The sequence below is a fragment of the Callionymus lyra genome, chromosome 5, assembly GCF_982586985.1.
Source record: "Callionymus lyra chromosome 5, fCalLyr1.hap1.1, whole genome shotgun sequence".
NCBI lineage: Eukaryota > Metazoa > Chordata > Actinopteri > Syngnathiformes > Callionymidae > Callionymus > Callionymus lyra.
In genome coordinates, this window is record NC_141822.1 from 5,960,450 (window position 1) to 6,103,445 (window position 142,996).

Consider the following 142,996-nt stretch of genomic DNA (forward strand, 5'->3'; position numbering starts at 1 on the left):
AATCAAACAACTTTTATTGTAAACACAACAGTGGATATTATGTGGTAACAACATAAAATTACATAATAACAAACAAATTAATTATTACAAATAACACAAAATTAGTGCAACAGTCCATACTTTCCATTTTGCACATTTTCTGCACTATATACATAATTACGTTTTTATTTATGTTTAACATTGTTTTTTGTTTTTTTTACTGTTGGTGGAACAATTCACTAGCAATTGAAATAATAATAATTCTGGTTCTACGTCATTGGTGCTCCGCCCTCTAACGGCTTCGCTACTGGTTTACCCCGAGGCACCGCCTCGTCTCTGAGAAAGCTTAATGAACTCGCCACCCAGCAGGGGGCAGTCCACTTCTTATGAAGGCGGGAAGCACCCGCCGCACTTCCCCCTTTACAACTCAGCTAGAAAGCTCCTGACAGTGGAATGGAATGATGGCGAATGAATATTGAAGTGAACCATGTGTGCACGAAGACTCCCTGAAGAGGAGACACACATGTCTGCTTTGTTTGCCTAGAGGCCCAAATCACACGTGATGATTATGTGGCCTTCCGAGCGCTTCCCACGGCTTTTGACAGTGACGGGAAGCGTTCGAGGCTTGTCGACCCACGCCGCCTCAGATCATGATTATGATCAAGACAGGTTAATGCCATGTTGTCTAAGAAAAACAAACAACATGGCCGTCCTGTGCGGTGCACTCGACAAGCTCACGTTCCAACGTGTTGGGCCCTGATGAGTCGAGCTGAGTCGTCCCTCGATCATGAACAGACGTCGACGAGGAGGACGACTGGCTCGCTGCATGGAGTCGACCATGAGGTGTGCGAGAGCGATCAGGTAAGTATCTCTTGCAGGCCACATTGCCCTCCTGCAGCACTCGACGGGTTCACCTGAGAGAGAGGTTAGTAGTGCGCATGTGTTTCCGCCTGTGAGTGGGACGTATTCACAGGCGTCATTAGAAACTTTCGCCACTAATGCTAAGCTAACATGCTCCTCCGTTCATAGACGGCGAGAGTTTCCTCTCAGAACACAGTTCGGAGGAGGTTTTAAACCCCTTCGTCCGGGTCATGCCGAGACTGTAATAACGGAGTCTGTCCACACGAATGAAGGACAGACTCCTGTCTGTGTGTTTGTTTCCAGATAAGCAAATGTCCACGAGACCGGCTTGATCAGCTGTGTTTACTCCACTTCCGTGTTGACATGCGCTGACGGGGTTTGACCGCCGCTGAGCGTTGTCAAAAAAATCCCGGCGCCATGGATGACGTCACATTTGGTGGAGATACGCCATGGATGACGTCACGTTTGGCGGAGAAAATGCCATGGATGGCCTCACGTTTGGCGGAGAAACACCATGGAACGGACGCGCCATGGAGAGGAATGGCCCGGCAGGAGGCGGCGCAGCTCCGCCATCACCTGCATGGGCGTGATGACGAGGCGCGACGGGGATACGGCGCTTGGAGCGGAGATCCTGTTCGTCTGCCTCATCATCTGGTGCTGGGGGGGGGGCATCACCAGAGACCAGCCACCCCAGCAGCACCAACAACATCGGCAACAGCGGCGGCGGGCAACGAGTGAGCGTCGCCAAAGATCCGCAGCGTGAGCCGGGGAGCCAGCAGCCGCAGCGGAGTCGTCGGCCGAGGGCTCCTCCCCCCTATTCATTCAAGGGCATGTGTCGGGAATAAAACAAGAGAACGTATGACGTTTCTGTGGTTCGTTCTGAGAGATGTTAGTAGTGCGCATGTGTTTCCGCCTGTGAGTGTGACGTATTCACAGGCGTCGTTAGAAACTTTCGCCGCTAATGCTAAGCTAACATGTTCCGCCGTTCATAGACGGCGTGAGTTTCCTCTCAGAACACAGTTCGAAGGAGGTTTTAAACCCCTTCGTCTGGGTCATGCCGAGACTGTAATAACGGAGTCTGTCCACACGAATGAGGGGCAGACTCCAACCACATGTGTTTTGTTTACAGAAGCGCAGAGGTCCGCGAGATCTGCTGAGTCAGCTGTGTTTACTTCCGCGTCGACCAGCGCTCGTGCCCGACAGAGCTTGACAGCTGAGGTGAGTGGAACTAGTCCGGACATGTCTATGTTGACCGGAGGTTGTTCCTTCCCCCACAGCGCTGTCAACAAGCACTGGCACCGTGGAGGACATCACGTTTGGCGGCGGAAAAGAGGAAACGCCATGGAACTGACACAACATGGTGCTTTTACGCGCGAGTTTCTCGCCGTCCTGAGACCAGGCGAGGGCGAGGAACTTCCGCCCCTTCTTGTCGATCAACTGGAGAGGTGCGTGCGGCGGATCTCACGAGTGATGAGCAGGTCAGGATAGCCAGCGGAGCTTGAGAATGTACGGGACCTGGTGAGTGATGCGGTGCCGACGCGCGCGACCTATTCTGAACTCACATCAGCTCCGGTTTAATTCTCCAGCACATTCCTCCACATCGCGGGTTTTGTCAGCTGCGGTGACACTAAGAAGTGCTCAGGGAGTTGGGAAGACTTCCGGGGGGGAAAGGGAACACGCACAACGCGCATCTGAGGTTTCTCACGCGCACTTGCGCGCTTCTCCCACAGAGCCGGATTTTATGTATGAGAGTGGGGGTTCTAGTGAATCCAACTCGAGTACATGCTCTGTTGATTCAAGAGATAGAGACGTGGCTTGTGTGATGCCCTTTCGTCTACGGCCCGCTCTTGGACGTTCGCGGGGGCGGGCCGGAGGACAACCCAAAGTTCGCCAGGGCTGCGGTTCTGACAGAACGTTATTCGGCTTGGAGTCGCCTGGTTTTACTTCATTCCACTTGGCTGGGGGGAGTAATCAGGCGGGGCTATGCGCTACAATTTGCCCGTCAACCCCCGCGTTTTTCAGGGATTCTCTGGACTCGTGTGGCGGAGCAGGAGAAATTATCCTGTTTGAGAAACGAGGTGTCTACTCTGCTGCAGAAGGAGGTCGTAGAACTGGTTCCTGCAGCCGAGATGATGACAGGGTTTTACTCCCGGTATTTCCTCGTGCCGAAGAAGACCGGGGGTTGGAGGCCCATTCTGGACCTCAGCTATTTGAACAAGTTCATAGCTACCCTATTGCCACCCTGGGGGTTCACGGTGAACCTCAGCAAGAGCGCTCTGACTCCAGTTCAACAGTTATTTTACCTGGGGGTACTGTTGAACTCGGAGGAGGGATACGCGCGCCTCCCGGACGTGCGTATCCAGCCCATTCTCCGACTGACAACACAGTTGCTGGAAGCTCGGTGTCACGTGACAACAGCAGGCACTGTTATGTCCCTCCTGGGGCTCATGGCAGCAGCTCACACGGTAGTTCGGCTGGGCTTGCTGCATATGAGGGAGCTTCAGAGATGGTTTGGTCGTCTCAAGCTAGACCTCAAGCGGGAACGAGGTAGGAAAAAAGTGCGCCTTCCCGCTCGGGTTTTGCAGGACATCCAGTTTTGGAACTCTCTAGCCAACCTCAGATGGAGAGTTCCATTGGGTTGCGTCCTTCATTACACTCAGGTGTTCACAGACGCTTCTCTGACAGGTTGGGGAGGCACCTCGGGTCAGGCCTATGCCAGTGGGGTCTGGAGCAGACGGGTGCTCAGACACATAAACTGGCTAGAGCTGAAGGCGATTTACAATGTCCTGCTTCACCTCTCTCCCCAACTGTCACGGTCCAACGTCCTAGTGCTATCTGACAGCTCCACCGCCGTGGCGTACGTAAATCACCAAGGTGGAGTCAGATCCCCAGCCCTTCTGAGTGTGGCAAAGAAGATTTGGCTGTGGGCAGACCGTCACCTGCTTTCGCTCAGAGCTCAGCATGTACCGGGCAAGCTGAACGCAGTAGCGGACAGACTGTCGAGGGGGGCCGTCCAGGACGAATGGGGTCTGTCCGAGGCAGTGGCGAGCAAGATCTGGTCTCGGTTCGGTCACCCGGTTGCAGACCTCTTCGCCAGCAAGGAGAACTTCAAATGTCCTCTCTGGTTCTCCCTCAGGGCATCGGATTGCCCCCCACTAGGCGTGGACGCGTTAGTCCATTCGAGGTGGCCGGTCAGTCTACTGTTCGCCTTCCCTCCTCCGCGGCTCCTTCTCCCCTTGGTTCGGAGGGCGAGGCGGTGGGCCATCCCTTGGGCTCCCGCTGCCCTGTGTCAGGCAGAGGGGACTCTGTCAGCGCCCCCGGTGCTGGGCCGGCCTCTCAAGGTGTGGCTCCTGCACGGGACGAGCTGAGCGGGACTTTGGACCCGGGCGTTCTCCACACATTTTCCATTTATTTTTGGCATTTTTTAAATGATAGTTATTTTACCCTTCATTATGGTGAGTATAAAATCAAATAATTCTTGTGAACATTCAAATTATCAGAACGTTTTTCATTTAACTGTCACTAGATGGCAGCAGTCATTACGTCGTCCGTAGCTAAAGAAACAATGAGGTCCCGGTGACTGAGGACGAGAGGATACAGTGACTCCAGCAGCTTTTAAAGATGATGTTTGGACATATTTTGGTTTGAAAACAAATGAAAGCAGTTACGCCTTCGTCAAGAGTCATGTGGTCTGTAAATACTACAACACCAGAGTCAAGTACTGGACAATACTACACATATATCCTTGTATCTTGTTGTGTATTCTTGTTTTATTGTCACTCACAGGTGAGACTTATATGAGAGACCCCGGTGGTGATCCGCCTTCTCGCTGGTGTTTGGGGTCGGGCTTGGCTCTGGTGGTTATCTCGCCTGCCGGGTCCTGGTCTCCCGCAGGTTCCTGCCGCGGCTTGGGCCCCCGTGTCTGGATCCTGCTGTGCTAGGTATGTGCCCTCTGGCCTGGCTATTTCAACCCCCCCCCCCCTCTCCCCTCTATATATCTTCACCCGTCACCGGAGTCTGTATACCTGTGTATTGTATACATTTGTCCCAAACCCACACCTTTTTATTTATCTCCCGGAGCCCCAGGGATCCACCTCCAGAGCTGCTGCTGCTCAGATCCCGAGTTCTCTCCAGCACCCCCATGGACACTCCTACACTCTCCTCTTTTCTCTCACTATATCCTCCCTCACTCCTCTCCTTATCCATCTGTCTACCCCCCCATCCTTCCTCCCAGCCGGTCAAAGCGGCAGGCCGTCAACAATGAGTCTGGTTCCGCTCGAGGTTTCTGCCTTCTAAAAGGAAGTTTTTCCTCGCCATAGCTCACTGTACAGCTCACTGTACAGTGTTTTGTTTCTTGCTCTTTGTTGAATTGCTGGGATCTATTTTTCCTTAATCAACTGTAGTCTTATTTCAACTGTATAGTGTCCTGAGATAACTTTGTTATGATAAATAAAATTGAATTGAATTGAATTGAATTGGACCATGTGTTCGCCCATGTTGGGGTCGGGAGCGACGCAGGGCCGGGCCGGGGTCCGCGAGAGAACCGGGGCGGGCCGAGGACTCTCCTCGCCGTCACCGTCCTTGATGAAAGACTGTCGTTGCTGGTTGTGCGGGTGCGAGCCGACCTGCTGGAAGGTCAGGACCGGCGTCACGCAGGCGTCCGTCCCTTCGAAGATCCGGCACCACTCGTCCTGGGTCTTGGAGGCGAAGCGTTCCGTGAAGATCCGTCTCAGTTCTGGCCAATCCGTGGAGCTCATCTGAGGAGGCAGAGGGTGCGAGTCCAATTCCAAGCCTGCGAGGAGGAACGAAGTTCGGGTGCAAGTTTAACTATAATATTAGCTCATGATTGACATGTTTGTTAATTATTTTTGTTCCTTTTCATCTCTTTGTAATTCTTTTGAATTCATGAATAATCCATCGTCAATAATGTCCTCACGAGGTTCACAAGATTACAAGATGAACCTGAGCTGCCGTGAATAATTGAGCTGAAATCAAACGGCTCAGTGAACCAATCAGGAGGCAGCGTTTCTGGCCTCGGGTGGAGAGATTTACATTTCAAAACTTTTACAGCACAGCTGGATCGATGTATGGTCCCGGGCGGGGCCACAGGCGGGGCCACATGAGGGGCCACATGAGGGACCACATGAGGGACCACATGAGGGGCCACATGAGGGGCCACATGAGGGGCCACATGTGGTCCTTTGACAGTATTTATGAGGCCGTCATGAGATCACAGTTAGACTATAAAACTTGTGTAGAGATGTTTCTGATCTTCTTTTAATAATTTAATTTAATTCAGTTCAATGTAAATATTAAATAGTTTGATTAAAACCATTTATACAGAATTTTAAAAAAGAATAAAAAATGGATGTTTAAAATAAATGTAGTCAGTAAGTACGTACGTATGTAAGTAAGTACATAAGTACGTACGTAGGTATCTTTGTTGATTTTGTTTGACTGAAGTAAAACATTGTCATTTAATTGTTTAAATCTCTGTTAAACTTTTCATCTGCATTTTCCCAGCATTTAATGTTACCTTCAGGGAATTTAAACGCCAAAATATTTGCTTTTTTGTGTACAAATATTTGTAAAAAACAATGTTTTCTTCATTGTAATATTAAAGCAGAATTCTTCAGGCACATAAGTTGGTCTTTTACGTTTGAGAAACATGTTTAAAATCCGTAAACACTGACCCACGAGGAGCTTGGCGTAGAACTGCGGCTCGATGGCGCCCACGGCCACGTGCTTTCCATCCGAAGTTTGGTAGGTATCGTAGAAAGGAGCGCCGCCGTCCAACATGTTCTCTCCCCGGGGACTCGCCCACATGCCGATGCTCCGGGACATTTAGTCTTTTTAAACTGAAGATTATTTCTAAATAATCACCATATATTTGTATGTTTTTGACTTGTTTACATTTTATCTAAAGATATAATCAAAATTAAAACACCTAAAGTGACATCACTGCCTGTTGATCTTGACTTGCCAGTGACATGTTTTGTCATACGTCGTTTCTTTTGGATTAGATTATATTAGATGGACTTTATTAATCCCTGCAGCACCTGTGATCCGGATTTATTACATTTTTGTTTTTAAACTGTCTGATTATATGTAATAAAATATTTTAAATAATTTATTAAAAATGCTATTATCAAAGTTTTGACATTAGATTTAATTAATAATATAAAGCATCAAATAACCACATGTATTTGCCCTCTCCCACACACCTCAGATCGGATCATGTAATTCAATCGTACTTTTAATATGAATCAAGCTTAAGTTTGTGTTGTTCACAACATTTCAGTAGGATCTGGATACCCTTGACAAAAACACATGATCCCAATAGAGTGGGGATTAAATGGAAGGAAATAATATATTTAAAAAAAGAGTTATTTTTTGTTCATAATTTGCTCTTGATTTGTTGCAGTGATGAAGTAGATACAAGTACAAACTATCATGATGTTCAGTATAAAATAAATATATTAAAAGATGGTGTTAGTATGAAATTAAACCCTTGAGTTAAATAACAATTAAATAATATTCAATATTTCTGTCTTATATGGTCATCAGATATAAAAATAATTCCTTATCCTCAACACTTCTTATTTAACTTTTGAGACATTTAGTCTTGTCTTTTAAACTGAAGATTATTTCTAAATAATCACCATATATTTGTATGTTTTTGACTTGTTTACATTTTATCTAAAGATATAATCAAAATTAAAACACCTAAAGTGACATCACTGCCTGTTCATCTTGACTTTCCAGTGACATGTTTTGTCATACGTCGTTTCTTTTGGATTAGATTATATTAGATGGACTTTATTAATCCCTGCAGCACCTGTGATCCGGATTAATTACATTTTTGTTTTTAAACTGTCTGATTATATGTAATAAAATATTTTTAATAATTCATTAAAATTGCTCTTATCAAAGTTTTGACATTAGATTTAATAATATAAAGCATCAAATAACCACATGTATTGCCCTCTCACACACACACACACACACACACATACACGCGCACGCACACACACACACACACACACACACACACACACACACACACACACACACACACACACACACGCACACACACGCACACACACACACAGAGGAAGTCAGATGATGGAGTCACACTCTCATTCCTCACATATCTGAAACAAGCAGCTCTTCATGAAAGAGGCTCGACGATGATGATGATGATGATCAAGATCAAGGTGATCACGAAGAAGAGGACGAAGAAGATGAAAAGGACAAGGCGAAGAGGATGAAGAGGCAGAGGACGAGGAAGAAGAGGAAAAGGAAGAAGAAGAGTAAAAAGAAGAAGAGGACGAGGAAGAAGAGGACGAGGAAGATGACGAGGAAGAAGAGAACAAAGAAGAAGAGGAAGAAGAAGAAGAGGATGAAGAAGAAGAGGATGAAGAAGAAGAGGACAAAGAAGAGGAGTCTGCCACAATCTGGTCCAACCTGCTGATCCACATATTATCAAACTTCATTGAACCAACTGATGATTCAGGACAAAGACACACCCTGATTCTAACACACACACACACACACACACACACACACACACACACACACACACACACACACGCACAAAAATAATTCCTTATTCCAGTCAACACTTTTTATTTAACTATTGAGACATTTAGTCTTTTCTTTTAAACTGATGATTTTTTTTAAATAATCACCATATATTTGTATGTTTTTGACTTGTTTACATTTTATCTAAAGATATAATCAAAATTAAAACACTTAAAGTGACATCACTGCCTGTTCATCTTGACTTGCCAGTGACATGTTTTGTCATACGTCGTTTCTTTTGGATTAGATTATATTAGATGGACTTTATTAATCCCTGCAGCACCTGTGATCCGGATTTATTACATTTTTGTTTTTAAACTGTCTGATTATATTTTATAAAATATTTTAAATAATTCATTAAAAATGCTCTTATCAAAGTTTTGACATTAGATTTAATTAATAATATAAAGCATCAAATAACCACATGTATTTGCCCTCTCACACACACACACACACACACACACGTTATGGCAGTCCATCGATAACGATGATGACGTTGCTCCAAATTGAATGAATGGACATTTATTGGGGTGTGTTGCGGCGGTGGATAGCCATGTGGCTGTGCAGGCCGATGCGGGATCCGCAAGTTTTGCCACAGGAGGGACGTGGCCCTGGGGGTGTGGGCCCTGTAGCAGGCTGATGCCTCAGTGCACGTCGCCGTATCCTCCTCTCTGTGGCTTGCTCCTGAAGGTGAGCAGTTCCCTGGTGGCAGGAGGAACTCCAAGTATGGCGATCAGCAGCCAGGGACTCTAGTGCTGTAGGTGAAATGTTGCACTGCTTCAGGAGGGTTTTGAGATGATCCTTGAAGCGCTTTTTTGGACCACCAGCAGATCTCTGGCCATCCAGAAGTTGGCCGTAGAGGATTTGCCTGGGCAGGCGGTGGGCAGGCATACGGATCACATGCCCAACCCAGCGCAGGTGTTTCTTCGCAAGGAGCACGGCGATGGTAGGTGTGTGGGTCCGTTCAAGGATATCAGCATATGGCACCCTGTCTTCCCAGGACACACCCAGGATCCTTTGAAGGCAGCGGATGTGGAAGGCCTCTAGTGTTTTTATGTGCCTCTGGTAGGGTGTCCAGGTTTCCGACCCGTACAGCAGTGTAGAGAGGCAGACCGCCTTGTACACAGCTGCTTTGGTGGAGATGGTGAGGTTCCTGTTGTGGAATACCCTGGAGCTAAGCCTGCCAAAGGCAGCGGAGGCCAGACCGACTCGGACCTCGATGTCATCATCAATGTTGCAGGAGGGGGACAGAATGCTGCCTAGGTAGGTGAAGTGTGGGACGATGGCAAGGGGATGACCATCCAGGGTGAAGGTACGCACATGTGTTTGGTGGGTGAACTCCTGTACAACTATCTGTGTTTTCCTGATGTTGATTTGGAGACCAATGGCGCTGTAGATGGATGCGACCACGTTTAACGCACGCTGTAGGGATTCTGGTGAGTGGGAAAGGAGAGCACAGTCATCTGCATACTGTAGCTCTAAGATGTGTTGGTTGGTGGTTTTGGTGAAGGCTTGAAGGCGCCGAATATTGAAGAGGTTGCCATCCAGTCTGTACTGTATCTGTACCCCATCTGATGGGTCCAGGAGTTTGTGAGAGAGGATGGTGACGGTGGAGAGGAAAATGTTGAAGATGGTAGGGGCTAGGACACACCCTTGCTTGACCCCCACATCCACACTGAAGAAGGGAGACTGCTGGCCACCAACACTCACACAGGCTTGCATTCCATCATGGAACTGCCGCAAGATGTTCCTGAACTTTGGTGGAACCCCCAGCTTCCCCAGCACATCCCACAGCAGTTCCCGGTTTACTGTGTCAAAGGCCTTGGACAGATCAATGAAAGCTAGGTACAGGTCCTTGCAGTGTTCTCTGCATTTTTCCTGTACCTGTCTAGCAACAAAGATCATGTCAGTGGTGCTGCGCTGTTGCCTAAAACCGCACTGGGATTCGGGCAGGATGTTATCAGTAGCATGTGATGCTAGTCGAAGGAGCATCACCCGTGCTAGCACCTTTCCGGCAACCAATAGGAGGGAAATGCCCCTGCTATTACCGCAGTCTGCTTTGCCACCTTTGCGCTTAAAGATTGTGATGATGTTGGTATCCTTCCAATCTTGCGGGATGACTTCAGATGACCAGATGGTACTGATCAGTTGGTGTAGTCTGCGGGTGAGGAGGTATCCGCCATGCTTCAGTATTTCTGAAGGGCCTTGTGTTTTGCCTGAAGTAGGTTGTGGATACCTGGTGCGCTATTATCAAACCAGTCTTGGTGTCGCCGTCTGGTGTACCCTACAGACTCTACTGCCGCCTGGTAGATAGCAGTGCGCAGAGTGCTCCAGGTAGAGTTGATGTCAGGAACGGCTGGTGTTTCAGGGAGATTGGACAGCTGTAAAGCAATCTGTTCCCTGAAGAAGAGGAAGAAGAAGAAGAGGACAAAGAAGAAGAGGACGAAGAAGAGGACGAAAAAGAGGACGAAGAAGAAGATGACGAAGAAGAAGAGAACGATGAAGAGGAAGAGGACGAAGTAGAAGAACAGGATGAATAAGAAGAAGAGGAAGAAAGTGAGGACCAGGAAAAGGAGGAAGAAGAGAAGGATGAGAAGGAGCACGAAGAGGAGGAGGAAGATAAAGAGGAAGAGGAAGAGAGCAAGGACGAGGACGAAGAGGACGAAGATGAGGAGGACAAAGAAGAGGAGGACAAAGAGGACGAAGAAGAAAAGGAAGAGAATGAGGATGAAGACCAGGATAAGGACTAGGAAGAGAAAGAGGACGAGGAGGAAGAGGATGAAGAGGAAGAGGACGAAGAGGAAGAGGAAGAGGAAGAGGACGAAGAGGAAGAGGACGAAGAGGACGAAGAGGACGAAGAGGATAAGGATGAAGACGAGGACGAAGAGGATAAGGATGAAGACGAGGACGAAGAAGACGAAGATGAAGAAGAGGACGAAGAAGAAAAGGAAGAGAATGAGGCTGAAGACCAGGAAGAGGACTAGGAAGAGAAAGAGGACGAGGAGGATGAGGACAGAGACGAATGAGGGAATGAGATAAGAGGCGACATGAGACGAGTCAAGAAAATATTGGTAATTCATGACCAGAGTCTGTGAGTCAACAGTTGAGAAGCACCTCTGGTGTCGGCCAGGTTTCTCTAGATCATCCAGAGGTTCCTCAGCCGGAAGGAAAAGTCCAGCGGAGAATCTTAGCTGCTGGTTTCATCTCCTCTGCTGAGATCATACGGACCTCTTGTTCAACAGCGTGTGGTCCAGAGAAAGATCCTCAGGTGGGCTTTCAAACCTATCTAGAACCTCACAGGGGGCGCTCTCTGCCACTCTGGATCGTAGACATCTGTAAAAGAACATGTGACTGATCCTGGTCACAGGAACCTTTTTATTAATGTTTCCCTCCGTTAGATTTATGGACGACAACCGTGTTCTTCACACCAAAGGTAATTCTGTGAGTTATTTCCATTTCATACACATCCAAACAAAACAACTTCGGTTGAACTAGTTCCAAATATCAAAAGTTCACCATCTAAAAATGAACTAGTTCTTTTTTCTTTTTTTTTTCTCTATGTTGCTATGAGCTCTTATTTTTGGAAATGACTGCCACAGAAGTTTATAAAATCTGAAAAGAAATGCAAAATTGTAAACATTCTCATCAAGACATCAAGGTGTGTCTTTGTCCTGAATCAACAGGTGGTTTCCAGGAAGTTTGATAATATGTGGATCAACAGGTTGGAGCAGATCGTGGCAGAGACATGTGACTGAGACTATAAAAGAGTTCACCTGTGAAGGGAGTGTTTCAGTCGCAGAGACATGGAGACTAGAGTTGATCTGAGATCTTGTTGCATCTGTCTGGATCTACTGAAGGATCCAGTCTCTCTTCCATGTGGACACAACTACTGTAAGACCTGTGTTGAAGGTCACTGGCAGGACAAGAACATCTACGAGTGTCCTCTGTGCAGACGCAGCTTCAGCGAGAGACCTGTCCTCCAGAAGAACACTGTGTTAGCAGAGTTAGTGGAGGAGCTGAAGAAGACTGGAGCAGCTGAGGACCTCTGCTCTGCTGGACCTGAAGATGTGACCTGTGACGCCTGCACTGGGAGGAAGATGAAAGCCCTCAAGTCCTGTCTGGTGTGTCTGGTCTCCTACTGTCAGGAACATCTTCAGCCTCATCGAGAAGCTCCGGCCTTCAGGAGACACAAGCTGGTCCAGCCGTCCAAGCATCTCCAGGAGATGATCTGCTCTGAACACGAGGAGGAGAAGACGATGTTCTGTCACTCTGATCAGCAGCTCATCTGTTCTCTCTGTGCTGTGGACCAACACAAAGATCATGTCATCGTCTCGGCCACAGCAGAGAGGAGGGAGCGAGAGAAAGACCTGGATCAGAGTCAAGGAAGGATCCAGCAGAAGACCCAGAAGAGAGAGAAGGAAGTGAAGCTGCTCCAGCAGGAGAAGAAGAACATCAGAGTCTCTGCTGATGAAGCAGTGAAGGACAGTCAGGAGACCCTTGTCCAGATGATCCAGATGATCCAGAGAAGAATGTCTGACGTGGAGCAGCAGATCAGATCTCTGCAGGAGACTGAAGACGCTCGAGTCCGAGGACGTCAGGAGCAGCTGGAGCAGGAGATCTTTGAGCTGAAGAAGGAAGAGGCTGAGCTGCAGCAGCTGTCACTCACCGACAGTGACATCATCTTCCTGCAGAACTGGACCTCACTCTCAGAGGTCAGTGAAGACACGACCTCACTCTCAGAGGTCAGTGAAGACACAACCTCCTCCACGACCCTTGAGCAAACTCACCGTCGCTTTGAGGAAATAACAGCAGCCGTGTCAGCCTGCAGAGACCAAGTCCTGGACCTTCTGAGAGACATGTGGACCGACATCTCCATGATGTTCCTTCTAGAGACCAGAGAGCAGTTCCTCACACACTCACAGGACATCACTCTGGATCCAAACACTGCAGACTCATGTTTGATGTTGTCTGAAGGAAACAAGAAAGTGACAAACATGTGGACACCTCAGCCTCGTCCTGATCATCCAGACAGATTCAATGATTATTTTCAGGTCTTGAGTCAAGAGTCTCTGACTGGACGTTGTTACTGGGAGGTGAAGAGAACAGGAGATGTTGCAGTAGCAGTTTCATACAAGAACATCAGCAGATCAGGAGAAGAAAGTGTATTTGGATGTAATGACAAATCTTGGAGTTTATATAGTAACGACTCTGGTTGTTTATTTACACACAACAAGATCGAAACTAAAGTCTCCAGTGTCGGACCCTCCACAGTGGGGGTGTACCTGGATCACTCTGCAGGTCTTCTGTCCTTCTACAGCGTCTCTGAGACCATGACTCTCCTCCACAGAGTCCAGACCAGCTTCACTCAACCTCTTCATGCTGGAGTCTGGGTTGTGTCCTCGTGTGAGTTTGTGAAGCTGAAGTAGACGACAGTGAGATTGTGAGTCTCCAGGAGTGACATCATCACATGAAGCTTCAATGTTTGGATTTTCTCCAAAGAAGTAAAGATGAAAATGAGTTCAACACAAACTCTATATCTTGTATCAGAGAAACCAGATCCTTCTGATTCAGTGTTATGTTGAGTTATGCTGTATTTTAAAAATGTACATATAGAAACATTGATTTTTATTCACTCAAATCTCGTCTTAAAACACATTTTTATTCTCTTTTAACACAGCATGAGACTCTGAGCTGTTTTTAGTGCTTTTGACTTGTTTTATTGGATATTGTTTTATTTCTGTGTGTTTTAACTGCTTTCTTAGCACTTTCATGTCATTGTTCAACACTTTGTATCGACTGTTGTTGTTTTTAAAGTGTTTTATTAATAAACTTGATTGATCGATTGATTGATTGATTTTTTTTCTTATTGAGATGTTAATCTAAATCAATGAATTATATTTTTGAATAATTTATTTTAAATAAATAAATATATAGATTATATATATATATTACACATTGAGTTCAATATTCTAATTCCAATAACTCGAAAACACATTTTCTAAATGCAATATTCTTTGGTTTATTCAATATAACATCAACATCTTTATATTTACTTTCTTACACCTCTCTTTCTAAGATCACAATCAAAACAACTTTTATTGTTGTAAACACAACAGTGGATTTTATGTGGTGACAACATAAAATTACATGTTAATAATGAATACATTAATTAATACAAATAACACAAAATTAGTGCAACAGTCCTTACTTTCCAATTTGAACATTTTCTATTAATGTTTAACGTTGTTTTTTTTTAACTGTTGGTGGAACAATTCACTAGCAATTAAAATAATCATAATTCTGGTTCTGATATATAAACATGTTTTTATATAGAATATAAGTCTTAATTAAGAAGATAAATATATTAGATTATTTTGTCCATCATATATACTGTGTATATACAAAATGTAACTTTCAATGTACAACATATTTAATTCAAATATTAAAAAAAAGATTTACAGCTTTAAAATAGACGATATTTCAAGAATAAAATTCAAAGTGTCAACATTTGAAATATGAAACCATTCAATATTCTGACACTGATTGACTTCCGTACTCAAGTTTGAACTAATGTTCCTTATTCTCTCTGTGAATGATCAACACACTGTGGTGTGTTCAGAGGATGATGTTGTGAACTGTGACTCTGCCTCGTCCACCTCTACACTCTTCCAACAGTAGAGGGAGCCAGAAACAAACATGTCATAACTACTGTACTGGTGCTTTAACAATATGTTCTGTTACTATGAATCAGAAACAGAAAACTACAAATAACATATATAAAAAAAATAAATAATTGGAATGAAATAAAAACAGATTCATTAAAAAAATAAATGAGACATTGCCATAAAATGTCATATGAATAAATAATGAATGAGTGATAATAGTTCCATTAAAATATGTATTATACATGTTGTTCTGTTTAGCATAGTGATAATAGTGTGAGTGTCTCTTTAAGAGAACCGAGCTCTCCAGTGAGTCATGTGACCTCAACCAGGAAGTAAAACCGTTAGTACCACAAATTCTCATGGTGTGAAATGAGTAATAATTTGCTGCGATCTGCAAGCATCCTTGGTTTGTTGAAGCATCGTTGGTATGTAATGTTTTTTATGTTATTGTGTAACATCATTTTGTCATAATTTAGAAGTTTAGGAACTTGATTGTTAAGTTTATGTGTTTATTGCAAACAGCCATAGGTTCTACATAGGAATGCAAATTCGCCATTTAGCCTAAACACTTGTGTTAAATCAGTCAGTTCATGATTAATGATTTGTTTATTTACGTGTTGAGAACACATCAATTGATTTGTCCTTTTTTGTATGTTTTAGTTTCACACTTCTTTGACAGTATTAAACCTGTGGAACAAGAGAAGGTCTCCAGAGTCGTGTTGTCAGGGAGGAGTGGGCGAACTGTCGATTTGCATACCCTTGCAAGGAGGGCAGTACACATGTAGAATATTACAAATGTTTTTTTTTGTTTTTTTCAATAATTCAAAAATGTATTTTGAAATTCAATTTTATTTTTACAACATTTTAAATTGAATATAAAATGTTGGTGTAATAGGATATTAAAAGATTACTGAGGTACTTGATCAACTTCGATTTTACCACTATTATAATATTGTTCACCATTATACCTACATTTTGTATTGAATTTAAAAAACTTACAAGTAAAAAAAAAAAATGAGTTTATGAAATTATTGTATTCATTTTTGGAATAAAAAGATCAAACTTTATGTGTAAAATTTGAAATGCATTAGATTTAAATATATATATATATATATATATATATTTCTTAAAAAAATGATACCTCCCAAATACACTTTTTTTTAAATTGATTATTGAATAAAAACAAATTTTCGAACTCAATCTACAAATGATTAAATTAAGTTCTTTAAAGTTGTATCACTTGATAAGTAAAATTCAACATTCGACTTTCCCGCCAGTGAATGTAGAAGCGTTTGTAAAGATGTTGATTCTTCTCACCTCGGACTGGTCTCATCTTTAGACGACGTTTTCCACCAGACTCCGCCAGCACCAGTCGCACATCGTTTTCCCTCCTACGCTGCAAACCGCTTCAGTAAACTTGAGCTTCAACCGTGAAACTATACTGTAATAAAAACTATGATGATTTTTCATTCAAACACAATGTGTTCTTTTAACATCAATTCACCGGAACTTTAATCAAATATTTTATTTGAAGTAGAAAAACATGAAAACGAGGTGAAATAATCTTGTTCATACAGTATCAGAATATTGATTTCATCAGTTTATTTCCACTGATAATATCACAATGTGGACACAATATGTAATATGTCAACATTTAATCAAATACGTCTTTAATATTGTAAGGAAATGACAACTTTACTGTAATCAATCATCTAGATTTAACACACATTTCAAATAATCACTTGATTAACTGATAATCTTTCATATTTAATTCATATTAAAAAATCATTGTCTTGCATCCAATCACTGCATCTACTCAGGTTCACAGGCCCAGGTCAGATAAAGACTTTCACACACTGAGAAAGATTAAACAATCCCAGATGAGAACTCACACTGAAAGACACAACAGGCCAGCAAGTCGCTGGGAACAGATTCTCTCTCGAAGACAACAACCTTTGGTGAATTTCCACGACGATCACGTGCGGCGGCCATCTTAGAATCAAGTGTTTACAGTCACTGACCAATCCTACATGTACAATTGACTAGAGGCGTTAACCTGAATATTCTACTATAAAAAGATCCACCATTTTGTGAGATCTTTGTTGATATTTTGTTCCTGTGTTTGTCTCTTTTTCTACTCTCAATTAGGAGAGTAGAAAACTTAGGGATTGGATTTTTATCTTTTTAATTATTGGATGAATATTAAGTTATATGTTGTATTTGGTCTTTAGACAGTCACTCTTTTTCCTCTTTGTCAATTGTGCTATATTTATATATATAAGCAACTAATTAGGAAGTTAAATAAATAATAATAAATAAATAATAAGTTGTTAATTGACTATTGTTTTGACTTGAATAATTTTAATTAATTAGTATATATTTTGATTAGATCTAATTGCATTTAACTTAATTGGTTATTATTACTTTCGATTTTCAAGTTATTCCGTTTGATTTTAATTTAATTGTTTTTATTATTAATATCTTAATTTACTATTTGTTTTATTGATCTCGGATTTTATAATATTTTAATTAGTTAATTAAAGTTTTGGTTCTTAATTTAGATTTTTAGATTCTTCCTCTTTCATATTTTCAGTTAATTATTTTTAATTTTGGTAATTGCTTCTTTACCTATTATTTTTAGCAATATTATTAATATTATCAATATTATTTAATTTTTTTTCTATTCATTTATTGACCTCCACTTTTTAAGAGAAAAGTAACTATTGCTACAGGTGACTACAAGTTAAAGCTCCTGACAGGTAAGAAAAATGACAATCTTTACTCTGTTTTTAACTTAATGGTAAATCTTATTATGAGTTACTCACATCAATGATTTCTGAGAATTCATAATAAATAGAATAGTTACACAAAGTTCTCTCATTAAGCTCCAGATACAGCTAATTAAGATTCAACATAAAGACTTGAAAGAGCTTCTCTAAAAATAGAGGGATGATAGTTGATGATAGTTCTAGGGTCCTATCATAGATGATAGTTGATGATAGTTCTAGGGTCCTATCATAGATGATAGTTGATGATAGTTCTAGGGTCCTATCATAGCTCCCTATTGGCCACTGGCTGGAGTGCATGGGTGTGGCAGGAGAAGAGGACGAGGGGATGGAAACAAACAAAGAGTTTTGGTCGACAATGGGTCATCTTTGGCTTTTAGTCCAGGAACTTTGGTCCAGTTCCCTATTGGTGACACCTACGATTGAAGCAATTTTTCTGAGCTGTACAAACAAGAACTCAACCTCAACAACTCTCCACCAAGAATGAACTTCTGCTCCAGAGAGGGAGGCAGCAGTACTGGTTCAACATGATTGAACATCTGATGGTTTCTCTGATCTTGAAAAGACTTTTGAGACTTCATTCCTATGATCCACCTTTGGACCCCCCACACTGCACTAACAACTATGTCTGGGATGATGATGAACGTGATCATGAAGACAAATGGCACGATCTGGTCGCAAACATGAACTTGACTCTTGTCTGCGGTGACATTTTTTGTGGTCCTGATGGTGTGGCTGCTGAACTAACAAACAAACAAGGTGTTCTCTATGCTCTCTGACACTTCTGTCCCTCGTGTTGCTCTTGCTGTGGTTGCTGGTGGAGAAGCTAGGGCCCTGAGACACATGACTAAGAAATGCAACGTTGTTTGCGATTTGATGAAAAAGGAGACAAATCTAACCTGTTAGAGACATGATATCTTCCTGAGTCTATGTAACAGTAAACAGTTAATCCCAGAATAACATCCTCTGATTGCTCCACTCAGGGCTATGATGAAAGCAGCCATAAGTGTGGTCGACAATTTATTGTGAGAAGTCACACTGAAAGACACAACAGGCCAGCAAGTCACTGGGAACAGACTCTCTCTAGAAGACAACAACCTTTGGTGAATTTACACGACGACCACGTGCGGCGGCCATCTTAGAATAAAGTGTTTACAGTTACTGACCAATCCTACATGTACAATTGACTAGAGGCGTTAACCTGAATATTCTACTATAAAAGATCCACCATTTTGTGAGATCTTTGCGTTCGAAGACGTCTGCGATAGATCTCTCTGCCGCTAGCGCCGTGTTCACATAAGTTAGTCTCTGACTTTTGCAAAATTCACTAAACAAGCATTTTTCTTAAACTCATCTGTCTGCCCGCTGATTTGTGAAATATAGATACACGTGTGTGTGTGAATGTGTATGTGTGTGTGTGTGTGTGTGTGTGTGTGTGTGTGTGTGTGTGTGTGTGTGTGTGTGTGTGTGTGTGTGTGTGTGTGTGTGTGTGTGTGTGTGTGTGTGTGTGTGTGTGTGTGTGTGTGTGTGTGTGTGTGTGTGTGTTAGAATCAAGGTGTGTCGAGGACTTTGTCCTGAATGAACATGTGGTTTCAAGGCAGCTTGATCGGCACATTATCAAACTTCCTCGAAACCACCTGTTCATTCAGGACAAAGTCCTGTGGTTGGATCAGATCGTGGCAGAGACATGTGACTGAGACTATAAAAGAGTTCACCTGTGAAGGGAGTGTTTCAGTCGCAGAGACATGGAGACTAGAGTTGATCTGTTGTCTTGTTGCATCTGTCTGGATCTACTGAAGGATCCAGTCTCTCTTCCATGTGGACACAACTACTGTAAGACCTGTGTTGAAGGTCACTGGCAGGACAAGAACATCTACCAGTGTCCTCAGTGCAGACAGAGATTCAGCGAGAGACCTGTCCTCCAGAAGAACACTGTGTTAGCAGAGTTAGTGGAGGAGCTGAAGAAGACTGAAGCAGTTGAGGACCTCTGCTCTGCTGGACCTGAAGATGTGACCTGTGACGCCTGCACTGGGAGGAAGATGAAAGCCATCAAGTCCTGTCTGGTGTGTCTGGTCTCCTACTGTCAGGAACATCTTCAGCCTCATCGAGAAGCTCCGGCCTTCAGGAGACACAAGCTGGTCCAGCCGTCCAAGCAGCTCCAGGAGATGATCTGCTCTGAACACGAGGAGGAGAAGAAGATGTTCTGTCGTTCTGATCAGCAGCTCATCTGTTCTCTCTGTGTGGACCAACACAAAGATCATGACATCGTCTCGACCACAACAGAGAGGAGGGAGAGAGAGAAAGACCTGGATCAGAGTCAAGGAAGGATCCAGCAGAAGATCCAGAAGAGAGAGAAGGAAGTGAAGCTGCTCCAGCAGGAGAAGAAGAACATCAGAGTCTCTGCTGATGAAGCAGTGAAGGACAGTCAGGAGACCCTCGTCCAGATGATCCAGATCCTCCAGAGAAGAATGTCTGATGTGGAGCAGCAGATCAGATCTCTGCAGGAGACTGAAGACGCTCGAGTCCGAGGACTTGAGGAGCAGCTGGAGCAGGAGATCTCTGAGCTGAAGAAGAAAGAGGCTGAGCTGCAGCAGCTGTCACTCACCGACAGTGACACCCTCTTCCTGCAGAACTGGACCTCACTCTCAGAGGTCAGTGAAGACACGACCTCACTCTCAGAGGTCAGTGAAGACACGACCTCACTCTCAGAGGTCAGTGAAGACACGACCTCCTCCACGACCCTTGAGCAAACTCACCGTCGCTTCGAGGAAGTAACAGCAGCCGTGTCAGCCTGCAGAGACCAGGTCCTGGACCTTCTGAGAGACATGTGGACCGACATCTCCATGATGTTCCTTCCAGAGACCAGAGAGCAGTTCCTCACGCACTCACAGGACATCACTCTGGATCCAAACACTGCACACTCATGGTTGATGTTGTCTGAAGGAAACAAGAAAGTGACAATCATGGGAAAACGTCAGTCTCGTCCTCGTCATCCAGACAGATTCAATTCTCTTCAGGTCTTGAGTCAAGAGTCTCTGACTGGACGTTGTTACTGGGAGGTGAAGAGAACAGAAGGTGTTGCAGTAGCAGTTTCATACAAGAACATCAGCAGATCAGGAATAGAAAGTTTATTTGGATTAAATGACAAATCTTGGAGTTTATGGTGTAACGACTCTGGTTGTTCATTTAAACACAACAACATCATCACTAAAGTCTCCAGTGTCAGACCCTCCACAGTGGGGGTGTACCTGGATCACTCTGCAGGTCTTCTGTCCTTCTACAGCGTCTCTGAGACCATGACTCTCCTCCACAGAGTCCAGACCAGCTTCACTCAACCTCTTCATGCTGGAGTCTTCGTTTATTTTTCATCCTCGTGTGAGTTTGTGAAGCTGAAGTAGACGACAGTGAGATTGTGAGTCTCCAGGAGTGACATCATCACATGAAGCTTCAATGTTTGGATGAACGTCTCTGAGAACGTTTGTCGTTTTGATTCAATATTACAGTGTGAAAGGTATTTTATTTTGTGAAAAAAAAATTCTCCAAAGAAGTAAAGTGATGAAAATGAGTTCAACACAAACTCTATATCTTGTATCAGAGAAACTAGATCCTTCTGATTCAGTGTTATGTTGAGTTATGCTGTATTTTAAAAATGTACATATAGAAACATTGATTTTTATTCACTGAAATCTCGTCTTAAAACACTTTTATTCTCTTTTAACACAGCATGAGACTCTGAGCTGTTTTTAGTGCTTTTGACTTGTTTTATTTTTGTGTGTTTTAACTGCTTTCTTAGTACTTTCATGTCATTGTACAACACTTTGTATCGACTGTTGTTGTTATTAAAGTGTTTCATCAATAAACTTGATTGATCGATTGATTATTTTTTCTTATTAAAATGTTAATCTAAATCAATGAATTGTACTTTTTGAACAATTTATTTAAAAAAAATAAATATATAGATTATATATATATATTACACATTGAGTTCAATATTCTAATTCCAATAATTAAAAAACACATTTTCTAAATGCAATATTTTTTATATTGTTTTGGTATAATTGTGCCAACATCTTTATATTTACTTTCTTACACCTCTGTGTCTAAGATCAGAATCAAAACAACTTTAATCGTTGTCAACACAACAGTGGATATTATGTGGTGACAACAGAAAATTACATACTAATAACACACAAATTAATTATTACAAATAACACAAAATTAGTGCAACAGTCCATACTTTTAATTTTGCACATTTTCTGCACTATATACATAATTACATTTTTATTAATGTTTAACGTTGTTTTTTTTCACTGTTGGTGGAACAATTCACTAGCAATTGAAATAATAATAATTCTGGTTCTGATATATAAACATGTTTTATATAGAATATAAGTCTTTATTAAGAAGATACATATATTACATTATTTTGTGCATTATATATACTGTGTATATACAAAATGTAAATTTCAATGTACAACATGTTTAATTCAAATATAAAAGAAAAGATTTACAGCTTTAAAATAGACGACATTTCAAGAATAAAATTCAAAGTGTCAACATTTGAAACATGAAACCATTCAATATTCTGACACTGATTGACTTCCGTACTCAAGTTTGAACTAATGTTCCTTATTCTCTCTGTGAATGATCAACACACTGTGGTGTGTTCAGAGGATGATGTTGTGAACTGTGACTCTGCCTCGTCCACCTCTACACTCTTCCAACAGTAGAGGGAGCCAGAAACAAACATGTCATAACTACTGTACTGGTGCTTTAACAATATGTTCCGTTACTATGAATCAGAAACAGAAAACTACCAATAAGAAAATAAAAGTGAATGAAATAAAAACAGATTCATTAAAAAAAAAATGTAGACATTGCCATAAAATGTCATATAAATAAAAAATGAATGAGTGATCTTAGTTCCTTTAAAATATGTATTATACATGTAGAATATTAAAAGTAGTTTTTAGGTAGTAGGTTTTTTGTTTTTTTCAATAATTCAAAAATGTATTTTGAAATTCAATTTTATTTTTACAGCATTTTAAATTCAATATAAAATGTTGGTGTAATAGGATATCTAAATAGTACTTAGGTACTTGATCAACTTCGATTATACCACTATTGTAATATTGTATACTATTATACCTACATTTTCATATTGAATTTAAAAAAGTAACAAGTTAAAAAAAAAATGGAGTTTATTAAATCAATGTATTCATTTTTGTAATAAAAAGATCAAACTTTACCTGTAAAATTTGAAAATTATTAGATTTAATATATATATATATATATGTATAAAATAAATTCTACCTTCCAAATACACTTTTTTTATATGAATTATTGAATAAAAACAAATTTTCGAACTCAAATTACAAATGATTAAATTAAGTTCTTTAAAGTTTTATCACTTGATAAGTAAAATTCAACATTCGACTTTCCCGCCAGTGAATGTAGAAGCGTTTGTAAAGATGTTGATTCTTCTCACCTCGGACTGGTCTCATCTTTAGACGACGTTTTCCACCAGACTCCGCCAGCACCAGTCGCACATCGTTTTCCCTCCTACGCTGCAAACCGCTTCAGTAAACTTGAGCTTCAACCGTGAAACTATACTGTAATAAAAACTATGATGATTTTTCATTCAAACACAATGTGTTCATTTTACATCAATTCACCGGAACTTTAATCAAATATTTTATTTGAAGTAGAAAAACATGAAAACAAGGTGAAATAATCTTGTTCATACAGTATCAGAATATTGATTTCATCAGTTTATTTCCACTGATAATATCACAATGTGGACACAATATGTAATATGTCAACATTTAATCAAACACTTCATTAATATTGTAAGGAAATGACAACTTTACTGTAATCAATCATCTAGATTTAACACTCATTTCAAATAATCACTTGATTAACTGATAATCTTTCATATTTAATTCATATTAAATAATCATTGTCTTGCATCCAATCACTGCATCTACTCAGGTTCACAGGCCCAGGTCAGATAAAGACTTTCACACACTGAGAAAGATTAAACAATCCCAGATGAGAACTCACACTGAAAGACACAACAGGCCAGCAAGTCGCTGGGAACAGATTCTCTCTCAAAGACAACAACCTTTGGTGAATTTCCAAGAAGACCACGTGCGGCGGCCATCTTAGAATCAAGGGTTTACAGTTACTGACCAATCCTACATGTACAATTGACTAGAGGCGTTAACCTGAATATTCTACTATAAAAGATCCACCATTTTGTCAGATCTTTGCAAAATGATGCAAAATCCCAACACAAAATCCCCACAACTTGATGTTGTGACCCTTGGCGTGGACTCTGGTGGTTTGAAGGCCTTTTCGATTCCGAGACGAACTCTGAGGTGATTGTCCTCCAGGCAACCAGGCGCGCCACTATACCTTACTTCAGGAATCAGGTGAGAAAGATTTTATCTTATTTCATACATAGATTTTTTAAGTTTATATTTTTGGTTAGGAAAGATTACATATATTTATATTTTATATTAGTTATGGTTGCCTGGACGAATAAACGTAAGTCTCTGGTTCACAAATTTTAGATTATATTTTTCAATAGTGCTTTCTTAAGCTGATGCTCTTTTTTTGAGGTATTGCATTGTCACTTGTTGTTTGTTGTTGTTTTAAGTGTAGACGACATTATCGTGTCCCGGGAAGAAGAAGCATCGTTGAAAAAAGGAAAAAGACGTTGATTGGAATTTAAGTTGAATTGATAGGCAGAGGAGACGGTTACACGACCTGGTAACCCCTGGGATTCAGAGTAGGGGTGGAAGTATAACTGGCTCCCTCTGACGTTTTTCCAGATTCCTAAACTAGTTAGGATACTTGGCTTATGGTTGATAAATGTAGACGTACTTTTTCGGTAAGCCAAGTAGCTATCATAAATTTGGGGATATTTGGGACTTGAGGGGTCTCTCCCGATATCCTGGTCTGAAGGCTCTGCCAGCTGTGGGTGTGTAGGCCAGTTAGATCTCATTGTGTTTCTGTGTTGAGGGGCTCCACAGGTATTTGGCAGTATAGTCAGGGCTAGTTAATTTTTCTGAACAATCACGGTGATGGATAAATTCTCATTGGTGACTACATTAGAGTTAGTTTGACGGGGGTTGAAATATATGGAATAGTTGAGGGGTCTCCTATTCAGGGTGTTTGGAAGCTAATCGAGCGATCGAGGGGCTCTCGCCGATAGTTACTTCAACACTTTAGACACGACAGGCTGGTTAGAGTCTCGTTCCACGTAGCATTGTGTGTCTCTCTGAGCTGTTTTGGTAAAATACTGTTGTCGTCGTATTGTCAGTCTTTTTGTTAAAATTGTCTGTCTCTGTATATTCTGTTCTACGTCATTGGTGCTCCGCCCTCCAACGGCTTCGCTATTGGTTTACCCCGAGGCACCGCCTCGTCTCTGAGAAAGCTTAATGAACTCGCCACCCAGCAGGGGGCAGTCCACTTCCTATAAAGGCGGGAAGCACCCGCCGCACTTTCTCCATTTTCAACTCAGCGAGAAAGCTCCTGGATACAGCATGGCGGACGTGAGCATGAACGTGGACGTAGATGTGTCTTTGTGCCTAACGTGTGACACCCCCCTGGGGAGGGGGGACACACACGCTCTCTGCTTCGTCTGTCTAGGCCCAGATCACGCGTTTGCGGATTGTGGGGCCTGCCGTATGCTTCCCGAGGAGGTCCGGAGGAGACGGGGAGCATACGAGGCCCGTCGGCGCACGCCGCGTCCTCCAGCCAGGTCGTGGGCCGACTACGATGAGGAGGACGACCGGCGGTGTTATGAGGCGGATCCGAGCACCCTGTTCGGTTCCGAGCCGGGGGACGTCGAAGCGGTCGGGGGAGCCGGGCCGGTTCCTCGCTACCCGCTTGACGTCCTGCCTTGCATATTCACCGCCGCGGCGAACCGCATGGAGGTCGAGCTCCCCCCCGCACCTCCACTCGCGCCACCACCGTTTACATGCGGAGTGAAGGTCGGGCGGAATGAAGCGCGCAGGCCTACGGTTCCGGGGGTTATCTGTCCTAAGGCGCGGTGTCCCGGAGCCCTTGGATACGGTACGTGCCGCCCTCGACCCGGGAGCTCGACTGTGGCCAGGCCGCCCTGTAGCTCTGCCTAGAGCTGAAGACAGGTTGACGGCAATGTTGTTTAACAGATCCTACAGGGGGGGGACGCAGGTGGTCTCCCTCGCAAACAACATGGCTCTCCTGTGCGGTGCGCTCGACAGGCTCACCGTGGACCGAGACGACCTTGGACCTTCGGAGTTGGAGGAAGTCAAGGACTCGGTGGCTGCGCTCCTCCGGATGTCGCAGGCGTACGCGATCCTGGGAGGGGGACTACGCGACGCTGGACAGCTGGGCCACCGGCACCTGTGGCTAGACCTGGCCACAGCGCTGCCGGAGAGAGACCGGAGGCTCCTCCTGGACGGACCGATAACGGAGGACTCCCTGTTCGGTCCGGAGCTCCGGAACGTCGTGGCCCGGCAGGAGGCAGTGCAGCAGGAGTCAGCGCAGCTCCGCCATCACCTGCATGGACGTGAGGACAAGGCGTGACGGGGGTCCGGCGCTCGGAGACGGAGAGCCCGTTCGTCGGCCCCATCAGCTGGTGCGGGGGGAAAGCGTCACCAGAGCCAGCCGCCCCAGCAGCACCAGCAGCAACGGCAACAGCCGCGGCGGGCGACGAGCGAGCGTCGCCGGGTTCCGCAGCAGGAGCCGGGGAGCCAGCAACCGCAGCGGAGCCAGCGGAGACTGAGGGACCCGCGGCGGCGAGGACGCAGAGGCGTCGAGGCTTCGTCTCGGGGGAGCCCTCCTCCCCCCTACTCTTTCAAAGGGCTCTATGTAAATAAAACTAAGAGAACGTATGACGTTTCTGTGGTTCGTTCTAAGAGAGATGTTGTTAGCGTGCATGTGTTTCCGCCTGTGAGTGTGACGTATTCACAGGCGTCATTAGAAACTTTCGCCGCTAATGCTAAGCTAACATGCTCCGCCGTTCATAGACGGCGTGATTTTCCTCTCATAACACAGTCCGAAGGAGGTTTTAAACCCCTTCGTCCGGGTCATACCGAGACTGCAATAACGGAGTCTGTCCACACGAATGAGGGGCAGACTCCAACCACATGTGTTTTGTTTACAGACGAGCAGAGGTCCGCGAGACCGGCTGAGTCAGCTGTGTTTACTTCCGCGTCGACCAGCGCTCGTGAGACAGCTGATGAGGTGAGTGGAACTAGTCCGGACATGTCTATGTTGACCAGAGGTTGTTCCTTCCCCCACAGCGCTGTCTACAAGCACTGGCACCGTGGAGGACGTCACGTTTGGCGGCGGAGAAACGCCATGGAACTGACGCAACCTGGTGTTTTTGAGACCAGGCGAGGGCGAGGAACTTCCGTCCCGTCTGGTCGATCAACTGGAGAGGTGCGTGGCGGTCGGATCTCACGAGTGACGAACAGGTGGAAGTATAACTGGCTCCCTCTGACGTTTTTCCAGATTCCTAAACTAGTTAGGATACTTGGCTTATGGTTGATAAATGTAGACGTACTTTTTCGGTAAGCCAAGTAGCTATCATAAATTTGGGGATATTTGGGACTTGAGGGGTCTCTCCCGATATCCTGGTCTGAAGGCTCTGCCAGCTGTGGGTGTGTAGGCCAGTTAGATCTCATTGTGTTTCTGTGTTGAGGGGCTCCACAGGTATTTGGCAGTATAGTCAGGGCTAGTTAATTTTTCTGAACAATCACGGTGATGGATAAATTCTCATTGGTGACTACATTAGAGTTAGTTTGACGGGGGTTGAAATAGATGGAATAGTTGAGGGGTCTCCTATTCAGGGTGTTTGGAAGCTAATCGAGCGATCGAGGGGCTCTCGCCGATAGTTACTTCAACACTTTAGACACGACAGGCTGGTTAGAGTCTCGTTCCACGTAGCATTGTGTGTCTCTCTGAGCTGTTTTGGTAAAATACTGTTGTCGTCGTATTGTCAGTCTTTTTGTTAAAATTGTCTGTCTCTGTATATTCTGTTCTACGTCATTGGTGCTCCGCCCTCCAACGGCTTCGCTATTGGTTTACCCCGAGGCACCGCCTCGTCTCTGAGAAAGCTTAATGAACTCGCCACCCAGCAGGGGGCAGTCCACTTCCTATAAAGGCGGGAAGCACCCGCCGCACTTTCTCCATTTTCAACTCAGCGAGAAAGCTCCTGGATACAGCATGGCGGACGTGAGCATGAACGTGGACGTAGATGTGTCTTTGTGCCTAACGTGTGACACCCCCCTGGGGAGGGGGGACACACACGCTCTCTGCTTCGTCTGTCTAGGCCCAGATCACGCGTTTGCGGATTGTGGGGCCTGCCGTATGCTTCCCGAGGAGGTCCGCAGGAGACGGGGAGCATACGAGGCCCGTCGGCGCACGCCGCGTCCTCCAGCCAGGTCGTGGGCCGACTACGATGAGGAGGACGACCGGCGGTGTTATGAGGCGGATCCGAGCACCCTGTTCGGTTCCGAGCCGGGGGACGTCGAAGCGGTCGGGGGAGCCGGGCCGGTTCCTCGCTACCCGCTTGACGTCCTGCCTTGCATATTCACCGCCGCGGCGAACCGCATGGAGGTCGAGCTCCCCCCCGCACCTCCACTCGCGCCACCACCGTTTACATGCGGAGTGAAGGTCGGGCGGAATGAAGCGCGCAGGCCTACGGTTCCGGGGGTTATCTGTCCTAAGGCGCGGTGTCCCGGAGCCCTCGGATACGGTACGTGCCGCCCTCGACCCGGGAGCTCGACTGTGGCCAGGCCGCCCTGTAGCTCTGCCTAGAGCTGAAGACAGGTTGACGGCAATGTTGTTTAACAGATCCTACAGGGGGGGGACGCAGGTGGTCTCCCTCGCAAACAACATGGCTCTCCTGTGCGGTGCGCTCGACAGGCTCACCGTGGACCGAGACGACCTTGGACCTTCGGAGTTGGAGGAAGTCAAGGACTCGGTGGCTGCGCTCCTCCGGATGTCGCAGGCGTACGCGATCCTGGGAGGGGGACTACGCGACGCTGGACAGCTGGGCCACCGGCACCTGTGGCTAGACCTGGCCACAGCGCTGCCGGAGAGAGACCGGAGGCTCCTCCTGGACGGACCGATAACGGAGGACTCCCTGTTCGGTCCGGAGCTCCGGAACGTCGTGGCCCGGCAGGAGGCAGTGCAGCAGGAGTCAGCGCAGCTCCGCCATCACCTGCATGGACGTGAGGACAAGGCGCGACGGGGGTCCGGCGCTCGGAGACGGAGAGCCCGTTCGTCGGCCCCATCAGCTGGTGCGGGGGGAAAGCGTCACCAGAGCCAGCCGCCCCAGCAGCACCAGCAGCAACGGCAACAGCCGCGGCGGGCGACGAGCGAGCGTCGCCGGGTTCCGCAGCAGGAGCCGGGGAGCCAGCAACCGCAGCGGAGCCAGCGGAGACTGAGGGACCCGCGGCGGCGAGGACGCAGAGGCGTCGAGGCTTCGTCTCGGGGGAGCCCTCCTCCCCCCTACTCTTTCAAAGGGCTCTATGTAAATAAATCTAAGAGAACGTATGACGTTTCTGTGGTTCGTTCTAAGAGAGATGTTGGTAGCGTGCATGTGTTTCCGCCTGTGAGTGTGACGTATTCACAGGCGTCATTAGAAACTTTCGCCGCTAATGCTAAGCTAACATGCTCCGCCGTTCATAGACGGCGTGATTTTCCTCTCATAACACAGTCCGAAGGAGGTTTTAAACCCCTTCGCCCGGGTCATACCGAGACTGCAATAACGGAGTCTGTCCACACGAATGAGGGGCAGACTCCAACCACATGTGTTTTGTTTACAGACGAGCAGAGGTCCGCGAGACCGGCTGAGTCAGCTGTGTTTACTTCCGCGTCGACCAGCGCTCGTGAGACAGCTGATCAGGTGAGTGGAACTAGTCCGGACATGTCTATGTTGACCAGAGGTTGTTCCTTCCCCCACAGCGCTGTCTACAAGCACTGGCACCGTGGAGGACGTCACGTTTGGCGGCGGAGAAACGCCATGGAACTGACGCAACCTGGTGTTTTTGAGACCAGGCGAGGGCGAGGAACTTCCGTCCCGTCTGGTCGATCAACTGGAGAGGTGCGTGGCGGTCGGATCTCACGAGTGACGAACAGGTCGGGACCGCCAGCGGGGCTGGAGAATGTACGGGACCGGGTGAGTGATGCGGTGCCGACGCGCGCGCGACCTAACTCACTTCAGCTCCGGGTTAATTCTCCAGCACATTCCTCCACATCGCGGGTTTTGTCAGCTCCGGTGACACTAAGAAGTGCTCAGGGAGTTGGGAAGACTTCCGGGGGGGGGAAGGGAGCACGCACGACGCGCATCTGAGGTGTCTCACGCGCACTTGCGCGCTTCTCCCACAGAGCCGGTTTTTATGTATGAGAGTGGGGGTTCTAGTGAATCCAACTCGAGTACATGCTCTGTGGATTCAAGAGATAGAGACGCGGCTTGTGTGATGCCCTTTCGTCTACGGCCCGTCCTTGGGGGACTACCCAAGGTTCGCCAGGGCTGCGGTTCTGACAGAACATTATTCGGCTTGGAGTCGCCTGGTTTTACTCCTAAGACCCACTTGGCTGGGGGGAGTAATCAGGCGGGGCTATGCACTACAATTTGCCTGTCAACCCCCGCGTTTTTCAGGGATTCTCTGGACGCGTATGGCGGAGCAGGAGGAATTATCCTGTTTGAGAAACGAGGTGTCTACTCTGCTGCAGAAGGAGGTTGTAGAACTGGTCCCTGCAGCCGAGATGATGACAGGGTTTTACTCCCGGTACTTCCTCGTGGCAAAGAAGACCGGGGGTTGGAGGCCCATTCTGGACCTCAGCTATTTGAACAAGTTCATAGCTACCCGCCCGTTTCGCATGTTGACGGTCAAGAAACTGCTTTCAGGTGTAAGTCCAGGAGATTGGATGACATCTATCGACCTGACCGACGCGTACTTTCACATACCGATAGTCAAGAGACATCGAAAGTACTTGCGTTTCGCCCTCGAGGGTCGGTTGTTTCAATACACTCGACTCCCGTTCGGCTACTCTCTGGCACCCAGGACCTTCACCAAGTGTGTGGAAGCGGCAGTGGAGCCATTGAGAGTGAGTGGGGTAAGGATCTTGACCTATCTGGACGACTGGTTGATCCTTGCCAGGTCAGAGGCAGAAAGTTACGCTCACACACAGAAGGTGTTGAGCCATATTGCCACCCTGGGGTTCACAGTGAACCTCAGCAAGAGCGCTCTGACTCCAGTTCAACAGTTAGTTTACCTGGGGGTACTGTTGAACTCGGAGGAAGGATACGCGCGCCTCCCAGACGTGCGTATCCAGCCCATTCTCCGACTGACAACACAGTTGCTGGAAGCTCGGTGTCACGTGACAACAGCAGGCACTGTTATGTCCCTCCTGGGGCTCATGGCGGCAGCCCACACGGTTGTTCGGCTGGGCTTGCTGCACATGAGGGAGCTTCAGAGATGGTTTGGTCGTCTCAAGCTAGACCTCAAGCGGGAAAGAGGTCGGAAAGTGCGCCTTCCCGCTCGGGTTTTGCAGGACATCCAGTTTTGGAACTCTCACGCCAACCTCAGGCGGAGAGTTCCATTGGGTTGCGTCCTTCGTTACACTCAAGTGTTTACAGACGCTTCTCTGACAGGTTGGGGAGGCACCTCGGGTCAGGCCTACGCCAGTGGGGTCTGGAGCAGTCCGGTGCTCAGACACATAAACTGGCTAGAGCTGAAGGCGATTCACAATGTCCTGTTTCACCTCTCTCCCCAACTGTCACGGTCCAACGTCCTAGTACTATCAGACAGCTCCACCGCCGTGGCGTACGTAAATCGCCAAGGTGGAGTCAGATCCCCAGCCCTTCTGAGTGTGGCAAAGAAGATTTGGCTGCGGGCGGACTGTCACCTGCTTTCGCTCAGAGCCCAGCACGTACCGGGCGAGCTGAATGCAGTAGCGGACAGACTGTCGAGGGGGGCCGTCCAGGACGAATGGGGTCTGTCCGAGGCAGTGGCAAGCGAGATCTGGTCTCGATTTGGTCACCCGGTTGCAGACCTCTTCGCCAGCAAGGAGAACTTCAAATGCCCTCTTTGGTTCTCCCTCAGGGCTTCGGATTGCCCCCCACTAGGCGTGGACGCTTTAGCCCATTCGAGGTGGCCGGTCGGTCTGCTGTTCACCTTCCCTCCTCCGCGGCTCCTTCTCCCCTTGATTCGGAGGACGAGGCGGGGGGGGCTGAGGTTAATTCTAGTAGCACCAGACTCCCCGGGGGCGCTCTGGTTCCCAGAGCTGGTGCGCATGGCGGTCAGGGCCCCGTGGGCCTTCCCTTGGGGCCCCGCTGCCTTGTGTCAGGCGGGGGGGACTCTGACAGCGCCCCCGGTGCTGGGCCGGCCTCTCAAGGTGTGGCTCCTGCACGGGACGAGCTGATCGGGACTTTGGACCCGGACGTTCTCCACACGCTGGAGAACGCCCGGGCCCCGTCAACACGCAGGCTTTATGCCTCAAAGTGGGGGATTTTCTCCCGCTGGTGTTCAGACAGGTCCTTGGACCCCAGCTCTTGTTTGGTCTCCGCTATCCTGTCTTTCCTGCAACATTTGCTGGATAACGGGCGGACTGTGGCGACACTGAGAGTGTTCGCATCAGCCATAGCGACGAGGCATGTTGGTTTTGAGGGTGCTTCGGTTCGCGCCCACCCCTTGGTGGCGCGTTTCCTGCGGGGGGCCTGCAGGCTTCGACCTCCTGCAAGGCCTTCCAGCCCTCAGTGGGATCTCCAGTTGGTACTGGACTCTCTCACAGGCCCGACCTTCGAGCCTCTTGACCAAGTCCCACTGGATATCTTGTCTTTCAAGGTATCGCTCCTTCTGGCACTAACAACCACGAAGAGAGCAAGTGAGCTTTGTGCCCTCTCCATTAGCCCTGAGTGTCTTTCCTTTGGCGTCGAGGAGTCTTCGGTGTCTTTGCGTCCTAACCCAGCGTTCCGCCCGAAGATTCTGAGTTCCTTGTTCCGGGCGACGACCTTCACGCTGCGGGCCTTTCACCCGCCGCCTCACTCGGACCCGGGTCAGGAACGTCTCCACCTGTTGTGTCCAGTGAGGGCGTTGGCCTGTTACTTGCGGCGGGTGGCCGAGTTTAGGCGCTCTGATGCCCTCTTTGTCTGCCACGGTAGATGCCGGCGGGGAGAGGCGGTCTCCCCCCAGAGGTTCTCTCATTGGGTGAGATCGGCCATTATCCGGGCCTACCGAGCAGCGGATGGATCCGCTCCTAGCGGTCTGAGGGCACATTCCACCCGTGGCGTGGCAGCCTCAGTGGCTCTTTTGCGGGGTGTGGCAGCAGAGGATATCTGCTCAGCTGCCTCTTGGGCGTCCACGTCTACCTTCGCTAACGCCTATCTCCTCGACGTAACGGCGGGATCAGTAGCTCATACTGTTTTGAGCGCTGCTGTGCCCCCCTCAGGGCCCACGGCTCAAGTGGGTTTGGACCCTGGGCCGGCGGGGCCCTAGCGATGCTGCTCCAGGAGCGGCGTCCAGCTGGGGGTACATTTATCCCGTCAGGCTTCGCCTTTTGGGTAAACCAATAGCGAAGCCGTTGGAGGGCGGAGCACCAATGACGTAGAACCCCTGAGTTATCTATCATAACCTCAGGTTCTACGAGTTGGTGCGAAGCCCTCCAACCTCGTCGCCCAGCGGCCGCCCTTCTCGCTGAGTTTTCAGTTGGAGAAAGTGCGGCGGGTGCTTCCCGCCTTTATAGGAAGTGGACTGCCCCCTGCTGGGTGGCGAGTTCATTAAGCTTTCTCAGAGACGAGGCGTGCCTCGGGGTAAACCAATAGCGAAGCCGTTGGAGGGCTTCGCACCAACTCGTAGAACCTGAGGTTATGATAGATAACTCAGGGGTTATTCTTTGCGTGAGATCTCTTGACTTTCTGTGACTCGGCTGAGAGTCCATGTGTGTGTGTCTTTGGACACTATCTCTTGCTGATAAGAACAACTGCTTCTTGGCAGACGCTGTCTTGTCAGCTGCTGCAAGTCCGACTGAGCTCCGAAAAAGAGTTCTACGTCATTGGTGCTCCGCCCTCCAACGGCTTCGCTATGGGTTTACCCCGAGGCACCGCCTCGTCTCTGAGAAAGCTTAATGAACTCGCCACCCAGCAGGGGGCAGTACCTTCCTATAAAGGCGGGAAGCACCCGCCGCACTTTCTCTATTTTCAACTCAGCGAGAAAGCTCCTTGATACAGCATGGCGGACGTGAGCATGAACGTGGACGTAGATGTGTCTTTGTGTTTAACGTGTGACACCCCCCTGGGGAGGGGGGACACACACGCTCTCTGCTTCGTCTGTCTAGGCCCAGATCACGCGTTTGCGGATTGTGGGGCCTGCCGTATGCTTCCCGAGGAGGTCCGGAAGAGACGGGGAGCATACGAGGCCCGTCGGCGCACACCGCGTCCTCCAGCCAGGTCGTGGGCCGACTACGACGAGGAGGACGACCGGCGGTGTTATGAGGCGGATCCGAGCACCCTGTTCGGTTCCGAGCCGGGGGACGTCGAAGCGGTCGGGGGAGCCGGGCCGGTTCCTCGCTACCCGCTTGACGTCCTGCCGCGCATATTCACCGCCGCGGCGAACCGCATGGAGGTCGAGCTCCCCCCCGTACCTCCACTCGCGCCACCACCGTTTACATGCGGAGTGAAGGTCGGGCGGAGTGAAGGTCGGGCGGAACGAAGCGCGCAGGCCTGCTGTTCCGGGGGTTATTTGTCCTAAGCTGGACGAAATCTGGGGCTACGCACGGCGAGGGTCTGCCTCTCCCATGGCTTCAGGGCCTCCCGTAGGATCCTACGGACCCTATTGCCGTGTGGACGGGGTGGACTGGCGGCGCGTTGTCCCGGAGCCCTCGGATACGGTACGTGCCGCCCTCGACCCAGGGGCTCGACTGTGGCCAGGCCGCCCTGTAGCTCTGCCTAGAGCTGAAGACAGGTTGACGGCAGTGTTGTTCAACCGATCCTACAAGGGGGGGACGCAGTTGGTCTCCCTCGCGAACAACATGGCTCTCCTGTGCGATGCGCTCGACAGGCTCACCGTGGACCGAGACGACCTTGGACCTTCGGAGTTGGAGGAAGTCAAGGACTCGGTGGCTGCGCTCCTCCGGATGTCGCAGGCGTACGCGATCCTGGGAGGGGTTCTACGCGACGCTGGACAGCTGGGCCACCGGCACCTGTGGCTAGACCTGGCCACAGCGCTGCCGGAGAGAGACCGGAGGCTCCTCCTGGACGGACCAATAACGGAGGACTCCCTGTTCGGTCCGGAGCTCCGGAACGTCGTGGCCCGGCAGGAGGCAGCGCAGCAGGAGTCGGCGAAGCTCCGCCATCACCTGCATGGGCGTGAGGACGAGGCGCGACGGGGGTCCGGCGCTCGGAGACGGAGAGCCCGTTCGTCAGCCCCATCAGCTGGTGTGGGGGGAAAGCGTCACCAGAGCCAGCCGCCCCAGCAGCACCAGCAGCAACGGCAACAGCCGCGGCGGGCGACGAGCGAGCGTCGCCGGGTTCCGCAGCAGGAGCCGGGGAGCCAGCAGCGGAGCCAGCAGCCGCAGCGGAGCCAGCAGCCGCAGCGGAGCCAGCGGAGGAGGGACCCGCAGCGGCGAGGACGCAGGGGCGTCGAGGCTTCGTCTCGGGGGAGCCCTCCTCCCCCCTACTCTTTCAAAGGGCTCTATGTAAATAAAAACAAAAGAACGTATGACGTTTCTGTGGTTCGTTCTGAGAGAGATGTTGGTAGCGTGCATGTGTTTCCGCCTGTGAGTGTGACGTATTCACAGGCGTCATTAGAAACTTTCGCCGCTAATGCTAAGCTAACATGCTCCGCCGGTCATAGACGGCGTGATTTTCCTCTCATAACACAGTCCGAAGGAGGTTTTAAACCCCTTCGTCCGGGTCATACCGAGACTGCAATAACGGAGTCTGTCCACACGAATGAGGGGCAGACTCCAACCACATGTGTTTTGTTTACAGACGAGCAGAGGTCCGCGAGACCGGCTGAATCAGCTGTGTTTACTTCCGCTTCGACCAGCGCTCGTGCCCGACAGAGCGTGACAGCTGATGAGGTGAGTGGAACTTGTCCGGACATGTCTATGTTAACCAGAGGTTGTTCCTTCCCCCACAGCGCTGTCTACAAACACTGGCACCGTGGAGGACGTCACGTTTGGCGGCGGAGAAGCGCCATGGAACTGACACAACCTGGTGCTTTTACGCGCGAGTTTTTTCGCCGTTCTGAGACCAGGCGAGGGCGAGGAACTTCCGTCCCGTCTGGTCGATCAACTGGAGAGGTGCGTGGCGGTCGGATCTCACGAGTGACGAACAGGTCGGGACCGCCAGCGGGGCTGGAGAATGTACAGGACCGGGTGAGTGATGCGGTGCCGACGAGCGCGCGACCTAACTCACTTCAGCTCCGGGTTAATTCTCCAGCGCTTTCCTCCACATCGCGGGTTTTGTCAACTCCGGTGACACTAAGAAGTGCTCAGGGAGTTGGGAAGACTTCCGGTGGGGGAAGGGAACACGCACGACGCGCATCTGAGGTGTCTCACGCGCACTTGCGCGCTTCTCCCACAGAGCCGGTTTTTATGTATGAGAGTGGGGGTTCTAGTGAATCCAACTCGAGTACATGCTCTGTGGATTCAAGAGATAGAGACGCGGCTTGTGTGATGCCCTTTCGTCTACGGCCCGTCCTTGGGGGGCGGGCCGGAGGACTACCCAAGGTTCGCCAGGGCTGCGGTTCTGACAGAACATTATTCGGCTTGGAGTCGCCTGGTTTTACTTCTAGGACCCAATTGGCTGGGGGGAGTAATCAGGCGGGGCTATGCGCTACAGTTTGCCCGTCAACCCCCGCGTTTTTCAGGGATTCTCTGGACGCGTATGGCGGAGCAGGAGAAACTATCCTGTTTGAGAAACGAGGTGTCTACTCTGCTGCAGAAGGAGGTCGTAGAACTGGTCCCTGCAGCCGAGATGATGACAGGGTTTTACTCCCGGTACTTCCTCGTGGCGAAGAAGGGTTGGAGGCCCATTTTGGACCTCAGCTATTTGAACAAGTTCATAGCTACCCGCCCGTTTCGCATGTTGACGGTCAAGAAACTGCTTTCAGGTGTATGTCCAGGAGATTGGATGACATCTATCGACCTGACCGACGCGTACTTTCACATACCGATAGTCAAGAGACATCGAAAGTACTTGCGTTTCGCCCTCGAGGGTCGGGTGTTTCAGTACACTCGACTTCCGTTCGGCTACTCTCTGGCACCCAGGACCTTCACCAAGTGTGTGGAAGCGGCAGTGGAGCCTTTGAGAGTGAGTGGGGTAAGGATCTTGACCTATCTGGACGACTGGTTGATCCTTGCCAGGTCAGAGGCAGAAAGTTACGCTCACACACAGAAGGTGTTGAGCCATATTGCCACCCTGGGGTTCACAGTGAACCTCAGCAAGAGCGCTCTGACTCCAGTTCAACAGTTAGTTTACCTGGGGGTACTGTTGAACTCGGAGGAAGGATACGCGCGCCTCCCGGACGTGCGTATCCAGCCCATTCTCCGACTGACAACACAGTTGCTGGAAGCTCGGTGTCACGTGACAACAGCAGGCACTGTTATGTCCCTCCTGGGGCTCATGGCGGCAGCCCACACGGTTGTTCGGCTGGGCTTGCTGCACATGAGGGAGCTTCAGAGATGGTTTGGTCGTCTCAAGCTAGACCTCAAGCGGGAAAGAGGTCGGAAAGTGCGCCTTCCCGCTCGGGTTTTGCAGGACATCCAGTTTTGGAACTCTCACGCCAACCTCAGGCGGAGAGTTCCATTGGGTTGCGTCCTTCGTTACACTCAAGTGTTCACAGACGCTTCCCTGACAGGTTGGGGAGGCACCTCGGGTCAGGCCTACGCCAGTGGGGTCTGGAGCAGTCCGGTGCTCAGACACATAAACTGGCTAGAGCTGAAGGCGATTCACAATGCCCTAATTTAATTGTTTTTATTATTAATATCTTAATTTACTATTTGTTTTATTGATCTCGGATTTTATAATATTTTAATTAGTTAATTGAAGTTTTGGTTCTTAATTTAGATTTTTAGATTCTTCCTCTATCATATTTTCACTTAATTATTTTTAATTTTGGTAATTGCTTCTTTACCTATTATTTTTAGCAATATTATTAATATTATCAATATTATTTAATTTCTATTTCTATTTATTTATTGACCTCCTCTTTTCAAGACAAAAGTAACTATTGCTACAAGTGACAAGTTAAAGCTCCTGACAGGGAAGAAAAATGACAATCTTTACTATGTTTTTAACTTAATGGTAAATCTTATTATGAGTTACTCACATCAATGATTTCTGAGAATTCATAATACATAGAATAGTTACGCAAAGTTCTCTCATTAAGCTCCAGATACAGCTAATTAAGATTCAACTTAAAGACTTGAAAGAGCTTCTCTTAAAGAAAGATGATGATAGTTCTAGGGTCCTATCATAGATGATAGTTGATGATAGTTCTAGGGTCCTATCATAGATGATAGTTGATGATAGTTCTAGGGTCCTATCATAGATGATAGTTGATGATAGTTCTAGGGTCCTATCATTGCTCCCTATTGGCCACTGGCTGGAGTGCATGGGTGTGGCAGGAGAAGAGGACGAGGGGATGGAAACAAACAAAGAATTTTGGTCGACAATGGTGCATCTTTGGCTTTTAGTCCAGGAACTTTGGTCAAGTTCCCTATTGGTGACACCTACGATTGAAGCAATTTTTCTGAGCTGTTCAAACTGTTCAAGAACTCAACATCGCCCAACTCTCCCCCAAGAATGAACTTCTGCTCCAGAGAGGGAGGAGCTGTACTGGTTCAACATGATTGAACATCTGATGGTTTCTCTGATCTTGAAAATACTTTTGAGACTTCATTCCTATGATCCACCTTTGGACCCCCCACACTGCACTAACAACTATGTCTGGGATGATGATGAACCTGATCATGAAGACAAATGGCACGATCTGGTCGCAAACATGAACTTGACTCTTGTCTGCGGTGACATTTTTGTGGTCCTGATGGTGTGGCTGCTGAACTAACAAACAAACAAGGTGTTCTCTATGCTCTCTGACACTTCTGTCCCCCGTGTTGCTCTTGCTGTGGTTGCTGGTGGAGAAGCTAGGGCCCTGAGACACATGACTAAGAAATGCAAAATTGTTTGCGATTTGACGAAAGAGGAGACAAATCTAACCTGTTAGAGACATGATATCTTCCTGAGTCTATGTAACAGTAAACAGTTAATCCCAGAATAACATCCTCTGATTGCTCCAATGAGGGCTATGATGAAAGCAGCCATAAGACGCTAAACAAAAACTTGTGTGGTCGACAATTTAGTGTGAGAACTCACACTGTGTGTGCGTGTGTGTGTGTGTGTTAGAATCAAGGTGTGTCGAGGACTTTGTCATGAATGAACATGTGGTTTCAAGGCAGTTTGATCGGCACATTATCAAACTTCCTCGAAACCACATGTTCATTCAGGACAAAGTCCTGTGGTTGGAGCAGATCGTGGCAGAGACATGTGACTGAGACTATAAAAGAGTTCACCTGTGAAGGGAGTGTTTCAGTCGCAGAGACATGGAGACTAGAGTTGATTTGTTGTCTTGTTGCATCTGTCTGGATCTACTGAAGGATCCAGTCTCTCTTCCATGTGGACACAACTACTGTAAGACCTGTGTTGAAGGTCACTGGCAGGACAAGAACATCTACGAGTGTCCTCAGTGCAGATGGAGCTTCAGCGAGAGACCTGTCCTCCAGAAGAACACTGTGTTAGCAGAGTTAGTGGAGGAGCTGAAGAAGACTGGAGCAGCTGAGGACCTCTGCTCTGCTGGACCTGAAGATGTGACCTGTGACGCCTGCACTGGGAGGAAGATGAAAGCCATCAAGTCCTGTCTGGTGTGTCTGGTCTCCTACTGTCAGGAACATCTTCAGCCTCATCAAGAAGCTCCGGCCTTCAGGAGACACAAGCTGGTCCAGCCGTCCAAGCAGCTCCAGGAGATGATCTGCTCTGAACACGAGGAGGAGAAGAAGATGTTCTGTCGTTCTGATCAGCAGCTCATCTGTTCTCTCTGTGCTATGGACCAACACAAAGATCATGTCATCGTCTCGGCCACAACAGAGAGGAGGGAGAGAGAGAAAGACCTGGATCAGAGTCAAGGAAGGATCCAGCAGAAGATCCAGAAGAGAGAGAAGGAAGTGAAGCTGCTCAAGAAGGAGCAGAAGAACATCAGAGTCTCTGCTGATGAAGCAGTGAAGGACAGTCAGGAGACACTCGTCGAGATGATCCAGATTCTCAAGAGAAGAATGTCTGACGTGGAGCAGCAGATCAGATCTCTGCAGGAGACTGAAGACGCTCGAGTCCGAGGACTTGAGGAGCAGCTGGAGCAGGAGATCTCTGAGCTGAAGAGGAAAGAGGCTGAGCTGCAGCAGCTGTCACTCACCGACAGTGACACCCTCTTCCTGCAGAACTGGACCTCACTCTCAGAGGTCAATGAAGACACAACCTCACTCTCAGAGGTCAGTGAAGACAGGACCTCCTCCACGACCCTTGAGCAAACTCACCGTCGCTTTGAGGAAGTAACAGCAGCCGTGTCAGCCTGCAGAGACCAAGTCCTGGACCTTCTGAGAGACATGTGGACCGACATCTCAATGATGTTCCTTCTAGCGACCAGAGAGCAGTTCCTCACACACTCACAGGACATCACTCTGGATCCAAACACTGCAGACTCAAGGTTGATGTTGTCTGAAGGAAACAAGAAAGTGACAAACATGTGGAAACATCAGCCTCGTCCTGATCATCCAGACAGATTCAATGATTATTTTCAGGTCTTGAGTCAAGAGTCTCTGACTGGACGTTGTTACTGGGAGGTGAAGATAACAGAACTTGTTGGAGTAGCAGTTTCATACAAGAACATCAGAAGATCAGGAAAAGAAAGTTTGTTTGGATGTAATGACAAATCTTGGAGTTTATGGTGTCACGACTCTGGTTGTTCATTTAAACACAACAAGATCGAAACTAAAGTCTCCAGTGTCGGACCCTCCACAGTGGGGGTGTACCTGGATCACTCTGCAGGTCTTCTGTCCTTCTACAGCGTCTCTGAGACCATGACTCTCCTCCACAGAGTCCAGACCAGCTTCACTCAACCTCTTCATGCTGGAGTCTGGGTTGTGTCCTCGTGTGAGTTTGTGAAGCTGAAGTAGACGACAGTGAGATTGTGAGTCTCCAGGAGTGACATCATCACATGAAGCTTCAATGTTTGGATGAACGTCTCTGAGAACGTTTGTCGTTTGTGCCGCAGTGAAGACACAGTGACGTCATGTGACTGGATTAGAACCTCTGTGATTGGATTGTTACTGATGATGACGAGTCTTCTTTAAATCTTCTTTAATAAACACCTTCATGATCCGGTGATGATGGCAGCAGTCGTTACTCAAGTACTCCACAGTACTACAAATACATCCTGGTTACTACAGTATCTCATTGGATGTTATGGTTGCCTCTGTATCGTGATACGTATCATCAGATTCTTGACAATACACACACTTACACAGCCAGTCGTCCACGAGGAGTCAGAAAGAAGAAGAATTGATGTACATTTTGTTTTGATTCAATATTACAGTGTGAAAGGTATTTTATTTTGTGAAAAAAAGATTTTCTCCAAAGAAGTAAAGTGATGAAAATGAGTTCAACACAAACTCTATATCTTGTATCAGAGAAACCAGATCCTTCTGATTCAGTGTTATGTTGAGTTATGCTGTATTTTAAAAATGTATATATAGAAACACTGATTTTTATTCACTCAAATCTCGTCTTAAAACACTTTTATTCTCTTTTAACACAGCATGAGACTCTGAGCTGTTTTTAGTGCTTTTGACTTGTTTTATTGGATATTGTTTTATTTCTGTGTGTTTTAACTGCTTCCTTAGTACTTTCATGTCATTGTACAACACTTTGTATCGACTGTTGTTGTTTTTAAAGTGTTTTATCAATAAACTTGATTGATAGTGTGGTTGATTGATTATTTTTTCTTATTGAAATGTTAATCTAAATCAATAAATTGTACTTTTTGAATAATTTATTTTAAATAAATAAATATATAGATTGTATATATATTTTACACATTGAGCTCAATATTCTAATTCTAATAATTAAAAAACACATTTTCTAAATGCAATATTCTTTCGTTTATTCAATATAACATCAACATCTTTATATTTACTTTCTTACACCTCTCTTTCTAAGATCACAATCAAAACAAATGTTATTGTTGTAAACACAACAGTGGATTTTATGTGGTGACAACATAAAATTACATGTTAATGATGAATAAATTGATTAATACAAATAACACAATTAGTGCAACAGTCCATACATTCCATTTTGCACATTTTCTGCACTATATACATAATTACATTTTTATTAATGTTTAACGTTGTTTTTTTTTACTGTTGGTGGAACAATTCACTAGCAATTGAAATAATAATAATTCTGGTTCTGATATATAAACATGTTTTATATAGAATATAAGTCTTATATAAGAAGATAAATATATTACATTATTTTGTACATTATATATACTGTGTATGTACAAAATGTAACTTTCAATGTAAAACATATTTAATTCAAATATTAAAAAAAAAAGATTTACAGCTTTAAAATAGACGACATTTCAAGAATAAAATTCAAAGTGTCAACATTTGAAACATGAAACCATTCAATATTCTGACACTGATTGACTTCCGTACTCAAGTTTGAACTAATGTTCCTTATTCTCTCTGTGAATGATCAACACACTGTGGTGTGTTCAGAGGATGATGTTGTGAACTGTGACTCTGCCTCGTCCACCTCTACACTCTTCCAACAGTAGAGGGAGCCAGAAACAAACATGTCATAACTACTGTACTGGTGCTTTAACAATATGTTCTGTTACTATGAATCAGAAACAGAAAACTACAAATAACAAACAATTTAATAATTGGAATGAAATAAAAACAGATAAATTAAAAAAAAAAAGACATTGCCATAAACTGTCATATAAATAAATAATGAATGAGTGATCTTAGTTCCTTTAAAATATGTATTATACATGTAGAATATTAAAAGTAGTTTTTAGGTAGTAGGTTTTTTGTTTTTTTCAATTACTCAAAAATGTATTTTGAAATTCAATTTTATTTTTACAGCATTTTAAATTCAATATAAAATGTTGGTGTAATAGGATATCAAAAGTGTACTGAGGTACTTGATCAACTTCAATTATACCACTATTATAATATTGTACACTATTATACCTACATTTTCATATTGAATTAAAAAAACTTACAAGTTAAAAAAAATATTGAGTTTATCAAATTATTGTTTTAATTTTTGGAATAAAAATATCAAACTTTGTGAAAAACTTGAAAATTATTTGATTATACATATATATATATATTTATATATATTTATTTAATAAATTCTAACTTCCAAATACACTTGTTTCTTAATTAATTATTGAATAAAAACAAATTTTCTCAATCTAGAAATGATTAAATTAAGTTCTTTAAAGTTTTATCACTTGATAAGTAAAATTCAACATTCGACTTTCCCGCCAGTGAATGTAGAAGCGTTTGTAAAGATGTTGATTCTTCTCACCTCGGACTGGTCTCATCTTTAGACGACGTTTTCCACCAGACTCCGCCAGCACCAGTCGCACATCGTTTTCCCTCCTACGCTGCAAACCGCTTCAGTAAACTTGAGCTTCAACCGTGAAACTATACTGTAATAAAAACTATGATGATTTTTCATTCAAACACAATGTGTTCTTTTAACATCAATTCACCGGAACTTTAATCAAATATTGTATTTGAAGTAGAAAAACATGAAAACGAGGAACTAATCTTGTTCATACAGTATCAGAATATTGATTTCATCAGTTTATTTCCACTGATAATATCACAATGTGGACACAATATGTAATATGTCAACATTTAATCAAATACGTCATTAATATTGTAAGGAAATGACAACTTTACTGTAATCAATCATCTAGATTTAACACACATTTCAAATAATCACTTGATTAACTGATAATCTTTCATATTTAATTCATATTAAATAATCATTGTCTTGCATCCAATCACTGCATCTACTCAGGTTCACAGGCCCAGGTCAGATAAAGACTTTCACACACTGAGAAAGATTAAACAATCCCAGATGAGAACTCACACTGAAAGACACAACAGGCCAGCAAGTCACTGGGAACAGACTCTCTCTAGAAGACAACAACCTTTGGTGAATTTCCAAGAAGACCACGTGCGGCGGCCATCTTAGAAGACAAGTGTTTACAGTTACTGACCAATCCTACATGTACAATTGACTAGAGGCGTTAACCTGAATATTCTACTATAAAAGATCCACCATTTTGTGAGATCTTTGCAAAATGATGCAAAATCCCAACACAAAATCCCCACAACTTGATGTTGTGACCCTTGGCGTGGACTCTGGTGGTTTGAAGGCCTTTTCGATTCCGAGACGAACTCATATATTTATATATATTTATATTTATATATTTATTTATTTACATATATTTATATTTTATATTAGTTTTGGTTGCCTGGACGAATAAACGTAAGTCTCTGGTTCACAAATTTTAGATTATATTTTTCAATAGTGCTTTCTTAAGCTGATGCTCTTTTTTTGAGGTATTGCATTGTCACTTGTTGTTTGTTGTTGTTTTAAGTATAGACGACATTATCGTGTCCCGGGAAAAAGAAGCATCGTTGAAAAAAGGAAAAAGACGTTGATTGGAATTTAAGTTGAATTGATAGGCAGAGGAGACGGTTACACGACCTGGTAACCCCTGGGATTCAGAGTAGGGGTGGAAGTATAACTGGCTCCCTCTGACGTTTTCCAGATTCCTAAACTAGTTAGGATACTTGGCTTATGGTTGATTAATGTAGACGTACTTTTTCGGTAAGCCAAGTAGCTATCATAAATTTGGGGATATTTGGGACTTGAGGGGTCTCTCCCGATATCCTGGTCTGAAGGCTCTGCCAGCTGTGGGTGTGTAGGCCAGTTAGATCTCATTGTGTTTCTGTGTTGAGGGGCTCCACAGGTATTTGGCAGTATAGTCAGGGCTAGTTAATTTTTCTGAACAATCACGGTGATGGATAAATTCTCATTGGTGACTACATTAGAGTTAGTTTGACGGGGGTTGAAATATATGGAATAGTTGAGGGGTCTCCTATTCAGGGTGTTTGGAAGCTAATCGAGCGATCGAGGGGCTCTCGCCGATAGTTACTTCAACACTTTAGACACGACAGGCTGGTTAGAGTCTCGTTCCACGTAGCATTGTGTGTCTCTCTGAGCTGTTTTGGTAAAATACTGTTGTCGTCGTATTGTCAGTCTTTTTGTTAAAATTGTCTGTCTCTGTATATTCTGTTATTCTTTGCGTGAGATCTCTTGACTTTCTGTGACTCGGCTGAGAGTCCATGTGTGTGTGTCTTTGGACACTATCTCTTGCTGATAAGAACAACTGCTTCTTGGCAGACGCTGTCTTGTCAGCTGCTGCAAGTCCGACTGAGCTCCGAAAGAGAGTTTCCTTGTTGGTGGGAGTGGTTTTACTTAGAGGTTGAACTTTTAAGACTTCGCTCTTTTCCTCACCGACCCTCCCATTGTATTCATGTCTTCTCTTAACGCACATACATTCTTACTTCATCTTGAATTCTATTCCCTAGACTGTTTGTTTATGAAAGAAAATAATAATAATTAAAGTTAATGTGTAATTTAATTGTTGACTTATTACGTTTTCTCTTACCTTTATCAATTGTTGTCATTTTTATTTTTATTGATTTCTATTATTTCTTGTATTCAGTGTTATTGTTTTCCATTTTTTCTTTAGTTTCTTCCCTTCATTGTTTCTTTCTTAAGTATTTGGATTGAGTTTGGTATAATTATCTTTTCCCTTCATTAAGTAACATTTTTTGTTGAGAATAGTTATTTTACTATTATTCCTGTTTCTTCATTAAGGTATATATGTATATATACAGTTAATTAGTGGTATAATTGGTTTAAGAAGAAAAACAAAAACAACTCACATTTCAATTTTCTCCTTCTTCTGCAGTGTTCAATAACAATAACACAATTACCATTGATGGTTGGCTCACTGCTGTATGTATTAATGATCTTGATCATCCTCTCTTCCTATTTCACATTTTCAATTGATCAACTCACAATTGGTCACATTGCGTGTAACTTTTGGTGTTTTGTCTAATACTGCTTATCTAAAACAAGTGTGTTATTGACTGCTTGCACATGTGTACGTTTGTTGATATTTAGTTCCTGTTTTTGTCTCTTCTTCTACTCTCAATTTCTGATCTTGGGTGTTGTGTCTGCTGTGCTGCCCCCTGCTGGTTTTCTCTTTATTTACTTCTTAATTGACTATTGTTCTGACTCAATTGGTGTAATTATTTAATTATTAATTAATGGAATCAATTACATTTATCTAATTAGATCAGTATTATATTTTAACAATTAGTCATAAATGTACTATCGTTTTATTATTAGTAATAAATAAGGGATTGGATTTTTATCTTTTTAATTATTGGATGAATATTAAGTTATATGTTGTATTTGGTCTTTAGACAGTCACTCCTTTTCCTCTTTGTCAATTGTGCTATATTTATATATATAAGCAACTAATTAGGAAGTCAAATAAATAATAATAAATAAATAATAAGTTGTTAATTGACTATTGTTTTGACTTGAATAATTTTAATTAATTAGTATATATTTTGATTAGATCTAATTTCATTTAACTTAATTGGTTATTATTACTTTCGATTTTCAAGTTATTCCGTTTGATTTTTAATTTAATTGTTTTTATTATGAATATCCTTAATCCTTAATCTTTATTTACTATTTGTTTTATTGATCTCGGATTTTATAATATTTTAATTAGTTAATTAAAGTTTTGGTTCTTAATTTAGATTTAATATTTTCATGTAATTATTTATTTTGGTAATTGCTTCTTTACCTATTATTTTTAGCAATATAATTAATATTATCAATATTATTATTAATTTTTTCTATTCATTTATTGACCTCCTCTTTTCAAGACAAAAGTAACTATTGCTACAGGTGACTACAAGTTAAAGCTCCTGACAGGGAAGAAAAATAAGAATCTTTACTCTGTTTTTAACTTAATGGTAAATCTTATTATGAGTTACTCACATCAATGATTTCTGAGAATTCATAATAAATAAAATAGTTACACAAAGTTCTCTCATTAAGCTCCAGATACAGCTAATTAAGATTCAACTTAAAGACTTGAAAGAGCTTCTCTTAAAGAAAGATGATGATAGTTCTAGGGTCCTATCATAGATGATAGTTGATGATAGTTCTAGGGTCCTATCATAGCTCCCTATTGGCCACTGGCTGGAGTGCATGGGTGTGGCAGGAGAAGAGGACGAGGGGATGGAAACAAACAAAGAATTTTGGTCAACAATGGTGCATCTTTGGGTTTTAGTCCAGGAACTTTGGTCCAGTTCCCTATTGGTGACACCTACGATTGAAGCATTTTTTCTGAGCTGTACAAACAAGAACTCAACCTCAACAACTCTCCACCAAGAATGAACTTCTGCTCCAGAGAGGGAGGAGCTGTACTGGTTCAACATGATTGAACATCTGATGGTTTCTCTGATCTTGAAAATACTTTTGAGCCTTCATTCCTATGATCCACCTTTGGACCCCCCACACTGCACTAACAACTATGTCTAGGATGATGATGAACCTGATCATGAAGACAAATGGCACGATCTGGTCGCAAACATGAACTTGACTCTTGTCTGCGGTGACATTTTTGTGGTCCTGATGGTGTGGCTGCTGAACTAACAAACAAACAAGGTGTTCTCTATGCTCTCTCTGACACTCCTGTCCCCCGTGTTGCTCTTGCTGTGGTTGCTGGTGGAGAAGCTAGGGCCCTGAGACACATGACTAAGAAATGCAAAGTTGTTTGCGATTTGACGAAAAAGGAGACAAATCTAACCTGTTAGAGACATGATATCTTCCTGAGTCTATTGTAACAGTAAACAGTTAATCCCAGAATAACATCCTCTGATTGCTCCACTCAGAGCTATGATGAAAGCAGCCCAAAACTTGTGTGGTCGACAATTTATTGTGAGAACTCACACTGAAAGAAACAACAGGCCAGCAAGTCGCTGGGAACAGATTCTCTCTCGAAGACAACAACCTTTGGTGAATTACCAAGACGACCACGTGCGGCGGCCATTTTAGAATCAAGGGATTACAGTTACTGACCAATCCTACATGTACAATTGACTAGAGGCCTTAACAACTTGGGGCACATAGCTCAGATGGTAGAGTGGTTGCCTGCAGTCCAAAAGGTTGCAGGTTCAATCCCAGCTCCAGACAAGCTTGTGTCGTTGTGTCCCTGAGCAAGACACTTTACCCTGATTGCTCCTGATGGTAGACTTGGCGCAAGTGTGCAGCCTACTCCCATCAGTATGTGTGAATGGCTGTAAAAAGCACTACCGAATTCCCCCTCGGGGGACTAATAAAGGATTATAAAAAAAAATAAAAAATAAATAACCTGAATATTCTACTATAGATCCACCATTTTGTGAGATCTTTGCGTTCGAAGACGTCTGCGATAGATCTCTCTGCTGCTAGCGCCCTGTTAACGTAAGTTTGTCTCTGACTTTTGCAAAATTCACTAAACAAGCATTTTTATTAAACTCATCCATGTGTCTGTCCGCTGATTTCTTAAATATAGATACACATGTGTGTGAGTGTGTGTGTGTGTGTGTGTGTGTGTGTGTGTGTGTGTGTGAGTGTGTGTGTGTGTGTGTGTGTGTGTGTGTGTGTGTGTGTGTGTGTGTGTGTGTGAGTGTGTGTGTGTGTGTGTGTTAGAATCAAGGTGTGTCGAGGACTTTGTCCTGAATGAACATGTGGTTTCAAGGCAGTTTGATCGGCACATTATCAAACTTCCTCGAAACCACCTGTTCATTCAGGACAAAGTCCTGTGGTTGGAGCAGATCGTGGCAGAGACATGTGACTGAGACTATAAAAGAGTTCACCTGTGAAGGGAGTGTTTCAGTCGCAGAGACATGGAGACTAGAGTTGATCTGTTGTCTTGTTGCATCTGTCTGGATCTACTGAAGGATCCAGTCTCTCTTCCATGTGGACACAACTACTGTAAGACCTGTGTTGAAGGTCACTGGCAGGACAAGAACATCTACGAGTGTCCTCAGTGCAGACGGAGCTTCAGCGAGAGACCTGTCCTCCAGAAGAACACTGTGTTAGCAGAGTTAGTGGAGGAGCTGAAGAAGACTGGAGCAGCTGAGGACCTCTGCTCTGCTGGACCTGAAGATGTGACCTGTGACGTCTGCACTGGGAGGAAGATGAAAGCCATCAAGTCCTGTCTGGTGTGTCTGGTCTCCTACTGTCAGGAACATCTTCAGCCTCATCGAGAAGCTCCGGCCTTCAGGAGACACAAGCTGGTCCAGCCGTCCAAGCAGCTCCAGGAGATGATCTGCTCTGAACACGAGGAGGAGAAGAAGATGTTCTGTCGTTCTGATCAGCAGCTCATCTGTTCTCTCTGTGCTGTGGACCAACACAAAGATCATGACATCGTCTCGACCACAGCAGAGAGGAGGGAGAGAGAGAAAGACCTGGATCAGAGTCAAGGAAGGATCCAGCAGAAGATCCAGAAGAGAGAGAAGGAAGTGAAGCTGCTCCAGCAGGAGAAGAAGAACATCAGAGTCTCTGCTGATGAAGCAGTGAAAGACAGTCAGGAGACCCTCGTCCAGATGATCCAGATGATCCAGATCCTCCAGAGAAGAATGTCTGATGTGGAGCAGCAGATCAGATCTCTGCAGGAGACTGAAGCCGCTCGAGTCCGAGGACTTGAGGAGCAGCTGGAGCAGGAGATCTCTGAGCTGAAGAAGAAAGAGGCTGAGCTGCAGCAGCTGTCACTCACCGACAGTGACACCCTCTTCCTGCAGAACTGGACCTCACTCTCAGAGGTCAGTGAAGACACGACCTCACTCTCAGAGGTCAGTGAAGACACGACCTCCTCCACGACCCTTGAGCAAACTCACCGTCGCTTTAAGAAAGTAACAGCAGCCGTGTCAGCCTGCAGAGACCAAGTCCTGGACCTTCTGAGAGACATGTGGCCCGACATCTCCATGTTGTTCCTTCTAGAGACCAGAGAGCAGTTCCTCACACACTCACAGGACATCACTCTGGATCCAAACACTGTAGGATCATGGTTGATGTTGTCTGAAGGAAACAAGAAAGTGACAATCATGAGAAAACATCAGCCTCGTCCTGATCATCCAGACAGATTCTATGATTCTCTTCAGGTCTTGAGTCAAGAGTCTCTGACTGGACGTTGTTACTGGGAGGTGAAGAGAACAGAAGGAGATGTTGTAGTATCAGTTTCATACAAGAACATCAGCAGATCAGGAGATGAAAGTTTATTTGGTAATAATGACAAATCTTGGAGTTTATATAGTAACGACTCTGGTTGTTTATTTATACACAACAACATCAGAACTAAAGTCTCCAGTGTCGGACCCTCCACAGTGGGGGTGTACCTGGATCACTCTGCAGGTCTTCTGTCCTTCTACAGCGTCTCTGAGACCATGACTCTCCTCCACAGAGTCCAGACCAGCTTCACTCAACCTCTTCATGCTGGAGTCATAGTTGAGTCCTCGTGTGAGTTTGTGAAGCTGAAGTAGACGACAGTGAGATTGTGAGTCTCCAGGAGTGACATCATCACATGAAGCTTCAATGTTTGGATGAACGTCTCTGAGAACGTTTGTCGTTTGTGCCGCAGTGAAGACACAGTGACGTCATGTGACTGGATTAGAACCTCTGTGATTGGATTGTTACTGATGATGACGAGTCTTCTTTAAATCTTCTTTAATAAACACCTTCATGATCCGGTGATGATGGCAGCAGTCGTTACTCAAGTACTCCACAGTACTACAAATATATCCTGGTTACTACAGTATCTCATTGGATGTTATGGTTGCCTCTGTATCGTGATACGTATCATCAGATTCTTGACAATACACACACTTACACAGCCAGTCGTCCACGAGGAGTCAGAAAGAAGAAGAATTGATGTACATTTTGTTTTGATTCAATATTACAGTGTGAAAGGTATTTTATTTTGTGAAAAAAAGATTTTCTCCAAAGAAGTAAAGTGATGAAAATGAGTTCAACACAAACTCTATATCTTGTATCAGAGAAACCAGATCCTTCTGATTCAGTGTTATGTTGAGTTATGCTGTATTTTAAAAATGTACATATAGAAACATTGATTTTTATTCACTCAAATCTCGTCTTAAAACACACTTTTATTCTCTTTTAACACAGCATGAGACTCTGAGCTGTTTTTAGTGCTTTTGACTTGTTTTATTTGATATTGTTTTAATTGTGTGTTTTAACTGCTTTCTTAGCACTTTCATGTCATTGTACAACACTTTGTATCGACTGTTGTTGTTTTTAAAGTGTTTTATCAATAAACTTGATATTGATTGATTGATCGATTGATTGTGTGATTATTTTTTCTAATTTAAATGTTAATCTAAATCAATGAATTATCTTTTTGAATAATTTATTTTAAATAAATAAATATATAGATTATATATATATATTTTACACATTGAGTTCAATATTCTAATTCCAATAATTAAAAATCTAAATGCAATATTCTTTTGTTTATTCAATATAACATCAACATCTTTATATTTACTTTCTTACACCTCTCTTTCTAAGATCACAATCAAAACAACTTTTATTGTTGTAAACACAACAGTGGATATTATGTGGTGACAACATAAAATTAAATGTTAATAATGAATAAATAAATGAATACAAATAACACAAAATTAGTGTCCAGTCCATACTTTACATTTTGCACATTTTCTGCACTTTATACATAATTACATTTTTATTTATGTTTAACGTTGTTTTTTTACTGTTGGTGGAACAATTCACTAGTAATTGAAATAATAATAATTCTGGTTCTGATATATAAACGTTTTTATATAGAATATAAGTCTTAATTAAGAAGATAAATATATTAGATTATTTTGTGCATTATATATACTTTGTATATACAAAATGTAACTTTCAATGTACAACATATTTAATTCAAATATTTAAAAAAAAGATTTACAGCTTTAAAATAGACGACATTTCAAGAATAAAATTCAAAGTGTCAACATTTGAAACATGAAACCATTCAATATTCTGACACTGATTGACTTCCGTACTCAAGTTTGAACTAATGTTCCTTATTCTCTCTGTGAATGATCAACACACTGTGGTGTGTTCAGAGGATGATGTTGTGAACTGTGACTCTGCCTCGTCCACCTCTACACTCTTCCAACAGTAGAGGGAGCCAGAAACAAACATGTCATAACTACTGTACTGGTGCTTTAACAATATGTTCCGTTACTATGAATCAGGAACAGAAAACTGCAAATAACAATTATAAAAAAATAAAATAATTGGAATGAAATAAAAACAGATTCATTTAAAAAAACAAAACATATATTGCCATAAAATGTCATATTAGTTCCTTTAAAATATGTATTATACATGTAGAATACTACAAATGTTTTTTTCAATAATTCAAAAATGTATTTTATTTTTACAGCATTTTAAATTCAATATAAAATGTTGGTGTAATAGGATATCTAAAGAGTACTGAGGTACTTGATCAACTTCGATTTTACCACTATTATAATATTGTACACTATTATACCTACATTTTTATATTTAATTAAAAAAACTTACAAGTTAAAAAAAAAAAAGAGTTTATCAAATTATTTTTGGAATAAAAATATCAAACTTTACGTGTAAAATTTGAAAATTATTCGATTTAAACAAGAAAAAAAATATATATATAATAATAATCTCTATTTATATAGCTCCTTTCTAGACCAGGGTCACAAAGCGCTTTGACAGCCATTCACACATACTGATGGGAGTAGGCTGCACCACATGGCGCCGAATCTGCCATCAGGGTGAAGGGTCTTGCTCAGGGACACAATGACACAAGCTTGTCTGGAGCTGGGATTGAACCTGCAACCTTTTGGACTGCAGGCAACCACTCTACCATCTGAGCTATGACGCCACCAATATATATATGTTTCTTAAATAAATTCTACCTTCCAAATACACTTTTTTTTATATTAATTATTGAATAAAAACAAATTTTCTCAATCTAGAAATGATTAAATTAAGTTCTTTAAAGTTTTATCACCTGATAAGTAAAATTCAATATTCGACTTTCCCGCCAGTGAATGTAGAAGCGTTTGTAAAGATGTTGATTCTTCTCACCTCGGACTGGTCTCATCTTTAGACGACGTTTTCCACCAGACTCCGCCAGCACCAGTCGCACATCGTGTAAATCATAATGGTGTAAATATGGATTCACTTAAATATCCCGATATTTCTTTCACGATACCCAACGACACTGTATCCATGTATGCATATTAAAAAAAGACACTCGTTTATTGTTAAATTTTCCTTTTATTTTTGGCATTTTTTAAATGATAGTTATTTTACCCTTTATTATGGTGAGTATAAAATCAAATAATTCTTGTGAACATTCAAATTATCAGAACGTTTTTTATTTAACTGTCACTAGATGGCAGCAGTCATTACGTCGTCCGTAGCTAAAGAAACAATGAGGTCCCGGTGACTGAGGACGAGAGGATACAGTGACTCCAACAGCTTTTAAAGCTGATGTTTGGACATATTTTGGTTTGAAAACAAATGAAAGCAGTTATGACTTCGTCAAGAGTTATGTGGTCTGTAAATACTACAACACCAGAGTAGAGTACTGGACAATACTACACATATATCCTTGTTACTACACTATCACAACACCAGAGTCAAGTACTGGACAATACTACACATATATCCTTGTTACTACACTATCACAACACCAGAGTCAAGTACTGGACAATACTACACATATATACTTGTCACTACACTATCACAACACCAGAGTCAAGTACTGGACAATACTACACATATATCCTTGTTACTACACTATCACAACACCAGAGTCAAGTACTGGACAATACTACACATATATCCTTGTTACTACACTATCACAACACCAGAGTCAAGTACTGGACAATACTACACATATATACTTGTCACTACACTATCACAACACCAGAGTCAAGTACTGGACAATACTACACATATATCCTTGTATCTTGTTGTGTATTCTTGTTTTATTGTCACTCACAGGTGAGACTTACTGACGCTGCTCTCCACAACACCCGCCGCTAACATCCGTTTAATCTCCTCGTTTCCGAAGCCGAACTCCTGCAACACCTGGACCGTGTGTTCGCCCATGTTGGGGTCTGGAGCGACGCAGGGCCGGGCCGGGGTCCGCGAGAGAACCGGGGCGGGCCGAGGACTCTCCTCGCCGTCGCCGTCCTTGATGAAAGACTGTCGTTGCTGGTTGTGCGGGTGCGAGCCGACCTGCTGGAAGGTCAGGACCGGCGTCACGCAGGCGTCCGTCCCTTCGAAGATCCGGCACCACTCGTCCTGGGTCTTGGAGGCGAAGCGTTCCGTGAAGATCCGTCTCAGTTCTGGCCAATCCGTGGAGCTCATCTGCGGAGGCAGAGGGTGCGAGTCCAATTCCAAGCCTGTGAGGAGGAACGAAGTTCGGGTGCAAGTTTAACTATAATATTAGCTCATGATTGACATGTTTGTTAATTATTTTTGTTCCTTTTCATCTCTTTGTCATTCTTTTGAATTCATGAATAATCCATCGTCAATAATGTCCTCACGCGGTTCACAAGATTACAAGATGAACCTGAGCTGCCGTGAATAATTGAGCTGAAATCAAACGGCTCAGTGAACCAATCAGGAGGCAGCGTTTCTGGCCTCGGGTGGAGAGATTTACATTTAAACCTTTTACAGCACAGCTGGATCGATGTATGGTCCCGGGCGGGGCCACAGGCGGGTCCACATGAGGGGCCACACGAGGGGCCACACGAGGGGCCACACGAGGGGCCACATGAGGGGCCACATGAGGGGCCACATGAGGGGCCACATGAGGGGCCACATGAGGGGCCACATGAGGGGCCACATGTGGTCCTTTGACAGTATTTATGAGGCCATCATGAGATCACAGTTAGACTATAAAACGTGTGTAGAGATGTTTCTGACATCTATGGAAGTATATCGTAATATTGAAGGATTTATTTTAAGATTTAAAGGTTTTTTTTTTTAATAATTTAATTCAATTCAATTTCTTTATTAAATAGTTTGATTAAAACCATTTAAACAGAATTTAAAAAAATAATAAACAAATGGATGTTTAAAATGAATGTCATCATTTCTCAAATTCTTGTCTTTCAAATTAAATATAACATTTTGTAATTTAGCAAAGTATAATTTCCACACTTCCAAGCATTATTATTATTAGGAAAAAATCTACCTTTTAATATAAAAACTAAAAAAACGATTAAAAAATATCTTTGATTTTTCTTCCTTTAAATATTTTATATTTTGTTATTAATTATTATTTTTTTTTTGTTTTGTTTTTGTTTTACATACGTACATAAGTAAGTAAGTTAGTACGTACGTAAGTAAGTAATTAGGTAAGTAAGTAGGTACGTAAGCAAGTACATACGTACATAAGTGAGTACTACTTATGTACTTACTTACATACGTACGTAAGTACGTCAGTAAGTAAGTACGTATGTAAGTAAGTACATAAGTACGTACGTAGGTAAGTAAGTAAAGGTTATTTGTAAAGATCTTCCTAGACCAGGGTCACAAGGCGCTTAAACAATCAAAAACAATACACAGTTAAAAAGTCACTGTAGCAACAGGAACAATAATCTTTGTGGATTTTTTTTGACTGAAGTAAAACATTGTCATTTAATTGTTTAAATCTCTGTTGAACTTTTCATCTGCATTTTCCCAGCATTTAATGTTACCTTCAGAGAATTTAACCACCAAAATACTTGCTTTTTTTGTGTATAAATATTTGTAAAAAACAATGTTTTCTTTATTATAATATTAAAGCATAATTCTTCAGGCACATAAGTTCGTCTTTTACGTTTGAGAAACATGTTTAAAATCCGTAAACACTGACCCACGAGGAGCTTGGCGTAGAACTGCGGCTCGATGGCGCCCACGGCCACGTGCTTTCCATCCGAAGTTTGGTAGGTATCGTAGAAAGGAGCGCCGCCGTCCAACATGTTCTCTCCCCGGGGACTCGCCCACATGCCGATGCTCCGGGACTTCCATATGAAGGAACCCACGTACGCGGCTCCTTCCACCTGAGGCGTGAAGAGAAAACATACTCAATAATTCAACGTAGTTCTGCGTGGAGTTAGTATGTTCTCCATGTTCTCCATGTTCTCCATGTTCTCCATGTGCTCCATGTTCTCCATGTTCTCCATGTTCTCCATGTTCTCCATGTTCTCCATGTTCTCCATGTTCTCCATGTTCTCCATGTGCTCGCGTGGCTACAGAACTTTATTGAGACCCTGAACATTGCTTCGGGAAATGAGGGTTTTCTCCGATGTCCTTGAACAGTCCGAATATTGTCGGTACATTGTTAAAAATAGCAACGATTAAATAGTATCAAGAGTATCAACAGCGGTGAGCGCAGTCGCCTCACAGCAAGATGGCTGCTGGTTTGATTCCGGGCCGAGCCAACCTTTCTGTGTGTTCGTACGTTCTCCCCGTGTTGCGAGGGTTTACTCCGGGCACTCCGGTTTCCTCCCAGAAACATACAGAGGGAAAAACATACAGCGGGTTGAGATTTTTCCATTGGTATGAGTATGTGTGTGTGAATTGTTGTCTGTCCTTGTGTGCCCTGCGTCAGACTGGCCTCCTGTCCAGGGTGTCCCCTGCCTCTCGTCCTTCGATACTTGGATAGGCTCCCCATGACCCCGGTAAGGGATAAAGCGGTAGAAAATAAATGAAGATCAATAATTCTGCACTAGATAGACAAAACTTGCTGTGACCGTCCTACGCACTTGCCGTAATGCCCTGAAAAATGAACCCGTGTTTACGGTAACGACTTGCGGTGACCGCCCTTGGCTTTTTAACTCGTTAATAAACACTCGTAGCATAATCGCTTCGTCGAATGAACGTCATAAAAATTGTCCCGACTTGTCTTTTCGTTTTCAACTGTTCAATGTCTAACGGCGAAAGGTAAACGACACGGGCGCAGCCATTTTGGAAGCTAGTGTCAGAGGTCAACTGATGACGGAAACAGTCGAGCAGTTCTGAGTGACACATTTGCGTCTCGAAGGAGGTGAAGGTGTCCGGTGGAGGTCAGGCAGAGAGCTTTAAACATGCCGAGTAAATACACAACTTTTTTTTTAGGTTCATTTCATTGTTTAAATGCAGAGTTAAACGTATTAAGTGGTTTGTTTGCCCTCGAAACTCGCCAGTTCATGAACCTGTCGATGTTGTTCATGTGTGTTTATTTTGATCCGTTGCCGTCGGCGTCCAAAGGCCTATTGCACAAAAGTAGGATAAGGGATTAAGCCGGGCCATCTTGGTGATCCTGGCTCAACTTCTCTGTGGTCCCGTTGCACAAAGCGGGATAAAAGAACGTTGGATATGTTTTGACATCAGTTGCCATGGAGATTTATTCTTAGGAGTGAGCCCGCTCCAGACCTGGCTAAGTTCCAGGATCTATATAATCTCATCCGTTATCTCAGTCCGAAGTCACCACAAATCAATATTTATTACACTACACACTTTAAAACATTCAACTAGACCCTCTGTAAATATTAAAACATGTGGGATCTTTACTTAACGTCATTTAACTGATTATCTTTTCCACAGACTATACACAAACCATATAGATACGCGAAGAGTAACATGATGGTACTTTATTTTAGGAAAAAACAAAGCAAAAAAAATTGTGACAAACTGTCAAAATTCGGCACTAAAAATAAAAATGTTCTTTGCCTTTCAAAACTGCAGTCCCATAAGTGGCATAAGAAAGTAAGCCCAGCTTACTTACTTATCCTGGATGTCTAAATCCTACTTTTGTGCAATGGGCCTCAAGTGTGTAAAATACGTGGATTTGTATACTTTTTGTAAACATCATTTTTGTATACTATCATATACATGGTAGTGATGTGTTGATGAAGTTTCATGAAACAGTGTCATTATCATCAGAGTCCACTAGATGGTAGTGATGTGTTGATGAAGCTTCATGAAACAGTGTCATTATCTTCAGAGTCCACTAGATGGTAGTGATGTGTTGATGAAGCTTCATGAAACAGTGTCATTATCTTCAGAGTCCAATAGATGGTAGTAATGTGTTGATGAAGTTTCATGAAACAGTGTCATTATCATCAGAGTCCACTAGATGGTAGTGATGTGTTGATGAAGCTTCATGAAACAGTGTCATTATCTTCAGAGTCCACTAGATGGTAGTGATGTGTAATGAAGCTTCATAAAACAGTGTCATTATCTTCAGAGTCCACTAGATGGTAGTGATGTGTTGATGAAGCTTCATGAAACAGTGTCATTATCTTCAGAGTCCAATAGATGGTAGTAATGTGTTGATGAAGTTTCATGAAACAGTGTCATTATCTTCAGAGTCCACTAGATGGTAGTGATGTGTTGATGAAGCTTGATAAAAACAGTGTCAATATCTTCAGAGTCCACTAGATGGTAGTGATGTGTTGATGAAGCTTCATGAAACAGTGTCATTATCTTCAGAGTCCAATAGATGGTAGTAATGTGTTGATGAAGTTTCATGAAACAGTGTCATTATCTTCAGAGTCCACTAGATGGTAGTGATGTGTTGATGAAGCTTGATAAAAACAGTGTCAATATCTTCAGAGTCCACTAGATGGTAGTGATGTGTTGATGAAGCTTCATGAAACAGTGTCATTATCTTCAGAGTCCACTAGATGGTAGTGATGTGTTGATTAAGCTTCATGAAACAGTATCATTATCATCGGAGTCGACTAGATGGTAGTGATGTGTTGATGAAGCTTCATGAAACAGTGTCATTATCTTCAGAGTCCACTAGATGGTAGTGATGTGTTGATGAAGCTTCCTGAAACAGTGTTATTATCTTCAGAGTCCACTAGATGGTAGTGATGTTTTGATGAAGCTTCATGAAAAAGTGTCATTATCTTCAGAGTCCACTAGATGGTAGTGATGTGTTGATGAAGCTTCATAAAAACAGTGTCATCATCTTCAGAGTCCAATAGATGGTAGTGATGTGTTGATGAAGCTTCATGAAACAGTGTCATTATCTTCAGAGTCCACTAGATGGTAGTGATGTGTTGATGAAGCTTCATGAAACAGTGTTATTATCTTCAGAGTCCACTAGATGGTAGTGATGTGTTGATGAAGCTTCATGAAACAGTGTAATTATCTTCAGAGTCCACTAGATTGTAGTGATGTGTTAATGAGGCTTCATGAAACAGTGACATTATCTTCAGAGTCCACTAGATGGTAGTGATGTGTTGATGAAGCTTCATGAAACAGTGTCATTATCTTCAGAGTCCACTAGATGGTAGTGATGTGTTGATGAAGCTTCATGAAACAGTGTCATTATCTTCAGAGTCCACTAGATGGTAGTGATGTGTTGATGAAGCTTCATGAAACAGTGTCATTATCTTCAGAGTCCACTAGATGGTAGTGATGTGTTGATGAAGCTTCATGAAAAGCGGGAGAAGCAGAATTCTTGTGACATGTGACACTTTAACATGTTACAACAGTAGATGTCACCAATTTAGTAACTCCATCTTTAGAACCAATAGATTGTCCTCAGTGTGTGGGTTCACAGGACTCTGAGACGGTCACTCCTCACACAGTAGTGTCACAGTCTGTTAGAACCGGTTTATCTTGACTTTCATGAAACACATTATATAACATCTTGTTACGTAAAACTGTCTCAGGTCAACTCATTGTTTAGTTATAGAATGTTCTTTTTTTATCCTCTCACACCTGCCACTCCTCCTCCACCTTTTATTGTTCCTGTGAACACATGCAAGATTATCCTGTTCAAGTAGTGCAGACTTGTATGTGCTGCCGGTGAATCTCAGCGCAACAGCTTGTGTACCAGACTCTCTCCTTCTGGGGAAGAGGAAACATGCGTCCAACGTTGAAATCCAGATCGATGTCTCTGCCATTCAGGAACTGTGACACCTGCATCTCCACAGAATTGATCTCACCAGCGGCGGCGGCTCTCACATAAGGTGGAGGCCGGATTTTCAATCCAATCACAATTATTTTGGTGATTTTTTCCCTGCTGGTCCAAATCCTCAATGCGATCACTCTAGTCTCAGATTAGCTGCAGCAGGCAGCGACCTTCACAACACGTTTGTTTTCGGGTTCTGGAGTCCGGGAGTTCCACAGTACAATACAGGGTCAAGGTGACCCGAAGGCTCGAAAACAAAATGTGTTTGAGGTATCCCTTGTGTTGTCTCAGGGTCAAGGTGACCCGAAGGCTCGAAAAGAAAATGTGTTTGTGGTATCCCTTGTGTTATCTCTGGGTCAAGGTGTCCCGAAGGCTCGAAAAAAAAATGTGTTTTTGTTATCCTTTGTGGTATCTCAGTGTCAAGGTGAGACAAGGGTGAAAAATTTCAGTTAAATATAAAATCAAAGTTTGAAACGTTAAATAAAAAAACGCTGCACAGGTCGTAGATTCTGAGAAATACTCGCTGGACTTTAATCAGCTGTGAGAGACGACACACCCTCGCTCTGTGGTTAAGAGAAGATAATGACAGAACGTCTGATTTTAACCACTAATGGAATTCTTCAGTTAAGGTCGGCTTGGGGGCAGTGACCAGAGTCCAACTAGTTTACTTTGGAGTGAAGATGTCCTGAAAAAGAGGATGTGACCTTCATTCATCTGAAGCTTTTCAAAATTAAACTATCATTAAAAATATATATCCCATCAATCAATGAGTCATAAATCCCGGAAGTCTCTACCTCCAAGGGACTGGTTGTATAAACAAAGCGTGATCACAGCTGGCTGGACGAGGAGTGAAGCCACTTGACGTCATATTGGACTCTCGTAACCTCTCGTTCGTCCAGATTTCAGAGCAACTTTATAAAGTAATAAGTTCAAAACATGGTCATGACGAGGAACTTACTGTGTCTTGAAGAACGTTTTATTCAACATGTAAATCTTGGAAGGTCTTGACATTAGTTGAACTTTACAAAGTGAATTTATTTCAAGAGAACTTTTCCAAGTGACTGGATGGTGATTTGTCGATCAAACCGAACGACCGATAGTCCCGCCTTCTTCCCTCTCAATGAAATATTGACAAGTTTTCTCACATCAGTTTGAAGGTCATCGACGGAGGCTCAGTTTCCGGCGTCTTCGATCACATGTCTCCGCTGGCATCTGATGGACGAGTCAAGGTATGGTGGTTCCCATTTGGTGGAGCAGGGTTCACATAAGGAGGTTGTTCTTCAGGAGCTGGGTTTGGGAATTTAGGGAACAAACGTGAATGAAGTATAAATTCTACTGTATAAATCAGCCCACAGTGTTTTGTATCCCGATAGGTTGAGCAAAGGTCACAGCGATGCGTTCAGTGTCAAGAGAATACGGAATATTAAAAAAGGAGGAAAATGATTTTCTGCGGTTAAACCATGCTACAGATGTTGGTGGGGAGGCAGCGTGATCAGAGGAGCTGTAACATATTGTAGACTGATGCGACTACGAGTCCATCTGTAGTTTTTATAACTTTCATTTTAAAACTCTTTCCCTTTTCAAACCAACACCCACTTCCTCCAACTCAGCCAATCAGAGTCTCATGATACCTTTACTGACCTGTGTAAAATCCTAAACTTGAAAACTCTATCGTGAACCCCCAACATTTGCCTAGATGAGGATTTATTAATAATTTGTTGTTAATGAAATAATTTAGTTTATGTAAGTTTACAAGATTCGTAAAGGAGTAGCTACGATCTTCTTAAGAGCGCTCTTAGTAACGATTTAAAAAAAAGAAAGAAAAGGTGTGTGTTTCCGTGAGTCACTGTTAGCTTAAGAAGATCTTTCACTAAGAAGGAAGCCTAACTACTCTCAACAACCTTCTCAGCGACTAAATACTCAGTTATCAACGTCAGGAACATTTATATCCTTCATTTTTACGAATAAAAAAATAAACAATGATCAATTTAGCAATGAATATTTTAGTTTTCCACACACATCTGCATACATGAGTTTATAGTAGTACTATGACCAAACCGTTAAACGTTAAATTTCTCTAGTTATTACGTCTATTTATAATATAAAACAACATTAAACTCACTCTTTTGAATTCATATACCTTAATAAAGCAACATATATTACATGAGACCATGAACGTCAAGGAATATTTGTTTATTTTGGGCATGACAGTTTCAATGATGCATTCAAAGGCATAGGAATTTTTTAATGAAGTGAGAAAAATGTAAACGCATCAAGGAAACATGTGTCATTGAACTCAGAGAGGCTCCACCTTATAAAGGTGTTACTAAAGTACACTAAGAGCTTCTTACGAAGCTTCTTTGGCCTGGGTTTTAAGGTTCTCCTATGAGGGCAGTTAAGAACGTGTCTGGGACGTAGAAGAGGATAAAGAAGAAGAGAACGAAGAAGAGGATGAAGAAGAAGAGGTTGAAGAAGAGGACGAAGAAGAGGACAAAGAAGAGGATGAAGAAGAAGAGGACGAAAAAGAAGAGGAAGAAGAAGAAAAGTATGAAGAAGAGGACAAAGAAAAGAGGACGAAGAAGAAGAGGACAAAGAAGAAGAGGACAAAGAAGAGGACAAAGAAGAAGAGGATGAAGAAGAAGATGAAGAGGAAGAGGATGAAGAAGAAGAGGACGAAGAAGAGGACAAAGAAGAGGACAAAGAAGAAGTGGACGAAGAAGAAGAGGATGAAGAAGAGGGCGAAGAAGAAGAGGACAAAAAAGAAGAGGACGAAGAAGAGGATGAAGAAGAATAGGACGAAGAAGAGGATGAAGAAGAGGAGGTCGAAGAAGAGGACGAAGAAGAGGATGAAGAAAAGGACGAAGAAGTGGACGAAAAAGAGGATTAAGAAGAAGAGGACGAAGAAGAGGACGAAGAAGAAGAGGACGAGGAAAAGGACGAAGAAGAGGATGAAGAAGAAGAGGACGAAGAAGAGGAAGAAGAATAAGAGGACGAAGAAGAGGATGAAGAAGAACAGGATGAAGAAGAGGACGAAGAAGAGGATTAAGAAGAGGATGAAGAAGGGGATGAAGAAAAAGAGGACGAAGAAGAGGATGAAGAAGAGGATAAAGAAGAGGATGAAGAAGAAGAGGACGAAGAAGAGGAAGAAGAAGAAGAGGATAAAGAAGAAGAGGACGAAGAAGAGGATGAAGAAGAAGAGGACGAAGAAGAGGATGAAGAAGAGGATGAAGAAGAGGACGAAGAAGAGGATGAAGAAGAAGAGGACGAAGAAGAGGATGAAGAAGAAGAGGACGAAGAAGAGGATGAAGAAGAGGATGAAGAAGAGGACGAAGAAGAGGATGAAGAAGAAGAGGACGAAGAAGAGGATGAAGAAGAGGATGAAGAAGAGGACGAAGAAGAGGATGAAGAAGAGGACGCTGACACAATCTAATCCAACCTGATGAACCACATATTATCGAACTTCCTTAACCACACTATGATTCAGGACAAAGACACACCTTGATTCTAACACACACAAACACACGCACAAACACCCACACCCACACCCACACCTGTGTATCTATACTTCACAAATCAGCTGATATGTACATATCCCTCTCACATACAGAAAAAACGATACAATAAATTGCAAAATAGTAGTTACAAGTATATATTTGTAGTATTGTCCAGTACTTGACTGTGGTATTGTGATATTGTAGTAACAAGTATATATGTGTAGTATTGTCCAGTACCTGACTGTGGTGTTGTGATATTGTAGTAACAAGTATATATGTGTAGTATTGCCGAGTACTTGACTCTGGTGTTGTGATAAGAGTCACACTTAGCTTAAGAAGATCTTTCACTAAGAAGGAAGCCTAATTACTCTTAACAACCTTCTTAGCGACTAAATACTCAGTTATAAACGTCAGGAACATTTATATCCTTCATTTTTACGAATAAAGAATAAACAATGATCAACTAAGCAATGAATATTTAAGTTTTCCACACACATCTGCATACATGAGTTTATAGTAGTACTATGACCAAACCGTTAAACGTTAAATTTCTCTAGTTATTACGTCTATTTATAATATAAAACAACATTAAACTCACTCTTTTGAATTCATACACTTTAATAAAGCAACATATATTACATGAGACCATGAATGTCAAGGAATATTTGTTTATTTCTGGCATGACAGTTTCAATGATGCATTCAAAGGCATAGGAAGAAGAATGACGAAGAAGAAGAGGACGAAGAAGAGGACTAAGAAGAAGAGGACGAAGAAGAGGACGAGGAAGAAGAGGACGAAGAAGAAGAGGAAGAAGAAGAGGAAGAAGAGGACGAAGAAGACGATGAAGAAGAAGAGGACGAAGAAGAAAAGGACGAGGAAGAAGAGGACGAGGAAGAAGAGGACGAGGAAGAAGAGGACGAAGAAGAAGAGGACGAGGAAGAAGAGGACGAAGAAGAGGACAAAGAAGAGGATGAAGAAGAAGAGGACGAAGAAGAGGACGAAGAAGAAGAGGACGAAGAAGAGGACGAAGAAGAAAAGGACGAGGAAGAAGAGGACGAAGAAGAAGAGGACGAAGAAGAAGAGGACGAAGAAGAGGACGAAGAAGAAAAGGACGAGGAAGAAGAGGACGAAGAAGAAGAGGACGAAGAAGAGGACGAAGAAGAAAAGGACGAAGAAGAAGAGGACGAAGAAGAGGACGAAGAAGAAGAGGACGAAGAAGAGGACGAAGAAGAAAAGGACGAGGAAGAAGAGGACGAAGAAGAGGACGAGGAAGAAGAAGATGAAGAAGAAGACGAAAAGAAGAGGACGAAGAAGACAATGAAGAAGAAGAGGACGAAGAAGAGGACGAAGAAGAAAAGGACGAAGAAGAGGATGAAGAAGAAGAGGACGAAGAAGAGGATTAAGAAGAGGATGAAGAAGGGGATGAAGAAGAAGAGGACGAAGAAGAGGATGAAGAAGAGGATAAAGAAGAGGATGAAGAAGAAGAGGACGAAGAAGATATTTTTTGACTTTTAAAATTACTTTATTACAAGGAGGTTTTTTACAATGTTTTCATCCAAAGTGACACTTGCGACTCTTCATTCAAGCCATTGTGCAAATTGTAGTGTGTTTTCTTTCATTGCACAAATCTGTCCATTTTTCCCCCATTTTGTAAAAAACATCTCGGTGTTGTTGGTGACTCTGTGGAAGCAGAACTCCAGCCTCAGTCTGGATCTAATGTCTTGTCTCCACAGAGTCACCACATCCAGCGAGTGTCCATTCTGCAGCTGGTCCCTGCGAGTCAGATACACCGCCATCTTTGCCTCGCCCACCAGGTAGTTTAGAATCTGGCTTCTTTCTTTGTGTTTCTTGGTGTATCTGACTCCGCCTATAAAAACAGGGACAAAAAACACAAGGTTAAAAAGACTAAAAACAACAGTTAAAACATTAAAAAACCCTGTCAGCCTCCCACACTCTTTAAAAATGTGAAAAGTGTTCTCTGGTTGGCTGCAGAATGGACACTTGTTTAAAACCCCGGGGTTAAAACGCGCTAAAAAGGAGTTGCTTGCGATCGCCCCGTGTAAAATCCTCCACTGGAGGTCACTGGTTCTTTTTCTCAGAGGTGGCTTGTACAGTGACCTCCACTGTGGGCCCCAGTCCCCAAGTCTGTCTGTCCATTTGTTAGTCGGTCGTCGTAAAGGGTCTTCTGGTTTAGAATCTTCACAAAGTTCACATAAAAGCTCCTCTTAGTGGCCTTGTGTACTGTTAGAACGTCTCTTCTCCGTGGTGGTCAGGAGTGGGCTGTTGTTGTTGTCCCGGACCTCAGGGCTCAGGTGCAGGTCCGGGAAGAGGTCCGCTGGGTCCGGCTCCAGCCCCCCGTCTGTGTACTGGTGGGGTAAAGTTCTTTCCGGAGCCGTGATCCTTTCGTTCCATTTGTCCAGTGATCTCCCAGCGAACCTCACAGAGCGTATCCCCAGTAATGTCCCGGCAGCCCGGGCGTCCGAGAGCTCCGGTCCCACAGCGTCCACGAGTTGCTGCAGGGATATGGTCTTACTTCTGACCAGCGCCCCCGTCAGCCCAGGTAAAGTACTGCTGCTGATGTCCAGCCTTGCTCCGTGGATCAGCGGCTGCTTTAAAAACCAGTGCAGAAGATTAAAGACATGATTGTGGCTCTGTTTAAAAAGCGAACACGCTTTAAAAACACCCTGATAAAAAGAAGGTACATTGTTGAGATTTAAAAGATTAAAATCTGTGAAAAACAGAGCTGTGTCCAGCCCCAGATTGTTGACACGCTTTAAAATCCAGCTGCTCACATCCCTCCACACCAAGCCTGAGGGACTGGTCAAGTACTTCTGGATGTATTGAAGTCTAAAAGTGGCAGTTCTACTAGCCAGGTGGATTAGGCCCTGGCCCCCCTCTTCACGAGGTAAAAACAAGACTGACTGTGGCACCCAATGGAACCCTCCCCAGAAGAAGTCGACCATTTTTGACTGTATCTTCTCGAGCAGGCCGGGGGGAGGGTTTAACACGGTGAGTTGGTGCCACAGCAGTGACGCTACAAGATTGTTTAAAACCAGTGTTCTTCCTCTGAAAGACATTTATTTTTCTAGCCATTTCCATTTTTCAATTTTTCCTTCAATTTTCTGTAAAACACAATCCCAGTTCTTTTTTTCATAATCTTTGTTCCCTAAAAACACGCCAAGATATTTAAAACCATCGTTTTTCCATATTAGGTTTTGGGGCAGAACTGGGGGACCGCCTCGCCAACCGTTCAGACATACAGCCTCACTTTTTCCCCAGTTCACCCTCGCAGCAGACATGGTGGAGAAATCATTAGTTAAAGTGATGAGTGCATTAACATCCTGCTGATCTTTTATTAAAACAACCATGAACACTCGCGCGGATGTTGTGAAGAAGGGGTTCCAGGGAGAGTGCATAGAGCATGCCCGACAGAGCTACCTCCTCCACGGCTAACCGGGAGCCGGCGCCCAACTTGACGCCGTGCTTCCTAGTCAACCTGGTGAAGTCACCCGTTACCACCATAGTGACGTCACACAAAAAACACCTTTTAACGAAAATAAACTTACACCGCACTTCACCAAGTGAAAACTATAACATTTATTAAACTATAAACGAAAAAAAAGATAGATAAAGCCCGAAAAAACACACTTTCTCAGACCGGTTCTCTCAGCTCCTTCCGCACACCTCCACTCATGTGAAGAAGAAGAAGAAGAAGAAGAAGAGGATGAAGAAGAAGAGGACGAAGAAGAGTAGGAAGAAGAGGACGAAGAAGAGGGCGAAGAAGAGTAGGAAGAAGAGGATGAAGAAGAGGACGCTGACACAATCTGGTCCAACCTGATGATCAACATATTATCAAACTTCCTTTAACCACACTATGATTCAGGACAAATACACACCTTGATTCTAACACACACACACGCACACACACCCACACCCACACACACACACTCTCTCACACACACACACACACACACACACACACACACACACACACACACACACACACACACACACACACACACACACACACACACACACACACACAAACACCCACACCCACACCCACACACACACCTGTGTATCTATACTTCACAAATCAGCTGATATGTACATATCCCTCTCACAAACAGAAAAAACGATACAATAAATTGCAAAATAGTAGTTACAAGTATATATTTGTAGTATTGTCCAGTACTTGACTGTGGTATTGTGATATTGTAGTAACAAGTATATATGTGTAGTATTGTCCAGTACCTTACTGTGGTGTTGTGATATTGTAGTAACAAGTATATATGTGTAGCATTGTCCAGTACCTTACTGTGGTGTTGTGATATTGTAGTAACAAGTATATATTTGTAGTATTGTCGAGTACTTGACTCTGGTGTTGTGATAGTGTAGTAACAAGGATATATGTGTAGTATTGTCCAGTACTTGACTCTGGTGTTGTGATAAGAGTCACACTTAGCTTAAGAAGATCTTTCACTAAGAAGGAAGCCTAACTACTCTTAACAACCTTCTTAGCCTTTAAATACTCAGTTATAAACGTCAGGAATTTATATCCTTCATTTTTACGAATAAAAAATAAACAATGATCAACTAAGCAATGAATATTTAAGTTTTCCACACACATCTGCATACATGAGTTTATAGTAGTACTATGACCAAACCGTTAAACGTTAAATTTCTCTAGTTATTACGTCTATTTATAATATAAAACAACATTAAACTCACTCTTTTGAATTCATACACTTTAATAAAGCAACATATATTACATGAGACCATGAATGTCAAGGAATATTTGTTTATTTCGGGCATGACAGTTTCAATGATGCATTCAAAGGCATAGGAAGAAGAAGGACGAAGAAGAAGAGGACGAAGAAGAGGACTAAGAAGAAGAGGACGAAGAAGAGGACTAAGAAGAAGAGGACGAGGAAGAAGAGGACGAAGAAGAGGACTAAGAAGAAGAGGACGAGGAAGAGGACTAAGAAGAAGAGGACGAGGAAGAAGAGGACGAAGAAGACGATGAAGAAGAAAGAGGACGAAGAAGAAAAGGACGAGGAAGAAGAGGACGAGGAAGAGGACGAGGAAGAAGAGGACAAGGAAGAAGAGGACGAAGAAGAAGAGGAAGAAGAAGAGGACGAGGAAGAAGAGGACGAAGAAGAAGAGGACGAAGAAGACAATGAAGAAGAAGAGGACGAAGGAGAGGACAAAGAAGAGGATGAAGAAGAAGAGGACGAAGAAGAGGATGAAGAAGAGGATAAAGAAGAGGATGAAGAAGAAGAGGACGAAGAAGATATTTTTTGACTTTTAAAATTACTTTATTACAAGGAGGTTTTTTACAATGTTTTCATCCAAAGTGACACTTGCGACTCTTCATTCAAGCCATTGTGCAAATTGTAGTGTGTTTTCTTTCATTGCACAAATCTGTCTATTTTTCCCCCATTTTGTAAAAAACATCTCGGTGTTGTTGGTGACTCTGTGGAAGCAGAACTCCAGCCTCAGTCTGGATCTAATGTCTTGTCTCCACAGAGTCACCACATCCAGCGAGTGTCCATTCTGCAGCTGGTCCCTGCGAGTCAGATACACCGCCATCTTTGCCTCGCCCACCAGGTAGTTTAGAATCTGGCTTCTTTCTTTGTGTTTCTTGGTGTATCTGACTCCGCCTATAAAAACAGGGACAAAAAACACAAGGTTAAAAAGACTAAAAACAACAGTTAAAACATTAAAAAACCCTGTCAGCCTCCCACACTCTTTAAAAATGTGAAAAGTGTTCTCTGGTTGGCTGCAGAATGGACACTTGTTTAAAACCCCGGGGTTAAAACGCGCTAAAAAGGAGTTGCTCGCGATCGCCCCGTGTAAAATCCTCCACTGGAGGTCACTGGTTCTTTTTCTCAGAGGTGGCTTGTACAGTGACCTCCACTGTGGGCCCCAGTCCCCAAGTCTGTCTGTCCATTTGTTAGTCGGTCGTCGTAAAGGGTCTTCTGGTTTAGAAGTACTTCTGGATGTATTGAAGTCTAAAAGTGGCAGTTCTACTAGCCAGGTGGATTAGGCCCTGGCCCCCCTCTTCACAAGGTAAAAACAAGACTGACTGTGGCACCCAATGGAACCCTCCCCAGAAGAAGTCGACCATTTTTGACTGTATCTTCTCGAGCAGGCCGGGGGGAGGGTTTAACACGGTGAGTTGGTGCCACAGCAGTGACGCTACAAGATTGTTTAAAACCAATGTTCTTCCTCTGAAAGACATTTATTTTTGTAGCCATTTCCATTTTTCACACAAAAAACACCCTTAAACGAAAATAAACTTACACCGCACTTCACCAAGTGAAAACTATAACATTTATTAAACTATAAATGAAAAAAAAGATAAATAAAGCCCGAAAAAACACACTTTCTCAGACCGGTTCTCTCAGCTCCTTCCGCACACCTCCACTCATGTGAAGAAGAAGAAGAAGAGGGTGAAGAAGAAGAGGACGAAGAAGAGGATGAAGAAGAAGAGTAGGAAGAAGAGGACGAAGAAGAGGACGAAGAAGAGGACGAAGAAGAGGACGAAGAAGAGGATGAAGAAGAAGAGGACGAAGAAGAGTAGGAAGAAGAGGACGAAGAAGAGGACGAAGAAGAGGATGAAGAAGAGGATGAAGAAGAAGAGGACGAAGAAGAGTAGGAAGAAGAGGATGAAGAAGAGGACGCTGACACAATCTGGTCCAACCTGATGATCCACATATTATCAAACTTCCTTTAACCACACTATGATTCAGGACAAATACACACCTTGATTCTAACACACACACACACACACACACACACACACACACACACACACACACACACACACACACACACACACACACACACACACACACACACACACACACACACACACACACACACACACACACACGCACACACGCACACACAAACACCCACACCCACACCCACACACACACCTGTGTATCTATACTTCACAAATCAGCTGATATGTACATATCCCTCTCACAAACAGAAAAAACGATACAATAAATTGCAAAATAGTAGTTACAAGTATATATTTGTAGTATTGTCCAGTACTTGACTGTGGTATTGTGATATTGTAGTAACAAGTATATATGTGTAGTATTGTCCAGTACCTGACTGTGGTGTTGTGATATTGTAGTAACAAGTATATATGTGTAGCATTGTCGAGTACTTGTCTCTGGTGTTGTGATAGTGTAGTAACAAGTATATATGTGTAGTATTGCCGAGTACTTGACTCTGGTGTTGTGATAAGAGTCACTCTTAGCTTAAGAAGATCTTTCACTAAGAAGGAAGCCTAACTACTCTTAACAACCTTCTTAGCGACTAAATACTCAGTTATAAACGTCAGGAACATTTATATCCTTCATTTTTACGAATAAAAAATAAACAATGATCAACTAAGCAATGAATATTTAAGTTTTCCACACACATCTGCATACATGAGTTTATAGTAGTACTATGACCAAACCGTTAAACGTTAAATTTCTCTAGTTATTACGTCTATTTATAATATAAAACAACATTAAACTCACTCTTTTGAATTCATACACTTTAATAAAGCAACATATATTACATGAGACCATGAATGTCAAGGAATATTTGTTTATTTCGGGCATGACAGTTTCAATGATGCATTCAAAGGCATAGGAAGAAGAAGGACGAAGAAGAAGAGGACGGAGAAGAGGACGAAGAAGAAGAGGACGAAGAAGAGGACGAGGAAGAAGAGGAAGAAGAAGAGGACGAGGAAGAAGAGGACGAAGAAGAAGAGGACGAAGAAGAGGACGAAGAAGAAAAGGACGAGGAAGAAGAGGACGAAGAAGAGGACGAGGAAGAAGAGGAAGAAGAAGAAGAAGAGGACGAAGAAGAAGAGGAAGAAGAAGAGGACGAAGAAGACAATGAAGAAGAAGAGGACGAAGAAGAAAAGGACGAAGAAGAGGATGAAGAAGAGGACGAAGAAGAGGACGAAGAAGAGGATTAAGAAGAGGATGAAGAAGGGGATGAAGAAGAAGAGGACGAAGAAGAGGAAGAAGAAGAAGAGTAGGAAGAAGAGGACGAAGAAGAGGACGAAGAAGAGGACGAAGAAGAGGACGAAGAAGAGGACGAAGAAGAGGACGAAGAAGAGGACGCTGACACAATCTGGTCCAACCTGATGATCCACATATTATCAAACTTCCTTTAACCACACTATGATTCAGGACAAAGACACACCTTGATTCTAACACACACACACACACACACACACACACACACACACACAAACACCCACACCCACACACACACCTGTGTATCTATACTTCACAAATCAGCTGATATGTACATATCCCTCTCACAAACAGAAAAAACGATACAATAAATTGCAAAATAGTAGTTACAAGTATATATTTGTAGTATTGTCCAGTACTTGACTGTGGTATTGTGATATTGTAGTAACAAGTATATATGTGTAGTATTGTCCAGTACCTGACTGTGGTTTTATGATATCGTAGTAACAAGTATATATGTGTAGCATTGTCGAGTACTTGACTCTGGTGTTGTGATAGTGTAGTAACAAGGATATATGTGTAGTATTGCCAAGTACTTGACTCTGGTGTTGTGATAAGAGTCACACTTAGCTTAAGAAGATCTTTTACTAAGAAGGAAGCCTAACTACTCTTAACAACCTTCTTAGCGACTAAATACTCAGTTATAAACGTCAGGAACATTTATATCCTTCATTTTTACGAATAAAAAATAAACAATGATCAACTAAGCAATGAATATTTTGAAGTTTTCCACACACATCTGCATACATGAGTTTATAGTAGTACTATGACCAAACCGTTAAACGTTAAATTTCTCTAGTTATTACGTCTATTTATAATATAAAACAACATTAAACTCACTCTTTTGAATTCATACACTTTAATAAAGCAACATATATTACATGAGACCATGAATGTCAAGGAATATTTGTTTATTTCGGGCATGACAGTTTCAATGATGCATTCAAAGGCATAGGAAGAAGAAGGACGAAGAAGAAGAGGACGAAGAAGAGGACGAGGAAGAAGAGGACGAAGAAGAAGAGGAAGAAGAAGAGGACGAGGAAGAAGAGGACGAAGAAGACGATGAAGAAGAAGAGGACGAAGAAGAAAAGGACGAGGAAGAAGAGGACGAAGAAGAGTACGAGGAAGAAGAGGACGAGGAAGAAGAGGCTGAAGAAGAAGAGGAAGAAGAAGAGGAAGAGGAAGAAGAGGACGAAGAAGAAGAGGACGAAGAAGACAATGAAGAAGAAGAGGACGAAGAAGAAAAGGACAATGAAGAGGATGAAGAAGAAGAGGACGAAGAAGAGGATTAAGAAGAGGATGAAGAAGGGGATGAAGAAGAAGAGGATGAAGAAGAGGATAAAGAAGAGGATGAAGAAGAAGAGGACGAAGAAGATATTTTTTGACTTTTAAAATTACTTTATTACAAGGAGGTTTTTTACAATGTTTTCATCCAAAGTGACACTTGCGACTCTTCATTCAAGCCATTGTGCAAATTGTAGTGTGTTTTCTTTCATTGCACAAATCTGTCTATTTTTCCCCCATTTTGTAAAAAACATCTCGGTGTTGTTGGTGACTCTGTGGAAGCAGAACTCCAGCCTCAGTCTGGATCTAATGTTTTGTCTCCACAGAGTCACCACATCCAGCGAGTGTCCATTCTGCAGCTGGTCCCTGCGAGTCAGATACACCGCCATCTTTGCCTCGCCCACCAGGTAGTTTAGAATCTGGCTTCTTTCTTTGTGTTTCTTGGTGTATCTGACTCGGCCTATAAAAACAGGGACAGAGAACACGGTTAAAAAGACTAAAAACAACAGTTAAAACATTAAAAAACCCTGTCAGCCTCCCACACTCTTTAAAAATGTGAAAAGTGTTCTCTGGTTGGCTGCAGAATGGACACTTGTTTAAAACCCCGGGGTTAAAACGCGCTAAAAAGGAGTTGCTCGCGATCGCCCCGTGTAAAATCCTCCACTGGAGGTCACTGGTTCTTTTTCTCAGAGGTGGCTTGTACAGTGACCTCCACTGTGGGCCCCAGTCCCCAAGTCTGTCTGTCCATTTGTTAGTCGGTCGTCGTAAAGGGTCTTCTGGTTTAGAATCTTCACAAAGTTCACATAAAAGCTCCTCTTAGTGGCCTTGTGTACGGTTAGAACGTCTCTGTCCGTGGTGGTCAGGAGTGGGCTGTTGTTGTTGTCCCGGACCTCAGGGCTCAGGTGCAGGTCCGGGAAGAGGTCAGCTGGGTCCGGCTCCAGCCCGCCGTCTGTGTACTGGTGGAGTAAAGTTCTTTCCGGAGCCGTGATCCTTTCGTTCCATTTGTCCAGTGATCTCCCAGCGAACCTCACTGTAACAGGTTGGCGTGGGGGGTAAAGGAGGTTTGGGGCACAGGTGCGGACCCAGGGGTCTCTTAAAGTTATCCCCGGAGGGATAACCACAAAATCGCACAAGCGACTACAGGGGAGGGGGAGAAAACAAAAAGCACAAGGCTACCTTTTAATAACCAAAACTAAAGTGAGAACCAAACCACTGCTGCCAAGCAGCTGAACGAAAGACAAGAAACTTGAACAATATTTTTCTGTCACTCAGAGGGCACTCAGAGTGAACCTCTCACCATCGCATAGAGCAAACAATGAGCAGCACAGAGCACTGGGGTCTCAGGGCAGATATAGCCTCGTCACACCTGGGCTCAATCAGCCAATCAGTGCACACACCTGATTGCAGAGAGTGAATCAGTCACCATTCTCACGGAGGCGAAACACTCCGTTTCCTCACAGGATCCCCCCTCTAAGGAACGGCACCTGACGTTCCCACAGGACCCCCAGGCTGGAGGCGGCGAAAGTCCCGGATCAGTGTTGGGTCCAAAATGTCCCTAGCTGGGACCCAGGCACGCTCCTCAGGCCCATATCCCTCCCAGTCCACCAGGTACTGAATCCCACGTCCCACACGACGACTGTTCAATATCCGCTGAACCGTGTACGCTGGTTGACCCCCAACCAGCCTGGGTGGAGGCGGAGGCCTCTCTGGAGGTGCCAGTGGACTGGAGCTGACCGGCTTAAGGCGGGAAACATGAAACAAGGGGTGGATTCTCATCGACCGGGGAAGCAGAAGGCGGAAAGTGACAGGGTTTATCCTTCGAATGATCTTGAAGGGACCAACGAAACGTGGCGCCAATTTGCGAGACTCAACCCGCAGTGGGAGATCCCTTGTGGAGAGCCACACCCTTTGACCAACCCGATAGTTTGGGGCTGGGCGGCGATGCTGGTCAGCATAATGCTTCTGCCGTGCCACAGCCTGTTGAAGAGAAGCACGAACACGCCTCCAGGTAGCACGACACCGCTGGACAAACTGAGCCGCCGAAGGCACCCCTACCTCCCTCTCCTGTTCTGGGAACAACGGTGGCTGATATCCATACTGACACTCAAAAGGAGAGAGACCAGTGGATGCATTCTTTAAAGTGTTATAAGAATACTCAGCCCACACCAGTTGTTCGCTCCACGTGGTAGGATTGGAGGACACCAGGCAACAAAGTGTTCTCTCGAGTGTCTGATTGGTGCGCTCAGTCTGACCGTTGGTCTCGGGGTGAAACCCTGACGAGAGACTAGCCGAAGCACCCACAAGGGAACAAAATGCCTTCCAGAAACGGGAAGCAAACTGGGGACCTCGGTCAGAGACAATGTCTTGGGGGAGACCGTGGTAGCAAAAGACATGCTTGACTACAAGTCGGGCAGTCTCTAGGGCAGAAGGAAGCTTAGGGAGCGGGATGAAATGGGCTGCCTTTGAGAACCGATCTACTACGACCATAATGACAGTGAACCCTTTCGATGAGGGTAGTCCGGTAATAAAATCCAGGGCCACATGAGACCAAGGGCGTTTCGGAATAAGTAAGGGCTGGAGCAGACCGGCAGGCGGCTGTTGTGACGTCTTGTTTTGGGCACAAATGGTGCAAGCCGCCACAAACTCGCTCACATCTCTCGCCATCCGGGGCCACCAGAATCTCTGTTTGAGAAAACCCATAGTGCGATGAACACCAGGGTGATTGGTGAGGCGTGAAGAGTGACCCCACTGAAGAACTTGTGGTCGCACTCCTGCTGGAACATACCGACAGCCTGGGGGCCCCCCTCCTGGGTCGGGCTCCTGCTGTTGAGCCCCCTGAACCACTGTGTCAATCTCCCAGGTGATTGGGGCAAGGATGCGAGTGAGGGGCACAATGGGCTCTGGAGAACTGTCACGACCTGAACACTCATATCGTCGAGATAGGGCATCCGGCTTCAGATTCTTCGAGCCTGGACGGTATGAAAGATTGAAATCAAACCTGTTGAAAAACAGGGCCCAGCGAGCTTGGCGGGGATTTAAGCGCTTGGCCTGCTGGATATATGCCAGATTCTTATGGTCTGTCCAGACCTGAAACGGATGCTCGCAACCTTCAAGCCAATGGCGGCACTCCTCCAGAGCCAACTTCACGGCCAGCAGCTCCTTGTTACCCACATCGTAATTTCTCTCGGCTGGTAGAAGACGCCGAGAGAAGAATGTGCAAGGGTGGAGCTTTTTGTCCTTAGGAGAGCTTTGGGACAAAACCGCCCCCACTCCCACATCTGAGGCATCCACCTCGACAACAAATGGTATGGAGGGGTCTGGGTGAATCAGGACCGGTGCGGTGGTAAACTTTCTCTTAAGTTCCGTAAATGCCTTCTCAGCCCCTGGAGACCAATGAAATCGTGAAGGAGGGCCCTTTACCAGTGCTGAAATAGGGGCAGCAATCGAGCTAAAGCCCCTAATGAAGCGTCGATAAAAATTAGCGAACCCCAAAAAGCGCTGAACTTGTCTGACAGAGTCAGGTTGAGGCCAATCTTGCACCGCTTTGACCTTGCTTGGGTCCATTCTGACACTGCCCTGCTCCACAATGTACCCCAGAAACTTGACTGTGGGGGCATGGAAGACACATTTCTCCGCCTTGACAAAGAGTTGGTGCGCCAACAACCTCTGGAGAACTCTCTTAACATGAGACACATGCTCCAGATAGGACTTTGAAAAAATCAAAATGTCATCCAAATACACATAGACAAAATATTCAAGCATCTCCCTGAGGACATCATTGACCAATGCCTGGAAAACTGCGGGAGCATTCGAAAGTCCAAAGGGCATGACCAGATATTCATAGTGCCCCCGTGAAGTGTTGAACGCCGTTTTCCACTCATCTCCCTCTCGTATGCGCACCAAATTATAGGCATTCCTAAGGTCCAACTTGGTAAAAAACGATGCACCCTGAAGTTGTTCAAATGCCGTGGACATGAGAGGGAGTGGGTAGCGATTTTTAACTGTGATGCTATTTAGGCCCCTGTAATCAATGCAGGGTCTAAGCCCCCCATCTTTCTTCCCCACAAAGAAAAACCCGGCTCCAGCAGGAGATGTAGAGGGGCGAATGAAACCTGCAGCTAAAGCCTCATCAATATAGCCCGCCATAGCTGATGTTTCAGGTTGTGATAACGAATACAGGTGGCCCCTGGGGGGCGTAGCGCCTGGGAGGAGATCGATGGAACAATCATACGGCCTATGCGGAGGAAGGGTGGAAGCCTTCTGTTTATTAAAGACCTCACTAAGTTCAACATACTCTGCCGGAACCCCACTGGGAAGATTAGACACAGAAGACAAAGAGTCGGAAGGAGTCACGGGCTCAAGAGCCCCAAGAGTCAGGGGAACACTGGGGGTAGCACAGGTGAGACCTAATGAACCGGGAGTTTTTGAGGCAGAGGAGGTGGTAGCAGCAGGAGGCCCCAGGCCCAAAGGTTGGAGTCGCACCAAGTCTGAGTCCCTCATGTGAGAAGCACAGTCTGGGCCCCAGCTCAGCACCTGCCCCACCCTCGAATTGATGTGGGGGTTGTGTTCCTTGAGCCATGGGTGTCCCAGAATGAAGGGTAACTGAGGTGTATCAATAAGAAAAAACTTAATCGCTTCCGTGTGATTGCCAATGCGAATGCAAATCGGACAGGTGACCTTCTCAACCCTACCCCTACCCAACGGTCGCCCATCCACTGTGGTGATTGCAAGTGGACAAGGAAGATCAAAAATTGGTAGATTTAGATTAGGGGCCAGGGTTGAGTCCATAAAACTACCTGCTGCTCCTGAGTCAACAAATGCCGAAAGCGCCAGTCTCCATCCCAAAATAACTCAAAGGGCAAGTAAGTGTGATTATCCACAAAAGGGGAAATATTATGACTCGGCGAGACCTCCCCACGGTCTGCAGAGTCTACTCGTTTCCCTGCATACCGGGTTTTTGCATTGAGGGGCACTGGCGAATGAAGTGACCTCCCCTGCCACAGTATAGACAAGCTCCACTGCTCATACGTCTCTGTCTCTCCGCAGAGGTAAGCCGTGTGCGTCCTATCTGCATGGGTTCATGATCATCACTGCTAAGGGGCAAGTTAGTCGTTTCAGAAGAGATGCTGGACTCCTCAGACATAGGGCGGGGGTATCCCTGTTTTCTCTCCCTGTTGCGCTCACAAATTCTGTTGTCAATTCTAATGGCCAATGAGATTAAATCCTCAAGTGAATCCGGAACCTCACAGGAAGCTAGCTCATCCTTAACCCTCTCAGATAAGGCATTACCAAAAGTGGTCACTAGAGCCTCCATGTTCCAACCAGACTCCGTAGCTAAAGTTCGGAATAGAATTGAAAATTCTGCAACACTTGAAGAACCCTGACGTAACCTAAGGAGGCGTTTGGCAGCTTCGTGGCCACTTACATCATGGTCGAACACCTGCCTCATCTCTGCAAAGAAGAGAGCAGAGTCAGCACAGGCCGGTGTCTGTTTATCCCACAAGGCTGTAGCCCATGCAAGGGCCTTGCTTGAAAGAAGGGATATTATATATGCGACCCGGGCTCGGTCTGTGCTAAACATAGAGGGTCGTAACTCAAACACTAAACTGCATTGGGTTGTAAATCCCTTACACCTCCCTGGATGACCGTCATAGCGGGCTGGGGTTGCCAGCTTGGTCTCCTGGACTACAAAAGGGTCATGGGGTGGAACTGGAGGTGCTTGGGCGAGGGTTGGCCCAGGTGGCTGTAAACGGGCCAGTATCTCCCGCAGCATGCAGTCCTGCGAGGCCTGTTGCTCCACAATGGCACGTAGCGTTTGATCATGTGAGTCCAACAGGGCTCCTTGAGCCGAAATGGCCTGTCTATGGACCTCTAAACTGTCCCCAGCAGCACTAGTGGGACCCGCTGTGCCCTCCATTGGGCTGCTCATTCTGTAACAGGTTGGCGTGGGGGGAAAGGAGGTTTGGGGCACAGTTGCGGACCCAGGGGTCTCTTAAAGTTATCCCCGGAGGGATAACCACAAAATCGCACAAGCGACTACAGGGGAGGGGGAGAAAACAAAAAGCACAAGGCTACCTTTTAATAACCAAAACTAAAGTGAGAACCAAACCACTGCTGCCAAGCAGCTGAACGAAAGACAAGAAACTTGAACAATATTTTTCTGTAACTCAGAGGGCACTCAGAGTGAACCTCTCACCATCGCAATGAGCAAACAATCAGCCAATCAGTGCACACACCTGATTGCAGAGAGTGAATCAGTCACCATTCTCACGGAGGCGAAACACTCCGTTTCCTCACACTCACAGAGCGTATCCCCAGTAATGTCCCGGCAGCCCGGGCGTCCGAGAGCGCCGGTCACACAGCGTCCACGAGTTGCTGCAGGGATATGGTCTTACTTCTGACCAGCGCCCCCGTCAGCCCAGGTAAAGTACTGCTGCTGATGTCCAGCCTTGCTCCGTGGATCAGCGGCTGCTTTAAAAACCAGTGCAGAAGATTAAAGACATGATTGTGGCGAACACGCTTTAAAAACACCCTGATAAAAAGAAGGTACATTGTTGAGATTTAAAAGATTAAAATCTGTGAAAAACAGAGCTGTGTCCAGCCCCAGATTGTTGACATGCTTTAAAATCCAGCTGCTCACATCCCTCCACACCAAGCCTGAGGGACTGGTCAAGTACTTCTGGATGTATTGAAGTCTAAAAGTGGCATTTCTACTAGCCAGGTGGATTAGGCCCTGGCCTCCCTCTTCACGAGGTAAAAACAAGACTGACTGTGGCACCCAATGGAACCCTCCCCAGAAGAAGTCGACCATTTTTGACTGTATCTTCTCGAGCAGGCCGGGGGGAGGGTTTAACACGGTGAGTTGGTGCCACAGCAGTGACGCTACAAGATTGTTTAAAACCAGTGTTCTTCCTCTGAAAGACATTTATTTTTGTAGCCATTTCCATTTTTCAATTGTTCCTTCAATTTTCTGTAAAACACAATCCCAGTTCTTTTTTTCATAATCTTTGTTCCCTAAAAACACGCCAAGATATTTAAAACCATCGTTTTTCCATATTAGGTTTTGGGGCAGAACTGGGGGACCGCCTCGCCAACCGTTCAGACATACGGCCTCACTTTTTCCCCAGTTCACCCTTGCAGCAGACATGGTCGAGAAATCATTAGTTAAAGTGATGAGTGCATTAAGATCCTGCTGATCTTTTATTAAAACAACCATGAACACTCGCGCGGATCTTGTGAAGAAGGGGTTCCAGGGAGAGTGCATAGAGCATGCCCGACAGAGCGCAGCCCTGCCGAACAACTCTATGCACCCTAAAAGGTGCACACAAGCTGCCGTTCAATTTCAGCACACTCTCAATGTCACTGTACAGTACCTGAAATCTGGCGATGAGACCCTCACTGAACCCAAACTTACCCATGACTCTCCACAGGTAGTCGTGCTCCACGCGGTCGAACGCCTTTTCTTGATCTAATGCGATCAAGCCCATGTTGGCGTCTAATGGAGACCTCCAAGACATCTCGAATGAGGCAGACGTTGTCTGCCATCGACCTGCCAGGAACACAGTACGTCTGGTACGGGTGGATGACCTCCTCCAGGACCTCCCTCAGCCGGATGGCGTAGGCTTTAGAGAGTATCTTATAGTCAGTACAGAGGAGGGAGACTGGACGCCAGTTCTTTATCTCGAGGAGGTTTCCTTTCTTTGGCAGGAGGGTGATGATGGCCCTCCTGCAGGACAGAGGAAGCGAGCCGGAATCCAGGCTTTCGTTAAAAACGTCCATGAGATCAGGAGCAACAATGTTCCAGAAGGCTCTGTAAAACTCAACGCTGAGGCCGTCGATGCCGGGTGTTCTGCCGGTGGGCATGCTGGCTAGTGCAGCGTAGCGTTCTGGTAGCGTGATTGGCCACACCAGCCGCTCATCGGCCTCAGCGGAGATCCTGGGTAGTCCTAGGCAAAAGTCATTAAAAAGTTCTTGCTGCTCCGGATACTCACTCGCGTAGAGGTGTCGATAAAAGTCCACTGCTCTCTGCCGGATCTCCAAGTGTTCTTTCAGTTCTTGACCGTCTTCCGACAGTAGGCAGTGGATGTGCTTCCTCTGTCCTCGTTTCTTCTCCAGGCCGAAGAAGAAGGCAGTCGGGGCGTCCATCTCTTGGATGTTCTTCATCCTGGCCCGGACCATGGCTCCCTGGACCCTGGTGTCCAGCAGGTTGGCTAGATCTAGCCTTTTACTTATGAGGGTTTCAATGTACCCTCGATTTCCTGTGGCTAGCCCTTCTAGCTCCACAATCTGATCCTCCAGATCTCTGATAGATCCAGATATGTGTTGTGTGACATTTAGAGTGTGCTGCTGACATAAAAGTTTAATCTGGACTTTACCATGGTCCCACCACTGTCGAAGCGAAGTAAAATCATTTTTTGTTTGTCTAAAATCATTCCAAAAATAACTAAGAACTTCATAAAAGCTCTGGTCGCTGGTTAAAACACAGTTAAAATGCCAATAGGCGCTTTTTGGTAAAATATTTCCTATAAAAACATTACATAAAACTAGACAGTGATCACTAAAAGAAATAGGCACAATCTGACTTGTTTTAAAAACGCTAAAATGGTGTTTAAAACAATAAAAGCGGTCAAGCCGTGCCAACAATACCCGATGTTCAGTCAGGTGGGACCATGAGTATTGTCTGCAGCTCGCGTGCATCCTCCTCCAAATGCCACCTATGGGATGTGAGCAGCCGTTTCAGAGCCTGTTGTGAAGCTGGATGAGGCTCTATGTGGTTCCTATCTAAAACATCAACAGTACAGTTAAAATCCCCACCTAAGAATAAATAATCTGTGGAGCCACAATCATTCAACTTTTCATTTATTTTCTCGAACAGCGCGTTTCTCTCTGCACCTCGGTTCGAAGCATAGACGTTAATAAAAACCACAGAAAAGGAATTAAAAACCGCTTCGGCTAAAAAGCACCTGCCGGGGACGATGTGCTCGACTCTGATAGAGTTTGGGGTGAACGCTCTGGAGAATAAAAAGCCCACTCCTGCACTGAGGTTTGTGCCGTGGCTTAAAAACACTTCCCACTCCCTGGTCCAGTCAGTCTCGTTGTTACAGTCGCAGTGAGTCTCTTGTAGGAATAAAACGTCGATGTGTTTGGATCTCATCGTGTCAAAAATAAAAACCCTCTTTTTAAAATCCCGAGCCCCGTTGGTGTTTAAACTTCCTATTTTAAAACCCTCCATATTAAAAAATAAGAAGTTTAAAAACAATAATTTATTAAAAAGCCAAATAAAATCACCAGTCATTTTGCATTTTCACTTTCTGCATTATTTTCTTTATTCTATAAATCTCCGGGTCTGTAAAAGCTCCTTTGTACTTGTTACTGACGTGTGTTCTCGCTGATAAATAAAACAGTTTAGCGTCTGGGAAATACTTTTCAATTTTTAGGCCCTTCATGTTCTTTGTTTCTATTAGAAAGTTTTTATACATGGTTGTGTTATATATTTTCTTTTCTTGACTCACAGTGAGAGGGACAGACAGGTCACTACTGTCTGATACAATGTCTCCCTCATCGCTGCTGTCAGACACTCCTGACCTTTGTTCTGTTTTTTTGTTTATTCTGTCTATCACTCTGTCTGAAGGTTTGTTTATTTTCTCCTTCACTCCTTCACTTTAATTTCCTGACTTTCTCTGATTCCTGCTCCATCTCTTCCTCACTCTCAGCTGTTTGAGTCCTTGCTGCTTCAAACTCTGTTTGTTTGATCGTTACTTTTTCAAAAGTTTTATTCACCTCACTCATGTCTCCCCCTTCACCTGTCTCACTCACCTGCTTGTCTCCCCCCTCACCTGTCTCACTCGCCTGTCTCACTCGCCTGCTTGTCTCCCCCCTCACTTGTCTCACTCGCCTGCTTTTCTCCCCCCTCACCTGTCTCACTCGCCTGCTTGTCTCCCCCCTCACCTGTCTCCCTCTTCACCTGTCTCACTCGCCTGCTTATCTCCCCCTTCACCTGTCTCACTCACCTGTTTCTCACCCACTCCTCCCGTCTCACTGTCCTCAGTCATCGTGACGATGACGTCACCGCTCTCACCTGTCAGAGTTGCGCCCGCGGTTCCAGCCCGCTCAGCCCTACCCGACTCACAACTGAAACAACTCATAGCCAAGGACGAGGCGAACATCAGGTAATCAAAGTTGTCCACCTTGACAACGAACCTGATGTCCAGATCCTCGTCCTTCTTGTTCAGGATCATGAACGCCTGTCGTCTGTGCGACACGACGAGCTTCAACAGAGAGACTTACATCCAGACACGATCTTCTTCAGAGGAGAAACTACCTTCCCGTGTCTGGAAAGCTCTCGGACCAGCAGCTCGTCGCTGATGAAGGAGGAACGTTCGACAGCAGGACCCGTGTCGCAGGCTGAACCAGAGGTAGAACCTGCTCCAGGACCCCGCCGACCACGACCCCTTCCTCCACCAGACGATTCGCCAGATCCAGTCTGGTCACGAACAACACCACGGCACCGTTCATCCGAGCTGCCGATCTGATGTTGCCGTGACCAACCTTCTCACCCACCTCAGAGCTACCTCCTCCACGGCTAACCTGGAGCCGGCGCCCACCTTGACGCCGGGGTCAACCCGGTGAAGTCACCCGTCACCACCATAGTGACGTCACACGCCGACCAGGTGAAGCCTGGTCGGCAAAAAACAACTTTTTAAAACGAAAATAAACTTACACCGCACTTCACCAAGTAAAAACTATAACATTTATTAAACTATAAACGAAAAAAAAAGGATAGATAAAGCCCGAAAAACCACACTTTCTCAGACCGGTTCTCTCAGCTCCTTCCGCACACCTCCACTCATGTGAAGAAGAAGAAGAAGAAGAAGAAGACGATGAAGAAGAGGAAGAAAAAGAAGAGGACGAAGAAAAGGATGAAGAAGAAGAGGTCGAAGAAGAGGACGAAGAAGAAGAGGACAAAGAAGAAGAGGACGAAGAAGAAGAGGACAAAGAAGAGGACAAAGAAAAATAGGACAAAGAAAAAGAGGACAAAGAAGAAGAGGACAAAGAAGAAGAGAATAAAGAAGAAGAGGACAAAAAAGAAGAGGAAGAAGAAGAAGAGGATGAAGAAGAGGATGAAGAAGAAGAGGATGAAGAAGAAGAGGACGAAGAAGAAGAGGACAAAGAAGAAGAGGCAGAGAAGAAGAGGACAAAGAAAAAGAGGACGTAGAAGAAGAGGACGAAGAAGAGGACGAAGAAGAAGAGGACGAAGAACAGGAGGAGGAAGAAGAGGACGAAGAAGAAGAGGACGAAGAAGAGGATGAAGAAGAAGAGGACGAAGAACAGGAAGAAGAAGAAGTCGAAGACGAGGACGAAGAAGAGGATGAAGAAGAGGACAAAGAAGTGGACCAAGAAGAGGATGAAGAAGAAGAGGACGAAGAAGAGGACAAAGAAGAGGACGAAGAAAAAGAGGACGAAGAAGAGGACGAAGAAGAGGATGAAGAAGAGGATGAAGAAGAAGAGGACGAAGAAGAGGACAAAGAAGAGGATTAAGAAGAGGATAAAGAAGGAGATGAAGAAGAAGAGGACAAAGAAGAGGATGAAGAAGAGGATGAAGAAGAAGAGGACGAAAAAGAGGAAGAAGAAGAAGAGGATGAAGACTTTAGACTTTTAAAAATAATTTATTACAATGGGTTCTTTACAATGTTTTCATTTAAAGTGACATGTGCGGTTCTTTAGTCGAGCCATTGTGCAAATTGTAATGTATTTTAGGACGAAGAAGAGGATGAAGAAGAAGATGAAGAAGAAGAGGACGAAGAAGAGGACAAATAAGAGGACGCTGCCACAATCTGGTCCAACCTGATGATCCACATAACTTCCTTTAACCAGCCTATGATTCAGGACAAAGACACACCTTGATTCTAACACACACACACACACACACACACGCACACACACACCTGTGTATCTATACTTCACAAATCAGCTGATATGTACATATCCCTCTCACAAACAGAAAAAACGATACAATAAATTGCAAAATAGTAGTTACAAGTATATATTTGTAGTATTGTCCAGTACTTGACTGTGGTATTGTGATATTGTAGTAACAAGTATATATTTGTAGTATTGTCGAGTACTTGTCTCTGGTGTTGTGATAGTGTAGTAACAGGTATATATGTGTAGTATTGCAGAGTACTTGACTCTGGTGTTGTGATAAGAGTCACACTTAGCTTAAGAAGATCTTTCACTAAGAAGGAAGCCTAACTACTCTTAACAACCTTCTTAGCGACTAAATACTCAGTTATCAACGTCAGGAACATTTATATCCTTCATTTTTACGAATAAAAAATAAACAATGATCAACTAAGCAATGAATATTTAAGTTTTCCACACACATCTGCATACATGAGTTTATAGTAGTACTATGACCAAACCGTTAAACGTTAAATTTCTCTAGTTATTACGTCTATTTATAATGTAAAACAACATTAAACTCACTCTTTTGAATTCATGCACTTTAATAAAGCAACATATATTACATGAGACCATGAATGTCAAGGAATATTTGTTTATTTCGGGCATGACAGTTTCAATGATGCATTCAAAGGCATAGGAAGAAGAAGGACGAAGAAGAAGAGGACGAAGAAGAGGACTAAGAAGAAGAGGACGAAGAAGAAGAGGAAGAAGAAGAGGACGAGGAAGAAGAGGACGAAGATGAAGAGGATGAAGAAGACGATGAAGAAGAAGAGGACGAAGAAGAGGACGAAGAAGAAAAGGATGAAGAAGAGGACGAGGAAGAAGAGGACGAAGAAGACAATGAAGAAGAAGAGGACGAAGAAGAAGAGGAAGAAAAAGAAGAGGACGAAGAAAAGGATGAAGAAGTAGAGGTCGAAGAAGAGGACGAAGAAGAAGAGGATGAAAAAGAAGAGGATGAAGAAGAGGATGAAGAAGGAGAGGACAAAGAAGAAGAGGACAAAGAAGAATTGGATGAAGAAGAAGAGGATGAAGAAGAGGATGAAGAAGAAGAGGACGAAGAAGAAGAGGACAAAGAAAAAGAGGACAAAGAAGAGGACAAAGTAAAAGAGGACGAAGAAGAAGAGGACTAAGAAGAAGAGGATGAAGAACAGGACGAGGAAGAACAGGACGAAGAAGATGATAAAGAAGAAGAGGACGAAGAAGAAGAGGACGAAAAAGAAGAGGACGAAGAAGAGGATGAAGAAGAAGAGGACGAAGAACAGGATGAAGAAGAAGAGGTCGAAGACGAGGACGAAGAAGAGGATGAAGAAGAGGACAAAGAAGTGGACGAAGAAAAAGTTTTATTCATCTCACTCATGTCTCCCCCTTCACCTGTCTCACTCACCTGCCTGTCTCCCCCTTCACCTGTCTCACTCACCTGCTTTTCTACCCCTTCACCTGTCTCACTCACCTTTTCTCACCCACTCCTCCCGTCTCACTCTCACCTGTCTCCCTCTCCTCAGTCATCGCGTCGATGACGTCACCGCTCTCACCTGTCAGAGTTGCTTCCGCGGCTCCAGCCCGTTCAGCCCGGGTCGGCGCAGACGCGCTCTGGCCAGGTGACCCTCGATCAGGTGACCCTCCATGAGGTGAACCTCCATCAGGTGACTCTTCATCAGGTGACCCTCCATCAGGTGATACTCGATCAGGTGACCCTTCATGAGGTGAACCTCCATCAGGTGACCCTCCATCAGGTGACCCTCCATCAGGTGACTCTTCATCAGGTGACCCTCCATGAGGTGACCCTCCATCAGGTGACCCTCCATGAGGTGAACCTCCATCAGGTGACTCTTCATCAGGTGACCCTCCATCAGGTGACCCTCCATCAGGTGACTCTTCATCAGGTGACCCTCCATCAGGTGACCCTCCATCAGGTGACTCTTCATCAGGTGACCCTCCATCAGGTGACCCTCCATCAGGGGACCCTCAATCAGGTGAACCTCCATCAGGTGACACTCCATCAGGTGACTCTTCATCAGGTGACCCTCCATCAGGTGACCCTCCATCAGGTGACTCTTCATCAGGTGACCCTCCATCAGGTGACCCTCCATCAGGTGACTCTTCATCAGGTGACCTTCCATCAGGTGACCGTCCATCAGGTGACCCTCCATCAGGTGACTCTTCATCAGGTGACCCTCCATGAGGTGACCCTCCATCAGGTGACTCTTCATCAGGTGACCCTCCATCAAGTGACCCTCCATCAGGTGAACCTTCATCAGGTGACTCTTCATCGGGTGACCCTCCATCAGGTGACCCTCCATCAGGTGACCCTCCATGAGGTGAACCTCCATCAGGTGACTCTTCATCAGGTGACCCTCCATCAGGTGACCCTCCATCAGGTGACCCTCCATGAGGTGAACCTCCATCAGGTGACTCTTCATCAGGTGACCCTCCATCAGGTGACTCTTCATCAGGTGACCCTCAATGAGGTGACCCTCCATCAGGTGACTCTTCATCAGGTGACCCTCCATCAGGTGACCCTCCATCAGGTGACCGTCCATCAGGTGACTCTTCATCAGGTGAACCTCCATCAGGTGACCGTCCATCAGGTGACTCTTCATCAGGTGACCCTCCATGAGGTGACCCTCCATCAGGTGACTCTTCATCAGGTGACCCTCCATCAAGTGACCCTCCATCAGGTGACTCTTCATCGGGTGACCCTCCATCAGGTGACCCTCCATCAGGTGACCCTCCATGAGGTGAACCTCCATCAGGTGACTCTTCATCAGGTGACCCTCCATCAGGTGACCCTCCATCAGGTGACCCTCCATCAGGTGACCCTCCATGAGGTGAACCTCCATCAGGTGACTCTTCATCAGGTGACCCTCCATCAGGTGACTCTTCATCAGGTGACCCTCAATGAGGTGACCCTCCATCAGGTGACTCTTCATCAGGTGACCCTCCATCAGGTGACCCTCCATCAGGTGACCGTCCATCAGGTGACTCTTCATCAGGTGACCCTCCATCAGGTGACCCTCCCCACCACAACTGAAGCACCTCATAGTCAAGGACGAGGCGAACATCAGGTAATCAAAGTTGTCCACCTTGACAACGAACTTCTCCTCTTCTTCTTTGTCCTCTTCTTCGTCCTCCTCTTCTTCGTCCTCTTCTTCTTCATTCGCTTCTTCGTCCTCTTCTTCGTCCGCTTCTTCTTTGTCCTCTTCTTCGCCCTCTTTTTCGTCCTCTTCTTCTTCGTCCTCTTCTTCTTTATCCTCTTCTTCTTTGTCCTCTTCGTTGTCCTCTTCTTCTTCGTCCTTTTCTTCGTCCTCTTCTTCGTCCTCTTATTCTTGTTCTCATCTTCGTCCTTCTCTTCTTCGTCCTCTTCTTCTTCATCCTCTTCTTCGTCCTCTTCTTCGTCGTCCTCTTCTTCGTCGTCCTCTTCTTCGCCCTCTTTTTCGTCCTCTTCTTCATCGTCCTCTTCTTCTTCGTCCTCTTCCTATTCATCCGCTTCTTCGTCCTCTTTTTCGTCCTCTTCTTCTTCGTCCTCTTCGTTGTCCTCTTCTTCTTCGTCCTCTTCTTCATCCTCCTCTTCTTCGTCCTCTTCTTCTTCGTCCTCTTCTTCATCCTCTTCTTCTTTGTCCTCTTCTTCTTCGCCCTCTTCTTCGTCCACTTCTTCTTCCCTCCCCATCACAACTGAAGCACCTCATAGCCAAGGACGAGGCGAACATCAGGTAATCAAAGTTGTCCACCTTGACAACGAACTTGATGTCCAGATCCTCGTCCTTCTTGTTCAGGATCATGAACGCCTGTTGTCTCTGCAACACGACGTGCTTCAACAGAGAGACTTACATCCAGACACGATCTTCTTCAGAGGAGAAACTACCTTCCCGTGTCTGGAAAGCTCTCGGACCAGCAGCTCGTCTCCGATGAAAGGGGGAACGTTTGACAGCAGGACCCGTGTCGCAGGCTGAACCAGAGGTTGAACCTGCTCCAGGACCCCACCAATCACGACCCCCTCCTCCACCAGATGATTCTCCAGATCCAGTCTGGTCACGAACAACACCATGGCACCGTTCATCCGAGCTGCCGACCTGATGTTGCCGTGACCAACCTTCTCTCCCACCTCAGAGCTACCTCCTCCACGGCTAACCTGGAGCCGGCGCCCACCTTGACACCGTGCTTCCTGGTGAGCCCGGTGAACTCACCCGTCACCACCATATTGGCGTCACATCTTCTTAGTCCGCTTCTTCTTTGTCCACTTCTATTTTGTCCTCTTCTCCTTAATCCTCTTCTTCTTCGTCCTTTTCTTCGTCGTCTTCTTCTTTGTCCTCTTCTTCGTCCTCTTCTTCTTCGTCCTCTTCTTCATCCTCATCTTCTTCGTCCTCTTCTTCTTCGTCCTTCTCTTCGTCCTCTTCTTCTTCTTCCTTTTCTTCTTCCTCCTCTTCTTCTTCCTCCTCTTCTTCTTCGTCCTCTCCCAGTCCTCTCCCAGTCCTCTTCTTCGTCCTCTTCTTCTATGTCCTCTTCTTCGTCCTCTTCTTCTTCATTCGCGTCTTCGTCCTCTTCTTCGTCCGCTTCTTCTTTGTCCTCTTCTTCGCCCTCTTTTTCGTCCTCTTCTTCTTCGTCCTCATCTTCTTTATCCTCTTCTTCTTTGTCCTCTTCGTTGTCCTCTTCTTCTTCGTCCTCTAATTCGTCCTCTTCTTCTTCATCCTCTTCTTTTTCGTCCTCTCCTCATCCTCTTCTTCTTCTTTGTCCTCTCCGTTGTCCTCTTCTTCTTCATCCTCTTCTTTATCCTCTTATTCTTCGTCCACTTCTTCGTTCTCCTCTTCTTCATCCTCTTCTTCGTCCTCTTCTTCGTCATCCTCTTCTTCATCGTCCTCTTCTTCTTTGCCCTCTTCGTTGTCCTCTTCTTCTTCGTCCTCTTCTTCATCCTCTTCTTCGTCCTCTTCTTCGTCCGCTTCTTCTTCGTCCTCTTCTTCTTCGCCCTCTTCTTCGTCCACTTCTTCTTCGTCCCTTTCTTCATCCTCCTCTTCTTCGTCCTCTTCTTCTTTATCCTCTTCTTCGTCATCTTCTTCTTCGTCTTCTTCTTCTTCCTCTTCTTCTTCGTCCTCTTCTTCGTCCGCTTCTTCTTCGTCCTCTTCTTCTTCGCCCTCTTCTTCGTCCTCTTCTTCTTCGTCCTCTTCTTCGCCCACTTTTTCGTCCTCTTCTTCTTCGTCCTCTTCTTCTTTATCCTCTTCTTCTTTGTCCTCTTCGTTGTCCTCTTCTTCTTCGTCCTGTACTTCGTCCTCTTCTTCTTCATCCTCTTCTTTTTCGTCCTCTCCTCGTCCTCTTCTTCTTCGTCCTTTTCTTCGTCCTCTTCTTCGTCCTCTTCTTCTTCATCCGCTTCTTCATCGTCCTCTTCTTCTTTGTCCTCTCCGTTGTCCTCTTCTTCTTCATCCTCTTCTTCATCCTCTTATTCTTCGTCCACTTCTTCATTCTCCTCTTCTTCATCCTCTTCTTCGTCCTCTTCTTCGTCATCCTCTTCTTCATCGTCCTCTTCTTCTTTGCCCTCTTCGTTGTCCTCTTCTTCTTCGTCCTCTAATTCGTCCTCCTCTTCTTCGTCCTCTTCTTCTTCATCCTCTTCTTCATCGTCCTCTTCTTCTTTGTCCTCTCCGTTGTCCTCTTCTTCTTCATCCTCTTCTTCATCCTCTTATTCTTCATCCACTTCTTTGTTCTCCTCTTCTTCATCCTCTTCTTCGTCCTCTTCTTCGTCATCCTCTTCTTCATCGTCCTCTTCTTCTTTGCCCGCTTCGTTGTCCTCTTCTTCTTCGTCCTCTTCTTCATCCTCTTCTTCGTCCTCTTCTTCGTCCGCTTCTTCTTCGTCCTCTTCTTCTTCGCCCTCTGCTTCGTCCACTTCTTCTTCGTCCCTTTCTTCATCCTCCTCTTCTTCGTCCATTTCTTCTTTATCCTCTTCTTCTTCATCTTCTTCTTCGCGTTCTTCTTCTTCCTCTTCTTCTTCGTCCTCTTCTTCGTCCGCTTCTTCTTCGTCCTCTTCTTCTTCGCCCTCTTCTTCGTCCTCTTCTTCTTCGTCCTCTTCTTCGCCCACTTTTTCGTCCTCTTCTTCTTCATCCTCTTCTTCTTTATCCTCTTCTTCTTTGTCCTCTTCGTTGTCCTCTTCTTCTTCGTCCTGTACTTCGTCCTCTTCTTCTTCATCCTCTTCTTTTTCGTCCTCTCCTCGTCCTCTTCTTCTTCGTCCTTTTCTTCGTCCTCTTCTTCGTCCTCTTCTTCTTCATCCGCTTCTTCATCCGCTTCTTCGTCCTCTCCTTCGTCCTCCTCTTCTTCGTCCTCCTCTTCTTCGCCCTCTTTTTCGTCCTCTTCTTCATTGTCCTCTTTTTCTTTGTCCTCTTCTTCATCCTCTTATTCTTCGTCCTCTTCTTCGTCCTCCTATTCTTTGTCCTCTTCTTCTTCATCCGCTTCTTCGTCCTCTTCATCGTCCTCTTCTTCTTTGCCCTCTTCGTTGTCCTCTTCTTCTTCGTCCTCTAATTCGTCCTCCTCTTCTTCGTCCTCTTCTTCTTCATCCTCTTCTTCATCGTCCTCTTCTTCTTTGTCCTCTCCGTTGTCCTCTTCTTCTTCATCCTCTTCTTCATCCTCTTATTCTTCGTCCACTTCTTTGTTCTCCTCTTCTTCATCCTCTTCTTCGTCCTCTTCTTCGTCATCCTTTTCTTCATCGTCCTCTTCTTCTTTGTCCGCTTCGTTGTCCTCTTCTTCTTCGTCCTCTTCTTCATCCTCTTCTTCGTCCTCTTCTTCGTCCGCTTCTTCTTCGTCCTCTTCTTCTTCGCCCTCTGCTTCGTCCACTTCTTCTTCGTCCCTTTCTTCATCCTCCTCTTCTTCGTCCATTTCTTCTTTATCCTCTTCTTCGTCATCTTCTTCTTCGTCTTCTTCTTCTTCCTCTTCTTCTTCGTCCTCCTCTTCGTCCGCTTCTTCTTCGTCCTCTTCTTCTTCGCCCTCTTCTTCGTCCTCTTCTTCTTCGTCCTCTTCTTCGCCCACTTTTTCGTCCTCTTCTTCTTCGTCCTCTTCTTCTTTATCCTCTTCTTCTTTGTCCTCTTCGTTGTCCTCTTCTTCTTCGTCCTGTACTTCGTCCTCTTCTTCTTCATCCTCTTCTTTTTCGTCCTCTCCTCGTCCTCTTCTTCTTCGTCCTTTTCTTCGCCCTCTTCTTCGTCCTCTTCTTCTTCATCCGCTTCTTCATCCGCTTCTTCGTCCTCTTCTTCGTCCTCCTCTTCTTCGTCCTCCTCTTCTTCGCCCTCTTTTTCGTCCTCTTCTTCATCGTCCTCTTTTTCTTTGTCCTCTTCGTTGTCCTCTTCTTCATCCTCTTATTCTTCGTCCTCTTCTTCGTCCTCCTATTCTTTGTCCTCTTCTTCTTCATCCGCTTCTTCGTCCTCTTCTTCGTCCTCCTCTTCGTCGTCGTCTTCTTCGCCCTCTTTTTCGTCCTCTTCTTCTTCGTCCTCTTCGTTGTCCTCTTCTTCTTCGTCCTATTCTTCATCCGCTTCTTCTTCGTCCTCTTCTTCTTCGCCTTCTTCTTCGTCCTCTTCTTCTTCATCCCTTTCTTCGTCCTCCTCTTCTTCGTCCTCTTCTTCTTTATCCTCTTCTTCGTCATCTTCTTCTTCGTCTTCTTCTTCTTCCTCTTCTTCTTCGTCCTCTTCTTCGTCCGCTTCTTCTTCGTCCTCTTCTTCTTTGCCCTCTTCTTCGTCCTCTTCTTCTTCGTCCCTTTCTTCCTCTTCCTCTTCTTCTTTGCCCTCTTCTTCGTCCTCTTCTTCTTCGTCCCTTTCTTCCTCTTCCTCTTCTTTTTCTTCTTCATCCTCTTTTTCGTCCACTTTTTGTCCTCTTCTTCTTCATCCGCTTCTTCGTCCTCTTCTTCGTCGTCCTCTTCTTTGCCCTCTTTTTCGTCCTCTTCTTCATTGTCCTCGTCTTCTTTGTCCTCTTTGTTGTCCTCTTCTTCTTCATCCTCTTCTTCATCCTCTTATTCTTCATCCTCTTCTTCGTTCTCCTCTTCTTCGTCCTCTTCTTCTTCATCCGCTTCTTCGTCCTGTTTTTCGTCCTCTTCGTTGTTCTCTTCTTCGTCCTCTTCTTCGTCCGCTTCTTCTTCGTCCTCTTCTTCTTCCCCCTTCTTCTTCGTCCACTTCTTCTTCGTCCCTTTCTTCATCCTCCTCTTCTTCGTCCTCTTCTTCTTTATCCTCTTCTTCGTCATCTTATTCTTCGTCTTCTTACTCTTCTTCTTTGTCCTCTTCTTCGTCCGCTTCTTCTTCGTCCTCTTCTTCTTCGCCCTCTTCTTCGTCCGCTTCTTCTTCATCCTCTTCTTCGCCCACTTTTTCGTCCTCTTCTTCTTCGTCCTCTTCTTCTTCGTCCTCTTCTTCTTTATCCTCTTCTTCTTCGTCCTGTACTTCGTCCTCTTCTTCTTCATCCTCTTCTTTTTCGTCCTCTCCTCGTCCTCTTCTTCTTCGTCCTTTTCTTCATCCTCTTCTTCTTACTCTTCTTCTTCGTCCTCTTCTTCGTCCGCTTCTTCTTCGTCCTCTTCTTCTTTGCCCTCTTCTTCGTCCGCTTCTACTTCGTCCTCTTCTTCGCCCACTTTTTCGCCATCTTCATCTTCGTCCTCTTCTTCTTCGTCCTCTTCTTCTTTATCCTCTTCTTCTTCGTCCTGTACTTCGTCCTCTTCTTCTTCATCCTCTTCTTTTTCGTCCTCTCCTCGTCCTCTTCTTCTTCGTCCTTTTCTTCGTCCTCTTCTTCGTCCTATTATTCTCTGTCCTCTTCTTTGTCCTCCTCTTCTTCGTCCTCTTCTTCTTCATCCGCTTCTTCATCCGCTTCTTCGTCCTCTTCTTCGTCCTCTTCTTCATCGTCCTCTTTTTCTTTGTCCTCTTCGTTGTCCTCTTCTTCATCCTCTTATTCTTCGTCCTCTTCTTTGTCCTCTTCGTTGTCCTCTTCTTCTTCGTCCTCTAATTCGTCCTCTTCTTCTTCATCCTCTTCTTTTTCGTTCTCTCCTCGTCCTCTTCTTCTTCATCCTTTTCTTCGTTCTCTTCTTCGTCCTCTTATTCTTCGTCCTCTTCTTCGTCCTCCTCTTCTTCGTCCTCTTCTTCGTCATCCTCTTCTTCATCGTCCTCTTCTTCTTTGTCCTCTCCGTTGTCCTCTTCTTCTTCATCCTCTTCTTCATCCTCTTATTCTTCGTCCACTTCTTCGTCGTCCTCTTCTTTGCCCTCTTTTTCGTCCTCTTCTTCATTGTCCTCGTCTTCTTTGTCCTCTTTGTTGTCCTCTTCTTCTTCATCCTCTTCTTCATCCTCTTATTCTTCATCCTCTTCTTCGTTCTCCTCTTCTTCGTCCTCTTCTTCTTCATCCGCTTCTTCGTCCTCTTTTTCGTCCTCTTCGTTGTTCTCTTCTTCGTCCTCTTCTTCGTCCGCTTCTTCTTCGTCCTCTTCTTCTTCCCCCTTCTTCTTCGTCCACTTCTTCTTCGTCCCTTTCTTCATCCTCCTCTTCTTCGTCCTCTTCTTCTTTATCCTCTTCTTCGTCATCTTATTCTTCGTCTTCTTACTCTTCTTCTTTGTCCTCTTCTTCGTCCGCTTCTTCTTCGTCCTCTTCTTCTTCGCCCTCTTCTTCGTCCGCTTCTTCTTCATCCTCTTCTTCGCCCACTTTTTCGTCCTCTTCTTCTTCGTCCTCTTCTTCTTCGTCCTCTTCTTCTTTATCCTCTTCTTCTTCGTCCTGTACTTCGTCCTCTTCTTCTTCATCCTCTTCTTTTTCGTCCTCTCCTCGTCCTCTTCTTCTTCGTCCTTTTCTTCATCCTCTTCTTCTTACTCTTCTTCTTCGTCCTCTTCTTCGTCCGCTTCTTCTTCGTCCTCTTCTTCTTTGCCCTCTTCTTCGTCCGCTTCTTCTTCGTCCTCTTCTTCGCCCACTTTTTCGCCATCTTCATCTTCGTCCTCTTCTTCTTCGTCCTCTTCTTCTTTATCCTCTTCTTCTTCGTCCTGTACTTCATCCTCTTCTTCTTCATCCTCTTCTTTTTCGTCCTCTCCTCGTCCTCTTCTTCTTCGTCCTTTTCTTCGTCCTCTTCTTCGTCCTATTATTCTCTGTCCTCTTCTTTGTCCTCCTCTTCTTCGTCCTCTTCTTCTTCATCCGCTTCTTCATCCGCTTCTTCGTCCTCTTCTTCGTCCTCTTCTTCATCGTCCTCTTTTTCTTTGTCCTTTTCGTTGTCCTCTTCTTCATCCTCTTATTCTTCGTCCTCTTCTTTGTCCTCTTCGTTGTCCTCTTCTTCTTCGTCCTCTAATTCGTCCTCTTCTTCTTCATCCTCTTCTTTTTCGTTCTCTCCTCGTCCTCTTCTTCTTCATCCTTTTCTTCGTTCTCTTCTTCGTCCTCTTATTCTTCGTCCTCTTCTTCGTCCTCCTCTTCTTCGTCCTCTTCTTCGTCATCCTCTTCTTCATCGTCCTCTTCTTCTTTGTCCTCTCCGTTGTCCTCTTCTTCTTCATCCTCTTCTTCATCCTCTTATTTTTCGTCCACTTCTTCGTTCTCCTCTTCTTCATCCTCTTCTTCGTCCTCTTCTTCGTCATCCTCTTCTTTATCGTCCTCTTCTTCTTTGCCCTCTTCGTTGTCCTCTTCTTCTTCATCCTCTTCTTCATCCTCTTCTTCATCCTCTTCTTCGTCCTCTTCTTCGTCCGCTTCTTCTTCGTCCTCTTCTTCTTCTCCCTCTTCTTCGTCCACTTCTTCTTCGTCCCTTTCTTCATCCTCCTCTTCTTCGTCCTCTTCTTCTTTATCCTCTTCTTCGTCATCTACTTCTTCGTCTTCTTCTTCTTCCTCTTCTTCTTCGTCCTCTTCTTCGTGCGCTTCTTCTTCGTCCTCTTCTTCTTCGCCCTCTTCTTCGTCCGCTTCTTCTTCGTCCTCTTCTTCGCCCACTTTTTCGTCCTCTTCTTCTTCGTCCTCTTCTTCTTTATCCTCTTCTTCTTTGTCCTCTTCGTTGTCCTCTTCTTCTTCGTCCTGTACTTCGTCCTCTTCTTCTTCATCCTCTTCTTTTTCGTCCTCTCCTCGTCCTCTTCTTCTTCGTCCTTTTCTTCGTCCTCTTCTTCGTCCTCTTCTACTTCATCCGCTTCTTCATCCGCTTCTTCGTCCTCTTCTTCGTCCTCCTCTTCTTCGTCCTCCTCTTCTTCGCCCTCTTTTTCGTCCTCTTCTTCATCGTCCTCTTTTTCTTTGTCCTCTTCATTGTCCTCTTCTTCATCCTCTTATTCTTCGTCCTCTTCTTCGTCCTCCTATTCTTTGTCCTCTTCTTCTTCATCCGCTTCTTCGTCCTCTTCTTCGTCCTCTTCTTCGTCGTCGTCTTCTTCGCCCTCTTTTTCGTCCTCTTCTTCTTCGTCCTCTTCGTTGTCCTCTTTTTCTTCGTCCTCTTCTTCGTCCCCTTCTTCTTCGTCCTCTTCTTCTTCGCCCTCTTCTTCGTCCTCTTCTTCTTCATCCCTTTCTTCGTCCTCCTCTTCTTTGTCCTCTTCTTCTTTATCCTCTTCTTCGTCATCTTCTTCTTCGTCTTCTTCTTCTTCCTCTTCTTCTTCGTCCTCTTCTTCGTCCGCTTCTTCTTCGTCCTCTTCTTCTTTGCCCTCTTCTTCGTGCTCTTCTTCTTCGTCCCTTTCTTCCTCTTCCTCTTCTTTTTCTTCTTCGTCCTCTTTTTCGTCCACTTTTTGTCCTCTTCTTCTTCATCCGCTTCTTCGTCCTCTTCTTCGTCGTCCTCTTCTTTGCCCTCTTTTTCGTCCTCTTCTTCATTGTCCTCGTCTTCTTTGTCCTCTTCGTTGTCCTCTTCTTCTTCATCCTCTTCTTCATCCTCTTATTCTTCGTCCTCTTCTTCGTTCTCCTCTTCTTCGTCCTCTTCTTCTTCATCCGCTTCTTTGTCCTCTTTTTCGTCATCTTCGTTATTCTCTTCTTCGTCCGCTTCTTCTTCGTCCTCTTCTTCTTCCCCCTTCTTCTTCGTCCACTTCTTCTTCGTCCCTTTCTTCATCCTCCTCTTCTTCGTCCTGTTCTTCTTTATCCTCTTCTTCGTCTTCTTACTCTTCTTCTTCGTCCTCTTCTTCGTCCGCACCTTCTTCGTCCTCTTCTTCTTCGCCCTCTTCTTCGTCCGCTTCTTCTTCGTCCTCTTCTTCGCCCACTTTTTCGTCCTCTTCTCCTTCGTCCTCTTCTTCTTCGTCCTCTTCTTCTTTATCCTCTTCTTCTTCGTCCTGTACTTCGTCCTCTTCTTCTTCATCCTCTTCTTTTTCGTCCTCTCCTCGTCCTCTTCTTCTTCGTCCTTTTCTGCGTCCTCTCCTCGTCCTCTTCTTCTTCGTCCTTTTCTGCGTCCTCTTCTTCTTACTCTTCTTCTTCGTCCTCTTCTTCGTCCGCTTCTTCTTCGTCCTCTTCTTCGCCCACTTATTCGTCCTCTTCTTCTTCGTCCTCTTCTTCTTCGTCCTCTTCTTCTTTATCCTCTTCTTCTTCGTCCTGTACTTCGTCCTCTTCTTCTTCATCCTCTTCTTTTTCGTCCTCTCCTCGTCCTCTTCTTCTTCGTCCTTTTCTTCGTCCTCTTCTTCGTCCTCTTATTCTTTGTCCTCTTCTTTTTCCTCCTCTTCTTCGTCCTCTTCTTCTTCATCCGCTTCTTCATCCGCTTCTTCGTCCTCTTCTTCGTCGTCCTCTTCTTCGTCCTCCTCTTCTTCGCCCTCTTTTTCGTCCTCTTCTTCATCGTCCTCTTTTTCTTTGTCCTCTTCGTTTTCCTCTTCTTCATCCTCTTATTCTTCGTCCTCTTCTTCGTCCTCCTATTCTTTGTCCTCTTCTTCTTCATCCGCTTCTTCGTCCTCTTCTTCGTCCTCTTCTTCGTCGTCGTCTTCTTCGCCCTCTTTTTCGTCCTCTTCTTCTTCGTCCTCTTCGTTGTCCTCTTCATTGTCCTCTTCTTCTTCGTCCTCTTCTTCTTCGTCCTCTTCTTCGTCCTCTTCTTCGTCCGCTTCTTCTTCGTCCTCTTCGCCCTCTTCTTCGTCCTCTTCTTCTTCATCCCTTTCTTCGTCCTCCTCTTCTTCGTCCTCTTCTTCTTTATCCTCTTCTTCGTCCTCTTCTTCTTCGTCCTCTTCTTCGTCCTCTTCTTCGTCCGCTTCTTCTTCGTCCTCTTCGCCCTCTTCTTCGTCCTCTTCTTCTTCATCCCTTTCTTCGTCCTCCTCTTCTTCGTCCTCTTCTTCTTTATCCTCTTCTTCGTCATCTTCTTCTTCGTCTTCTTCTTCTTCCTCTTCTTCTTCGTCCTCTTCTTCGTCCGCTTCTTCTTCGTCCTCTTCTTCTTTGCCCTCTTCTTCGTCCTCTTCTTCTTCGTCCCTTTCTTCCTCTTCCTCTTCTTTTTCTTCTTCGTCCTCTTTTTCTTCCACTTTTTGTCCTCTTCTTCTTCATCCGCTTCTTCGTCCTCTTCTTCGTCGTCCTCTTCTTCGCCCTCTTTTTCGTCCTCGTCTTCTTTGTCCTCTTCGTTGTCCTCTTCTTCTTCATCCTCTTCTTCATCCTCTTATTTTTCGTCCTCTTCTTCGTCCTCCTCTTCTTCGTCCTCTTCTTCTTCATCCGCTTCTTCGTCCTCTTCTTCGTCCTCTTCTTCGTCGTCGTCTTCTTCGCCCTCTTTTTCGTCCTCTTCTTCTTTGTCCTCTTCGTTGTCCTCTTCTTCTTCGTCCTCTTCTTCGTCCTCTTCTTCGTCCTCTTCTTTGTCCGCTTCTTCTTCGTCCTCTTCTTCTTCGCCCTCTTCTTCGTCCTGTTCTTCTTCGTCCTTCTCTTCTTCGTCCTCTTTTTCGTCCACTTCTTTGTCCTCTTGTTATTCGCCCTCTTCTTCGTCCTCTTCTTCTTTGTCCTCTTCTTCTTCGTCCTCACATATGTCCTTGTTACTACACTATCACAACACCAGAGTCAAGTACTCGATAAAACTACACATACATGTATATACTTTTACTACACTATCACAATACAAGAGACAAGTATTCAACAATACTACACATTCTTCCTTGTTACTACACTATCACAACACCAGAGTCAAGTACACACTACACTATCACTATATTTGGCAATATCGTTTTCTCTGTATGTGAGAGGGATATGAACATATCAGCTGTTTTGTGAGGTATAGATACAGAGGTGTTTATGTGTGTGTGCGTGTGTGCGTGTCTGTGTGTGTGTGAGTGTGTGTGTGTGTGTGTGTGTGAGTGTGTGTGTGTGTGTGTGTGTGTGTGTGTGTGTGTGTGTGTGTGTGTCTTCTTCTTCATCCTCTTCTTCTTTATCCTCTTCTTCGTCATCTTCTTCTTCGTCCTCTTCTTCTTCCTCTTCTTCTTTGTCCTCTTCTTCTTCATCCACCTCTTCTTCGCCCTCTTCTTCGTCCTCTTCTTCGTCCTCTTTTTCGTCCACTTCTTTGTTCCCCTTTTCTTCGCCCTCTTCTTCATCCTCTTCTTCTTCGTCCTCTTCTTCTTCGTCCTCTTCTTTGTCCTCTTTTCTTCATCCTCTTCTTCTTCGTCCTCTTCTTCTTCGTCCTCTTCTTTGTCCTCTTTTCTTCGTCCTCTTCTTCCTCGTGCTCTTCTTCGTCCTATTTTTCTTCGTCCTCTTCTTCTTCGTCCTCTTCTTCTTCGTCCTCACATATTTCTTTGTTACTACACTATCACAACACAAGAGACAAGTATTCAACAATACTACACATTTATCCTTGTTACTACACTATCACAACACCAGAGTCAAGTACTCGACAATACTACAAATATATACTTGTTACTATTGTCCTGTCATCAGTATTTTTGTAATACTAAGAGCGGATGTCACGTGATGTGACGTCACAAGGCCATATAAGTAGGTAGGAAGCTGCAGTGCAAAGTTTCACAACCAAGAGCATGATCAAGTCTCATGTCAGCAGCTTTACGTCGTACGCCGTTTGTAGCATCGTTGTTTTACAAAAAAAAAAAGATTTGCAACTTCAATAAACCTGAGTACAACGAACCCAATGTCTTCAGAGTCCTGATCAGCAAATCGTGTTTAGCTTACTGCCAAAACGCAAGTCAACGTGTGGAGGGCAGGATAACTATACTATCACTATATTTGGCAATTTATTGTATAGTTTTCTCTGTTTGTGAGAGGGATATGAAAATATCAGCTGTTTTGTGAGGTATAAATGTGTGTGTGCGTGTCTGTGTGTGTGTGAGAGTGTGTGTGTGTGTGTGTGTGTGTGTGTGTGTGTGTGTGTGTGTGTGTGTGTGTGTGTGTGTGTTTGATTCAAGGTGTGTCTTTGTCCTGAATCATCACTTGGTTCAAGGAAGTTTGATAATATTTGGATCAGCAGGTTGGACCAGATTGTGGCCAAGTCCTCTTCTTCATCCTCTTCTTTGTCCTCTTCTTCGTCCTCTTCTTCGTCCTCCTCTTCTTCATCCTCTTCTTCATTCTCTTCTTTGTCCTCTTCTTCTTCATCCTCTTCTTCGTCCTCTTCTTCTTCGTCCTCTTCTTCTTTATCCTCTTCTTCATCATCTTCTTCTTCGTCCTCTTCTTCTTCCTCTTCTTCTTCGTCCTCTTCTTCGTCCTCTTCTTCTTCATCCACCTCTTCTTCGCCCCCTTCTTCGTCCTCTTCTTCTTCGTCCTTTTCTTCGTCCTCTTCTTCTTCGTCCTCTTTTTCATCCACTTCTTTGTTCTCTTCTTCCTTGCCCTCTTCTTCATCCTTTTCTTCTTCGTCCTGTTTTTCTTTGTCCTCTTCTTCTTCGTCCTCTTCTTCGTCCTCTTTTCTTCGTCCTCTTTATCCTCATGCTCTTCTTCGTCCTCTTTTTCTTCGTCCTCTTCTTCTTCATCCTCACAAATATCTTTGTTACTACACTATCACAACACCAGAGTCAAGTACTTGACAATACTACACATATATACTTGTTACTACACTATCACACCACCACAGTCAAGTACCGGACAATACTACACATATATACTTGTTATTACACTATCACAACACCAGAGTCAAGTACTGGACAATACTACACATATATACTTGTTACTACACTATCACAACACCAGAGTCAAGTACTGGACAATACTACACATATATACTTGTTACTACACTATCACAACACCAGAGTCAAGTACTTGACAATACTACACATATATACTTGTTACTACACTATCACAACATCAGTGTCAAGTACTGGACAATACTACACATATATCCTTATTACTACACTATCACAACACCAGAGTCAAGTACTGGACAATACTACACATATATACTTGTTACTACACTATCACAACACCAGAGTCAAGTACTTGACAATACTACACATATATACTTGTTACTACACTATCACACATCAGAGTCAAGTACTGGACAATACTACACATATATACGTGTTAGTACACTATCACAACACCAGAGTCAAGTACTGGACAATACTACACATATATACTTGTTACTACACTATCAAAACACCAGAGTCAAGTACTTGACAATACTACACATATATACTTGTTACTACACTATCACACCACCACAGTCAAGTACCGGACAATACTACACATATATACTTGTTATTACACTATCACAACACCAGAGTCAAGTACTGGACAATACTACACATATATACTTGTTACTACACTATCACAACACCAGAGTCAAGTACTGGACAATACTACACATATATACTTGTTACTACACTATCACAACACCAGAGTCAAGTACTTGACAATACTACACATATATACTTGTTACTACACTATCACAACATCAGTGTCAAGTACTGGACAATACTACACATATATCCTTGTTACTACACTATCACAACACCAGAGTCAAGTACTGGACAATACTACACATATATACTTGTTACTACACTATCACAACACCAGAGTCAAGTACTTGACAATACTACACATATATACTTGTTACTACACTATCACACATCAGAGTCAAGTACTGGACAATACTACACATATATACGTGTTAGTACACTATCACAACACCAGAGTCAAGTACTGGACAATACTACACATATATACTTGTTACTACACTATCAAAACACCAGAGTCAAGTACTTGACAATACTACACATATATACTTGTTACTACACTATCACAACATCAGAGTCAAGTACTGGACAATACTACACATATATACGTGTTACTACACTATCACAACACCAGAGTCAAGTACTGGACAATACTACACATATATACTTGTTACTACACTATCACAACACCAGAGTCAAGTACTTGACAATACTACACATATATACTTGTTACTACACTATCACAACATCAGTGTCAAGTACTGGACAATACTACACATATATCCTTGTTACTACACTATCACAACACCAGAGTCAAGTACTGGACAATACTACACATATATACTTGTTACTACACTATCACAACACCAGAGTCAAGTACTTGACAATACTACACATATATACTTGTTACTACACTATCACACATCAGAGTCAAGTACTGGACAATACTACACATATATACGTGTTAGTACACTATCACAACACCAGAGTCAAGTACTGGACAATACTACACATATATACTTGTTACTACACTATCAAAACACCAGAGTCAAGTACTTGACAATACTACACATATATACTTGTTACTACACTATCACAACATCAGAGTCAAGTACTGGACAATACTACACATATATACGTGTTACTACACTATCACAACACCAGAGTCAAGTACTGGACAATACTACACATATATACTTGTTACTACACTATCACAACACCAGAGTCAAGTATTCAACAATACTACACATATATCTTTGTTACTATACTATAGAATAGAATAGAATAGAAAATGTTTATTCATCTCCAGAGGGGAAACACACTTTTACAACAGCAGCACAATTGAAAATAAAGTGCAAGGAAAAAAAAAAAAAAAAAAAATAGATAATAAAATAAAATAAAACAATCTTAAAAATATACAAATTATTAACAGTATTAGAAAATTAACACTATAGAATAAAATAAAATAAAATAAAAATAAAATAAAATAAAAAATAAAATAAAAACACACGAGAAGAAAAACACACTACGGATGAGCATCAGGATATTTAAAGTAGAGAGTTAAATATCCTGACACCAGTTGGGATGAAGGACCTTCTATAACGCTCCGTCCTACACTGGGGGTGCCTGAGCCACTGAAGGAGCTGCTCCTCCACGGTCAGGTGCAGTGGGTGAAGAGCGTTGTTCCTGATTGTGGATGAGGTGGGAGAGAGGACACTTTCCAGACTATCCTCCTTATCCTTAATAGTGGTCTGCACACTCCGAAGGACCTCAGTCTCCCCAGGAGACTATCACAACACCAGAGTCAAGTACTCGACAATACTACACATATATACTTGTTACTACATTATCACTATATTTGGAAATTTATTGTATCGTTTTTCTCTGTATGTGAGAGGGATATGTACATATCAGCTGATTTGTGAAGTATAGATACACAGGTGTTTGTGTGCGTGTGCGTGTGTGTGTGTGTGTGTGTGTGTGTGTGTGTGTGTGTGTGTGTGTGTGTGTGTGTGTGTGTGTGTGTGTGTGTGTGTGTGTGTGTGTGTGTGTGTGTGTGTATGTGTGTGTGTGTGTGTGTGTGTGTGTGTTAGAATCAAGGTGTGTCTTTGTCCTGAATCATGATTTGGTTCAATGAAGTTTGATAATATGTGGATCATCAGGTTGGACCAGATTGTGTCAGACTCCTCTTCTTTATCCTCTTCTTCGTCCTCTTCTTAGTCCTCTTCTTCTTTTTCCTCTTCTTTTTCTTCCTCTTCTTCTTCATCCTATCAGAGTCAAGTACTGGTTAATACTACAGATATATACTTGTTACTTCACTATCACAACACCAGAGTCAAGTACTCGACAATACTACACATATATCCTTGTTACTACACTATCACAACACCAGAGTCAAGTACTGGACAATACTACACATATATACTTGTTACTACACAATCACAACACCAGAGTCAAGTACTGGACAATACTACACATATATCCTTGTTACTACACTATCACAACACCAGAGTCAAGTACGGGACAATACTACACATATATACTTGTTACTACACTATCACAACACCAGAGTCATTTACTGGATAATACTACACATATATCCTTGTTACTACAGTATCACAACACCAGAGTCATTTACTGGATAATACTACACATATATCCTTGTTACAACAGTATCACAACACCAGAGTCAAGTACTCAACAATACTACACATATATCCTTTTTAATACAGTATCACAACACCAGAGTCAAGTACTCAACAATACTACACATATATCCTTGTTACTACACTATCACAACACCAGAGTCAAGTACTGGACAATACTACACATATATCCTTGTTAACACACGATCACAACACCAGAGTCAAGTACTCAACAATACTACACATGTATCCATTTTACTACACTATCACAACACCAGAGTCAAGTACTCGACAATACTACACATATATCCTTGTTACTACACTATCACAACACCAGAGTTAAGTACTTGACAATACTACACATATATCCCTGAACTACAGTATCACAACACCAGAGTCAAGTACTCAACAATACTACACATATATCCTTTTTAATACAGTATCACAACACCAGAGTCAAATACTCGACAATACTACACATATATCCTTGTTACTACACTATCACAAAACCAGAGTCAAGTACTGGACAATACTACACGTATATTATTGTAACTACATTATCACAACACCAGGGTCAAGTACTCGACAATACTACACATATATACTTGTTACTACACTATCACAACACCAGAGTCAAGTACTCCACAATACTACACATATATCCTTGTTACTACACTATCACAACACCAGAGTCAAGTACTCCACAATACTACACATATATACTTGTAACTACACTATCACAACACCAGAGTCGAGTACTGGACAATACTACACATATATACTTGTAACTACACTATCACAACACCAGAGTCGAGTACTCGACAATGTAATGAACTTATCTTCATTGGATATCATCTGTGAAAGCTCAACCACTCCTAAGGATCTGTGTCAACATTCTTCTGTTGATAAGAAAACACCACACCTGGTGGAATTGGCATTTCACAAACTTCGAGTGAGTAATCACAGCAGAGGAGGGATATTTCAGGGCAATAAAGTTCATTAGCCCGACTTCCCGAAGCAAGAAGGATTAGAAGTTTGACAAACGGTCAAGCTAAACCTTCAATGACCAAAGAGTTCAACACTTCATGGTGAGATTCTGACCAACCAAGATCAGATAAGAACTTTTATGGCTTCCTGCAGAGGCAGAGTTTGTGAAGTTCCGAACCAACATTGAAAGTGCTAACAGTTCATCACCAACTGCCTTCAAGACGATCTCCGGCCTCCTGACCTGAGCTCCTGCAAGTCCAAACTGAGGACCGCACTGAGGGACCCGCTTCCAGCATCCTTCCAGACTCTGCAAAGTTTTGTGAGTTTCTTAATAATCTTGACCGGTCCGATTATTCCAATATTCGCAGCACGTCTCCCAGACTCCGAATCTCCATCAAGAAGCAACAGCCCGTGAATCATCCTTACCTCCCGTAAGAAGAAAGTGTTCCTGACCTAAAGACTTTCCCTCAGCAAAGTGAACATTCCAGGCGTTCAGCGCGTTCACTTGAGGTGTCTACAACCAGGAAGCCGACACTGTGATTCATCTGCTTGGTCCCCTCGTCGAAAGAACTTTGATTCCCTTGTTCCTGACTGTCTTCCTCATCATCCTCTCCTTCATCCTCATCCTCCAACTCCGTCATCCACCCGCTCGCCACCTTCATCTGGTCTCCAGCTGGTCTCCAGCTGCTGCCTAAACCTCCATTCACCATCTACCGTCAAGTAAGAAGCTGATCACTTCATCTTGAAGAAATTGATTTGTGTCTGGGTTGTTTAATATGCGGGTAGTCTATTAAGATTTCGTCCACGATTCTTTTCCCGTTTCCGTTTTATTCTCAGTTCCGGAAACTTACCATAACATACTCATTTTTATCATTCATTATTTATCCCTTTTTAAATAAATCTATAAAACGTCACGTCGTTGTTCACGTCTCTATTCTGGTGTAATAACGGTCAATTTAAGAGCCTCTTACTCAGTAAAGAACAGATAATCACGACAAAAGTAGTAAACTTCAGTTAAATGAGATTGATTAAAACTAGTATTTCATAGTTAATTAATTAGGCCAATTAATTAATTATTATTCACGTAAATGTAATAGTTTCCCTTGAACTATAAAACAAAGGTGGTGTCCCCTTTCTTCAGGTAAATCTTACCTAGAGGCAATTTTAAAGTTAAGTGTGTTGGAATCAAGGTGTGTCTTTGTCCTGAACAACAGGTGGTTCCAGGAAGTTTGATAATATGTGGATCAACAGGATGGAGCAGACCGTGGCAGAGACATGTGACTGAGACTATAAAAGAGTTCACCTGTGAAGGAGTGTTTCAGTCGCAGAGACAGGGAGAAGACTAGAGTTGATTTGTTGTCTCCTAGCATCTCCTCTGAACACGAGGAGGAGAAGAAGAACTTCTGTCGTTCTGATCAGCAGCTCATCTGTTCTCTCTGTGCTGTGGACCAACACAAAGATCACGACACCGTCTTGATCCTCCAGAGAAGAATGTCTGATGTGGAGCAGCAGACTGAAGACGCTCGAGTCCAAGGACTTGAGGAGCAGCTGGAGCAGGAGATCTCTGATGAAGAGACTGAGCTGAAGAAGAAAGAGGCTGAGCGGAAGGAGAAAGAGGCTGAGCTGAAGGAGAAAGAGGCTGAGCGGAAGGAGAAAGAGGCTGAGCTGAAGGAGAAAGAGGCTGAGCGGAAGGAGAAAGAGGCTGAGCTGAAGGAGAAAGAGGCTGAGCTGAAGGAGAAAGAGGCTGAGCGGAAGGAGAAAGAGGCTGAGCTGAAGGAGAAAGAGGCTGAGCGGAAGGAGAAAGAGGCTGAGCTGAAGGAGAAAGAGGCTGAGCGGAAGGAGAAAGAGGCTGAGCTGAAGGAGAAAGAGGCTGAGCGGAAGGAGAAAGAGGCTGAGCGGAAGGAGAAAGAGGCTGAGCTGAAGGAGAAAGAGGCTGAGCGGAAGGAGAAAGAGGCTGAGCGGAAGGAGAAAGAGGCTGAGCTGAAGGAGAAAGAGGCTGAGCGGAAGGAGAAAGAGGCTGAGCTGAAGGAGAAAGAGGCTGAGCGGAAGGAGAAAGAGGCTGAGCGGAAGGAGAAAGAGGCTGAGCGGAAGGAGAAAGAGGCTGAGCGGAAGGAGAAAGAGGCTGAGCTGAAGGAGAAAGAGGCTGAGCGGAAGGAGAAAGAGGCTGAGCTGAAGGAGAAAGAGGCTGAGCGGAAGGAGAAAGAGGCTGAGCGGAAGGAGAAAGAGGCTGAGCGGAAGGAGAAAGAGGCTGAGCTGAAGGAGAAAGAGGCTGAGCTGAAGGAGAAAGAGGCTGAGCGGAAGGAGAAAGAGGCTGAGCGGAAGGAGAAAGAGGCTGAGCTGAAGGAGAAAGAGGCTGAGCTGAAGGAGAAAGAGGCTGAGCGGAAGGAGAAAGAGGCTGAGCGGAAGGAGAAAGAGGCTGAGCGGAAGGAGAAAGAGGCTGAGCTGAAGGAGAAAGAGGCTGAGCGGAAGGAGAAAGAGGCTGAGCGGAAGGAGAAAGAGGCTGAGCTGAAGGAGAAAGAGAATGAGCTGAATGAGAAAGAGGATGAGCTGAATGAGAGAGAGAATGAGCTGAATGAGAAAGAGAATGAGCTGAATGAGAAAGAGGCTGAGCTGAATGAGAGAGAGGATGAGCTGAATGAGAAAGAGGCTGAGCTGAATGAGAGAGAGGATGAGCTGAATGAGAAAGAGGCTGAGCTGAATGAGAGAGAGGATGAGCTGAATGTGAGAGAGGATGAGCTGAATGAGAAAGAGGCTGAGCTGAATGAGAGAGAGGATGAGCTGAATGAGAAAGAGGCTGAGCTGAATGAGAGAGAGGATGAGCTGAATGAGAAAGAGGCTGAGCTGACTGAGAAAGAGGCTGACCTGAATGTGAGAGAGGATGAGCTGAATGAGAAAGAGGCTGAGCTGAATGACAAAGAGGATGAGCTGAATGAGAAAGAGAATGAGCTGAAAGAGAATGCGGTGTATGAGAAAGAGGCTGAGCTGAATGAGAGAGAGAATGCGCTGAATGAGATAGAGGCTGAGCTGATTGAGAGAGAGAATCCGCTGAATGAGATAGAGGATGAGCTGAATGAGAGAGAGAATGCGCTGAATGAGATAGAGGCTGAGCTGAATGAGAGAGAGAATGCGCTGAATGAGAAAGAGGCTGAGCTGAAGAAACTCACCGACAGTGTCACCATTTTACTGAAGAAATTGACCGCACTCTCAGAGGACAGTGAAGACAAGACCTCACTCTCAGAGGACAGTGAAGACAAGACCTCACTCTCAGAGGACAGTGAAGACAAGACCTCACTCTCAGAGGTCAGTGAAGACAAGACCTCACTCTCAGAGGACAGTGAAGACAAGACCTCACTCTCAGAGGTCAGTGAAGACAAGACCTCACTCTCAGAGGACAGTGAAGACAAGACCTCAATCTCAGACGTCAGTGAAACATGCAGAGACCAAGTCCTGGACCTTCTGAGAGACACGTGGACCGACATCTCCATGATGTTCCTTCCAGAGACCAGAGAGCAGTTCCTCACACACTCACAGGACATCACTCTGGATCCAAACACTGCAGATTTAAGGTTGAAGTTGTCTGGAAGAAACAAGAAAGTGACAATCATGAGAGAACGTCAGTCTCGTCCTGATCATCCAGACAGATTCAAAAGTTATCGTCAAGTCTTGAGTCAAGAGTCTCTGACTGGACGTTGTTACTGGGAGGTGAAGAGAACAGAAGGAGATGTTGGAGTAGCAGTTTCATACAAGAACATCAGCAGATCAGGAAAAGAAAGTAATTTTGGATATGATGACAAATCTTGGAGATTTTATTGTAACGACTCTGGTTGTTCATTGAAACACAAGAGACTCAGAACTAAAGTCTCCAGTGTCGGACCCTCCACAGTGGGGGTGTACCTGGATCACTCTGCAGGTCTTCTGTCCTTCTACAGCGTCTCTGAGACCATGACTCTTCTTCACAGAGTCCAGACCATCTTCACTCAACCTCTTCATGCTGGAGTCGAGGTTATGTCCTCGTGTAAGTTTGTGAAGCTGTCTCCAGGAGTGACATCATCACATGAAGCTTCAATGTTTGGATGAACGTCTCTGAGAATGTTTGTCGTTTTGATTCAATATTACAGTGTGAAAGGTATTTTATTTTGTGAAAAAAAGATTTTCTCCAAAGAAGTAAAGTGATGAAAATGAGTTCAACACAAACTCTATATCTTGTATCAGAGAAACCAGATCCTTCTGATTCAGTGTTATGTTGAGTTATGCTGTATTTTAAAAATGTACATATAGAAACATTGATTTTTATTCACTCAAATCTCGTCTTAAAACACACTTTTATTCTCTTTTAACACAGCATGAGACTCTGAGCTGTTTTTAGTGCTTTTGACTTGTTTTATTGGATATTGTTTTATTTCTGTGTGTTTTAACTGCTTTCTTAGCACTTTCATGTCATTGTTCAACACTTTGTATCGACTGTTGTTGTTTTTAAAGTGTTTTATCAATAAACTTGATTGATTGATCGATTGATTGATTGATTTTTTTTTCTTATTGAGATGTTAATCTAAATCAATGAATTATATTTTTGAATAATTTATTTTAAATAAATAAATATATAGATTATATATATTTTTTACACATTGAGCTCAATATTCTAATTCCAATAATTCAAAAACACATTTTCTAAATGCAATATTCTTTCGTTTATTCAATATAACATCAACATCTTTATATTTACTTTCTTACACCTCTCTTTCTAAGATCACAATCAAAACAACTTTTATTGTTGTAAACACAACAGTGGATTTTATGTGGTGACAACATAAAATTACATGTTAATGATGAATAAATTAATTATTACAAATAACACAAAATTAGTGCAACAGACCATACATTCCATTTTGAACATTTTCTATTAATGTTTAACGTTGTTTTTTTTTTACTGTTGGTGGAACAATTCACTAGCAATTGAAATAATCATAATTCTGGTTCTGATATATAAACATGTTTTTATATAGAATATAAGTCTTAATTAAGAAGATAAATATATTTGATTATTTTGTCCATCATATATACTGTGTATTTACAAAATGTAACTTTCAATGTACAACATATTTAATTCAAATATTAAAAAAAAGATTTACAGCTTTAAAATAGACGACATTTCAAGAATAAAATTCAAAGTGTCAACATTTGAAACATGAAACCATTCAATATTCTGACACTGATTGACTTCCGTACTCAAGTTTGAACTAATGTTCCTTATTCTCTCTGTGAATGATCAACACACTGTGGTGTGTTCAGAGGATGATGTTGTGAACTGTGACTCTGCCTCGTCCACCTCTACACTCTTCCAACAGTAGAGGGAGCCAGAAACAAACATGTCATAACTACTGTACTGGTGCTTTAACAATATGTTCTGTTACTATGAATCAGAAACAGAAAACAACAAATAACATATATAAAAAAAATAAAAAGCTCCGAAAGAGAGTTTCCTTGTTGGTGGGAGTGGTTTTACTTAGAGGTTGAACTTTTAAGACTTCGCTCTTTTCCTCACCGACCCTCCCATTGTATTCATGTCTTCTCTTAACGCACATACATTCTTACTTCATCTTGAATTCTATTCACTAGACTGTTTGTTTATGAAAGAAAATAATAATAATTAAAGTTAACATGTAATTTAATTGTTGACTTATTATGTTTTCTGTTACCTTTATCAATTGTTGTCATTTCTATTTTTATTGATTTCTATTATTTCTTGTATTCAGTGTTATTGTTTTCCATTTTTTCTTTAGTTTCTTCCCTTCATTGTTTCTTTCTTAAGTATTTGGATTGAGTTTGGTATAATTATCTTTTCCCTTCATTAAGTAACATTCTTTGTTGACAATAGTTATTTTACTATTATTCCTGTTTCTTCATTAAGGTATATATGTATATATACAGTTAATTAGTGGTATAATTGGTTTAAGAAGAAAAACAAACCAACTCACATTTCAATTTTCTCCTTCTTCTGCAGTGTTCAATAACAATAACACAATTACCATTGATGGTTGGCTCACTGCTGTATGTATTAATGATCTTGATCATCCTCTCTTCCTATTTCACATTTTCAATTGATCAACTCACAATTGGTCACATTGTGTGTAACTTTTGGTGTTTTATCTAATACTGCTTATCTGAAACAAGTGTGTCATTGACTGCTTGCACATGTGTACGTTTGTTGATATTTAGTTCCTGTTTTTGTCTCTTCTTCTACTCTCAATTTCTGATCTTGGGTGTTGTGTTTGCTGTGCTGCCCCCTGCTGGTTTTCTCTTTACTTACTTCTTAATTGACTATTGTTCTGACTCAATTGGTGTAATTATTTAATTATTAATTAATGGAATCAATTACATTTATCTAGTTAGATCAGTATTCATGTTTATTTTGTTTTATTATTTTTTCAATTATTACATTTTCATTACATGAAATATAATTTCATTTTATTATTTTAACAATTTGTCATTAATGTACTATCGTTTTATTATTAGTAATAAATAAGGGATTGGATTTTTATCTTTTTAATTATTGGATGAATATTAAGTTATATGTTGTATTTGGTCTTTAGACAGACACTCCTTCTCCTCTTTGTCAATTGTGCTATATTTATATATATAAGCAACTAATTAGGAAGTTAAATAAATAATAATGAATAAATAATAAGTTGTTAATTGACAATTTTTTTCACTTGAATAATTTTAATTAATTAGTATATATTTTGATTAGATCTAATTGCATTTAACTTAATTGGTTATTATTACTTTCGATTTTCAAGTTATTCCATTTGATTTTAATTTAATTGTTTTTATTATTAATATCTTAATTTACTATTTGTTTTATTGATCTCGGATTTTATCATATTTTAATTAGTTAATTAAATTTTTGGTTCTTAATTTAGATTTTTAGATTCTTCCTCTTTCATATTTTCACTTAATTATTTTTAATTTTGGTAATTGCTTCTTTACCTATTATTTTTAGCAATATTATTAATATTATCAATATTATTTAATTTTTTTTCTATTCATTTATTGACCTCCTCTTTTTAAGAGAAAAGTAACTATTACTACAGGTGACTACAAGTTAAAGCTCCTGAAAGGGAAGAAAAATGACAATCTTTACTCTGTTTTTAACTTAATGGTAAATCTTCGTATGAGTTACTCACAGCAATGATTTCTGAGAATTCATAATAAATAGAATAGTTACACAAAGTTCTCTCATTTAGCTCCAGATACAGCTAATTAAGATTCAACTTAAAGACTTATAAGAGCTTCTCTTAAAGAAAGATGATGATAGTTCTAGGGTCCTATCATAGATGATAATTGATGATAGTTCTAGGGTCCTATCATAGCTCCCTATTGGCCACTGGCTGGAGTGCATGGGTGTGGCAGGAGAAGAGGACGAGGGGATGGAAACAAACAAAGAATTTTGTTCAACAATGGTGCATCTTTGGCTTTTAGTCCAGGAACTTTGGTCAAGTTCCCTATTGGTGACACCTACGATTGAAGCAATTTTTCTGAGCTGTACAAACAAGAACTCAACCTCAACAACTCTCCACCAAGAATGAACTTCTGCTCCAGAGAGGGAGGAGCTGTACTGGTTCAACATGATTGAACATCTGATGGTTTCTCTGATCTTGAAAATACTTTTGAGCCTTCATTCCTATGATCCACCTTTGGACCCCCCACACTGCACTATGAACTATGTCTAGGATGATGATGAACTTGATTATGAAGACAAATGGCACGATCTGGTCGCAAACATGAACTTGACTCTTGTCTGCGGTGACATTTTTGTGGTCCTGATGGTGTGGCTGCTGAACTAACAAACAAACAAGGTGTTCTCTATGCTCTCTGACACTTCTGTCCCTCGTGTTGCTCTTGCTGTGGTTGCTGGTGGAGAAGCTAGGGCCCTGAGACACATGACTAAGAAATGCAAAGTTGTTTGCGATTTGACGAAAAAGGAGACAAATCTAACCTGTTAGAGACATGATATCTTCCTGAGTCTATGTAACAGTAAACAGTTAATCCCAGAATAACATCCTCTTATTGCTCCACTCAGGGCTATGATGAAAGCAGCCATAAGTGTGGTCGACAATTTATTGTGAGAAGTCACACTGAAAGACACAACAGGCCAGCAAGTCACTGGGAACAGACTCTCTCTAGAAGACAACAACCTTTGGTGAATTTACACGACGACCACGTGGGCGGCCATCTTAGAATCAAGTGTTTACAGTTACTGACCAATCCTACATGTACAATTGACTAGAGGCGTTAACCTGAATATTCTACTATAAAAGATCCACCATTTTGTGAGATCTTTGCATTCGAAGACGTCTGCGATAGATCTCTCTGCTGCTAGCGCCGTGTTCACGTAAATTTGTCTCTGACTTTTGCAAAATTCACTAAACAAGCATTTTTCTTAAACTCATCTGTCTGTCCGCTGATTTGTGAAATATAGATACACGTGTGTGTGTGAATGTGTATGTGTGTGTGTGTGTGTGTGTGTGTGTGTGTGTGTGTGTGTGTGTGTGTGTGTGTGTGTGTGTGTGTGTGTGTGTGTGTGTGTGTGCGTGTGTGTGTGTGTGTTAGAATCAAGGTGTGTCGAGGACTTTGTCCTGAATGAACATGTGGTTTCAAGGCAGTTTGATCGGCACATTATCAAACTTCCTCGAAACCACCTGTTCATTCAGGACAAAGTCCTGTGGTTGGAGCAGATCGTGGCAGAGACATGTGACTGAGACTATAAAAGAGTTCACCTGTGAAGGGAGTGTTTCAGTCGCAGAGACATGGAGACTAGAGTTGATCTGAGATCTTGTTCCATCTGTCTGGATCTACTGAAGGATCCAGTCTCTCTTCCATGTGGACACAACTACTGTAAGACCTGTGTTGAAGGTCACTGGCAGGACAAGAACATCTACGAGTGTCCTCAGTGCAGACGGAGCTTCAGCGAGAGACCTGTCCTCCAGAAGAACACTGTGTTAGCAGAGTTAGTGGAGGAGCTGAAGAAGACTGGAGCAGCTGAGGACCTCTGCTCTGCTGGACCTGAAGATGTGACCTGTGACGTCTGCACTGGGAGGAAGATGAAAGCCCTCAAGTCCTGTTTGGTGTGTCTGGTCTCCTACTGTCAGGAACATCTTCAGCCTCATCGAGAAGCTCCGGCCTTCAGGAGACACAAGCTGGTCCAGCCGTCCAAGCAGCTCCAGGAGATGATCTGCTCTGAACACGAGGAGGGGAAGAAGATGTTCTGTCGTTCTGATCAGCAGCTCATCTGTTCTCTCTGTGCTGTGGACCAACACAAAGATCATGACATCGTCTCGACCACAGCAGAGAGGAGGGAGAGAGAGAAAGACCTGGATCAGAGTCAAGGAAGGATCCAGCAGAAGATCCAGAAGAGAGAGAAGGAAGTGAAGCTGCTCCAGCAGGAGAAGAAGAACATCAGAATCTCTGCTGATGAAGCAGTGAAACACAGTCAGGAGACCCTCGTCCAGATGATCCAGATGATCCAGATCCTCCAGAGAAGAATGTCTGATGTGGAGCAGCAGATCAGATCTCTGCAGGAGACTGAAGACGCTCGAGTCCGAGGACTTGAGGAGCAGCTGGAGCAGGAGATCTCTGAGCTGAAGAAGAAAGAGGCTGAGCTGCAGCAGCTGTCACTCACCGACAGTGACACCATCTTCCTGCAGAACTGGACCTCACTCTCAGAGGTCAGTGAAGACACGACCTCACTCTCAGAGGTCAGTGAAGACACAACCTCCTCCACGACCCTTGAGCAAACTCACCGTCGCTTTGAGGAAGTAACAGCAGCCGTGTCAGCCTGCAGAGACCAAGTCCTGGACCTTCTGAGAGACATGTGGACCGACATCTCCATGATGTTCCTTCTAGAGACCAGAGAGCAGTTCCTCACACACTCACAGGACATCACTCTGGATCCAAACACTGTAGGATCATGGTTGATGTTGTCTGAAGGAAACAAGAAAGTGACAAACATGTGGAAACATCAGCCTCGTCCTGATCATCCAGACAGATTCAATGATTATTTTCAGGTCTTGAGTCAAGAGTCTCTGACTGGACGTTGTTACTGGGAGGTGAAGAGAACAGAAGGTGTTGCAGTATCAGTTTCATACAAGAACATCAGAAAATCAGGAACAGAAAGTTTATTTGGTAATAATGACAAATCTTGGAGCTTATCGTGTATCGACTCTGGTTGTTCATTTATACACAACAAGATCAACACTAAAGTCTCCAGTGTCAGACCCTCCACAGTGGGGGTGTACCTGGATCACTCTGCAGGTCTTCTGTCCTTCTACAGCGTCTCTGAGACCATGACTCTCCTCCACAGAGTCCAGACCAGCTTCACTCAACCTCTTCATGCTGGAGTCTTCGTTTATTTTTCATCCTCGTGTGAGTTTGTGAAGCTGAAGTAGACGACAGTGAGATTGTGAGTCTCCAGGAGTGACATCATCACATGAAGCTTCAATGTTTGGATGAACGTCTCTGAGAACGTTTGTCGTTTGTGCCGCAGTGAAGACACAGTGACGTCATGTGACTGGATTAGAACCTCTGTGATTGGATTGTTACTGATGATGACGAGTCTTCTTTAAATCTTCTTTAATAAACACCTTCATGATCCGGTGATGATGGCAGCAGTCGTTACTCAAGTACTCCACAGTACTACAAATATATCCTGGTTACTACAGTATCTCATTGGATGTTATGGTTGCCTCTGTATCGTGATACGTATCATCAGATTCTTGACAATACACACACTTACACAGCCAGTCGTCCACGAGGAGTCAGAAAGAAGAAGAATTGATGTACATTTTGTTTTGATTCAATATTACAGTGTGAAAGGTATTTTATTTTGTGAAAAAAAGATTTTCTCCAAAGAAGTAAAGTGATGAAAATGAGTTCAACACAAACTCTATATCTTGTATCAGAGAAACCAGATCCTTCTGATTCAGTGTTATGTTGAGTTATGCTGTATTTTAAAAATGTACATATAGAAACATTGATTTTTATTCACTCAAATCTCGTCTTAAAACACACTTTTATTCTCTTTTAAACACTCTGTGTGTTTTAACTGCTTTCTTAGCACTTTCATGTCATTGTACAACACTTTGTATCGACTGTTGTTGTTTTTAAAGTGTTTTATGAATAAACTTGATTGATTGTTTGATTGATTGATTATTTTTTCTTATTGAAATGTTAATCTAAATCAATAAATTGTACTTTTTGAATATATATTTTACACATTGAGTTCAATATTCTAATTCCAATAATTCAAAAACACATTTTCTAAATGCAATATTCTTTCGTTTATTCAATATAACATCAACATCTTTATATTTACTTTCTTACACCTCTCTTTCTAAGATCAGAATCAAAACAACTTTTATTGTTGTAAACCCCACATGAATATTATGTGGTGACAACATAAAAGTACATGTTAATAATGAATACATTAATTAATACAAATAACACAAAATTAGTGCAACAGTCCATACTTTACATTTTGCACATTTTCTGCACTATATACATGATTACATTTTTTATTTATGAATAACTTTGTTTTTTTTTACTGTTGGTGGAACAATTCACTAGCAATTGAAATAATAATAATTCTGGTTCTGATATATAAACATGTTTTTATATAGAATATAAGTCTTAATTAAGAAGATAAATATATTACATTATTTGTCCAACATTTGAAATATGAAACCATTCAATATTCTGACACTGATTGACTTCCGTACTCAAGTTTGAACTAATGTTCCTTATTCTCTCTGTGAATGATCAACACACTGTGGTGTGTTCAGAGGATGATGTTGTGAACTGTGACTCTGCCTCGTCCACCTCTACACTCTTCCAACAGTAGAGGGAGCCAGAAACAAACATGTCATAACTACTGTACTGGTGCTTTAACAATATGTTCCGTCACTATGAATCAGAAACAGAAAACTATAAATAACAAATGTAAAAAAATAATAATAATTGGAATGAAATAAAAACAGATTCATTTAAAAAAAAAGGGACATTGCCATAAAATGTCATATAAATAAATAATGAATAAAAGTTATTAGTTTCTTTAAAATATGAATTATACATGTAGAATTCTACAAATTGTTTTTAGTTTTTTTCAATAATTCAAAAATGTATTTTGAAATTCAATTTTATTTTTACAGCATTTTAAATTCAATATAAAATGTTGGTGTAATAGGATATCTAAAGAGTACTGAGGTACTTGATCAACTACGATTATACCACTATTATAATATTGTATACTATTATACCTACATTTTCATATTGAATTTAAAAAACTAACAAGTTAAAAAAAATATTGAGTTTATTAAATCAATGTATTAATTTTTGGAATAAAAATTCCAATTTGAAAATTATTAGATTTAATATATATATATATATACTGTATATATATATATATATATTAAATAAATTCTACCTTCCAAATACACTTTTTTTACATTAATTATTGAATAAAAACAAATTTACCATCTCAATCTAGAAATGATTAAATTAAGTTATTTAAAGTTTTATCACTTTAAAGGTAAATTTCAACATTCGACTTTCCCGCCAGCGAATGTAGAAGCGTTTGTAAAGATGTTGATTCTTCTCACCTCGGACTGGTCTCATCTTTAGACGACGTTTTCCACCAGACTCCGCCAGCACCAGTCGCACATCGTTTTCCCTCCTACGCTGCAAACCGCTTCAGTAAACTTGAGCTTCAACCGTGAAACTATACTGTAATAAAAACTATGATGATTTTTCATTCAAACACAATGTGTTCTTTTAACATCAATTCACCGGAACTTTAATCAAATATTGTATTTGAAGTAGAAAAACATGAAAACGAGGTGAAATAATCTTGTTCATACAGTATCAGAATATTGATTTCATCAGTTTATTTGCACTGATAATATCACAATGTGGACACAATATGTAATATGTCAACATTTAATCAAATACGTCATTAATATTGTAAGGAAATGACAACTTTACTGTAATCAATCATCTAGATTTAACACACATTTCAAATAATCGCTTGATTAACTGATAATCTTTCATATTTAATTCATATTAAATAATCATTGTCTTGCATCCAATCACTGCATCTACTCAGGTTCACAGGCCCAGGTCAGATAAAGACTTTCACACACTGAGAAAGATTAAACAATCCCAGATGAGAACTCGCTCCCTATTGGCCACTGGCTGGAGTGCATGGGTGTGGCAGGAGAAGAGGACGAGGGGATGGAAACAAACAAAGAATTTTGGTCAACAATGGTGCATCTTTGGCTTTTAGTCCAGGAACTTTGGTCCAGTTCCCTATTGGTGACACCTACGATTGAAGCAATCTTTCTGAGCTGTACAAACAAGAACTCAACCTCAACAACTCTCCACCAAGAATGAACTTCTGCTCCAGAGAGGGAGGAGCTGTACTGGTTCAACATGATTGAACATCTGATGGTTTCTCTGATCTTGAAAATACTTTTGAGACTTCATTCCTATGATCCACCTTTGGACCCCCCACACTGCACTAACAACTATGTCTAGGATGATGATGAACCTGATCATGAAGACAAATGGCACGATCTGGTCGCAAAAATTGAACTTGACTCTTGTCTGCGGTGACATTTTTGTGGTCCTGATGGTGTGGCTGCTGAACTAACAAACAAACAAGGTGTTCTCTATGCTCTCTGACACTTCTGTCCCCCGTGTTGCTCTTGCTGTGTTTGCTGGTGGAGAAGCTAGGGCCCTGAGACACATGACTAAGAAATGCAAAGTTGTTTGCGATTTGACGAAAAAGGAGACAAATCTAACCTGTTAGAGACATGATATCTTCCTGAGTCTATGTAACAGTAAACAGTTAATCCCAGAATAACATCCTCTGATTGCTCCAATCAGGGCTATGATGAAAGCAGCCATAAGACGCTAAACAAAAACTTGTGTGGTCGACAATTTATTGTGAGAACTCACACTGAAAGACACAACAGGCCAGCAAGTCACTGGGAACAGACTCTCTCTAGAAGACAACAACCTTTGGTGAATTTACACGACGACCAGGTGCGGCGGCCATCTTAGAATCAAGGGTTTACAGTTACTGACCAATCCTACATGTACAATTGACTAGAGGCGTTAACGTGAATATTCTACTATAAAAGATCCACCATTTTGTGAGATCTTTGCATTCGAAGAGGTCTGCGATAGATCTCTCTGCTGCTAGCGCCGTGTTCACGTAAATTTGTCTTTGACTTTTGCAAAATTCACTAAACGAGCATTTTTGGTTTTAGAATCAAGGTGTGTCGAGGACTTTGTCCTGAATGAACATGTGGTTTCAAGGAAGTTTGATCGGCACATTATCAAACTTCCTCGAAACCACCTGTTCATTCAGGACAAAGTCCTGTGGTTGGAGCAGATCGTGGCAGAGACATGTGACTGAGACTATAAAAGAGTTCACCTGTGAAGGGAGTGTTTCAGTCGCAGAGACATGGAGACTAGAGTTGATCTGTTGTCTTGTTCCATCTGTCTGGATCTACTGAAGGATCCGGTCTCTCTTGCATGTGGACACAACTACTGTAAGACCTGTGTTGAAGGTCACTGGCAGGACAAGAACATCTACGAGTGTCCTCAGTGCAGACGGAGCTTCAGCGAGAGACCTGTCCTCCAGAAGAACACTGTGTTAGCAGAGTTAGTGGAGGAGCTGAAGAAGACTGGAGCAGCTGAGGACCTCTGCTCTGCTGGACCTGAAGATGTGACCTGTGACGTCTGCACTGGGAGGAAGATGAAAGCCCTCAAGTCCTGTCTGGTGTGTCTGGTCTCCTACTGTCAGGAACATCTTCAGCCTCATCGAGAAGCTCCGGCCTTCAGGAGACACAAGCTGGTCCAGCCGTCCAAGCAGCTCCAGGAGATGATCTGCTCTGAACACGTGGAGGAGAAGAAGATGTTCTGTCGTTCTGATCAGCAGCTCATCTGTTCTCTCTGTGCTGTGGACCAACACAAAGATCATGAGATCGTCTCGACCACAGCAGAGAGGAGGGAGAGAGAGAAAGACCTGGATCAGAGTCAAGGAAGGATCCAGCAGAAGATCCAGAAGAGAGAGAAGGAAGTGAAGCTGCTCCAGCAGGAGAAGAAGAACATCAGAGTCTCTGCTGATGAAGCAGTGAAAGACAGTCAGGAGACCCTCGTCCAGATGATCCAGATGATCCAGATCCTCCAGAGAAGAATGTCTGATGTGGAGCAGCAGATCAGATCTCTGCAGGAGACTGAAGCCGCTCGAGTCCGAGGACTTGAGGAGCAGCTGGAGCAGGAGATCTCTGAGCTGAAGAAGAAAAAGGCTGAGCTGCAGCAGCTGTCACTCACCGACAGTGACACCCTCTTCCTGCAGAACTGGACCTCACTCTCAGAGGTCAGTGAAGACACGACCTCACTCTCAGAGGTCAGTGAAGACACAACCTCCTCCACGACCCTTGAGCAAACTCACCGTCGCTTCGAGGAAGTAACAGCAGCCGTGTCAGCCTGCAGAGACCAAGTCCTGGACCTTCTGAGAGACATGTGGCCCGACATCTCCATGATGTTCCTTCCAGAGACCAGAGAGCAGTTCCTCACACACTCACAGGACATCACTCTGGATCCAAACACTGTAGGATCATGGTTGATGTTGTCTGAAGGAAACAAGAAAGTGACAATCATGGAAGAACATCAACCTTGTCCTCATCATCCAGACAGATTCAATAATTCTCTTCAGGTCTTGAGTCAAGAGTCTCTGACTGGACGTTGTTACTGGGAGGTGAAGAGAACAGAAGGAGATGTTGTAGTAGCAGTTTCATACAAGAACATCAGCAGATCAGGAGATGAAAGTTTATTTGGTAATAATGACAAATCTTGGGGTTTATATAGTAACGACTCTGGTTGTTTATTTATACACAACAACATCAGAACTAAAGTCTCCAGTGTCGGACCCTCCACAGTGGGGGTGTACCTGGATCACTCTGCAGGTCTTCTGTCCTTCTACAGCGTCTCTGAGACCATGACTCTCCTCCACAGAGTCCAGACCAGCTTCACTCAACCTCTACATGCTGGAGTCTGGGTTCCGTTCTCGTGTGAGTTTGTGAAGCTGAAGTAGACGACAGTGAGATTGTGAGTCTCCAGGAGTGACATCATCACATGAAGCTTCAATGTTTGGATGAACGTCTCTGAGAACGTTTGTCGTTTGTGCCGCAGTGAAGACACAGTGACGTCATGTGACTGGATTAGAACCTCTGTGATTGGATTGTTAGTGATGATGACGAGTCTTCTTTAAATCTTCTTTAATAAACACCTTCATGATCCGGTGATGATGGCAGCAGTCGTTACTCAAGTACTCCACAGTACTACAAATATATCCTGGTTACTACAGTATCTCATTGGATGTTATGGTTGCCTCTGTATCGTGATACGTATCATCAGATTCTTGACAATACACACACTTACACAGCCAGTCGTCCACGAGGAGTCAGAAAGAAGAAGAATTGATGTACATTTTGTTTTGATTCAATATTACAGTGTGAAAGGAATTTGATTTTGTGAAAAAAAGATTTTCTCCAAAGAAGTAAAGATGAAAATGAGTTCAACACAAACTCTATATCTTGTATCAGAGAAACCAGATCCTTCTGATTCAGTGTTATGTTGAGTTATTCTGTATTTTAAAAATGTACATATAGAAACATTGATTTTTATTCACTCAAATCTTGTCTTAAAACTTTTATTCTCTTTTAAAACCGCATGAGACTCTGAGCTGTTTTTAGTGCTTTTGACTTGTTTTATTTGATATTGTTTTAATTTTGTGTTTTAACTGCTTTCTTAGTACTTTCATGTCATTGTACAACACTTTGTTTCGACTGTTGTTGTTTTTGAAGTGCTTTATCAATAAACTTGATTGATTGATTGATTGATTGATTATTTTTTCTTATTGAAATGTTAATCTAAATCAATGAATTATCTTTTTGAATAATTTAATTTAAATAAATAAATATATAGATTATATATACATTTTACACATTGAGTTCAATATTCTAATTCTAATAATTAAAAAACACATTTTCTAAATGCAATATTCTTTTGTGTATTCAATATAACATCAACATCTTTTTATTTACTTTCTTACACCTCTCTTTCTAAGATCACAATCATTGTGATCATGTTAATAATGAATAAATTAATTATTACAAATAACACAAAATTAGTGCAACAGTACATACTTTCAATTTTGCACATTTTCTGCACTTTATACATGTTAAATGTTTATTTAAGTTTAACGTTGTTTTTTCATTGTTGGTGGAACAATTCACTAGCAATTGAAATAATAATAATTCTGGTTCTCATATATAAACATGTTTTTATATAGAATATAAGTCTTAATTAAGAAGATAAATATATTAGATTATTTTGTCCATTATATATACTGTGTATGTACAAAATGTACCTTTCAATGTAAAACATGTTTAATTCAAATATTAAAAAAAAAAGATTTACAGCTTTAAAATAGACGACATTTCAAGAATAAAATTCAAAGTGTCAACATTTGAAACATGAAACCATTCAATATTCTGACACTGATTGACTTCCGTACTCAAGTTTGAACTAATGTTCCTTATTCTCTCTGTGAATGATCAACACACTGTGGTGTGTTCAGAGGATGATGTTGTGAACTGTGACTCTGCCTCGTCCACCTCTACACTCTTCCAACAGTAGAGGGAGCCAGAAACAAACATGTCATAACTACTGTACTGGTGCTTTAACAATAGGTTCCGTTACTATGAATCAGAAACAGAAAACTACAAATAACAAACAATTTAATAATTGGAATGAAATAAAAACAGATAAAATAAAAAAAAAAGACATTGCCATAAACTGTCATATAAATAAAAAATGAATGAGTGATCTTAGTTCCTTTAAAATATGTATTATACATGTAGAATATTAAAAGTAGTTTTTAGGTAGTAGGTTTTTTGTTTTTTTTCAATTACTCAAAAATGTATTTTGAAATTCAATTTTATTTTTACAGCATTTTAAATTCAATATAAAATGTTGGTGTAATAGGATATCAAAAGTGTACTGAGGTACTTGATCAACTTCAATTATACCACTATTATAATATTGTACACTATTATACCTACATTTTCATATTGAATTAAAAAAACTTACAAGTTAAAAAAAATATTGAGTTTATCAAATTGTTGTATTAATTTTTGGAATAAAAATATCAAACTTTGTGAAAAACTTGAAAATTATTTGATTATACATATATATATATATTTATATATATTTATTTAATAAATTCTAACTTCCAAATACACTTGTTTCTTAATTAATTATTGAATAAAAACACATTTTCTCAATCTAGAAATGATTAAATTAAGTTCTTTAAAGTTTTATCACCTGATAAGTAAAATTCAACATTCGACTTTCCCGCCAGCGAATGTAGAAGCGTTTGTAAAGATGTTGATTCTTCTCACCTCGGACTGGTCTCATCTTTAGACGACGTTTTCCACCAGACTCCGCCAGCACCAGTCGCACATCGTTTTCCCTCCTACGCTGCAAACCGCTTCAGTAAACTTGAGCTTCAACCGTGAAACTATACTGTAATAAAAACTATGATGATTTTTCATTCAAACACAATGTGTTCTTTTAACATCAATTCACCGGAACTTTAATCAAATATTGTATTTGAAGTAGAAAAACATGAAAAGGAGGTGAAATAATCTTGTTCATACAGTATCAGAATATTGATTTCATCAGTTTATTTCCACTGATAATATCACAATGTGGACACAATATGTAATATGTCAACATTTAATCAAATACGTCATTAATATTGTAAGGAAATGACAACTTTACTGTAATCAATCATCTAGATTTAACACACATTTCAAATAATCACTTGATTAAGTGATAATCTTTCATATTTAATTCATATTAAATAATCATTGTCTTGCATCCAATCACTGCATCTACTCAGGTTCACAGGCCCAGGTCAGATAAAGACTTTCACACACTGAGAAAGATTAAACAATCCCAGATGAGAACTCACACTGAAAGACACAACAGGCCAGCAAGTCACTGGGAACAGACTCTCTCTAGAAGACAACAACCTTTGGTGAATTTCCAAGAAGACCGCGTGCGGCGGCCATCTTAGAAGACAAGTGTTTACAGTTACTGACCAATCCTACATGTACAGTTGACTAGAGGCGTTAACCTGAATATTCTACTATAAAAGATCCACCATTTTGTGAGATCTTTGCAAAATGATGCAAAATCCCGACACAAAATCCCCACAACTTGATGTTGTGACCCTTGGCGTGGACTCTGGTGGTTTGAAGGCCTTTTCGATTCCGAGACGAACTCTGAGGTGATTGTTCTCCAGGCAACCAGGCGCGCCACTATACCTTACTTCAGGAATCAGGTGAGAAAGATTTTATCTTATTTCTTACATAGATTTTTTAAGTTTATATTTTTGGTTAGGAAAGATTACATATATTTATATTTTATATTAGTTTTGGTTGCCTGGACGAATAAACGAAAGTCTCTGGTTCACAAATTTAGATTATATATTTCAATAGTGCTTTCTTAAGCTGATGCTCGTTTTTTGAGGTATTGCATGGTCACTTGTTGTTTGTTGTTGTTTTAAGTATAGACGACATTATCGTGTCCCGGGAAAAAGAAGCATCGTTGAAAAAAGGAAAAAGACGTTGATTGGAATTTAAGTTGAATTGATAGGCAGAGGAGACGGTTACACGACCTGGTAACCCCTGGGATTCAGAGTAGGGGTGGAAGTATAACTGGCTCCCTCTGACCTTTTTCCAGATTCCTAAACTAGTTAGGATACTTGGCTTATGCTTGATTAATGTAGACGTACTTTTTCGGTAAGCCAAGTAGCTATCATAAATTTGGGGATATTTGGGACTTGAGGGGTCTCTCCCGATATCCTGGTCTGAAGGCTCTGCCAGCTGTGGGTGTGTAGGCCAGTTAGATCTCATTGTGTTTCTGTGTTGAGGGGCTCCACAGGTATTTGGCAGTATAGTCAGGGCTAGTTAATTTTTCTGAACAATCACGGTGATGGATAAATTCTCATTGGTGACTACATTAGAGTTAGTTTGACGGGGGTTGAAATATATGGAATAGTTGAGGGGTCTCCTATTCAGGGTGTTTGGAAGCTAATCGAGCGATCGAGGGGCTCTCGCCGATAGTTACTTCAACACTTTAGACACGACAGGCTGGTTAGAGTCTCGTTCCACGTAGCATTGTGTGTCTCTCTGAGCTGTTTTGGTAAAATACTGTTGTCGTCGTATTGTCAGTCTTTTTGTTAAAATTGTCTGTCTCTGTATATTCTGTTATTCTTTGCGTGAGATCTCTTGACTTTCTGTGACTCGGCTGAGAGTCCATGTGTGTGTGTCTTTGAACACTATCTCTTGCTGATAAGAACAACTGCTTCTTGGCAGACGCTGTCTTGTCAGCTGCTGCAAGTCCGACTGAGCTCCGAAAGAGAGTTTCCTTGTTGGTGGGAGTGGTTTCACTTAGAGGTTGAACTTTTAAGACTTCGCTCTTTTCCTCACCGACCCTCCCATTGTATTCATGTCTTCTCTTAACGCACATACATTCTTACTTCATCTTGAATTCTATTCACTAGACTGTTTGTTTATGAAAGAAAATAATAATAATTAAAGTTAATGTGTAATTTAATTGTTGACTTATTACGTTTTCTCTTACCTTTATCAATTGTTGTCATTTTTATTTTTATTGATTTCTATTATTTCTTGTATTCAGTGTTATTGTTTTCCATTTTTTCTTTAGTTTCTTCCCTTCATTGTTTCTTTCTTAAGTATTTGGATTGAGTTTGGTATAATTATCTTTTCTCTTCATTAAGTAACATTCTTTGTTGACAATAGTTATTTTACTATTATTCCTGTTTCTTCATTAAGGTATATATGTATATATACAGTTAATTAGTGGTATAATTGGTTTAAGAAGAAAAACAAAAACAACTCACATTTCAATTTTCTCCTTCTTCTGCAGTGTTCAATAACAATAACACAATTACCATTGATGGTTGGCTCACTGCTGTATGTATTAATGATCTTGATCATCCTCTCTTCCTATTTCACATTTTCAATTGATCAACTCACAATTGGTCACATTGCGTGTAACTTTTGGTGTTTTGTCTAAAGCTAATACTGCTTATCTGAAACAAGTGTGTTATTGACTGCTTGCACATGTGTACGTTTGTTGATATTTAGTTCCTGTTTTTGTCTCTTCTTCTACTCTCAATTTCTGATCTTGGGTGTTGTGTTTGCTGTGCTGCCCCCTGCTGGTTTTCTCTTTACTTACTTCTTAATTGACTATTGTTCTGACTCAATTGGTGTAATTATTTAATTATTAATTAATGGAATCAATTACATTTATCTAATTAGATCAGTATTATATTTTATTATTTTAACAATTTTTCATTAATGTACTATCGTTTTATTAGTAGTAGTAAATAAGGGATTGGATTTTTATCTTTTTAATTATTGGATGAATATTAAGTTATATGTTGTATTTGGTCTTTAGACAGTCACTCTTTTTCCTCTTTGTCAATTGTGCTATATTTATATATATAAGCAACTAATTAGGAAGTTAAATAAATAATAATAAATAAATAATAAGTTGTTAATTGACTATTGTTTTGACTTGAATAATTTTAATTAATTAGTATATATTTTGATTAGATCTAATTGCATTTAACTTAATTGGTTATTATTACTTTCGATTTTCAAGTTATTCCATTTGATTTTAATTTAATTGTTTTTATTATTAATATCTTAATTTACTATTTGTTTTATTGATCTCGGATTTTATAATATTTTAATTAGTAAATTAAAGTTTTGGTTCTTAATTTAGATTTTTAGATTCTTCCTCTTTCATATTTTCATTTAATTATTTTTAATTTTGGTAATTGCTTCTGTACCTATTATTTTTAGCAATATTATTAATATTATCAATATTATTTAATTTTTTTTCTATTCATTTATTGACCTCCACTTTTTAAGAGAAAAGTAACTTTTACTACAGGTGACTACAAGTTAAAGCTCCTGACAGGGAAGAAAAATGACAATCTTTACTCTGTTTTTAACTTAATGGTAAATCTTATTATGAGTTACTCACATCAATGATTACTGAGAATTCATAATAAATAGAATAGTTACACAAAGTTCTCTCATTAAGCTCCAGATACAGCTAATTAAGATTCAACTTAAAGACTTGAAAGAGCTTCTCTAAAAATAGAGGGATGATAGTTGATGATAGTTCTAGGGTCCTATCATAGCTCCCTATTGGCCGCTGGCTGGAGTGAATGGGTGTGGCAGGAGAAGAGGACGAGGGGATGGAACTTAGTCCAGGAACTTTGGTCCAGTTCTCTATTGGTGATACCTATGATTGAAGCAATTTTTCTGAGCTGTACAAACAAGAACTCAACCTCAACAACTCTCCACCAAGAATGAACTTCTGCTCCAGAGAGGGAGGAGCTGTACTGGTTCAACATGATTGAACATCTGATGGTTTCTCTGATCTTGAAAATACTTTTGAGCCTTCATTCCTATGATCCACCTTTGGACCCCCCACACTGCACTATGAACTATGTCTAGGATGATGATGAACTTGATTATGAAGACAAATGGCACGATCTGGTCGCAAACATGAACTTGACTCTTGTCTGCGGTGACATTTTTGTGGTCCTGATGGTGTGGCTGCTGAACTAACAAACAAACAAGGTGTTCTCTATGCTCTCTGACACTTCTGTCCCTCGTGTTGCTCTTGCTGTGGTTGCTGGTGGAGAAGCTAGGGCCCTGGGACACATGACTAAGAAATGCAAAGTTGTTTGCGATTTGACGAAAAAGGAGACAAATCTAACCTGTTAGAGACATGATATCTTCCTGAGTCTATGTAACAGTAAACAGTTAATCCCAGAATAACATCCTCTGATTGCTCCAATCAGGGCTATGATGAAAGCAGCCATAAGACGCTAAACAAAAACTTGTGTGGTCGACAATGTTTCGCCTGCGATAGATCTCTCTGCTGCTAGAGCACTGTTCACGTAAATTTGTCTCTGACTTTTGCAAAATTCACTAAACGAGCATTTTTCTTAAACTCATCTGTCTGTCCGCTGATTTGTTAAATATAGATGGACGTGTGTGTGTGTGTGTGTGTGTGTGTGTGTGTGTGTGTGTGTGTGTGTGTGTGTGTGTGTGTGTGTGTGTGTGTGTGTGTGTGTGTGTGTGTGTGTGTGTGTGTGTGTGTGTGGGGGTTAGAATCAAGGTGTGTCGAGGACTTTGTCCTGAATGAACATGTGGTTTCAAGGAAGTTTGATCGGCACATTATCAAACTTCCTCGAAACCACCTGTTCATTCAGGAGAAAGTCCTGTGGTTGGAGCAGATCGTGGCAGAGACATGTGACTGAGACTATAAAAGAGTTCACCTGTGAAGGGAGTGTTTCAGTCGCAGAGACATGGAGACTAGAGTTGATCTGTTGTCTTGTTCCATCTGTCTGGATCTACTGAAGGATCCAGTCTCTCTTCCATGTGGACACAACTACTGTAAGACCTGTGTTGAAGGTCTCTGGCAGGACAAGAACATCTACAAGTGTCCTCAGTGCAGACGGAGCTTCAGCGAGAGACCTGTCCTCCAGAAGAACACTGTGTTAGCAGAGTTAGTGGAGGAGCTGAAGAAGACTGAAGCAGTTGAGGACCTCTGCTCTGCTGGACCTGAAGATGTGACCTGTGACGCCTGCACTGGGAGGAAGATGAAAGCCATCAAGTCCTGTCTGGTGTGTCTGGTCTCCTACTGTCAGGAACATCTTCAGCCTCATCGAGAAGCTCCGGCCTTCAGGAGACACAAGCTGGTCCAGCCGTCCAAGCAGCTCCAGGAGATGATCTGCTCTGAACACGAGGAGGAGAAGAAGATGTTCTGTCACTCTGATCAGCAGCTCATCTGTTCTCTCTGTGCTGTGGACCAACACAAAGATCATGTCATCGTCTCGACCACAGCAGAGAGGAGGGAGAGAGAGAAAGACCTGGATCAGACTCAAGGAAGGATCCAGCAGAAGATCCAGAAGAGAGAGAAGGAAGTGAAGCTGCTCCAGCAGGAGAAGAAGAACATCAGAGTCTCTGCTGATGAAGCAGTGAAGGACAGTCAGGAGACCCTCGTCCAGATGATCCAGATTCTCAAGAGAAGAATGCCTGACGTGGAGCAGCAGATCAGATCTCTGCAGGAGACTGAAGATGCTCGAGTCCGAGGACGTCAGGAGGAGCTGGAGCAGGAGATCTCTGAGCTGAAGAAGAAAGAGGCTGAGCTGCAGCAGCTGTCACTCACCGACAGTGACATCATCTTCCTGCAGAACTGGACCTCACTCTCAGAGGTCAGTGAAGACACGACCTCACTCTCAGAGGTCAGTGAAGACACAACCTCCTCCACGACCCTTGAGCAAACTCACCGTCGCTTTGAGGAAATAACAGCAGCCGTGTCAGCCTGCAGAGACCAAGTCCTGGACCTTCTGAGAGACATGTGGACCGACATCTCCATGATGTTCCTTCCAGAGACCAGAGAGCAGTTCCTCACATACTCACAGGACATCACTCTGGATCCAAACACTGCACAGTCAAGGTTGATGTTGTCTGAAGGAAACAAGAAAGTGACAAACATGTGGACACCTCAGCCTCGTCCTGATCATCCAGACAGATTCAATGATTATTTTCAGGTCTTGAGTCAAGAGTCTCTGACTGGACGTTGTTACTGGGAGGTGAAGAGAACAGGAGATGTTGTAGTAGCAGTTTCATACAAGAACATCAGCAGATCAGGAGAAGAAAGTGTATTTGGATGTAATGACAAATCTTGGAGTTTATATAGTAACGACTCTGGTTGTTTATTTACACACAACAAGATCGAAACTAAAGTCTCCAGTGTCAGAGCCTCCACAGTGGGGGTGTACCTGGATCACTCTGCAGGTCTTCTGTCCTTCTACAGCGTCTCTGAGACCATGACTCTCCTCCACAGAGTCCAGACCAGCTTCACTCAACCTCTACATGCTGGAGTCATAGTTGAGTCCTCGTGTGAGTTTGTGAAGCTGAAGTAGACGACAGTGAGATTGTGAGTCTCCAGGAGTGACATCATCACATGAAGCTTCAATGTTTGGATGAACGTCTCTGAGAACGTTTGTCGTTTGTGCCGCAGTGAAGACACAGTGACGTCATGTGACTGGATTAGAACCTCTGTGATTGGATTGTTACTGATGATGACGAGTCTTCTTTAAATCTTCTTTAATAAACACCTTCATGATCCGGTGATGATGGCAGCAGTCGTTACTCAAGTACTCCACAGTACTACAAATATATCCTGGTTACTACAGTATCTCATTGGATGTTATGGTTGCCTCTGTATCGTGATACGTATCATCAGATTCTTGACAATACACACACTTACACAGCCAGTCGTCCACGAGGAGTCAGAAAGAAGAAGAATTGATGTACATTTTGTTTTGATTCAATATTACAGTGTGAAAGGTATTTTATTTTGTGAAAAAAAGATTTTCTCCAAAGAAGTAAAGTGATGAAAATGAGTTCAACACAAACTCTATATCTTGTATCAGAGAAACCAGATCCTTCTGATTCAGTGTTATGTTGAGTTATTCTGTATTTTAAAAATGTACATATAGAAACATTGATTTTTATTCACTCAAATCTTGTCTTAAAACTTTTATTCTCTTTTAAAACCGCATGAGACTCTGAGCTGTTTTTAGTGCTTTTGACTTGTTTTATTTGATATTGTTTTAATTTTGTGTTTTAACTGCTTTCTTAGTACTTTCATGTCATTGTACAACACTTTGTTTCGACTGTTGTTGTTTTTGAAGTGCTTTATCAATAAACTTGATTGATTGATTGATTGATTGATTATTTTTTCTTATTGAAATGTTAATCTAAATCAATGAATTATCTTTTTGAATAATTTAATTTAAATAAATAAATATATAGATTATATATACATTTTACACATTGAGTTCAATATTCTAATTCTAATAATTAAAAAACACATTTTCTAAATGCAATATTCTTTTGTGTATTCAATATAACATCAACATCTTTTTATTTACTTTCTTACACCTCTCTTTCTAAGATCACAATCATTGTGATCATGTTAATAATGAATAAATTAATTATTACAAATAACACAAAATTAGTGCAACAGTACATACTTTCAATTTTGCACATTTTCTGCACTTTATACATGTTAAATGTTTATTTAAGTTTAACGTTGTTTTTTCATTGTTGGTGGAACAATTCACTAGCAATTGAAATAATAATAATTCTGGTTCTCATATATAAACATGTTTTTATATAGAATATAAGTCTTAATTAAGAAGATACATATATTAGATTATTTTGTCCATTATATATACTGTGTATGTTCAAAATGTACCTTTCAATGTAAAACATGTTTAATTCAAATATTAAAAAAAAAAGATTTACAGCTTTAAAATAGACGACATTTCAAGAATAAAATTCAAAGTGTCAACATTTGAAACATGAAACCATTCAATATTCTGACACTGATTGACTTCCGTACTCAAGTTTGAACTAATGTTTCTTATTCTCTCTGTGAATGATCAACACACTGTGGTGTGTTCAGAGGATGATGTTGTGAACTGTGACTCTGCCTCGTCCACCTCTACACTCTTCCAACAGCAGAGGGAGCCAGAAACAAACATGTCATAACTACTGTACTGGTGCTTTAACAATATGTTCCGTTACTATGAATCAGAAACAGAAAACTACAAATAACAAACAATTTAATAATTGGAATGAAATAAAAACAGATAAATTTAAAAAAAAAAGACATTGCCATAAACTGTCATATAAATAAATAATGAATGAGTGATCTTAGTTCCTTTAAAATATGTATTATACATGTAGAATATTAAAAGTAGTTTTTAGGTAGTAGGTTTTTTGTTATTTTTCAATTACTCAAAAATGTATTTTGAAATTCAATTTTATTTTTACAGCATTTTAAATTCAATATAAAATGTTGGTGTAATAGGATATCAAAAGTGTACTGAGGTACTTGATCAACTTCAATTATACCACTATTATAATATTGTACACTATTATACCTACATTTTCATATTGAATTAAAAAAAACTTACAAGTTAAAAAAAATATTGAGTTTATCAAATTATTGTTTTAATTTTTGGAATAAAAATATCAAACTTTGTGAAAAACTTGAAAATTATTTGATTATACATATATATATATATTTATATATATTTATTTAATAAATTCTAACTTCCAAATACACTTGTTTCTTAATTAATTATTGAATAAAAACAAATTTTCTCAATCTAGAAATGATTAAATTAAGTTCTTTAAAGTTTTATCACCTGATAAGTAAAATTCAACATTCGACTTTCCCGCCAGTGAATGTAGAAGCGTTTGTAAAGATGTTGATTCTTCTCACCTCGGACTGGTCTCATCTTTAGACGACGTTTTCCACCAGACTCCGCCAGCACCAGTCGCACATCGTTTTCCCTCCTACGCTGCAAACCGCTTCAGTAAACTTGAGCTTCAACCGTGAAACTATACTGTAATAAAAACTATGATGATTTTTCATTCAAACACAATGTGTTCTTTTAACATCAATTCACCGGAACTTTAATCAAATATTGTATTTGAAGTAGAAAAACATGAAAACGAGGAACTAATCTTGTTCATACAGTATCAGAATATTGATTTCATCAGTTTATTTCCACTGATAATATCACAATGTGGACACAATATGTAATATGTCAACATTTAATCAAATACGTCATTAATATTGTAAGGAAATGACAACTTTACTGTAATCAATCATCTAGATTTAACACACATTTCAAATAATCACTTGATTAACTGATAATCTTTCATATTTAATTCATATTAAATAATCATTGTCTTGCATCCAATCACTGCATCTACTCAGGTTCACAGGCCCAGGTCAGATAAAGACTTTCACACACTGAGAAAGATTAAACAATCCCAGATGAGAACTCACACTGAAAGACACAACAGGCCAGCAAGTCGCTGGGAACAGATTCTCTCTAGAAGACAACAACCTTTGGTGAATTTCCAAGAAGACCACGTGCGGCGGCCATCTTAGAAGACAAGTGTTTACAATGACTGACCAATCCTACATGTACAATTGACTAGAGGCGTTAACCTGAATATTCTACTATAAAAGATCCACCATTTTGTGAGATCTTTGCAAAATGATGCAAAATCCCAACACAAAATCCCCACAACTTGATGTTGTGACCCTTGGCGTGGACTCTGGTGGTTTGAAGGCCTTTTCGATTCCGAGACGAACTCATATATTTATATATATTTATATTTATATATTTATTTATTTACATATATTTATATTTTATATTAGTTTTGGTTGCCTGGACGAATAAACGAAAGTCTCTGGTTCACAAATTTAGATTATATATTTCAATAGTGCTTTCTTAAGCTGATGCTCGTTTTTTGGGGTATTGCATGGTCACTTGTTGTTTGTTGTTGTTTTAAGTATAGACGACATTATCGTGTCCCGGGAAGAAGAAGCATCGTTGAAAAAAGGAAAAAGACGTTGATTGGAATTTAAGTTGAATTGATAGGCAGAGGAGACGGTTACACGACCTGGTAACCCCTGGGATTCAGAGTAGGGGTGGAAGTATAACTGGCTCCCTCTGACGTTTTTCCAGATTCCTAAACTAGTTAGGATACTTGGCTTATGGTTGATTAATGTAGACGTACTTTTTCGGTAAGCCAAGTAGCCATCATAAATTTGGGGATATTTGTGACTTGAGGGGTCTCTCCCGATATCCTTGTCTGAAGGCTCTGCCAGCTGTGGGTGTGTAGGCCAGTTAGATCTCATTGTGTTTCTGTGTTGAGGGGCTCCACAGGTATTTGGCAGTATAGTCAGGGCTAGTTAATTTTTCTGAACAATCACGGTGATGGATAAATTCTCATTGGTGACTACATTAGAGTTAGTTTGACGGGGGTTGAAATATATGGAATAGTTGAGGGGTCTCCTATTCAGGGTGTTTGGAAGCTAATCGAGCGATCGAGGGGCTCTCGCCGATAGTTACTTCAACACTTTAGACACGACAGGCTGGTTAGAGTCTCGTTCCACGTAGCATTGTGTGTCTCTCTGAGCTGTTTTGGTAAAATACTGTCGTCGTCGTATTGTCAGTCTTTTTGTTAAAATTGTCTGTCTCTGTATATTCTGTTATTCTTTGCGTGAGATCTCTTGACTTTCTGTGACTCGGCTGAGAGTCCATGTGTGTGTGTCTTTGGACACTATCTCTTGCTGATAAGAACAACTGCTTCTTGGCAGACGCTGTCTTGTCAAGTTTCCTTGTTGGTGGGAGTGGTTTTACTTAGAGGTTGAACTTTTAAGACTTCGCTCTTTTCCTCACCGACCCTCCCATTGTATTCATGTCTTCTCTTAACGCACATACATTCTTACTTCATCTTGAATTCTATTCACTAGACTGTTTGTTTATGAAAGAAAATAATAATAATTAAAGTTAATGTGTAATTTAATTGTTGACTTATTACGTTTTCTCTTACCTTCATCAATTGTTGTCATTTTTATTTTTATTGATTTCTATTATTTCTTGTATTCAGTGTTATTGTTTTCCATTTTTTCTTTAGTTTCTTCCCTTCATTGTTTCTTTCTTAAGTATTTGGATTGAGTTTGGTATAATTATCTTTTCTCTTCATTAAGTAACATTCTTTGTTGACAATAGTTATTTTACTATTATTCCTGTTTCTTCATTAAGGTATATATGTATATATACAGTTAATTAGTGGTATAATTGGTTTAAAAAGAAAAACAAACCAACTCACATTTCAATTTTCTCCTTCTTCTGCAGTGTTCAATAACAATAACATAATTACCATTGATGGTTGGCTCACTGCTGTATGTATTAATGATCTTGATCATCCTCTCTTCCTATTTCACATTTTCAATTGATCAACTCACAATTGGTCACATTGTGTGTAACTTTTGGTGTTTTGTCGAATACTGCTTATCTAAAACAAGTGTGTCATTGACTGCTTGCACATGTGTACGTTTGTTGATATTTAGTTCCTGTTTTTGTCTCTTCTTCTACTCTCAATTTCTGATCTTGGGTGTTGTGTTTGCTGTGCTGCCCCCTGCTGGTTTTCTCTTTACTTACTTCTTAATTGACTATTGTTCTGACTCAATTGGTGTAATTATTAAATTATTAATTAATGGAATCAATTACATTTATCTAGTTAGATCAGTATTCATGTTTATTTTGTTTGATTATTTTTTCAATTATTACATTTTAATTACATGAGATAGAATTTCATTTTATTATTTTAACAATTAGTCATAAATGTACTATCGTTTTATTAGTAGTAATAAATAAGGGATTCGATTTTTATCTTTTTAATTATTGGATGAATATTAAGTTATATGTTGTATTTGGTCTTTAGACAGTCACTCTTTTTCCTCTTTGTCAATTGTGCTATATTTATATATATAAGCAACTAATTAGGAAGTCAAATAAATAATAATAAATAAATAATAAGTTGTTAATTGACTATTGTTTTGACTTGAATAATTTTAATTAATTAGTATATATTTTGATTAGATCTAATTGCATTTAACTTAATTGGTTATTATTACTTTCGATTTTCAAGTTATTCCATTTGATTTTAATTTAATTGTTTTTATTATTAATATCTTAATTTACTATTTGTTTTATTGATCTCGGATTTTATAATATTTTAATAAGTTAATTAAAGTTTTGGTTCTTAATTTAGATTTAATATTTTCATGTAATTATTTATTTTGGTAATTGCTTCTTTACCTATTATTTTTAGCAATATTATTAATATTATCAATATTATTATTATTTTTTTCTATTCATTTATTGACCTCCTCTTTTCAAGACAAAAGTAACTTTTACTACAGGTGACTACAAGTTAAAGCTCCTGACAGGGAAGAAAAATAAGAATCTTTACTCTGTTTTTAACTTAATGGTAAATCTTATTATGAGTTACTCACATCAATGATTTCTGAGAATTCATAATAAATAAAATAGTTACACAAAGTTCTCTCATTAAGCTCCAGATACAGCTAATTAAGATTCAACTTAAAGACTTGAAAGAGCTTCTCTTAAAGAAAGATGATGATAGTTCTCGGGTCCTATCATAGATGATAGTTGATGATAGTTCTAGGGTCCTATCATAGCTCCCTATTGGCCACTGGCTGGAGTGCATGGGTGTGGCAGGAGAAGAGGACGAGGGGATGGAAACAAACAAAAAATGTTGGTTAACAATGGCGCATCTTTGGCTTTTAGTCCAGGAACTTTGGTTCAGTTCCCTATTGGTGACACCTACGATTGAAGCAATTTTTCTGAGCTGTACAAACAATAACTCAACCTCAACAACTCTCCACCAAGAATGAACTTCTGCTCCAGAGAGGGAGGAGCTGTACTGGTTCAACATGATTGAACATCTGATGATTTCTCTGATCTTGAAAATACTTTTGAGCCTTCATTCCTATGATCCACCTTTGGACCCCCCACACTGCACTAACAACTATGTCTGGGATGATGATGAACCTGATTATGAAGACAAATGGCACAAACTTGACTCTTGTCTGCGGTGACATTTTTGTGGTCCTGATGGTGTGGCTGCTGAACTAACAAACAAACAAGGTGTTCTCTATGCTCTCTCTGACACTTCTGTCCCTCGTGTTGCTCTTGCTGTGGTTGCTGGTGGAGAAGCTAGGGCCCTGAGACACATGACTAAGAAATGCAAAGTTGTTTGCGATTTGACGAAAAAGGAGACAAATCTAACCTGTTAGAGACATGATATCTTCCTGAGTCTATGTAACAGTAAACAGTTAATCCCAGAATAACATCCTCTGATTGCTCCAATCAGAGCTATGATGAAAGCAGCCATAAGACGCTAAACAAAAACTTGTGTGGTCGACAATTTATTGTGAGAACTCACACTGAAAGACACAACAGGCCAGCAAGTCACTGGGAACAGACTCTCTCTAGAAGACAACAACCTTTGGTGAATTTACACGATGATCACGTGCGGCGGCCATCTTAGAATCAAGTGTTTACAGTTACTGACCAATCCTACATGTACAATTGACTAGAGGCATTAAGCTGAATATTCTACTATAAAAGATCCACCATTTTGTGAGATCTTTGCATTCAAAGACGTCTGCGATAGATCTCTCTGCCACTAGCGCCGTGTTCACATAAGTTTGTCTCTGACTTTTGCAAAATTCACTAAACGAGCATTTTTCTTAAACTCATCCATGTGTCTGTCCTTCATTTTCCACCACCACGTAAGAGACTGGGGAGGGGTCGGTTCACTGGAACACAAAATCCCCAGATTATGGTCGACAATTTAGAATATTGGAAAAGCCATAACTTGGATTCAAGTACTACACTATCACTATATATTGCAATTTATTGTATTGTTTTCATTATATGTGCGACGTATCCGCTGATTTGTGAAATATAGATACGTGTGTATGTGTGTGTGTGTGTGTGTGTGTGTGTGTGTGTGTGTGTGTGTGTGTGTGTGTGTGTGTGGGGGTGTGTGTGTGTGTGTGTGTGTGTGTGTGTTAGAATCAAGGTGTGTCGAGGACTTTGTCCTGAATGAACATGTGGTTTCAAGGCAGTTTGATCGGCACATTATCAAACTTCCTCGAAACCACCTGTTCATTCAGGACAAAGTCCTGTGGTTGGAGCAGATCGTGGCAGAGACATGTGACTGAGACTATAAAAGAGTTCACCTGTGAAGGGAGTGTTTCAGTCGCAGAGACATGGAGACTAGAGTTGATCTGTTGTCTTGTTCCATCTGTCTGGATCTACTGAAGGATCCAGTCTCTCTTCCATGTGGACACAACTACTGTAAGATCTGTGTTGAAGGTCACTGGCAGGACAAGAACATCTACGAGTGTCCTCAGTGCAGACGGAGCTTCAGCGAGAGACCTGTCCTCCAGAAGAACACTGTGTTAGCAGAGTTAGTGGAGGAGCTGAAGAAGACTGGAGCAGCTGAGGACCTCTGCTCTGCTGGACCTGAAGATGTGACCTGTGACGCCTGCACTGGAAAGAAGATGAAAGCCCTCAAGTCCTGTCTGGTGTGTCTGGTCTCCTACTGTCAGGAACATCTTCAGCCTCATCGAGAAGCTCCGGCCTTCAGGAGACACAAGCTGGTCCAGCCGTCCAAGCATCTCCAGGAGATGATCTGCTCTGAACACGAGGAGGAGAAGAAGATGTTCTGTCACTCTGATCAGCAGCTCATCTGTTCTCTCTGTGCTATGGACCAACACAAAGATCATGTCATCGTCTCGGCCACAGCAGAGAGGAGGGAGAGAGAGAAAGACCTGGATCAGAGTCAAGGAAGGATCCAGCAGAAGATCCAGAAGAGAGAGAAGGAAGTGAAGCTGCTCCAGCAGGAGAAGAAGAACATCAGAGTCTCTGCTGATGAAGCAGTGAAGGACAGTCAGGAGACCCTCGTCCAGATGATCCAGATTCTCCAGAGAAGAATGTCTGATGTGGAGCAGCAGATCAGATCTCTGCAGAAGACTGAAGACGCTCGAGTCCGAGGACTTGAGGAGCAGCTGGAGCAGGAGATCTCTGAGCTGAAGAAGAAAGAGGCTGAGCTGCAGCAGCTGTCACTCACCGACAGTCACACCATCTTCCTGCAGAACTGGACCTCACTCTCAGAGGTCAATGAAGACACGACCTCACTCTCAGAGGTCAGTGAAGACACGACCTCCTCCACGACCCTTGAGCAAACTCACCGTCGCTTTGAGGAAGTAACAGCAGCCGTGTCAGCCTGCAGAGACCAAGTCAAGGACCTTCTGAGAGACATGTGGACCGACATCTCCATGATGTTCCTTCCAGAGACCAGAGAGCAGTTCCTCACACACTCACAGGACATCACTCTGGATCCAAACACTGCACACTCAAGGTTGATGTTGTCTGAAGGAAACAGGAAAGTGACATATATGGGAGAAGATCAGCCTCGTCCTGATCATCCAGACAGATTCAATGAATATTTTCAGGTCTTGAGTCAAGAGTCTCTGACTGGACGTTGTTACTGGGAGGTGAAGATAACAGAACATGTTGATGTATCAGTTTCATACAAGAACATCAGCAGATCAGGAACAGAAAGTGTATTTGGATTTAATGACAAATCTTGGAGTTTATCGTGTAACAACTATGGTTGTTTATTTATACACAACAAGATCATCACTGAAGGCTCCAGTGTCGGACCCTCCACAGTGGGGGTGTACCTGGATCACTCTGCAGGTCTTCTGTCCTTCTACAGCGTCTCTGAGACCATGACTCTCCTCCACAGAGTCCAGACCAGCTTCACTCAACCTCTTCATGCTGGAGTCATAGTTGAGTCCTCGTGTGAGTTTGTGAAGCTGAAGTAGACGCCAGTGAGATTGTGAGTCTCCAGGAGTGACATCATCACATGAAGCTTCAATGTTTGGATGAACGTCTCTGAGAACGTTTGTCGTTTGTGCCGCAGTGAAGACACAGTGACGTCATGTGACTGGATTAGAACCTCTGTGATTGGATTGTTACTGATGATGACGAGTCTTCTTTAAATCTTCTTTAATAAACACCTTCATGATCCGGTGATGATGGCAGCAGTCGTTACTCAAGTACTCCACAGTACTACAAATATATCCTGGTTACTACAGTATCTCATTGGATGTTATGGTTGCCTCTGTATCGTGATACGTATCATCAGATTCTTGACAATACACACACTTACACAGCCAGTCGTCCACGAGGAGTCAGAAAGAAGAAGAATTGATGTACATTTTGTTTTGAATCAATATTACAGTGTGAAAGGTATTTTATTTTGTGAAACAAAAATTCTCCAAAGAAGTAAAGTGATGAAAATGAGTTCAACACAAACTCTATATCTTGTATCAGAGAAACCAGATCCTTCTGATTCAGTGTTATGTTGAGTTATGCTGTATTTTAAAAATGTACATATAGAAACATTGATTTTTATTCACTGAAATCTCGTCTTAAAACACTTTTATTCTCTTTTAACACAGCATGAGACTCTGAGCTGTTTTTAGTGCATTTGACTTGTTTTATTTTTGTGTGTTTTAACTGCTTTCTTAGTACTTTCATGTCATTGTACAACACTTTGTATCGACTGTTGTTGTTATTAAAGTGTTTCATCAATAAACTTGATTGATCGATTGATTATTTTTTCTTATTGAAATGTTAATCTAAATCAATGAATTGTACTTTTTGAATAATTTATTTTAAATAAATAAATATATAGATTATATATATATATTACACATTGAGTTCAATATTCTAATTCCAATAATTAAAAAACACATTTTCTAAATGCAATATTTTTTATATTGTTTTGGTATAATTGTGCCAACATCTTTATATCTACTTTCTTACACCTCTGTGTCTAAGATCAGAATCAAAACAACTTTAATCGTTGTAAACACAACAGTGGATATTATGTGGTGACAACAGAAAATTACATACTAATAACACACAAATTAATTATTACAAATAACACAAAATTAGTGCAACAGTCCATACTTTCAATTTTGCACATTTTCTGCACTATATACGTAATTAAATGTTTATTTATGTTTAACGTTGTTTTTTCTACTATTGGTGGAACAATTCACTAGCAATTGAAATAATAATTATTCTGGTTCTGATATATAAACATGTTTTTATATAGAATATAAGTCTTTATTAAGAAGATACATATATTAGATTATTTTGTGCATTATATATACTTTGTATATACAAAATGTAACTTTCAATGTACAACATGTTTAATTCAAATATTAAAAAAAAGATTTACAGCTTTAAAATAGACGACATTTCAAGAATAAAATTCAAAGTGTCAACATTTGAAACATGAAACCATTCAATATTCTGACACTGATTGACTTCCGTACTCAAGTTTGAACTAATGTTCCTTATTCTCTCTGTGAATGATCAACACACTGTGGTGTGTTCAGAGGATGATGTTGTGAACTGTGACTCTGCCTCGTCCACCTCTACACTCTTCCAACAGTAGAGGGAGCCAGAAACAAACTTTTCATAACTACTGTACTGGTGCTTTAACAATATGTTCCGTTACTATGAATCAGAAACAGAAAACTACAAATAACATATATAAAAAAATTAAATAATTGGAATGAAATAAAAACAGATTCATTAAAAAAATAAATGAGACATTGCCATAAAATGTCATATGAATAAATAATGAATGAGTGATAATAGTTCCATTAAAATATGTATTATACATATAGAATATTACAAATGTTTTTTTTGTTTTTTTCAATAATTCAAAAATGTATTTTGAAATTCATCATTTTTTTATTTTTACAACATTTTAAATTGAATATAAAATGTTGGTGTAATAGGATATCAAAAGATTACTGAGGTACTTGATCAACTTTGATTATACCACTATTATACTATTGTACGCTATTATACCTACATTTTTATATTGAATTTAAAGAACTTACAAGTTAAAAAAAATATTGAGTGCAATTATTATGAAAATATTGTATTAATTTTCTGGAAAAAAAATATCAAACTTTACGTATACAATTTGAAGATTATTCGATTAAAAAAATTATATATATATATATATATATATATATATATATATATATATATATATATATATTTCTTAAATAAATTCTACCTTCCAAATACACTTTTCTTTTTTATCAATTTTTGAATAAAAACAAATTTTCGAACTCAATCTACAAATGATTAAATTAAGTTATTTAAAGTTTTATCACTTGATAAGTAAAATTCAACATTCGACTTTCACGCCAGTGAATGTAGAAGCGTTTGTAAAGATGTTGATTCTTCTCACCTCGGACTGGTCTCATCTTTAGACGACGTTTTCCACCAGACTCCGCCAGCACCAGTCGCACATCGTTTTCCCTCCTACGCTGCAAACCGCTTCAGTAAACTTGAGCTTCAACCGTGAAACTATACTGTAATAAAAACTATGATGATTTTTCATTCAAACACAATGTGTTCTTTTAACATCAATTCACCGGAACTTTAATCAAATATTTTATTTAAAGTAGAAAAACATGAAAAGGAGGTGAAATAATCTTGTTCATACAGTATCAGAATATTGATTTCATCAGTTTATTTCCACTGATAATATCACAATGTGGACACAATATGTAATATGTCAACATTTAATCAAATACGTCATTAATATTGTAAGGAAATGACAACTTTACTGTAATCAATCATCTAGATTTAACACACATTTCAAATAATCACTTGATTAACTGATAATCTTTCATATTTAATTCATATTAAAAAATCATTGTCTTGCATCCAATCACTGCATCTACTCAGGTTCACAGGCCCAGGTCAGATAAAGACTTTCACACACTGAGAAAGATTAAAAAATCCCAGATGAGAACTCACACTGAAAGACACAACAGGCCAGCAAGTCGCTGGGAACAGATTCTCTCTCGAAGACAACAACCTTTGGTGAATTTCCAAGAAGACCATGTGCGGCGGCCATCTTAGATGACAAGTGTTTACAGTTACTGACCAATCCTACATGTACAATTGACTAGAGGCGTTAACCTGAATATTCTACTATAAAAGATCCACCATTTTGTGAGATCTTTGCAAAATCCCAACACAAAATCCCCACAACTTGATGTTGTGACCCTTGGCGTGGACTCTGGTGGTTTGAAGGCCTTTTCGATTCCGAGACGAACTCTGAGGTGATTGTCCTCCAGGCAACCAGGCGCGCCACTATACCTTACTTCAGGAATCAGGTGAGAAAGATTTTATCTTATTTCTTACATAGATTTTTTAAATTTATATTTTT

At 42.4% G+C, this 142,996-nt stretch overlaps 11 protein-coding genes across 11 annotated transcripts; 8 read left to right on the plus strand and 3 right to left on the minus strand.

The window, feature by feature from the left end:
• Window positions 1-905: 905 nt before the first annotated feature.
• On the minus strand, window positions 906-6,684 carry LOC148079130 (alpha-methylacyl-CoA racemase-like). The gene is made up of 3 exons (XM_087792250.1): window positions 6,534-6,684; window positions 5,322-5,632; window positions 906-929 (listed from the first exon to the last, which is right to left on the minus strand). Exons 1-3 carry the CDS (start codon window positions 6,682-6,684, stop codon window positions 906-908), a joined length of 486 nt encoding a protein of 161 aa, XP_087648376.1.
• A 5,543-nt stretch (window positions 6,685-12,227) lies between these two features.
• On the plus strand, window positions 12,228-14,157 carry LOC148079131 (tripartite motif-containing protein 16-like). The gene has a single exon (XM_087792251.1). It carries the CDS (start codon window positions 12,228-12,230, stop codon window positions 13,848-13,850), a length of 1,623 nt encoding a protein of 540 aa, XP_087648377.1. The 3' UTR covers window positions 13,851-14,157.
• A 5,463-nt stretch (window positions 14,158-19,620) lies between these two features.
• Window positions 19,621-21,438, plus strand: LOC148079132 (tripartite motif-containing protein 16-like). Its single transcript, XM_087792252.1, has 2 exons — window positions 19,621-20,530; window positions 20,585-21,438. The coding sequence occupies exons 1-2, from the start codon at window positions 19,621-19,623 to the stop codon at window positions 21,271-21,273; spliced, it is 1,599 nt and encodes a 532-aa protein (XP_087648378.1). The 3' UTR covers window positions 21,274-21,438.
• Window positions 21,439-39,487: 18,049 nt separating this feature from the next.
• Window positions 39,488-41,624, plus strand: LOC148079133 (tripartite motif-containing protein 16-like). Its single transcript, XM_087792255.1, has one exon. It carries the CDS (start codon window positions 39,488-39,490, stop codon window positions 41,108-41,110), a length of 1,623 nt encoding a protein of 540 aa, XP_087648381.1. The 3' UTR covers window positions 41,111-41,624.
• A 7,391-nt stretch (window positions 41,625-49,015) lies between these two features.
• LOC148079134 (tripartite motif-containing protein 16-like) lies at window positions 49,016-51,346 on the plus strand. The gene is made up of 2 exons (XM_087792406.1): window positions 49,016-49,933; window positions 50,273-51,346. Exons 1-2 carry the CDS (start codon window positions 49,016-49,018, stop codon window positions 50,648-50,650), a joined length of 1,296 nt encoding a protein of 431 aa, XP_087648532.1. The 3' UTR covers window positions 50,651-51,346.
• A 2,729-nt stretch (window positions 51,347-54,075) lies between these two features.
• On the minus strand, window positions 54,076-56,314 carry LOC148079135 (alpha-methylacyl-CoA racemase-like). Its single transcript, XM_087790614.1, has 2 exons — window positions 56,056-56,314; window positions 54,076-54,595 (listed from the first exon to the last, which is right to left on the minus strand). The coding sequence occupies exons 1-2, from the start codon at window positions 56,186-56,188 to the stop codon at window positions 54,186-54,188; spliced, it is 543 nt and encodes a 180-aa protein (XP_087646740.1). The 5' UTR covers window positions 56,189-56,314; the 3' UTR covers window positions 54,076-54,185.
• Window positions 56,315-65,161: 8,847 nt separating this feature from the next.
• On the minus strand, window positions 65,162-78,851 carry LOC148079136 (uncharacterized). Its single transcript, XM_087792256.1, has 11 exons — window positions 78,569-78,851; window positions 78,313-78,373; window positions 77,873-78,015; window positions 74,407-77,637; window positions 74,220-74,319; window positions 73,626-74,059; window positions 73,140-73,382; window positions 69,040-69,247; window positions 66,963-67,080; window positions 65,827-66,193; window positions 65,162-65,451 (listed from the first exon to the last, which is right to left on the minus strand). Exons 1-11 carry the CDS (start codon window positions 78,849-78,851, stop codon window positions 65,162-65,164), a joined length of 5,478 nt encoding a protein of 1,825 aa, XP_087648382.1.
• Window positions 78,852-113,797: 34,946 nt separating this feature from the next.
• On the plus strand, window positions 113,798-116,058 carry LOC148079137 (tripartite motif-containing protein 16-like). Its single transcript, XM_087792407.1, has 2 exons — window positions 113,798-114,715; window positions 114,746-116,058. The coding sequence occupies exons 1-2, from the start codon at window positions 113,798-113,800 to the stop codon at window positions 115,433-115,435; spliced, it is 1,608 nt and encodes a 535-aa protein (XP_087648533.1). The 3' UTR covers window positions 115,436-116,058.
• A 3,453-nt stretch (window positions 116,059-119,511) lies between these two features.
• LOC148079138 (tripartite motif-containing protein 16-like) lies at window positions 119,512-121,840 on the plus strand. Its single transcript, XM_087792257.1, has one exon. It carries the CDS (start codon window positions 119,512-119,514, stop codon window positions 121,144-121,146), a length of 1,635 nt encoding a protein of 544 aa, XP_087648383.1. The 3' UTR covers window positions 121,147-121,840.
• A 6,701-nt stretch (window positions 121,841-128,541) lies between these two features.
• Window positions 128,542-130,164, plus strand: LOC148079139 (tripartite motif-containing protein 16-like). Its single transcript, XM_087792258.1, has one exon. It carries the CDS (start codon window positions 128,542-128,544, stop codon window positions 130,162-130,164), a length of 1,623 nt encoding a protein of 540 aa, XP_087648384.1.
• A 7,760-nt stretch (window positions 130,165-137,924) lies between these two features.
• LOC148079140 (tripartite motif-containing protein 16-like) lies at window positions 137,925-139,904 on the plus strand. The gene is made up of 2 exons (XM_087790603.1): window positions 137,925-138,833; window positions 138,864-139,904. Exons 1-2 carry the CDS (start codon window positions 137,925-137,927, stop codon window positions 139,545-139,547), a joined length of 1,593 nt encoding a protein of 530 aa, XP_087646729.1. The 3' UTR covers window positions 139,548-139,904.
• The last annotated feature ends 3,092 nt before the right edge of the window (window positions 139,905-142,996 follow it).

What these genes read in the sequence shown, in the direction of transcription:
- LOC148079130 (XM_087792250.1), bottom strand. Translation starts at nt 6,684, where the DNA reads ATGTCCCGGAGCATCGGCATGTGGGCGAGTCCCCGGGGAGAGAACATG. An exon ending in CTACGCCAAGCTCCTCGTGG is followed by an intron (nt 5,633 to 6,533) that starts GTCAGTGTTTAC and finishes TCCTCCTCGCAG; the next exon opens with GCTTGGAATTGGACTCGCAC. An exon ending in CCAACATGGGCGAACACATG is followed by an intron (nt 930 to 5,321) that starts GTCCAATTCAAT and finishes TCCCACTCACAG; the next exon opens with GCGGAAACACATGCGCACTA.
- LOC148079131 (XM_087792251.1), top strand. Translation starts at nt 12,228, where the DNA reads ATGGAGACTAGAGTTGATCTGAGATCTTGTTGCATCTGTCTGGATCTA.
- LOC148079132 (XM_087792252.1), top strand. Translation starts at nt 19,621, where the DNA reads ATGGAGACTAGAGTTGATCTGTTGTCTTGTTGCATCTGTCTGGATCTA. An exon ending in GACCTCACTCTCAGAGGTCA is followed by an intron (nt 20,531 to 20,584) that starts GTGAAGACACGA and finishes CCTCACTCTCAG; the next exon opens with AGGTCAGTGAAGACACGACC.
- LOC148079133 (XM_087792255.1), top strand. Translation starts at nt 39,488, where the DNA reads ATGGAGACTAGAGTTGATTTGTTGTCTTGTTGCATCTGTCTGGATCTA.
- LOC148079134 (XM_087792406.1), top strand. Translation starts at nt 49,016, where the DNA reads ATGGAGACTAGAGTTGATCTGTTGTCTTGTTGCATCTGTCTGGATCTA. An exon ending in ACTGGACCTCACTCTCAGAG is followed by an intron (nt 49,934 to 50,272) that starts GTCAGTGAAGAC and finishes GATTCTCTTCAG; the next exon opens with GTCTTGAGTCAAGAGTCTCT.
- LOC148079135 (XM_087790614.1), bottom strand. Translation starts at nt 56,188, where the DNA reads ATGTGGGCGAGTCCCCGGGGAGAGAACATGTTGGACGGCGGCGCTCCT. An exon ending in CTACGCCAAGCTCCTCGTGG is followed by an intron (nt 54,596 to 56,055) that starts GTCAGTGTTTAC and finishes TCCTCCTCACAG; the next exon opens with GCTTGGAATTGGACTCGCAC.
- LOC148079136 (XM_087792256.1), bottom strand. Translation starts at nt 78,851, where the DNA reads ATGAGCAGCCCAATGGAGGGCACAGCGGGTCCCACTAGTGCTGCTGGG. An exon ending in ATTGTTTGCTCTATGCGATG is followed by an intron (nt 74,060 to 74,219) that starts GTGAGAGGTTCA and finishes CCTCCCCTGTAG; the next exon opens with TCGCTTGTGCGATTTTGTGG. An exon ending in CCCTTCTTCACAACATCCGC is followed by an intron (nt 66,194 to 66,962) that starts GCGAGTGTTCAT and finishes TGGTTTTTAAAG; the next exon opens with CAGCCGCTGATCCACGGAGC.
- LOC148079137 (XM_087792407.1), top strand. Translation starts at nt 113,798, where the DNA reads ATGGAGACTAGAGTTGATCTGAGATCTTGTTCCATCTGTCTGGATCTA. An exon ending in ACTGGACCTCACTCTCAGAG is followed by an intron (nt 114,716 to 114,745) that starts GTCAGTGAAGAC and finishes TCACTCTCAGAG; the next exon opens with GTCAGTGAAGACACAACCTC.
- LOC148079138 (XM_087792257.1), top strand. Translation starts at nt 119,512, where the DNA reads ATGGAGACTAGAGTTGATCTGTTGTCTTGTTCCATCTGTCTGGATCTA.
- LOC148079139 (XM_087792258.1), top strand. Translation starts at nt 128,542, where the DNA reads ATGGAGACTAGAGTTGATCTGTTGTCTTGTTCCATCTGTCTGGATCTA.
- LOC148079140 (XM_087790603.1), top strand. Translation starts at nt 137,925, where the DNA reads ATGGAGACTAGAGTTGATCTGTTGTCTTGTTCCATCTGTCTGGATCTA. An exon ending in ACTGGACCTCACTCTCAGAG is followed by an intron (nt 138,834 to 138,863) that starts GTCAATGAAGAC and finishes TCACTCTCAGAG; the next exon opens with GTCAGTGAAGACACGACCTC.